At 37.7% G+C, this 130,436-nt stretch overlaps 1 protein-coding gene across 5 annotated transcripts; it reads left to right on the forward strand.

Annotated features, from left to right (window-relative positions):
• The first annotated feature begins 25,571 nt into the window (after window positions 1-25,571).
• On the forward strand, window positions 25,572-121,354 carry LOC139710208 (neuronal acetylcholine receptor subunit alpha-7-like). Of its 5 annotated transcripts, XM_071622138.1 has the most exons (13): window positions 25,572-25,634; window positions 25,920-26,046; window positions 84,836-84,862; window positions 91,316-91,461; window positions 103,133-103,177; window positions 103,811-103,920; window positions 106,677-106,939; window positions 107,778-107,972; window positions 108,435-108,521; window positions 109,785-109,894; window positions 115,630-115,815; window positions 118,033-118,149; window positions 121,175-121,354. In XM_071622138.1, exons 2-13 carry the CDS (start codon window positions 25,980-25,982, stop codon window positions 121,352-121,354), a joined length of 1,533 nt encoding a protein of 510 aa, XP_071478239.1. In that variant the 5' UTR covers window positions 25,572-25,634; window positions 25,920-25,979. The 5 variants fall into 5 exon arrangements, with proteins under 5 accessions (XP_071478239.1, XP_071478241.1, XP_071478238.1 ...); XM_071622140.1 differs by lacking the exon at window positions 84,836-84,862; XM_071622137.1 differs by lacking the exon at window positions 25,572-25,634 and having other exon boundaries at window positions 25,646-26,046.
• Window positions 121,355-130,436: the final 9,082 nt, after the last annotated feature.

A 130,436-nucleotide genomic window follows, 5' to 3' on the forward strand; every position in this document is an offset into this window, starting at 1 on the left:
AAGAGCAGACTGTAAGCTTTAAAATGATGTATCACACAATTCAAAGGGATTCCCCTAACCTATCTAAATAATAATACCGGTACTGGAAAGAAAGCACACACTCTGGATAAGTATGAACTGAGAAAAGAGGCTGCATTGTCTATTTTAGCGTTTAATCTTTACCAAGCTGTCTCATGTCATTATGTTCATCTTTTCTTCCCCCCTCCAATTTTCATTTGAGTTTGTCATTATTAATTTTTGATGATAAGAACGATGCCACAAGGCATTGTTTCTTAAAAATGCTTCAACTGCTCCTTCAGGTCCAAAATCTACATCAATATATATTATTTTCCTGATCTCCTCAACATTTTCCAAAAATAAAGCATACACCTTTTATGCATTGAGTCCTCCTTTTTGTGGATAATTAAAGGCAAAAACCCAAAATTAGTGCTTGAAAATTATTCTTAAGTGTGAGTTACGGATAGAAAGAACCTCTGTAAAAAAAAAATGAATCTGTATAATCAATGTTAAGTATTGGGCAAGTCCAAGATAACACGCGCGTTACGTATGGGACATTCAGAGACTTTTATGACCTGAAAAATAGTGTCAATGGCCTTTGATCATATTGAACTTTATCATGGTGATTGATATCTAGGAGAAGTATAATCATGTAAAAAATTTAGAAAAATGACCTTGACAATTACATTCTAGAAGAGAAAATATGTGCCGTTACGTATGGGACCAGAAAAATTTTGTTTTTTTGAACATTTTTTTCAACCTCAAAACTCTCTGAAAGTATTTCATTCTACAACTTGTAATTCACTGTGATGAAAGTCACAACACTCAAGATTATCACAGGTAAGTTTCATGTCATTAGGCAAAAAGCTCTAATTACAGGTTCTAATTAAAGACAGACATGACGTGTTACGTATGGGACAATTACGTATGGGACACTTTGTCCCCCATTCATTTAGTGTGTGAAGAACCATGTTTATGGGTATTTTGCATAATTATTGAAGTAAAATCAGTTGGAACTACACAAATACTGATCCAGATTGTCAAGGAAACAATATTCCTCAAATATTCACCATCATAGTCATATTCAATCATATTTTTATATTTTTATGACCAACCTGAGTATGCATGCTCTTTGTCCCCCATTCATTTAGTGTGTGAAGAACTATGTTTATGGGTATTTTGCAATTTAATAATTTTGCAAAATACCCATATAATCCAAACAAACTTTTGCATAATCATTGAGGTGGAATCAGTTGAAATTATCAAAATACTGATCCAGATTGTCAAGGGAACAATATCCCCCAAATATTTACCATCATAATCATATTCAATCATATTCTTTATTTTTTATGACCAACCTGAGTATGTATGCCCTATTTTTATCAGGATAGTTACTACTAAAAAATTGAATAGTTTAAAGTGTTTACTTCAATTGATGAAGGGCAGTTTGCCATTTAGTTCCAATAAAAAACAACTTGACACAAGAAATGTTAATATTAATAAATAAGCAATACCTGCTGCATGGAATTCCAGTAATCAAGTGGATGTATGATGTCTGTCAAGCAGTCAGGTCATTGATTTGAGTCACACCCTCAGTATGTATATAATACCCATGAATTTTGTTATGGCTACTATTGAAAACTGAATAAGGACAATTTGTGTATCACTTGCAATTAAAAAAAATAATTCTACTTTATATATATATATATATATATATATATATATATATATTTTTTTTTTTTTTTTTTATATCACAACCGTTTCAAATTGGATCTCCATCAAATTAACTTTAAACTTATTATTGGTTTCCAGTCATCTCATAAAATGTTGAAAACTGAATCCCCATTTCTACAAAAACTATACCATCCCTTTAATGCTGATTTTCATTGTGTATTTTGCCATCTTCCCCTCCCCCTTTCTGAAAATTGTTCAGTCAAGTACATGCATTGTTTCAAGTGTCTATAACTCAAAAAGTAGCTACAAAGTTGAGATGCTTTCTTCAGGATGATTGACCATTTGTGTACTGAGAAACCTTCCCAGCTAGCTACATGCATCCACATGTAATATATATGAGGATGTCCCATACGTAACGCATTTGTCCCATACGTAACATTATTTCAATGCCTAATAAAAGATATTTCTTTCACTTTTTTTTTCTTTTTCCTATGGTATTTAATTTCTCTAAACAATAAATTAGAACTTTCCAAAAGGGCATTTAAATGACCATAGCAATTTCAGAAAAAACCTAAAAAAATGACCTCAATTTGTTACGTATGGGACATCTCATGATAGGACACAAGCTAATTTGCATAATCATTTGCATAATCCCTAAATTTTCATACCAAGCTAAACTATTTGATGAACTTCTTATGTCCACACATTAATCAAATATCATTTGCTTTCCTTTGAATAAATATGAATTTTTATAAATGTCCCATACGTAACGCTGTGTTTTACATTTATGCAAATGAAGCCCTTGAAATTTGCATAAATTTACATAATATCATTTTTTCCTCCATGGAAATCAAAACTTCAACTCATAAGCTTCAAAATGATACCAAATATGTCAATATTGAGCAAAGATGAAATTTTGCCTTCTGAGGGGACCTTATCTTGGACTTGCCCTATTGTTAATAACACAAAATGTGAACAATATTTCTATGATAACATGTTTCCAGACTAAACCGTCCGCATTTATGCTTTAATGAGAAAAATACTGATATCTCTTTATATGTTTGCTTTGATTGCAAAAACTGTATATGGTAGGATGTCTTGTGATACAACAGGGGGGCATTTCATGAAGCAGTTTGGTCAGATATTTTTCTGACAAACTGTTACAAACTACAGAAATCCTTGCATCTGATTGGCAGAGAGCAAATTTGTCCGACAACTTGTCGGACAAAATGCTTCATGAAATGCCCCCAGACCTACACATATTATGCATAAAATGTGATATCCTGAACATTTTTTTCAAGTCACTCTCCCAAAAGTGTATATATAGGACCTTTAAGTTTTTCTTGTGTTTGTTCCTGGCAGATTACTAGTACACAAATGCTCCAATCCATGATGACCTAACGGAAATTAAGGAAATTAAAATGAATATACTGAAAACCAAAACTACAGATACTAATAACTTACTTCATTCTTCTCTCCCCACCCCACCCCTTCTTTTTGGTTTCTTGATATACTAGTAGATCTACCTGACTTTGATAATTGTCATTATGTAACATCATCTTCAATTGACAAGGCGATAAAACTTAACAATCATTTCATTATGCTGCTGGACTAATGGGGTTAGTTGAACTATATTGTTTTTAATGTGCTATACTTTTTCCTCCTATCAATCACATGTATTTTTGGGTGGAATGTATTTTGACATAAAGCATCATAGAATCAACCGCCTTTGGGGTCGGGAATTTTGTCATATCATATTGTGATTTAGATTCTGCTCTATGCCGATTTTGTTTTATTTCTATCAACTTTTTAAACTTCCCCATAGACTTTGTTCACCAGCCAACTACATCCCACCCTCTTTGGATAATGTGAACCAATCAAACATTGCTTTTACTTTTTAATAACATGTCTAAACATAGCTATCAGACCAAAAATATTCAAACCGCTTTAAGTCTTTATGAGTGAAATTACAAATATCAATATATCTTTAAAAATATTCAAATTGTCTAAATTCAACTTTATCTATGAAAGCAGACTTTTAACTTTTTTAAACATTTGAATAACCCCCATAAGAAATAAGAAACATATAAAGAGGGGAGGTGCGGACTATAAAAATTGCTTACGGGAACCAGGTAATCCCTGCGCTAAACCTATGGAATTCACACAATCTTGGAGGAAACGGGTTAAATTTGTTAGGAAATATGTAGGGCAATACCCAAAACCTTAAGTTCTCAATGGAATATGCAGCTCTTCTACTGGTAAACTAGTAGTTCTGGGAGAAAAAATGAACTGTGACATAGTCCTACACCTGGCTCAGTCATTGCCCAAGATTTAAAGTATCTGAGCCAGAGTCACATGTCACTCTTTGCCATTTCTCTACAGGAGGTAGACAGTACTAAAAAAATCCTTTACAAGAAATTATATGAAATTATTCAATGAAAAGGTGCTTAAGAAAACTGGACTATTCCAACACACCTCCCTCAGGTCTGCAACACAGACTAACCACCTGTTACCATAGGAAAACCAGTAAAAATGGTGTATTACTGTAAACATGCACATAATATGTCGTATTATGGGTCTGAATTTTAAGACTAGCAACCATGTACATTGCATTGCATTGTACAGAAACCTGGCGAATGCCCTGTGTATAGTCTTTGAATTCAGACATTATTGTTATGTACAAATTAAGGGCATTTTCTCATTTTTTCTGTTAGCGGATTTCTTGGAGCACCCCCTAATTTTGATCCTCATATATATACCAATGTCTGAGGAAAAAATGACACTTTTGTCCGGCGTGTCACGATTATCAGTATATTTGTCACTAAGCCACCCCACTATTATGTGCATTTAAACGAATGAACACTCCGATTCAGACGAGGAAAGAATAATGAGATTCGGATAAAGCAATAATAGGACGAAATAAACACACACACATACTACGCAATCACTACCAGCATAAGTCCGTACCAAGGAGGAGTGATCGGCGATAGCGATCACATATGATCACTGCAAGTCTGCCCCCATTTTGTTTTGTTTTGGGGTTTGTTTGTTGTTGTTTTTTGCGTTAGATATAGGATGGAAGGGAAGTGGTCGCTGAAATAATGATTTTTTTTTTTTTTTTTTTTTTTTTTTTGTCAGCCGTCTTTGGATGGAAAGTCGCAGATATGAAGTCCTTTTTGTTATTGTTTCTCTTTTCTTTTGTTTTTCTTTTTGCTTGAGAGGCGATTTTGACGACCCCGTGACGCACTAATCTGGGAGACAGCAAGCTTGCGGGTGCCGTATAACGGAGGACATACAACCCCAAATATACGCCTCTACTTTATTGATACCCGAGGCGGAGCCAAAAAAAAAAAATACATATATCCATCAGTGGTAACTGAATTTACTTCTCATGTAATCTTCCTTGATGAAGTGTTTGCTGCAAACGACATGATGGGGTTTGAAATCTGCTCTACCTATTACCTCGCTCCATTTGTTGAGTAGCTCAGGATTGTTCAGTGGTAGTTTGTAACAGAGTTTGAAGATTATTTTGGTCATGTCAATAATTCATATTCTATCACTGTCATAATCCTACTGATAATTTTCGAGTATTATCAAAAGTCTACTTAAAGTCATAACTTCATCTGACCTTATCTCTCTTAATAGTATGTAATTCTCTCTCTCTCTCTTTCTCTATTTCGCTGTCTCAGCATCGCGATAGCATTATTTCATTTTTGTTATATGTGATCGCGGTAATGTTCCATTGACTAGGAGGAGAAAAACGCATCTATTGTCGGCTTTCAGATATATTCAAACAATTTAAGGGACAAAAAAAGATAAGATCATAAAAACGCCTATTAACCATGTTGTTCGAACATTATACAGTGTTCAAAAGGATTTACCCGCACACAATAAACGTCTTGAACCAAGCATCTATGGTTTGATATAAACTATTACTAGGAGTTTACATTATATTCTTTCCATCTTTTCCTTCTCTCATTAATCAAAGGGATTGCCGCTATTCCGGTCCACACGCTGTGAGTTTATTTTCGCAAAATTCCCTGCCTGTCCAGCTCTAGACGGTATTTTCCGTTCCCTATTACAGCTGTCTCTCTACCGCTTGAAAACTTTTACTGCCCTCAATAAATGAATGTAGTCTTTAAGTTATTTCATCTCTTCGGCTTTATACTGTAACTTCGTCACTTATATGCAAAAAGGTTGAAAATTACCTTAAAATTAACACAATTTTTAGCGCCTTCAGTGCCCGATTCTCCAGTTTGCTAGGGACGAGTTGGGAGAACCTCTAGTCTGAAGCAAAAACTTAGTTCTCCTGGCATGTGGCTGTTATAACTGCCTATTATTGCTCAAAAATTGCATGCCTATCCGTAAGATATTTGTGAAATAACCTGTGATGTCAGATTTCAGTTGTGTAACAACGAAATATCAGAGGCATTGACATTCCCTTAAATCATTTATGATATCAGAGCATTTTTAGTAGACGATGGTGGGAGAAAATGTATATACACTCAAAGAACTGTGTTTCCACTTTAAGATATTCGGCGGTTATTGGATAGGCTACCAAATATCACATCTACCCAATCTATTCTCATAACTTAAATTACAAATGAAATAATGACAATGGGATTGCAAAAAGGTTTGTATGATTATAATTATAACACCTTCATCCAAGGTATGCTACTAAATGATGAATATCATTCTATGTAGTGGCAAAGTAACCAAAACGCTGCCCGCAAATTTTCTTCTTTCCATGATAAAAAAAAAAAAGATTTGTAATAAAGCCTAAACTATAAGAAGATACCACTATTTTTCTCACTAAAACATAACTGTAGACAGTTTAGTCTAGAGACAATTTTATTATAACCTTTGTCTGCATTTTGTATACTTAATAATACTTAACATCAATTATACTGATTCAAATTTTTACATTGGATATTACTATCCATAACTCACATTTTAGAACTATTTTGAAGCACTAAAGCTGGCTTTTTGTTTTGTATATGGTACATAAAGCCTTTAGAGTAATTATCATGGAAAATGGCTCGATATTCAAAGATGAAGTGAAATACACGAGTATACATTTTTGTGAGAGCATTAGCCTGTAGGAATATAAATAATTTAGTTTCTGAACATGAAAACTAGATGGTGTTTTGAGTTTTGACACCCATTTCTTAACACCAGAACCGAACTGACGGCGGCGGAGTTTAGGGGGACCTAACAGCTGTATGATAAACCAAACATGCACACACACGTTACAAACACAAGGTTATATTCGCTGAAAATATTCATCTGGTTATTCATCTGATTGGGTAAACGTTCATTTTGTCACAATTAGTTGCAAATTACCTGTTCTTGAAACTTACATGTGCTGGATCTGTGCACTGTAAAAACATCGGTGTTAGATTTAACACCATGGGTGTTAAATCTAACACCGATCAAACTTCAATAGAGGACCACACCCACAGAACAGGTGTAGAAAATGCACTGTGATGGTGTTGAAAAGTGTTCACCTGACACTTCTTGGTTTTAATTTGACACTGTACCTGGTGTTAATTCAAAAATGACACCACATGGTGTTGATTTGATATTTGCTGGTGTTACTGTGGTGTAAATTTATTTTCACATTTTTTCAAAAATCTAGTATTTTAATGTAAAATTCTTGATCGTCTTGTTTAAATCAAAAATCAACAAGAAGTGCAGTTACTAAGAAACTCTTCAAAAAACAGTTTTATATTTGGAAATGACACCCGGAGGTGTTAATTTAACACCATAAATGAGCACCGAAAATTTAACACCAGCTCGGTGTTTACTATTTAACACCGGACTTTTTACAGTGTGGGCTTCTTCAGATTGATACGATCGCTGTGAGAGAGTTGCCTTCCCTCTAGTCGACGTAGCTGGCGTACACCGATCTGAGAATGAGATCGCATATTGAGGAACGCGAGTATTGCCCCAAGTCTCGGTTGGTGGTTGTCCCTTGTTGTTTGCCAATGTTGATGGTTTCCCTTACCCAACATGAGGTTTTTACCGAGTCTCTGGCTACGATGGAACACTTTCTCCAGTTGTTGTGGTGATTTTCACCGGCCTCGCGGTCACTGATTGCCGACGAGTGCATGTGGGAGGTAGATTCCTTGTTTTTTCCTCTGCTACTTCAGTTTTGACGGCAACTATATACCGCCAGAAATTTGGAGCTGCTACGAGCAGCCCTGTGCCCCCCCCCCCCCCCCCCCCCCCCCCCCCCATTATTGGAAAACATCTACGTGGAACACTTGACCCAAGAAGCCATCGCCTCCGCTCACGATAACATCAAACCTAGAGCTTGGAAGCGTTATGCTGATGATATCCTTGCCATAGTCAAGGCGGGCACAGTTGACAGACTCAAGGCACACTTGGATCAGGTTGATGACACAGGTACCATCAAATCTACTCAAGAGCTGGAGTCGGATAACTCCATCCCTTTCCTGGACTCCAGGGGCCCGTTTCATAAAACTTGTCATCAGTGACAAGTTGTCATAGATGTGACAGGCTACTGAAATCCTGGCATCTGATTGACTGAGAGTAAATTTGTCATAGAAATGTGACAGTTGTCACTGATAACAAGTTTTATGAAACAGGCCCCAGGATCACCAAAAGACTCTATGACAAAACCAAGATGATCGTCTACAGAATAAAGACACAAATGGGACAGTACCTGAACTTCCAGTCACATCATCCACTCCACCAAAAATTAGGGGTTATCAGCACACTCGTGGGCAGAGCATACTCTATTGTCAGTGAAGATGAAGAATACATCCAGCCCTCTCTCAAGAAATGTGGATACCCTAGCTGGTCTTTCAAGAAAACCTAAGGAAAAAGGGGGAAATCTAACCAAGAAGAATCCACAGACCAAACAAACCAGTCAGAAGAGGAAATTGGTAACCACCATCCCATTATATGTAAAGGGCATTTCTGAAGCCTTGCAAAAATGATCTATCAGAAATACACATTTTAACAGCATTCAAACCACACAGAAAACTCTGGAACATCTTGGTACACCATAGAGACAAAAGATCCATCGATGACCAAGCGGGTGTAGTCTACCAGGTTCCATGTGGTAACTGCCAGAAAACATATATTGGAGAAACAGCCAGGAAATTTTGTACTATATAGAAAAAAAAATAAGCACAAATACGAGGTGCAAGCAGTTAGCGCATATCCTACTTCACAAGAGGAAAAAGGAAGGAATCCAGCTCCCATGTGCATAAGCCGGCAAATACTGACCTCGTGGCCAGTGAAAAATCTCCACATCAACCGGAGAAAGTGTTCTATCCTAGCCAGAGACTATGGACGATGGATAAGGAAAGCCATCCACATTCGAAAAAAAAAATTAAAAAAAATGGGAAAACCTTCAACCGAGACCTGCGGGCAATACTCGCTTTCCTCATTCTTTCAGATCGGTGTGCGCCAGCTACGTCGGCTAGTGGGAAGACAACTCTCTCACAGCGTTCGATCTGGAGAAGCCTCCAGATCCAGTAGGCGAAAGTCTCATCAAGAACAGATAATTTGCAACTGATTGCGACAAAGTGAACGTTTACCCACAAGGTTATATTACTAACTCAAGGGGTATTATTACTTCAAGGTCATTCATAGGCAGGATTCCATTACTTCAAATGAAAATAGAGCCAAAACAATATATGTTTGTTTTTTTAATACTTGTAATTTATGAATCAAGGTACCGGCATTCTTTTCACAAAATGTTCATTGTTGGTGTCAATCAATACCCACACACAACCTCATTTGTTACTTTTAGGACACACATTGTAACAACTGCGAGTAAATAAATATGCAGCATAATGTACACCGATTTGTGGATTAAGAAATATTTCATTTATTTTTCAGTAACACACAGTCACCAGTAATTCTCTTTCACAGATTTTATTTTTTCATTCAAAATTCCATACAAATTTTCCTTTTACTCTCTGTAAGACTGATGCCGAGCGTCTACAGTATAAGACGAGATGAACAGTACTAGTAATTGATAATTCTCTTTAAACAATATACTCATAATTTCCAAACTGCCAGTCAAAATCGACTGAAATTGACAACCCACAGAATGATAACGCAGAATGAACAGTTAATTGAACAGTTAAACGGTATATTTCAAATGATTTCATTCAACACTGAATGTTTACCATAGACTGGCTGCAAGATAAACTGGGCACCTATACGATATCATCATGTCTGTAAGCATTTGAAATGGAAATCTTTAAATGTATATTAATGTTACATACCATATTTTAAATACAATATAATTTTCATGTCCCGACAAATTGCAATTTTTAATGCTTTTTTGGAATTAAAAATGCGTATGTTGTGCTAGACAAACATTTAGTAATACTTACGTAAAAGACAATTTGCAACAATAATCTCATTAACGACCACAATGTTATATGAAAGAAATTCCATACAACAAAGTTAATGTTTAAAATGGACAAACGAAGAGAGTACAAAGGATCTCTTCCCTACTTGGATTTTATTCCTTTCTTTATCTGTAACTGAATTTACGATATACTCAAGTTGGAACTTCATGATGGTTGATGGAGATCTTTGTTTCTTTACAAAGTTACGGCAATCATAGTCGAACAGAAGAAAAATATATGTTTTACTAGCCATATGTAATGACAATTTCAAATATGAATATGTGTATAGGTGTTCATAGTCTATATTTCTAGAAATGGAATAACTGAGTAGAAAAATTTATTTCAGTTGTAAATTGAAATTCTTAGTCTCATGAACCGAAGTTACCTGATTTACTTGTTATGTCCAATGATCCCTCGCATCTTCTACAATGCTTCTGAATTTGAAGCATGATATAAAGTAACTGGTTAGTCCAGAAAAGCATGCTTTTATGAAAAATTGCACATAGCAGATACAGTCACTAACACATTTAGAAAAAAAGCAAAGATAAATTATATCTTATCTGATTTGAGTGGTTAAATGTTGCATGCTTCGTGATGTTTCATTGTATTTATCCTGTTCAAAGATTAGTAAGAGAAAATGTAAAACAGCAACTCAATTTCAATCATGTCTATCAATGTATTAGTCTAATAGAAAAGAATTAGGAATTCTGTGTATTGCATTTTATAGTTGGATACGTTCCATGCTGCTTTACACAAATTTATTGGTAAGATAACTTATGCGATGCATGTTCTTCAATCAGATATAGGACCTACTCATATTTCCAGTAACACACTTACACATTTATTACCCCGTGGACAAGGTAGTTGAAAATAATACAACTCATGGAAGTAAATATCACCGGAAACCACATCCAGATCACAGAATTCATCTTAATGATTTAACATCTTCCTACACTTTTTGCCACATCTTACGACTTCGCTCACATGAATATATCTGAAACATGAGAAACTATACAATTCTCATACATGTATTCTGAATTACTGTTTTTCATTTAAAACTTCAATTCTCTTTCATGTAAGTTGTAACATTTACACCAGCCAGCTCAAATCTGGTAGAACTTATAGTTTAGAGAATCAAAGAAAGCTCTAGCTATTCTGCCACATTCAATTTTGATTAGCACAATCACTATAGTGAGCAAATATTTCTCTTACAACGTAGGCAAAGTCACTAAATGACACAGTAAAAACTATTACTTTACTTGTTTTTGCAACTTCAGAATTTCATTGTTTTTTACTCTGCAAACATCCTATGAATATTTTTGTTCAATGCATTAACAAATACTATGAATGCATAGAACCATTTATTGACAGCAAGGTCAAGAAAGAAACGGAGCATTTTTTGCTGTGTTACCACAAAAGAAGAGCTGGGATTTCAAGTCACATCACTTGAGCTTCACGAATTGCAGGGTGAAAGATATGTAAGGGGGAAAGAACAAGGACAAGAAAAGGGGATGTGACGTACTGTTGTGCATATAAACTTATCTCCCTGTTAAGAATACACAGTGTACAGCGTGTCCCAGAAAAAACGAAACCGGGTTTCCATGCAACTTTTTACTATCGAAATCATACATTTTTTCTATGAGATATACATCAATGGAAAGATAAACTCTTCTTCTTTTATTTGATGTACAACTTAATGTTCATTGTTCATGCATGACTGAGTTAGAACAATGAAATGTGGTGCTAGCAAATTTTCATTTGCACGCGCAAATGGTGACTTCAAGTGAATTTTTCAGACTTATAACGTTACGTTTTCGAAAAACAAAGTTCATAACCCAAATATTCATATTTTCTTCTTTCATATGAGACCTTACGCGTCAAATATGAATAACGCATGCTTGAGAAAAATGTGTATGAAAGCATGCTTCATTTCTACCAATTCTACGAATAAGCGAAAAAACAAGCATTCAGCTCTCCCGTCTTAGCATTAGACAATGGGCTCATCTGCACTATTGAATTCGCACAAAACAACCGCAGTGCTACAGTGAATGTTCTGGGGGGGGGGGGGGGCCTACAGAAAATGCTGTATGAGACGGACAGCCCTTTGTTGTCATTTATTTAGAATAAGCTATAAGACATAATTATTTATAATAATTGAAGACTAATATCGCGAGTATTCTCAGGCTGCACGCATTCCAATGGCTACGGGTAATCAATATTACAACAATGATACACATTTGTTTTCATTCTTCCCTTCATTTCCCTCACGCGTGGTTAGTCCTTCATCACTGACAGGGTTTTGAAGTTTTTGAAGGGAGTGGCGAAGCTGAAAGAGAGGGTACATCACTTTATTTATCACTGAACTTGCACTTCTAACATTTCAAAGGTGCAACTGCAGTGCAAAAAGTTGTCTTTTTTTTGGGGGGGGGGGCTCGGAAGGTTTTTTTTTCTGTTTTTTTTTGGTCCGTTACTCCCACCCTACCTTCCCAAACATTCCGCTGATGAACACCCTTTGCTCTGTAGTTAGCTGCATGGTCAGGCAAGCTCATGATCACGTGTTTAATTTAGGACCCTATTCACAACCGAATCGTCTGTAACATTCCCTTTTACCCCCTCCCTTCATGTTTATTGAAATTCATTGAAGCATGAAGGCCATTGTTATCTGCCAAGTCGGGCAGGAGCCGGGAAAGCAAACTGCTCCTTTTTTACTATCTATCTATCTGGGTAAAATGTAAGGATGTTTTCAAATTAAGTTTTCTAAAGCAGGCGTTGATCATTTTTTTACGCATGGCATATCATATGAAAGGAAAAAGAATGGAAATCAAAGCTATGATTCTATCTTTTGCAAAAGATTGCTGGAAAAGTCAGAAAAATCATTCAAAGTTGCCATTTGCTCGTGCAAATGAAATTTTAGTAGCACCACTGTCTATTGTTCTAACTCAGTCATGCATGAATTATGAACAACGTGTTGTTCATCGAATGAAAAAGAGAGAAGTGTATCTTTCAATTCCTGTACAACTCATAAAGCAAATATGTGATTATGATCGCAAAGAATTACAATGAAACTCGGTTTCGTTTTTTCTGGGACACGCTGTATAAATACGTCAGCGCTTTTATTTTAGATTTCCACACAACGGCAAATGCAAATGCACACTTACACAGTATACATGGAGTAGCCCAGGCATTTCTTACGTTTAGTTTGAAAAGTTAACATGTCAGAAATTAATATACATCTGCACGTACTATTTTAGGTTTTAAAAAAAATGTAAGAAGAAGTAACTCACGGTACCTCATAATGCCTTGATCAGTGTATCTTAACAATGAGGCAGATTTTCATAGAAATTCGACCAATTCAGGCCGATTCACTACAGGTGTAGGTCCATGGCACAGACTCACCAAGTCTTGAAATTTTGCAGCAGAAAGTTTAGGTCTAGTTTCGTTGGCTTGTCCAGGAACTTTCCCTGAATCTTCAACAGGTCTTGATCTATACGACTTCGACCAAAGGAAAGTGTCAAGAATGCATCATCAAGATGTAAAATCTTGAGGAAAATTTTGTCGGGACACTTCACCTTTACCTGTACCTGCTTGAACATTGTCCAGTCCTCTGAGATTCCTTCGTCAGATTTTCTGGGTTCTCAATAAGCCCTGTCTTTGTGACCTACCTTTCCAGTCAAGTATGTCCTTGGTCTCTACACATTTAGCAAAATATTGCAACCCACGCTTAGAGATTTTCGGCCAAAACCAATACCCATGTCTAAGGATTTTGTCGAGGGAAAGTCGCCCATTGGAGCGGCCTCCCCGCCTACCTTATATTATTGTGAACTATATATCCAGTATGTAGATCCGATATATCCAATGATACTACTAAACTGAATAAAGGCAAAATAGGTCTTAAATTTCATGATCGTTACTTACATGCGCATGCGCCTGGAAAGTGATAGATTAGAAAAGGTCAGTGTCAGTACTGGTCTACAGGATCAACTGTCTTCTAATAATTCTTAGAATAACTGGCTGCGTTCTTCCCCTTTTATTGCAGGCTCACAAACATGGATGTGGCCATTACCGTCTTAAAAATACAAAGCAATATTGAAGTTGCTAATAAATGAAGAGCATTTATGTAGTTCGTATAATGACCTACCCTTTGCCAGGAACCTCAAGGTTATGGCGAGCCTCTCCTCCGCGCCTATGCTTCTTCGCAGTTTGTATCCTGCTTTGAGATTGTCGGCGCAACCATTTCCAGTAGTTCTTTGAATGCCTCCACATTTATCCTGACAAACTTCCAAAAGTCCTCGGAAGAGTCTTCTAGTTCTTTGAGCAAATTGGCATATGCTCCCTTTAGTTTTCGCTTTTCGATCCATGGTTTTACCCACATGTGACGTCGTCGACGCCTCCGACGTTGCAGGAGAAGCAGCAGTGCATGCAGGAGATGCAATAGGTTGCGTTTTGCCGCCATTTTCTGTTGCTATGAGAAAAGTCGGGTGCGGTGTCCGGTCGTACGACTGGTCTTAAGACCCAGCTTGGCTTAAGACTTTAAGACCAGTCTGATCGTGTAGTGTGCGGTGGCCTTAAGGCGCAGGGTTCAGTCGTGAATGAATGCTTCATTAGACTAGCGAGGTGCACCGGATGCATTACTTCTACTGACCTGTTCAGTCATTGTCCCACATGTGAGTGGATCGAGTCACACTCTGACTGGCTGTGACATGTGACAGAAGTGAAAGGTCACTGTGTCTACACACTTTGACTGGGCAAGGAAACCAAGAGCCATTGAAGGAAGAACTGAATTTTTGTTCTGGCCACCCACAACACCCATCACAAAACAGATCAACTGTCTGCTTACCATTTACATCCTGTTGTCTCAGATAGTCCAGAACATAGGAAGCAATTTCACTGGATCCTCGTTTAGTTAATGTTTCATTGGAAAGATAACATATGCCATCCCTTGTGCTCATGTCATAAACGGTAAGCCTGCGTTTGTACAATTCGGTACGATTGAACTTGGGCAGGTATAACACCTGCTGGAGATAAAGACGTCAAAACTTTGATTGTCAGTTCTTCGTGATCTTTCTTTACCTTTTGACTTGACACTTCTCACGTTCTCTATTTCAGCCATGTGCGCATCAATTTCCCCCCATTAGCAACTGCTTGTGCTCTTTGGCTTATGGATCTTGATTCGCATATCTCTCATGATGCTTTTGTAAAAGCTGAGAGACACAATCCTGCCATGCTCTTTTACGAATACGGTGTAATTTGTACATTTTCCTCCTGATAAGGTCAGGGGATACATAATCGTACATGAGATGTGCGCCCGTCAATAGTGGGACGGTACTCGTGGAAATCTCCCAAGACGAGCCTTTACCTTGTCAAACTTTTCTTTGTAAGCCCGTCTTTTGCCCCATCTCCTCTCATCTTCAAGCACCCCTGTCGTGTTTTGTGCTTTTTGAAGCACTGTCCTCATCTGCCTGTAATTTAGTGCAAGGGTAGTTAGAAACATCTTGTGACAAACCTTCACCTTTTGACCAGGCCTATTAGGACAAGGGAGGAAATACTCAAGAATGCATGTGACATGACTTGAAATCCACCGTTTCTGTTGATCCAAATTGCCAAGATTGTAGAAAGATTCCCTCAGTTCTTTCCGTCTGTCATCGTTTAATTGCCTATATACATGCATGTTTCCTTCGCTGACATACTTCTACAGTACACTTGTCAAACGGAAGATGCTTTCTTCCTGTGATCTGTCTCCAACATTTTCCTTTTACCTTTGATTCTCTTCAAAACTCTCTTCAAGGACCTCATAATACCCGTCTACATCATAGTTGACATCCGACTCCACCTCAGATGACAGCAGATCTTAGAAATCTGGAAAATCTATAACGGTTATAAAACGAAAAACAACATTAATGCATGTTGGTCGCACCGTCACAGAAAATCTCATTTTGAGTCATACATTTAACATTCATAGGTATACGACACAAAGTAAAGAAGCGAGAAACACAAAGCTTTTATGTTTCTTATCACAGTTGGGATGGAATGGATCAGCAGTCTTGAATTGTCCCGCAAACCTCTGTATGAAAACTTTTCATGTCTTTTTGACGTTATGAGAAATCACTTTAATGGGAAAAAAATATCAATTGATGCAGCGCATTATTCACATTAAGTCATGTATTGAAAGCAATAAATCTTCATAATGTCGTTGAAGACTGGTACAGTACAGCTATAATATGTTGCCCGGTTAGCACTTCACTTTCAGATATATCACTTTGCAAAGGATGACTAACAGTTTGAAAATTTAATCTAAATCAGTATTGAACACAGAGTAATTAATATATTACCATGAGCATCTGCTTGGAAGAGTTTGACTAGTTTTCCTGGCATAAAAAGGTTAGTGGTTCTGTAAAATCTAATCTTCTTTTCTTCTCAGAAAATAAACATAACTCATTTTTAAACCATGTAATTATAAAAACTGATAAAGCTAGCATTAATGATGGGAAACTGTTATTACCTGGCCATGTTGGAGGAGCATCACCAACTGGCTGTGCTTGAACATGTGCTGCACAAACTGATTGGAGCAGACAATTCATCGACTGGTTGTGGTGGACGTCATGTTGCATTTGCTAAATCGTCCCCATCGTCGATCAGGTCTGTCAAAAAAAAAGTTATCACCACAAGCATACAGTTCTTTATTAGAGAGTACATACAGATTTGACGTTACATTTTGTTGATTAATGAAGCACAGTAATGAAATAGAATAAATGACATCATAATCATGTCCTCACAAGTTCAGATAATTTGTTTATAATTTCAGATAACTGTAAACTGAAACGTGAAATGTCCATTTCCTCACACTTGGTTTCTAGAATAAAATTCTTCATGACTCCACATGTATCAAAGTACAGTTTGTGTAAAAATGAATGAAGGATATAGGAAACTGATGAAGTAAGAATGTAAGTGCATGCTTGTTTTATCTGTCCAGGAAAATGTTCTCTAACAATACACTTTTTTGCAAGCTCACATGACACAGTAAATTTTCCTTGATAAAGGTTTACATTAAAGATTTCAACGGTCAAAATTACAATTCAATTACCAAACGTTTTTGTTAATATATACGTACCTTTTATTGGAGGAATGAGACTGATTGGTTTCACTGCAAAGAGAAAAAAAAATGAAATAATATATACATGCTTCCACAATATCCTTGCAGCGAAAACATAGATTTTAAACTTGCGGGCAATCACTGAACTAATATCAGAAGACAAATATTGTTATCTTATCTACTGTTTGATTCCTTTACTTTGATTCCTTATTTACATATTATTTTAGATTACACAAACTATCTATGCCTGGCAATGAACAATGCTACATTTTGCATGCATTTGTTTTAATAAGGTTTGGAGTAAATGAAAAAAAGAAAGAAAAGTAGACCTGACTTTAGAGGATGATTACATTTATTTCAAGACTATATCTCATTTAACCAAGATGTGAAAGAAGTAGGCAGTCATCTGAGACTCGTCTTCTCTAGTATCTGACGACGACGACAAATCCATGCCTTCCTCCTTGTCTGTTGTTTCTGTTCTCGGCAGTTGCATTACTTTCCCCTTCCACCATCCTCGCAGCCACTTCATTTTCACTTTACTTCCTGTCCTCAAGACACAGCTTTTTTTTTTTTCAAACATTGAGATCACTGACTGCAACTATGTTAGTTGAGCCTTCCTCCCATTTTATTACCAGCGCATCCATAACTCCATCCAGAATATCATATTCTAGGCCACTAGGGAGAATGGGAGAGATGGATGAAAAAAAAATGATAATAATTTACAAAAAAGTTAAAAGAGAAAATCCAATCAAAGGAATTATGCAGATCGATGAATGTAAAATTAAGATGAAGTGTAGAGTGTAGAGTACCTTGGATGTGAACTTATCAAAATATCTCTTGGTAGTAAAAATAAAAACATTGGACAGAGAATTGAGAATCCTGTGGACATTTCATGCAGTGTTTTGGAAGGTGTTCTTTTTTTGTGTATGTGTCCTGTGACAACCTCTAATGAAAACAAAGGGCAGCACTAGGTATAGTCATGATAGTAGTAAACAACTGGCTAGATCATATTTAAAGCCTGGTTCTGAAAAAAAAAATATATATATATATATTACGTGTTGTAAGAGTCGAGTCTCTGGACTATAAAGCCTACATGTCATAACATAATCCATCTTTGGGTAAAAGTATTCAATCTACGGGAAAAATAGGTCTGTCTAAGATTGTCAGCCAGGGTTAAACAAAAATAATAATAATGATAACAAAAATGAAGCTTCCCGGGCCCATTTATACCCTCTGACCCCGAGTCCTAAAGTGTAGACAATACGACTCTGAGGGCTGATTGGCCAAAAGTTTTTACGTCACGGATAGCGGTAAATTTAATTGGGAAGTACATTATACTGCAGCGACCATTGCTCACCGGGGTATGAACCTGGATACAACAAAAAATTGTGGTCTCATCTTTGGATATTACACTAGCAAAGCAAATTCCGGCCATTTACCAACTTATTTCTCTTCAATATAAAGTATAAGAAGTGAACTTACACATTTTCCAATTATCATTTCTCGCACATGAATTCACTTGACGTTACCTCAGTCGCACATGTGTGATTCTATGTTCTGTGACTGTGCTACCGCACACAAGGTTCACCAGTGACGATTAATTCTTGACGTTCCAGTGAAACAAATAGACTCAATATACACGTTTATGTAATATGAAAACATTCAAATGACTAAAAAAAAATCACAATTCCAATCTTTTGTAGCATAGAGATCTACATGACCCAAAACCCATGTCATAAATTCTAAAATACGTCAGTAGACATTCAATGATACGGTCACTATGATAAATGTGCATTTGTCGATTGTAACCTGACTGACGTCTACACAGTGTCATCTATGTGTGCATCCTAGTAGTAATTTGTTATTTCATCACTTTTAATTGTTAATTGAACAAATTCTTGTATAAAATCTTCTCACTTCAAAATTCATTTCATGTTAAAAGAATCAAATGTGTTGTTTTGTTTTTCTCACTGCTTCAGTTGCATTCCAATGTTTCAAACATAATTCAGTTATTGCCTGTATCAAAGACAGTTCACACATAGAATGTACCTCCCTAATACAATTGTACTTAGAAAGGTGGCCTAGTAAATGTGTATGTAAGCAAAGAAATAAGACCTTAAAAGATAATATAAGAACTGGGGTACAGTGTACAAATAACTTAATGTGTAGATTTTATAGAATGGAAACAATTATGATATAAGGGTTTGAACTGTATACAGTTTTGTATGACAAATACAATTTACGGAATAACACGAATACGAGAATGTACATAGAAGAGTACTGGAATTAAATATTCAGTTTGTTGTGAATTCAGTTATTGCTTGTACAGACTAAGTTAAGAAGGAAGTCAAGCGTCGTGTGATGAATGACTGAAAGTCTGCTTAGTGATCTGTGGTTGCAGATGTGATGGTGAATTAGTCTAAAAGTAGCAGTAACCATAATCAGATTGATAGAACAATGCCATCATATCGCAACTTCGTCCATTATTTTACTGTGGACAAACAACCACTTATCAACGTTCAAGCCAATTCAGTTGATCAGTTTTGATAAGAAGTTTGTTATTGAGAGAGAAAGGATTAGTTTGGATACGTCGAAGAAATGCAAAAAAAAAAAAATAAAGATACAAAATAAGACGTGTGTGCTGCAATTCACAAGTGAAATCTACATGACACCCAGGCCTGCTGAACTTGAATATACTTTTTCCAGAAAAAGGAGGAACAATTAGAGGACTAGAATTCAAAGCTGAGCACCGTTTTCTCTTTCCATGTCATTTCTCTCTCTATCTATCTAGATATATATTATATATACATATATAATTTATATATATATAAATGTAATATATATATATATATATATATATATATATATATAATGTAAAGACGAAAAGTAGATTTTACACTGACGAAGGTCTGAGGCAGACCGAAAATTTTGTAATAAAAAAGTTCTCGTTGGATCCATGGCGTACTTGAGACTCTTTCTCCTTATAATTACAACATTCGAAGTCCAACAGGTGGAAAGTTCCAAGATGAACATTATATATATATATATATATATATATATATATATACATTTATATCGAAAGATGGTATATTTTTGTGTGTGTGTGTTTTTTTGTTTTTTTTTTTTTTTTTGCCAATATCCCGTCTATTTGGTCAATAGTCTGCATCCCCTCGCCTTCTTCAGGAACCCTGAAAAGGCGATGGCGGAAAAGGGACGCGGAAAATTTGAGTTAACAAAAAACATAGCATTTGTAACCAAAACAATGCATAATGAGGTATTTTTTATTCTTTTTTTGGAGCAAATACGGGAAACCTCAACGACAACAACTGCAACATACATGCACACACACACACACACACACACACACACGCTAGTATATATGTATATATATATATATATATATATATATATATATAATATACTAGGTGCTACAAAAGAAACATTTCCCACTTTTGAGCCTCAATACAGTAGTTCGAAAACTTTACATCAGATAACACCGTCATTGATACGAGTGATAGCTGAATAGTATTTAGTTGGAGGTGATTTGACTATGAGAACATGAACCAGTTTTTTTTAATCTATGATTAATTTAAAAGTTCCAGATATGGTCAAATTTGAACCCTGTGTACAAAATTGAACTTTACACAAGAACCAATGTGTATGTGAATGTGTGCTTACAATGACCCTGAACAATAGACATGGAACCAAGAATACCACCTTTTCAGAGCTCTATTGGCTAGGCTACTGGCCTCCTGCTCCAAGGAATATGAATACTTTATTATAATTCATGAGGGATTGCCGTAGGCACTGCTAGTCTGAATTCATGGTAAAGGGTAAAGTACATGCACATAACAAAGTAAAAACATGCTTTCATGTGCTTGCATACACTACATTTCAGTATGAAAAAAGACTAGCTGTGATAGTTGAATTTCTCATGAATACGTAATAAAGCATTCCAATCCTGGACATTGTTCATGACCATTGTCACGGTGTTACCCTCACACTCCCATACATACCAATTGACCCCTATGCCAAATTACACTTTTGTGCAGAGTGTTGAAAACAAAGCAAAATCTGATACCTAACTTAAAAATAAATCTTAAATCTAATGAAACTTATTTATGCTATCAGTTTTCAATTAGCTCCAACAAAATTGTACACTATTCAGCTGTTGCTCATATCAATGTCAGTGTTATCTGATATACAGTTTTTTAACTATTAAGGATCAAAAGTAGGAATTTTTTGTAGTATATTTTTTCTAGTATATATAAGTCTAATACGATTTTCTTGTAGAACGAGAAGAGCACACTCACGTGACGTAGGAGGCGCTATTAGTATTGGCCTGACACAACCGTTGAAGGTCTTCAAAGCATGCATGAGTTAAGACTATACAAATGTATAAATTATGATCAGGCACTTCCTTTTTTGCCATTTTCAGTCCAGACCAGCAAGCAAAGATGCACTCTCGTGTATAATCATAACTAAAGAATGATAATTTTGTCATAAAGCATATATGCTTGAGTCTTTGACAGGCAAAATCAAGAAAAAATGTTCGACTGCCGAGCGACATCAGAATATTGATAAAAAATTTTGCAATAAAATTAATGTCTTGTTTTTCATGATGGAGCATCTACCTGGCGGCACTTTTGTTTTTCAATTGCACATGGCATGGTTTGTATCAGAACAATTCAGATGTTGTGTAAGGCAGTAAGTAATTGGTATTTTTGTTGTTATTGATGATTGATTGACTTAAAGGGAATAATATCTTGTATTTATCACGTTGTCACCATCTAAATTAACTAACTAAATGTTGTGATCCATGAACTGAATTCGTTATCAAATAGAGTCACAATTTTGACCATATATGTGTATATCCAACAGTTGATTTGATTTCGTCATCTTATATACGCAATTCAGAATACACATTGTCGTGTGCTCACATGGAGTTCACTATACCAACAAAGTATGATAAAATGAAATAAAGGAAATGATATGAACCGTACAGGAGGGCTATAGAACACAAGCAAGTCTTGATATGCTTGCAGCCCACATGCAATTTGTATATGGGACTCTAAGTATTGACAACGTGCTTATTTGCGCGTGTGTGTGTGTGTGTGTGAGTGTGTTCGACTTTGTCTCTTGAGACCTACCCCTAGAAGCTTCTGCTTTGATATAGGTACTCCTGCACATTTCTTAATTTTCCAATTTGAATATGATATACAACGTACTCTAGAATAGTCAAATCCATTCTGTATCATAAAATGCTATTTAAAGTTCAGTCTATGTACAATGAATTTTGAATAATTTGTTACTCTTTATTAATCTGTAGATGTATGCTACAAATGTAATATGTGTGAAAATGGTCTCTGAGATTATTCAAATCCATTCTGCGTCACAAAACATTATTAAAAGTTCAGTCCGTGTACAATTAATTTTCTATAATTCGTTACTCTTCTTTGATTGTAGATGTATGTGACAAATATAATTTGCGCAAAAAAACCCTTAAGAAATGAAAGAATGAATGAATTTGCCAGTGTTCAGCAATATGAAATTTCCAGCCGAAAGCAGGAGCACGACTTTAGATGCCACCTCTTTGCTATGAGTGCACATCCAAACTCTCTCACAGAGTTTGATACCTTTTGTGATGGCCTGTACAGCACACGAGTTTGTCAGTACCATCCATTATCCTACCACGTGATGAATACGCCAGACTGCTCTTCACGTCTAGATTGGTATAAAGGGGGGAAAGAATGTCATCTGGAGGCGCATCATATCCCGGCAATAGAACCAATGTTAAAGGTGCATTCCGTCACAGTCTGCTTCGCCATGATAATGTTCTCGAATGCATATTCTATGTTGCTGTAATGCTATACAGATGTATACTGACGTGGTCTGATTTACGTGCTAAAACATCACAAACACAAATGATTGGCATATTGAAATGAAGCCATAGAGCATTTAAAGAATAAACAAAACAAGTAACCGGAAGAAAATGCTTTCTACATGCGTACACACACACACGCACGCACGCACGCACGCACGAACACACATACACACACACACACACACACACACATATATATATATATAGTAATCAAAATATGAAAGTTCTGCGTCGATGTGTAATAAATAGATATCAAGAGTAAAAGCAGTCGTATAAAAACCCCGCAGGAGGCAAAAAATTGGACATCAAAGATAAAGGTCTTTGACCGAAACGTCAGTCCAATTTTTTGGCTCCTGCGGTGTTTTTATACGACTGCTTGTACTCTTTATATATATATATATATATATATATATATATATATATATATATACATATATATAAAGAGAGAGATCTGTATCAGAAATGCAAATTGCGAAATGCAATGCAGAATTGTGATGGATACGAACACATTAATCATAAGCATATCAAATTGGAAATGTCTGAAAAAAAATGTTGATTGTTTTATGCGTTTGTTTGATGAAAAGAGTAACGCTGGTGGCAAGAACTTATTTTAACCCTCCTCTCTCTTTCTTTCTCTCTTTCTCTCTCTCTCTCTCTCTCTCTCTCTCTTTCTCTTTTGTGTAAATGCATGTATGTAACACAACAACTGATACAAGGACATGTGTATTGTACCAAAAAAAAAATGTAAGAAACCATAATCTATGCCCAAATCCTTGTAACTCGCTTACTGAATTGGGCATGAACCTAAACTAATTATACAATTGCATCATCATGTAAACACATTCCTTTCTTTTTTCTCTCTCAAACTGTCAACTGAGATTTTGATATCTATATGATAAACGTTTGAATATAGATTATATAGTTTGAAAAATGCATTAATGAAGTGCAATCTGAAACAAGTCATCAGAAAGTTATAAAATCTAGGACACTTTTACAAAGTTTTTTTTTTTTCTTACAACACAGTCATAGGAACCTTCTTCGGAAGCTCTACGTCTTTAAACTCCGGAAGAGACCATGTTGCAGGTGATTGATATGTAGACCTTGAACGTTCTGCTTGATAGACAAAGAGAGTTAAACTTAACTACGGAGAACATTGCTCCGCGCCATCCTGACGACAGAATTGAACTAAGCCAATGCCCCGTGAGAAACAAATACTTACAGTATACGTTAAAACGCAAAAGATTCTGCTACATATTTGTGGTAGCAAACGGAATACGAATCACTGGATCTTTCACACCAGATGAGTTCAACAAAATAACGCGTAAATCACAAAGTGACCGAGAAATTTCGAGCCGGTGGACCCCCTGTATGTCTTTATCCCACGTGTATGTTGTTTCTCACACCGGCGAGGAACAATAATGAAATTGTATTATGCCTCCTATCTGACAATGATGGTGTATCTTTCGATATTTGGTAATTAGCATAACCATTCTGCTTCTATTCTGTTTCAAACCTTCCTGGACACGTTCTTCTTATCATTAAAGGGAAATTGGGCTCTTGCGGAAAGTAGTGCTCGACCATTGACGAGAGAAATGAAAATGAAAGAAAAATGATAGGTGTAAAAGAAGCCAATAGCGAAATAACATAACGACTGGAGAAGCCAACAATTTCGAGTTTAATAAGGATCCATTCTTCTTCAAGTGCATGCTGTCTCTTCAAATATCTATCAAAAATTTTTCGGTCTGTTATAAAGCGACAATGAACATAATCATGAATCATGAAAAATGAAGTGTGTGCAAGTATTCGGGAATTTAAGAAAGCATGTCCTCATCTCTAACGAGGGATAGACCTAAACGTGACGGGGAGTGTTATCACTACTTCATTAAATCCCTAGATTTTCAGAAGCTTTCTTATCTCTCATTCGATCTAAATTGATCTTTCACTCATCAGCTTATTTGATTTTACCATTTTGATTTTCCGTGAAGCGAGTTTCACTTTAATGCCTAATATGGATTATTACGCCATTTCACATTGCATACCTGGGTATGCATGCCTTGTTGCTTTGTACGCATTTCTCGGAGATCAATCAGTTATGACTGAAGCAACGTTATGCATTTCTAATTTTTCTTCCTTTTCAAACGATTATACTCGCAGTTCCCATGGAAACTTATTACAGACCAGCTATATCGGTGGTATAATCAGCAAATCACGTGACAAATTGATATGATGTTTTGTACTTCATACACCCATAAAATGAGCTTACTAATACTGAAATCATTCGTCAAAAGTCCTCCATGGTTTTCTTCAAACAACTCGATTACCGAATCGACTCCCATTTTTGGATTAAGCACAGCAGGATTCATGGAATGCACGGCACGGCGCGAGAGTGTTGTGCGTGCCGCCGTCATAATACTCGTGCGCGGCGCCATCGATCGGACGAGGAAATATGAATTCAGTCCCACGACGCACACGCACGCACTCGTTTACCCGTCTCCTGCGAGCGATTTTGAGCTCACTTTCCCGTTTCCACCACGGAGTGCCGTATGTTGAGCTCGTCAAATGAACTTCGGCGATCGTGGCAGGTAAACGGTCGGTGAGTTGTCTCTGACACTTTCTTATAGACTGTCATCGGCATCTCTCTTTCTCTCTGTCAGCGTTAGATCTTGTCTGCTTCTTCTTGGACTGAGTCATATCCTATTTCGCCTTCCAACAATCAGCATTTAGATCTCAACAAGTGAATTCTGTAAAGAACACACAGATTAGAAGTCAAAACATGGCTGACAGTTACAAGTCTGGATAATTAATTCTGCTTGCACAGCTGTTGGAAGTGAGCACTTCCAACTCAACTTTTGTCACCACATTTGACATTTTCTTACAGATAACGCGGAGTCGAAGTCGGTTTTCCTCTTTTGTATCGGATACTCACAGATATTCAAACATGAAGACCATAATTTCGACGTGGTGGACCTTATCCATGGTTCTGACGATTATTCCCTTTTCTCGAGGTAAGTATATACTATGACATAATCAAAGCTTGTTGTGCACATCTTATATCAAAATTGTTTTGTCGAGTAATTCTGCTGGCCCTATCAAATTTGGAGAGAGAAAAAGAAAGCAGAAAAAAAAAATATACAGTGCACTGCGTCATTCAAGGCCAGTGGTGGTTTTCAAGTCTCGACTAGCATTTTTTTTCATCATATCCCATGTCCTTTGTCCTGTTCATATTTTGAGTTGTTGATGACGCTGTGGCGCCGAGCATGTCTTCTTCACGCCATCTGACGGTTACGAGCAGTTTTAGTGCTTGATGTGAAATGGACTTAATGAGCGGTCGAAATGCCAGACACCAAAAATTCCCGGAAAGAAAACTCTATCTTGGTGCCGTTGATTTTTGCCGATTTCCTTCTGTTTATATTTTGGTCCCGATGTCAGCATGATTCTTATTGTATACATTATATTTGAACTGTATAAATCAACATTATTACTCTCTCTTTCTCCTTCTTACACTTGTAAATACTATATACTATATATATGCACGTGGAGCCATTTTGCTCTATGGATTGTAATTACTTTTTTCATCTTTTTCAATTCTTGCGACCCTCTATTACTTGTTCTCTTGTTTTTTTAAGCTAATTCTTATTCTCTCACATCTTCATACTTTCTTTTTTTACCAACTATGTAAGTATAGTTCCGATCTTTCCTGATGGGTCAAAGATTCATTAGTTTTTATCCTAAGTTAAAGCAAACATATCTTTCGAGCCCCATAAGGATATCATGATCAAGAAAAAAAAAAGCCCTCTCCCCAAATAAAAAAGAGAGAAAATCTCCTGCACTTTTCAGTAATTTCTTGACCTTGTTTCATTTTAATCGTGTAAGTGACTCAGGGAGGGCTCATCTCACAAGACGCTCTGTGACGTAATTCTAATTATAAGGAGTTTTCCGCTGACTCGTTATTTATTGAATGAGTGGTAAGCCTTCGACTCAAGTAGCTTCGACCGAATTAATATCCATTTCATTAGAGCAGTTTGGCATACGAGCTTATTGGACTCGCAAGAGGGTTAACAGAAAACAAATTCATTTCGAATGTGCGTTTGTATCTAGAAGTAAACATTTGACATTCTTCATAAAAAGCCAATCAAATCTAATTTGATTGGAAGTATTACACCGCGCGCTACGCTGAGCAAAGGGCATCTTGGGAATTTGAATGCAATCACGTCACGAATATTATTGAAGTGTTGGAAACGTTTGTTACGAATGCAGAATGAGGAGCATAGCAAAACCCTAGCTCAAATATTGATATTGCGAAGCCTGATTTGGGGAAATTTGCGTGGCGATGTTGAGCCAGTTTTTGAATTCCTGTAACCCTTAGACGGAATGGGGAAAAACTCTACCCGAAAAGAGAAACTAGGAGCGGAAATATAGGCGCAGGCCAAGCGTTCTTGCTAAATGTGTTTACTAACTCTTGCATGGGTGCGTTATAGTGAAAAGACGTCACCAAAAGAGAGAGAGAGAGAAAGAAATATATATGTAATATGTTTTTATGTATGCATATATATATGTACATATATATGTATATATATGTGTGTATATATGTATATATATATATATATATATATATATATATATTATATATAAAGAGAGAAAAAGAAAGAAACTTAATAGGGAGAGAGAGGGAGAGATGAATACTAGTACTCTCAAGAGAGATTCTCGCAAGTGAGAGAAATATAAAACAGATTTTGAATTCTTCGTTATCGACCCGCAAAATTTAACAAATGACAGAGTGGTGAATAAATGGATCACTTTGGCTGCGCCAAAGTGATGTGATTTGAACCTCAAATTATTGTTATTCCGCAGTGTTTGTGCTGACAACTCGAGCGTAAAACGAATAATAAATGAACAAAAGAACCATCAAAACCTTGTCTCGATTTCCGTTCTAACAATATTTGCGAAGCCTCATTAACGATATGAATACTTCGACACATGTCTTTCAATTTTTTTTCGATGTGCGTAGCCTTCAACTTGTTACGAATCGTTAAGTGGACTCAGACATAATTTCACCGACATTACACGCGTTTGTTGTCACCGTCAGTCATGGGTGATTTCCCCCATATGACTCGGGCAAAAGTGCCATGCTTGTCAAAACAGGTAGCAATTTGAACCAAAACTGAAGTCGTTTCTGTTTTATCTTTGTATGATATAAGTTCCAAGCATTCACGCGTCATCTCGCCTTATGTACCTGTCTTCACTGTTTCCCATTCTTCACTACAAGTAGGGTGATCTGATCAGCATTCCATTACATATAGACTCGTACGGGGTTATCATCTATTAAACTGGACATTTATTTGATTAAGACTAAATTTCACTTCACATTTCCCATTTATCCTATGTTAAATCGGCAACACGATATTATTTGCCGTGTGCAAATGCTGAAGGCGGCGAGGTATTGGAAGATGGCCGCACCTCAAACACAAAACTCTGACCAGAAGTGTCTAGCATATAGGCAGCTGACTCTAGATCGGAAATGAAGTTTTAATGCAATTGCTGGATCTTGCTTTGTTAAAAAAGAAGATTTTTTCTGTCATATGTATTTTTTTCTTTTGTGGGAGTTCTCTTTTTTTTTTATTGAAGGGCGCAGCTTAAACACAGGGACAAAGAGTTCTATAGCCAATTTTTTGTCGTGTTAAAAGCACCACTCAGGCATTTTTTCATAAAATGGAGGATGACATAATATTTAAACTGGTCACTTTAAATTTCTTTCAACTTGTGATGGGAAATGGTGGAAAAGAGAGAGCCATGCAGGGATGGCTTGCCAGTACATTTCTTACACGATGGAGTAAAGTTTAACCTCATTTCTCTCTTTTTCCTTAACGTTTTATTTCGAATCAACCGACCATTCCATTTCCCCTGCCGTGAACAATAATCACTCAAAAAGTACCCCGATTGGAATGGTGCTATCCTTTTTATACACCCCTCCCCTTATTGAGTCACAAAAGGATAGACTGACATGATTCAAGCTCTCTTGACACAGTGGTAATTTGTTGTGTTGTTGTTGTTGTTGTTGTTTTAAAAAACGTTTTATTGGGATTCCATCATCCATGATCGGTTACAAATTGAACATTCCGTAACATTTCAAACATTGTATAAGTTAGCATAGTTCATCTAAATGAATTATTGGACTGTCATTGTGTTAATTTCTAATTATATATATATATATATATATATATATATATATATATATATGTTATGATACATATCAATAACATTCATATATTCATCACAGCAATAATCATTAAACAATTGAATCAATCATTGATAAGGGGTCAAACAAAAAGCATATTATGTATGAATATAATTATGTACATCCATATACTATCTATACATATTCCATTGTCTCTCCATAATCCATATCCTACAGAACGTTGTTACCCCTCCAGGTATACCTCACTTCTTTCTTTGTACCTCCATGGTCAAACACAGATACACAAGCACACAAACACACACCCACACACACACACACACACACACACACACACACGCACACACACACACACACACACACACACAAACAAACACACACACATACACAAACAAACACACAGTTTTTTTCATCAAACACATCCACACCACAGTAAAGAATAGACTTCCGAGACCTAAGAAAATTGATCTAATATCTATTTCCTGAAAATTATATAAACCAACTAAACTATTACATGCTAATGATATTTCACTTTCATTCCTCCTCAATGCTTTATAAGTACGTTTTGATGTTATATGCTTTTTGTGATGTATTTTATTCTGCTTTTTTTTTTTTTGAATTGCGCATCCTCCATATACAGTTCTCGTTTTAATGTACCCTTCCATGATGACGGTAAAGCTAAAAGTATTTTATATATTTTACCAATCATTTCTTCACTAATTTCCAATCTCAAAACTCCCTTCTCAACTTAAATATGCCATTTACATCTACCAACTTATAAACTTTATATACATTCCTAAGAAATCAAATTTTATCAAACACTGTCATGTAAATTTAGTAACGATCATAGGTATCATCGATCACAATCGAAATCGAAGATTTAAAGGATATAATTATTTTGTATTGTAAAATGTACATTTATTTATTGGTTTTGTTTACCCATTGTCAAGAATCGATTCTATTATTAAAATATTTTTGCGGGGACGGGTATATTTAAGAACGCAGTTACTGTGTATTATTTGTGTGTATTGTGTGTATAAAAGTGAGAAATTTGACACAACGACAGTCCTAAGAATAATTTTTTCAATATTTTGTAATACGTTTGAAATGTCACGCAGGTAGCAACAATAACTGAATGTTCAATTGTAATCAAAGATGGATGATGGAATCGAAATAAAATATTGTCTGAAAAAAAAAGTTTGACAAAAGATAAAAACAAGAAGTCGTCAATATCGCAAGAAAGTTATGATTGACTCGTCAAACGAATGGACATAATGCATTAAAAGTTTTACACCAACGTCGACAGCAGGAACGACACACGATGGCGGGGGGTGGGGGGGGGGGGAGTGCCTGTTTTCTTTTTTCGACCCTGTGCTCGTCATCTTTCGAGGGTCGTCCGTCAGCGAGATAGTGCGAAGTGCTGTAATTACCTCGCAAGACGAGTCTGGCATACCGACATGACTGCCATATTTTGATACCCCTCTCCATCCTCGTGTGTCAACCAACCTATTTTATTTTGGGGATTAATCCCGAGACGCTTCCCCTCTTCTGCTTTTCAGTTACGAAAAAACATACTTTATCTCCGTCGAGACTGACTATATGGAAAATAAGAAAGATAAAGGAAGAATATTCTAAAAGGCACTATGTTCACGAAATGGTGTACGGTATCTCAGATTGAGTGCTAGTATACGAGTGCGGAGTGACAGGATATTGATATTCTGTTTAGTACAGGGAATTCTTTTAACTTCCTTGATTTAATGAAATGAGTGTACGAACTGTCAGCTTAAAACACAATATAGGCGGGAAGTACATGTTGTAATTCATTTTAAAAAAATGTGTGACATCGCTTTTGTTAGTTTTTTTATAGCAGTCCTGAAGGGCTTGGTGCTTTGATTATCGTCGGTCAGTGGATTTCAGTTATAAACCGGATTTGATTTGGAGTACTTTGGGAAAGCATGTAATTTTCCATTCACGTTCATTCGGGGAGGGGGGAGGGGAATCGGAAAGGGAAATAGAATGAATAAAAGGGAAAGGGTTACGTCATATTCTAAAAACGCTAAAATATTTGGTTCAAGATAATTTGATGACCATTGGGTTGTTCATTAATTTCTTCTATTGTTAGTGTAAATCTTCAAGAACCAGAAAGCACAAAGTTTTTTTTTCTCTCTCAGGTGGTCACTGTGGGCCCCTAAAATGGTGAGTAAGTTGTTACCGTCGTTCTTCAAAGCATCATCATTATAGGCACAGGCATGCGCATTGGCTCAATCTCCCGAAAATAATGATTAATGCGTCATAATTACTTATGTCGTAATGCTTGAATCATGCCACACCTTAAAGGTGTAAAATAATGACATCAGGAATCTTTGTTGCAGTAAACTTTTTTAAAATGATTTTCGAGCATATCATATTCCTTGATAAATATACTCAATATTTATATGAACAGAATGATACTTTTTCAAGTCTAGTGTGTCTAACATCTGCTGGAACATCACACGCAGCCCAGTGAACGAATTTCTGCAGTTCCTTTAACTTGAGCAACCCTGATGTGAAACTGTGTATTGTACATGCCTGACATACGCGAAGAAAATGAACTGATACAAGCCACTAGCATTTCATTTCGCAGGGAGTAATTATTCCATGGCGGCTAATTCAAATTCGTATTGCCGTCCATTTATCTAAAATAAACCTCGGGGCATTTCCTTTTGACGTTTCTAACCGCACCATAATCCATGTAAGTTGGCAACTTCGCAAAATTCCTCTCGCAAATTTGAGCGATTACCGAGCATGCCGAGAGTGGTGCCACAATATTATTTGAATTTGAACGCGGATTTACTTATTAAGGGTCTGTCTCTTAGAAGTTTCCCTTTCTGCAAGAAATTTACAAATATGCGGCCTCTCCGACTGTGCTGAAGCATTTTTCCTACACACTCCAATAACTCCCGAACAAACACTCCCCGGCAAAACCCCGGTCTAAGCCCGCAGTGCATGATCTGCTGTGCGCCTCACCATGTCACATGCCATATAGACAAACGATCCATCCCGTCTTGGGAACGTCTTGTGAATAGGCGACAGGCACGTGTGACCTACCTCTTATCATCAAATTCCATTACAGCCAAGTTCATGCATGACAATTTTACATAGATAGAGGTTGAAGACTTCATCACACTCTGACATACACTCATGCATGTATGCCAATTATTCATTATGTATTTGAAAGATGATGAATAAAATCGCGAGAAGGGAAAACGCTTTAAAGATTACCTATTCATTTGAAGGCCTCATTCTATATCTAATGAGGACTACTAATATACTTGATGCTGTTAATCGGTTTCACTTTGGAACAATAACAAGCAGCAAATTTCAACGCTTTACATACCGTTATATAACCTTTTCATTTTTGTTGAAGGGAGGGGGTCATCGTAACAATTATTGTGATCTGTGTGTGATCGTGTGTTTGCCTGCATACTTAGGATTGATTCTCCTGGTAAAAAACAAACAAACAAACAAACAAATAAAACGACAATGACAAAAACCCAATGTCTTTATGTTCATATCTATGTATAATAGGATATTTTGTTTCTTGATTATATGATTAATATGATGCAAAACCAAAATGAGGTGATATTGAGCGTTGTAATCTCATGAAATATATTTCTGGGGGAAAAAAGAAGAAATCATTGAGCGGTATACAATGTGATCATGAAATAGCAGCAGTTACATATCTCACAGCGTAAGTTTATACAGTCAGGGATTTCTTTATCTTCCCTGCTGACACAAGATGAAACTTCGGTTTCATCTTTTATTTTCATTATTCATGTTACACTTCTCTTATGGCTACATCATCCATCTTCTATATATTATGGTGTATGTAAGAGAGTTTAGACACAATTAGTATGTCATACATTACTATGGATTTTACATATTGTTGTGTGTATGTTATAATGCAAATTACACATTACAGTTATGCAAGTATGTGGACGTATTGTGTACTTATTATGTAAAATTTATATAATGATTATTCAACATCAGCAATGTTAATGATGATTATAATTTGGTGTAAGTATGTGTCTGCTATGATTATGTTAGGGTGTGTGAGTGTATAAAATACCTACGTAAAATATAGTATATGTCTATCACTCTTGTATGATACTTCAATTCCCGTATAGATGAAGAGGCCCCGTTGGCGGCTCTCCTTCCTGTTTTACTTATGCCATGAGAAACGCGACGCTTAGGTTCACAGAGCTCAAATTTCACGCGTTCTAATGCAACCAGAGGCTTTCAAATTTAATCACTCTTCTCGGCTCTCTCTATGTGCGCACACTTGCGTACACGTGTAGACATGAAGGGAAAAAATGCACTCACTCACTGGGTTGATTACGGAAGAGGTTCTCGCCCTTATTCGATATGATAATTTCTCCCGTCTCATTTGGAACACGGTTCCGGTACCGTCTTGTGTCCTATAGGTCCTGTGGCAAGATTGCTTGAATATGAATTACTCACTTTTCCTCATCGCTCGGACTTGCGATTGTTGGGCATGAAAAGAAAAATAAACAATAAAACAAAATAAACTTCTATCGGTGGGGTGGGTATGTTACTATAATTTAGAATGAATTTTTTCCGAAGCGTTTTCAGCTACTTTTATATATTAGTTGGGTTGTATTTCAAAAAAAAAAGTTTTGCGCAGGTGTTCTATCCATTCTCTTAACACATTCAAAGTGACTGCGTAAATCTCATATGTGTTACATGGAATCAGAAATCAAGATGACTGGAGGAAGATCTGAGGACATAAAATATTTCACGTTGTGACGTAATCCACTCTATGATACGTTTTGATGGCCCTGCCTGCCATGGGTTATATTTGACTGATACCATGTTTCTTGTGGCCCCTTAGAGCTCTGTGTGGATGCCATTCTCTTTCTGGGTATGCAAATAGACCTTTTGACCCTCATTAGTGAAGGTCGTTTCAGGAAGGATAACAATCAGAGAAAGTCGCTTCCTTCCAGGCATAGTGATTTGATACTGTTTGCATTGTTGTAAATGTATTTGAAACTTGATACAACACTTGAATATTACCTGTATATATATATATATACTGTAACAGTTCTCGACATCAGCGGTAGTCTTGTGGCCCGATCGGAATCTAAACTTCAAAATGAATTTTCCTATTTCCTTTTATTTCGGACCAATATTTAATTATTATCATAATAAACAGTTAAGATTTAATATTTGAGGATTTTAGTGGCCCGAACTGGCAAAGAGAATAAAGAGTTATATCATATATATAAGTATCCTATGAAAACTTTGTAATGCACGTTTGCGCAAACGGCCATGGATTTGTTTAAGGTTCACCGTATTTTGCCGATGCTATCTTATTTTGATGCCAAATCATGTCTTCTTTCGATAAAGTAATAGGGACCCTTTACGGTCGTTGAAATGATGCGTTATTGCCATGAATTGTTATACGCCTTCCTATATTTGGTCTTCACACAACGCCCCTGAAATATTTCAGAATAGACGTGAGGGAACTGAGGAAGACGTTTATTGGTTTTGTTTTCACGTTTATTGATACGCGGGGAAATGAAATTTCCCACCAAACTCAGCTCACAATTTGCTTCCCACAGCTCGTGCATACTAGCAGTGAATTTATTGTACATTACGGCTCGAAGCTTGTAGGTTTCTCTTGAATCGTAGATGCATTCTCCATTTTAGGTACTTTTCTTATTACAGTCACACACGTAAGATGGTAGTTGGCTTTGAGCGCATAATGCCAACAGCTTTCACGGGGTATGGCGGAAGAAGAAAAGGCGCCCTCCTTTTCTTCTTGTTGTTATGTTGTTATGTTACAATATATATATATATATATATATATATATATATATATATATATATATATATATATAGATTGATAGATATATATATGCAATATTCTATAGTATGGCGATAGAGCCACGAATGTTATTCCACAGGCCTACTGTGTGTTTATTTGATTTTAAAATATCGAATATGAATGTCCTTTGGCAATGATATGCGGGTTGAATGTTGCTTGTCACATGAGAGAGCAAATATTCAGCTGAAGGGAAAATAAATGAAGGAAGATATTGTTGGCAGATGCTAATCCAACTGACAGATGTTAGTTACAAAGTCAGATCTGACTCTCTAAGCCTCTTATAGAGATAATGTGTCGCACGTCCAGTATCGGAGTATAATAGGCCCCGTCTCCGAAATGGAATATCGTGTCGAGTTTGGTTTTGATTCGCCAAGGAGTTGTCGACTTAAACAACCTACGACATAATAATGGAAGCGGAAAGAGCGTTAAAAATACTGTCTGAATAATTCGGAAGGTTTTTGTTGAATTTTCAACTGACATGAGCATCTTGTTTTTGCTTGTTTTTCACTCACTAGAGTTTTGTATCTGATGAAATTGTACAATACAGTAGAAACAACTGTAACGTATGGTGGCTGGAAGCAACTATAAGAACATTAAGAGAAAAAGAAACTGTATCTCATACACGTGTGTATTGTCTCCACGGAGCATTGGTTGTAATCATCAGACCTGTGAGAGGATAAGTGATAAGACTTTTGAATTGTTGATTTGAATTGTGACAGTTTCTTTTAAAGGGTTGTATAATATCAATTGCATTATATACGAGATATAAATGTAATACGTGCTCACTGAAAAAACAAAATACAGGGTAATTCCATTGTAATAAAGCACACTATTTTACTGTACAAGTTACAATCAGCACGTTGTTCTGTGCTTGATTCCTCACCTAAAGACGCGGCTAGTACCATGATTAGATACTGGTTGACATTCTGTTCTTTATTATTTTCACCTCATGAGAGAGGGTCGAACATGTTTTTGTTTTTGTTTTTGTTTTTTTGTTTTTTTGCTGAGTGTTTTTTGTAGGCCCTACTTCAACGACGTTTCTTCAGGAAAATAATCGAAAGTTTACTTATCATAACAGATAATGAAGTTTTTAGAGCTTTGATGCCCGCCAGGCTGGCCGAATAGAATATCATTTTTGTCGATAATCATCTGCATTTCAGATGTGTCTTGGCTAAGGAGAAATTAAAGAAATTTTGAAGGGGAACGATATTGCTCTCTCTTCTGTGCTGGTGATATAATTTGACAGTGTCAAGATATCACATTTTCTTTGCTGTTCCAATCCCTGTTTCTGACCATGATCCAAGCCGAAATTGGCTCTCAAACTAGTCTGCACTAAAAGGCATTCCACGTATGCTTTGTCCTTGTTTCCGGAGCTGGAAGTGTGTTCTTCTCAAGCGTATTGTGATAAGTTACAAATTATTGGCTTGCGTGTTGAACTGTCGACGGAGCGAGTGGTGGGTATCCTTATGCCTGGAGAAATGTCAGTGAGAAATTCCATCATGAAACACTGGATGAAACAGAGAGCGCGGTAACGAGTGACGTATTTGTTACTCCGTCTGGTCTGGCTTGCAGGGAAAACATCCAATGCATGTCGGTTGCACCCATCTCGTATAATTTGGCTCCATGGCACGCTCGTTGCGTACCCACCTTATCGAATCAGATCCGGGTTACGGTTGGTCTAACCACCGGAATCTGGCATAATACGAATATGCATTCTGCAGATAGCAAGAGTATTTTGTTAGCCTGTCGACGCAAATCAGGGCGACCCGCCAAATTACGCTATCTCTGACGAATGACAGGTTTAAAAATCATTCTATTGACCTCTACAAATTACCCACACCTCCTGACGTAATCCAGCGAGCCATTACTATCATTGAATAAGCAGGAAAATGGGATCAGCGTTGTGGTGACTATACAGTTCAGTATTTTTCGTTTTGGGTAATATGTAATCCGCCAATTTCATGCATGACTATCTAGACGCGTATGGTGGAAAGATTTCATCAATATTTAGATTAATCAATTGCGTTATTTCTGCCAATAAACATGCTGAGATAGAGACTACTATGAAAGAGTACTGCCCTTCGAAGGCCTTTCTTAACGAGATGGCAATCTGTCATTGGATTAACCCGAATTTCCATGTCTAGTTATCCTATCCCATCCTACTTTGGCATGTGTTGTTCTCATGCTTCGTCGAAATTCGACACTCCAAGCCACATGAACTCCAAGAGTGATAGAAGATATCAGTCAACAAAATACCTCACCAATCGAGATTGATTTGTGAGTACCTGGGATTGAATGGGACGGATGCCTTCTTGGGGTTTGGTGGAAGATTAATCGTAGACCATACGAACGCATGTCATAATCGCTTGACATGATGCGCGATTTCTGGTGTGAAGCCAACAGACAGATGTGGAGATTCAATATACGGTTCCATGATGTGTGTCACAGAGCTCCCATTCAGTTCACACCAATTAATGTTCAGGGTAGTCCTTCTGGCTGGCGCCTTTCATCTCGACATTCAAGAACCTTGGCACTCCGAGGTCCCGGAGCTGTAGGTACATGTATATAGTAGTGTAGTTGGTAAATTAGCGATCAATTTTTACGTCAGTTTTGATGAATATTTAACGGGAGAGTTATTGTGATGTAGAGAAATTATTGAGAAATCACCACATCATCGTATTTGCGTAGATGGTAACAGACAATACCAATGTTCGAAGGCTGTGAGATTTTGACATTTCGAAACTTTCTCATTTCACAACCGATTTGATGAAACCGCCACTGTACTTGGCTTTAATCCATGCGTTAAGGTCAAAATAAACATCAAGTACCATTCTACTGCATTATTGCGTGGAATTCAACAATTCACAATTTGGCATATTTTTAGATACTTCGTTGTCTCTGTGTTGCATTCAAGCCTTTCAAAAAATGGACAAGTACTATCACTTTGAAATAATTGGTTGATATCACAAATTGCCAGTTGCTGATGACAGTCTCGGCAGTTCAACGCATGGAGATTCTTTTTGGCACTGCCTACTTTGTTTGACTTCATTTAAAGACAGCGGCTAATCCTCCTCTCATTTTCATATAAAGCGCTGTTTGACGATTGGATGTAAATTGTGACATACATTATCTACAGATCTAAAACTAATGCCTGATAATTCATTCTTTCAGACAGTGCAATAGTTGCTTGTTTGATTTGAACTCTTTGAAATCTCTACTGCCAATAATGGTGTGTTTGAAGATCAACGTACTTTTTGAAGGAAGGCGGGAATCCACTACGTCTGCATCAACATGGCGTGAGAGAATGACCGTACAATGTAATCAAATGTTGTTGGGGACTACCTTGACCTTTCCAAGTATTGCCTTTATCAACAAAATCCTACAGGCCTGGAATGCTACTCAAAACATAATGCAAGCTAGTATCGCTTACACAGTAATCAGGAGGGAAGCTCTGCACAAGTCGAATAAATACGACCGCTGATAATTTCTTGCTAGTCAACCGCTTCTGTTACGATTAGTTCCTGGACTGCTCTAAACATGAGCTTCATTGACCGCTGAAAGCATCCCTTCCACTCCTAATAGACATAATTGTCCCTTAACCCTGGATTGAACGAAAAATCTCTGGCATTCATAGAGAGGAAAGATTTCATAAAGGGCGATATGCTTATAATATACGCTTTCAAGCCATCACTCTGCAGACGTTTTCATGTTCATGAATTATGGCGCCAGGATGATTCACGTCACATAGCATCTGTAATATTTGACGTCAAACTAGCACATCACAGGCCTATCAACCATAAGTCAACAGAAGAATACTGCAGCCAAGAGCGCTTATTCCAAGCGGTTCATTTGGGAGCAATATGATTGCAAAATAGCTGGAAAATTATTCTCATTGTAACTCCGCTGACATTCTGATGCTCCTATGCTTGATCATGAAATTAGCGGTGATGGAATTGGAGGAAGTAAAAAGTGAAACACTTACGACGAAAGGGTACCGTGATTTGGATAATTTGTAGCACACGATTATGTGAAGAAGTTAAGAAGAGGGCAATAAAAGATATAACCTGTGTTTCAGGAGGAAAGTATGTGTAGATTGGAAGAAATTTTTTGCATTCACGAAAATCCATGTCATTCTTGTCATTGAAGTCGTGTGCAAGCGAAATAAAAAGAAGAAAAAATGAATAAGGAGATAAGGAGATATATTCAAGCATACGTTCAGAAAAACTCGTATTTTGCTGACAGTGCATTTGTGATTCCTGTACAAGAGAGCACACGATAGTTCTTGCAGGTTGGAACATTCCAAGCACCAAACTCATTGGTGTATTTCTTCCATTGCGTGAGAGCACATGACAGCATCATCAAATGAGAAAAGGCAATGCGGAGTACCAATGTGTGCGTGCACGCGCTTACCTTTGTAAGGAGTCTTTTATGTTGGAAGGAGCAGGCATTTTGATCCGTCGAGACGCGCTTACGCAACGACGCAACATTTTTTTTTTTCAAAACTTTCTTGCAAGCCACGCCGGTGACTTTAAACCTCTCAGTCTTTAGCTGATCCCAACATTGACGCATTTCGCATCAACTTTCATCTTTTTTCGTTATGCTTCGTCTCAGTCTGAGTTGATATCGTCTCGTTACGTCTGTCCCTGAAGTATAGCCAAAGATATAAACACGTTATCATATTTCATTTCACCAACCTCAAGAAGGAAAGGGTTCACTAATGTCAAATCTTGTTATGCTGTGCGCGATTACGCACTGTATATCGTTGTCTCAGACCTCCACAGGATCTTTGAATTAACATGCACCCACTAGAGATAACTCACCGCCATGTTTTATGTAGGATTCACGTGTAATGAAGGAGAAGGAGGTTAAGTGCCTCTTCCAGAAAACTTGGCCAGATATTGATTGAAACATGGTGCACCAAAGACTAATGATATTCTGACAAGATGGGAAGCGGCATTGATTACGCAGGGACTCTATTGGACTCTATGCATATAACACAGGCCTTGTGTTCAAGGTGCAGTCAAAGCTGCATTAGGGATCATGCAGATGAGATTGTTCTCGCGCATGACAGGCAACAGACGTTCCGAGCCAAGACCTTTGAATCCAGGTAATACTGTATGGAATGATGTGGGAATGAAGTTCACGAGAGGGGGATAGGAGGGAGGAGCGGGGTTGAGAAAGAGGGAAAGGCATGGGGAGGAAAACTCTGCTCGTTTGATTGAAATTATTCTTGACGCAATAGAAGTAATTTTTCTACATATCTGATTACTTCCAGGACAATTATGATATCGCAGATTTATTCATAATGAAGTACTAGTACATGTAATACATTGTGTGTATGACATGATTGTGTGTATCTCACGCCAGCATTAAGTCTATAAGCTAACCTGATCTCATTTTATTTGTTGCGTAATTCATGACATCTATGCAGTCATGGTTATTCATGGCCCAATTCTTGGTAGCCTTGACGGCTTTCGGGTGTTTTAATCTCGTTACGACTTTCTGGACTCTCTGTAGGAAGTGGGTGCGGAGGAAATACTGCAGGAATGAGGCAAGGTAAATGAGAATGCCGAGGGAAGGAGAACTCGGGTGGGCTTGATTACGATTAATTTAGGGGCGAACCTGCGTCGATTTTTGTCTGCTATTACCACCAATTTCGTCGGAACACAGGGAGGTTGCTAGGTTTCCTTGTAACGAACGTTCCTTCGTGCCAGACAGTGTACCTCAATGGAGATGGGGATATCGAGAGAGGCGTTGACAGGAACAATTATCAATCAGCTAATGAGATTGGTCGAAGACGATGCCGCGCGTCTTCTTCCGACGAATCAAAACAAAGCTCTGAAGCGGAGTCCAGTTAAGAGCAACATCTGTGCCAGCGTACGCCTTCGCACCGTGGTGGCTCTATTCGAGCTCGTTGTCAATATAACCGTACCCAAGGGTATCCCCGCGATACCGAAGAAGCTAAACTCGAGCCCTCTGTCGGATGTCTCTTCTTACGAGATTCCCTTTCTCCTCGACGAACACAGTAAGGTCGTTAAAACCCACTGCTAAACAGAACGTCTTAGGTGTCAAAGGTCCACGTGTATCTGTAGCAATCCTTGTAGTCTATGGCCCCTTTCCCCCAATCACAATCCTTCAAATTAAATACGACTTGTCGAGAACACCCATTTCAGAGGATGAACTTACCCATCGACTGCACGTGCAGTCGGTTCCTCGAGCCGGTGGCTTAGAAACACCAGATCATAACAAATCTCGCTTTTCATAACAGTGGCATCTTAAACCTTTTAACACTTTCACTAATTGGGAGTGGATACAGATAAGACACCTATATATGATTATATGAAATATGCCTGTTATATACATATTATGATATGCATAGATAGACATAAAGATATGCCTATTTGTGTATGGAAAGGGGGAAGAGAGAAAGAGGGGGCTCTTTACTGCAAAACAGTGATGGTTTCCTTTATTCGTTCATTACGTTTATATGCGTAGGGCGTAAAAGTAAAACTTTGTCATCTTTGCAAGACAATCCTTTAGCCATCTGACACGATACGAAACGCGTTGGCCATCACACCCTCCCGTCACCCAACGCCGAGGACGCGTGGCTTTTAGCATGCAGTAATCAATATCTATAAGACTTATCTCACCAGAAATAGGGTCTCCTCAAAGGCCACTTCACACAGCTAAATGCCCGCCTGGTTCGAGTTGACACGCATGACACCGAGCAATTTGTCTCCGTTTCAGTCAGCTCTCCTCGTCTTTTCACTTACTTGCATAAACATTCCAAATTGTATATGGCCTTGAATGATTATGAGTTGCCAATGATTTTCAGCTATCACTCTGAAGCAATATCAGTGTATTCAAGTAAAACTACTCTAACTTGAAAAGATATCTGTTGATTGATTTTTACGTGATGTCGTTATCTATCGCTGTACAAATTTCTCCAGTGCTTTTACAGACAGAATGATCATGAGGCCAACACAGATACATTAGAACTTCCATCTATTGTACAATATGCGGTCACAAAGTTCCCCGTTAGACTCCCTTTTCTTCCTGCGCCGCTTTCCATGTGGATCAATCGCGTTGATACACTCGCGTAGATCCTACAAGAGAGTAAAGTATGGTGTGTTTCTCTAGTTTATCGAACCGTCATCAAATGAAGACAAGAGGCGGCCGCGAATCTTCTGCTCTATCTTCATAACCGGGAGCTGTCCCCTCGTCAGGTGCAATGAGGTAAACGCTCTAGTACAATTCCATCCAGTTTGATGAGTTCGAAGCTTCGCGTATGGCTTGAGCTTACGAATATATAAAGATCTAGAGGTTTTCAAAAGATACGGCATTTAAGACTTCGTATTTTGCTGAAAAAAAAGCAAAACAAAACTATAACACATTCCGTACCGTTGTGTGTGTTTATGTATGTGTGTGCGTTTATATTCCATATTCTAAATGTTATTTGTATCGCTATCTTCCAGCAAAAGCAGATAATGTCCAAACGAACCTCGTCGAGGAGTCAGGATTGTCATCGATGTGAGGCCAAGTATGTGGAAAATCTTAACGCTCTGGTGGGCCGGTTAATTCCATGTTCAAATTTATGTTTTTAAAACAGGTGCCAGTGTGAGTATGTGTGTTCAGAGTTTTAGTTTTTGTCATGTCGAGGTGTGTGTGTTTGTGTCGGGGGTGTGCAGTTTCTACTAAAGAACCTATATTTTCGTGAAAGGCATGTCGTTTAACCACAAGAAAACTTGTGGGTTTTTTTTTTTTTGGTAGCGCATGATATTATGTTGTAATATGTATTCAAGTAGATTAGCATTTGACCGGACCAAAAGATGTTTTAAACTTAACATTATTACTTGTAGACCCTTTTTCTCAGAATGGATGCTAAAAGTGCAAAAACAACAATAAAACTCATTATCAGGGTATATTTTCTTTTAGTTCGTTAGATAGAACGAACTGAAATCAACTTGGTTCAAACACCAGCAGAATTTTTTTCTTATTCACCTTATCCTGAATCTCCTAAGGAAGAATAAGGGGAAGAAGACAATGTGTGAGCAGAAATCATCTGTATCTATTGCAGTGTTTCTAGAGGGTATTAAACGATTTCATTCGTCATCAGAAAGGGAGTCCTTCGAAAGTTTGAACACGATCTATTCAGATATATAAAGAAAAAGAAATCTCTATCATCCCAACAATGGTGCACCTTTAAGACCGAAAATCTCGATGTGGTGTGCATCATTCAGCCATGCTGTTTGTAGTTGTGCGAGGATGACTTTGTCACTTGATAATTCATGCACCCATATCATGGTTTTCTGTAGTGAAAGCCTGACTGACGAGCTAAATTTGACATGTCTTCACTGTAATCAATATAAACTACGGTATACCCATCAAAGCAATAGACGCAAGTAAAGATCAAAATTGTGTACTCCGAATAAAAGCTCGCTTATATTACAATCCATGAGCATCCACGCACTTGAATTGTTTATCCAACATTTACGGACGCAATATTCATTCAATAATTTTAAATTTCCTGAGGAATACAAAGTCACAAAAAAAGCATGTCATATGACAGGATTTGTACAGAATAGATATTGTATACGTAAAAAAGCCCCTCGTAATCGATAACCGAAACTATGAAGAGAGTCATGGTGTCTTCGTCAACACAAGGACAAAGCCTTTGCTGAATTTTGTTTTAGCATGGTCATCGCAGGTGCGATAGGGAGCAGTGATGCCTAAAATAACGGAAACTCGATCAGGTTTGGTCTGAAAGACAAGGGAACTTGGCAGTCTTCTATATCTCTCATGTCACGTTGGGCGTGACTGCACTGCAGTTTTGCGTGATCGTGCGGTGTTGGTCCTACCTCCAGTCGCTGTCGTACATGACGATAAACGACACACAGAGTTGATGATGTCGTTTGGCGTTTTTCCACGCTCCCGAGAAATTCAGTAATTTGTTAAGTGATGTGGTGGTATTCGACAAAGCACCGGGCACTTCTCACGAGACGAGAGAAAAAGGGGAGATGGGTTAAAATGGAACTCGCCGACCGCCCTCCTTGCAAAAAAATGGACACGACTTCCTCCGAAGATACGAGGACCTAATGAGAAGAGAAGAGAAGCATGGCTTTGATGTAGTGTCGGTGGCTATTCCAATTAGGACGAGCCTTCCTCGTGTTTCTGCACTTTTCTCCCGGCCCAGTCCTTCGGACACGTCGCATACCCGCTTCACCTATATGTGGTGTGGATGATTTACAATCGGATGAAGATAAGCGTTGTGTTTAAATGGTTGCATGCTGATACCAATAAACACATCGTCATAATACAACTTCCCCTCCCCCCCCCCCCACCCCTCCCCACCCCTCTCTCTCTCCTCCTCCCTCTCTCTCTTTCTCTCTCCCTCTCTCTCAATATTTCCATGTCTTTCCATCGAGAGAGAGAATTTACCCCGACAGGAAAGACAACCGACTATTTTTCCCCTTTTGGTATGTGTTTGCGGGATGAGGGGGGGGGGGGTACGTCTATACATGAATCAGATGTCCAAAACTTTTGACAACATTCCATAACTTACAAAGTTCCTAGCGTCGATTTGTCGCCTCAGGGCAGTCATCTTAATTATCGTGACGGCAATATATCATTTTGCGTCATACTATTCGTGCAACACTTCGACGAGTGTAATGAGATTTTGTTATACTTGCTGTTGTTGTTTTCTTTTCGGGGAATGGTCTATGAACAAAATAATTTCATTTTATTACATAACATGTGCTGACTTGCAAGAATAAAGCGGAAATCCGGCGACCAAACAAAATGTGAGATCAATATTTTGAGTTTAAAAAAAAATGAAGATTGTGTCAAGGACACGAACTATATACGACCAATATTGTAACAGTAATATCTAGCAAAAACAAACCATTTTAATGAATAATTTCATGTTTTCCAAGATTTGAACACAAACGTCATCAATGGCCTGTCGCTTGTTTCCTACAACATGTACAAATAAACAACAATGGTTACTACAAATAACCAATAATACAAAACCGTGTCATTCTGCGTTACGTCGCGGTGCAGTGAAGAGAAAAAAAAACAGACTCGGTGGATCTTCATCAGTATACTCGGCTAATAAATTATATTTGAATAAACTTATATAAATGTTGGTTACAATTCCCAAATGAGACAATCTCCAGGATGGGAACTAGGTTCTTCGATTGCCTGTAATTAATTTGCACTCTGTCGAAAAGTTTCCTCGACTCCAGTTTCCAATAAATAAGTCGAAGTGCAAACACTCTGGCTTGAAAGGAGATAGATTCGTATGCCCGTAGCGAATTAGTGTTTCCTCTCTCTGTTCGTCTGATGAACAGTCTCGCATTAGACATTATTTGGAAACAGTAACATACAGGCGGACTGAAATAGGCGGTATGGTCTGCTAAACAAGCGATTATACCCACTTCTTGGTAATGCAATCTTTCTTTCTCCCTTCTGTCGTGCGGACGAGCTTGCTATAATCGTGTCAAAGATGATGGATATCAAACAAAGATATCGTATTTGAGTGCTTCTGCAATCTTGAAAGAGTTTACATCTAATTACAGCTGATCTGACAGGGAATAAGACATCGGACGCTCAAGCACACTATAGAATCAGATAAACACACACAAATATATATACATTATCATACTTATATACTAGTATAATGTATATAGGAATGATACGAATGTATTACGTGTGCCCATCGGTTTGGGTGTGTGTTTGTATATTCTAGAGGGTTCCATTGCGTCTTCGCACGTTAAATATGGCTGACTCTTTGACGTTCGATGTGTGTGCCCGGTAATATTCGTGGACGGAATTAAAGATCGTATGTGTGAAGGCATGAAGCTCTTTATCCGACTCCAGGTCATTTCAAATTGGATTTGGCAAAATCTCATCAGTCGAGCGTCGACTGCTTTGCCAGATTTAAACTTAAACAGAGGATGGCAAAATTAGATTTTTGGATAAAATTACTCACACAGGTTAGTTCCGGTCCTTCCAAGAAGGACAATACAAAGAAAGAAGAGGGGAAATGTGTTGGCTTCAGTTAAGACGAATATTCCCTATGTATTTGTGACGCAGACATGGGGCAAGTAAACGTTTTGTTGTTCTTTTTTGGCAAACAAAATGCTTCGTCCATGAAAGTATATGCAAAATTTCATTTTTGATGACCAGTAGTTCACTCGTAATGATTACTCTAGTTAGCGGTTACTAAAATTACTGTCACTGTCACGACATTCTTCCGGTAGAGGTATTTTTCATCGATCAGTTGTGCAGATTATATCCTTCAATTTAAAATCTACATCTTTGTTACAGTTTTTTAATGATGACATGTCAGCTACTTACTTATTTTCCTGTCAGTATTGCCTTTTCTATCATTATCTTTTAAATAGAATTAGCTCTCTCTCTCTCATATGATTTCAACGGTCCAATCTCTTTACACTTTAGTGGCGTAGTCCCTTGAGAAGTGAAATCTTGTTTTCAGCACACACACCATACCAGACAAACAATCGTTTCACGCCAAAAGTTGAGGGAAGAGGCTGCTGAACATCCCCTTCCCGTGTTGACATCTGATCTGTTTACAATGTGCCCTTCCTCTCTGAAAATTTTCCCGCCAACATTCATCAAACTCTTGCTTTTTCTGTGTTCTCGCCCCGCCGTACCTGCGACCACGTCCTGTAAAGAAATAATTGGCATGTTTGGGAAAAGGTTAAGCGTGCCAGCACATTCCGTTAACGCTGGTGAATGTTGCCCGTACTAAGATGGCTTACGCAGGGTCGTATATCTCATCCGTCAGTATCAAGATTGCTCATCGTTCGATCACGCATGCGCAGTCCGATGACTGTCTGCTCACCGGCGCCATTTCATGGGAGTCCCAGTTTGGCGTCAAGACCTCTTCCCCCCCCCCCTTTTTTTTTATGTCGAGAAGAGACCAAACAATGCAGACTTAACTATAACTCTCTTTGAAGGTCTCTCAGAAAGTGTGGAAGTAATTATTCGCTCAGGCCATAATTACTTTTATCCCGCAATTTATCAAACACAGTTACCATCTCCCTTCTTTTGAATTGCCATTCAATATGCTCTTGTGTTTTATAATTATATAAAAATGTCATGGACACACACACACACACACACAAAAAAAAATATATATATATATACATATATATACATATATATATATACATATATATATGTATATATATATATACATATATATATACATATATATATATATATATATATATATATATATATATATATATATATATATCTAACTCTGACAAGACTCGATTCGAATTTTCAAAATGAACATCATCATAGAGATAATGGGAATAAAACCGGAAATCTGCACATGATCAAAGAACTCGAAAAAGGATATTATAGTAAGCGCGCAGTGGGAAATCACTATCCAACATCAAACTGTACATTAATTCCCAAACATATTATCGTTTGTAAATATTGTTTTGCCATGCAAGTCGCAGAGCAGAGTGTGCCTACATATTCAAGAAATATACGATAACGGGAATCTCAATTTTTTAAGTATAATGGTAATACAAATTGACTGCCATTTATACCATAGTGATGCTTCCTTAGAATTCTTGGACTTACTTGAAAAAAAAATGACGTAGCACGTTGTATCGCGAATCATCCACAACGATTTACGCAAAAAAGTTCCGGTTTCAACCTCAAGTCCAGCGCATAATGGTGCTTTAAGAGGACGGTCGTGTCTTTTGAACACTTAGTTTCTTCATTAAAGCTTCTTTTCTCTGCGCATCATGTGGTAGACGTCTACTCTATATAAATCATGTGCTTTGTTATGTATTGGGTATGAAGGGAAAATATACCCTTGAACCCCTTTCTTCATAAGGCACGTGTCAAACACGCTCTGTTCCACGGCTTCATCAATAATGTTGTCATCCCTCGTGTTTTTGCCATCATCATGTTCATAGGCACTGGCTGGAAGGAAAAACACTACAGCGCGCTGCACTTTGAATTAAATACCTTCTGACAATGCTGAGAATATCATGCCTTCCATATTAAAGGCTTTATAAAATATTATGCGCCAATGATTTTCTTTTGGGTCATTTCACTAGTTCATCACGACACATCGAATCAGCATGATTTCTGTATGGCATCACTTTTCCCCTCCTTGTTTGTGTTTGTTTTGTTTTGATTTTTCTTTTTCGGGTCACCGTATATAAATAGCCGACTGGAGAGCGTTTATTTCGTGACGACGATTCCTCTTCGGGAGTGGGCGAAGAATGGAAAAAAAAATCTAGCAAATGGAATGATGAAAATCAATAGAAGCTGTTCAAGCGAACGGTGGCATGTGTTCCGCACACTCCTTTTCCCTTTTGGTGCCCACTGAGGGGCTTGCGCCGAATGAAAGCTGTATGCGTGGCTTGCCTCTCCTCTCTCGTATCGACTGTCTTAGTATTAGGGGAGCGATTTCCCTCCCCTTTTATTTGTCAGTGCATAGGTCATATATATATGTATATATATATGTATATATGTATATATATAGATATAGATATATAAATAGATATGTATAATATATGAATATATATATATATATATATAGATATATTAATATATATATATATAGCTATATTAATAGATATGTATAATATATGAATATATATATATATTTACATATATACATATACATATATACTTGATACATCTGTGCTAAGACATATTCTCATGCTCATGCTTTTGTATAAATTCTTTATACAATCACATATACTTTATGGAATTGAAATTTGGGGGAGTGGTAACAAAAGCCACCTAAGTTGTATATTTCTTGCGCAGAAAATGGCCATGAGAGGAATTACATTTTCTCTACTTCGAACAAGTTCTAGGCCACTATTCACTAGTCTAGTATTGGGCGTTTGTAATCTTGATGCTCTTGCAGTATCAACATGTATATCCAATTTACACAGAGGGCATTACCACGTTCTTTAATGCAATATATTACAACTCGATGAATCATACCTATAGAATCAGAGGCAATGAACACTCCATGCTAAGAATCTCTACATGTAAAACAACCCATGGTACGTTTTCTACTTTCTTTCAGGAGCAAAGCTTTGGAATCGTTTGCAGCAAAGTATTCGAGAGGCAAAAACAAGGTTTTCATTTCGTAAAAATCTAAGGGTTCATTTGTTATCAAACGTTCATGATAAAATATAAATTTATTATGAAACAAGTTTAACATGTTTGCACTTCATGTATATTTAGGCTTTGTTTTCCAATGTAGACAATCATTTAAAAACAATTCTCGACTAGTACTTGTGTGCTAACTTTTGGTTCTTCTTTTAACAAGGCTTTTTTCTTAAACAATCATCAAAGTAACTATGTATGTAATGTATGCAAGTATCTATACCTGTACCAAAATTTTTGTTTATTATATTCATATTGTCGAACTCGCATGCTCATTGAAAATATGCACGTTATGTCCCAAGTAAATATGTTTTCTCGTTAATAAACGCAAGCTCAAACATAACATATGATGAGGAATATATTGATACATAGAACATAATGTGTATGTGAGTGAGACCTAGTCTGACGGGGTTTTTTTTTTAGAAAGAAACGTGTCTTTGCTTGTTTTTTTGTTTGTTTGTTTCTTATTCGACAACATGTGAAAGTGGAAAAATATCAATTTTGCCAAATGTGCTGACGCAACAGACAACTAAACGCATCTTCCTAACATACATTTATAAGAATATTGTAGGCCTGCTTAATTCTACACTATGTAGTACATGATCTTTGGCGTCTGCAAAATGGCCTGCAAGAAACACCACATGCCCAGCTTCATAATTATGGCGTTTGATAAATTCATTGACCTCATGATACAGTGAATCATCGCTACAATTAATAAGTCTTGAAAACTGTCACTGGCAACACTCATTTCAAGTCTGTTGACAACAAAACTGATGACAAAGACATTTTCCCCACATTACTTTTTTAAAGATACTGCATTCACATAACGATGACAGCTCTAAACTTGGAAAAGGAACGTGTTGAAAATATAAACTGAAAGTGGTATAGAAAGAGAGTAAATATGGGAATGTTTGAAATGTCTTGGCCCCATTGCTTCCACTATGTCACTGTTAGTATAGAAGTCCTAGTTTTTTGTCTACAAAACTTTAGCAGGACGGGTTACGAGCATGGAATCTGTCAGTGCTTGATGGTAGTTCCCTTTTGGATCTTCTGAGGAACGAATGTTTGTTTGTTTTTTCTAATTGGGGGCTTCAAGTCTGCCTGGCGAAAGATAATTTATACACTGACATAGCAACGCACCTGACTCATTGCATAACCCATTGAAAGTGCTTTTGTTCTTCTTTGGAAGTCCCCCTCCCCCAGTTATGGCCGCCATAAGTTACAGTACTCTGAAGTCAGATTCATGTATAGATTTGGGTACGGCGTAGGCCTACATGTGATGGCGTGCTTGGCAACACACAATGGAAAACTGCGGAGTCACAACAAACTTCACAATCAAATAAATAAATCCCACTATTAATTGAAACCGGATGTACTCTTCTAATTGTGTTAAGACGTTCAAACACATGACGGATTGTAAAGGAGGGGGTTCCGAGTATCTGTACAATGAAAAGAAGGATCAAACAGGCTTATCATTTGGTTAGTGGTAAACCAAGATTGTTTTGAGATATTCGCATCACGTCTTCATGCCTTCACGTGTGAAATATTGCTCTCCGATTCGCCTCGACTGTACGACCATGAAAAGAGCAAACCATGCAGACACTCAATTTCTTTTTAAATCCTTTCCCTCCTTTTACGCAATCGTATGGAAAGTAAAGGGAGGTAAACAAAACACAACAAGTTTTTGCATTTGTAAATGACCGATCCAGCAATGAATATGCTGATATACTTACGAATTAAATGCGTTGGTTCCTTTTAAACCAGGCTAAGGGTTATATGGCTTGCAACGGGCTCATGCAGTTTGATTATGAATCATAATTCTTTTATTCAATGACGTTGTCATTCTACTCATAGTTAGAATAAAAAAGGTAGGAGAACAGCAATTTTCATATTGATCAGAAGGCCTCAAATCGAGGATAATATTTTCGATTTCTCAGACTCTGCTTCTTAAGGCTGATTTTCTTAGTTGTATCTAAACTGATAATAGAGTGCAGCACCCTTTGACCTTAAAAGCTTATTTCATTAATCAGACCTTATCTTGCTAGCTAATTCCTTTACAAGGAATACGAAACGAGATCATTTTGGTCCTTAGTCAGGATATGGCAACCAAGAATGACGCATCCTAATTTGGGGCTCGTGGTGTACTTGAAAAACGACTCCGTCTCATCAAGAGGAATTTATATGGGACAGGGGATCTCCGCTGCAAAAAAAAGAAGTAAAAAATAAAAGATGAATCGGTTGATGCCGTTCGTCGATCCCCAGATTATCAGAAAGACGTTGGATAGCCATCCTACCTTTTCTACAAAATAAATCAGAGAAACAAGCAACCAATGAGAACCGTACTTGAAAGGATAATGCATCCATTATTCTTAATGAGACAATGCATTGATATAAGACGGCCTTTGAAGCCATATCCAGAAGAATAGAGGCACCAGCCGGGGTTAGACATTCGCTACGTTCAGTGTACAAATGTTAATTTGCGACGTCAATCCCACTCAGTCACAAATTCCAACCCAGTCAGAATGCATTCGTATGAAAATCAATGATGGAGATTACGCCTACAACTGTAGGTATTTCTGCAATCCAAGGACTTTGCTTGTATATTGCCGCTTTACTTAGGATTTCTATTCAAACTCTAGCTGTGCCTTATTCCTTTCAGTTATTATGTTCAGTACGTATTTTTCTCTCTGTGAAATAATGTTGCATGATGATTTAGATTCAGTGAAATTACACCGAAAGTGGTGATTGATTTGTTCGTTGGCATTCTGTGATTTATACCGTAAAAACAAACTTTATCTTATTTGGCAATATATAGAAATAAATGTATCTCATGCAATTTCTGTTGGAAGACGTTGTTGTTTTTCATGAAACCATCAATCTAAAACCAAATTATTACAACGAGGACATAATCTCCCTCAAAGCGACAACAGTCTTGGTTTTTCCATTGATGTTTTCAAGATGAAAGTCGTGGCGTTTGTTTGTGATTCATTATTATTCCTCCAAGTATCTCTGAAGGCCTTCGAATTTAGATATTCGGCTAGGGCCTCGACTGATTGAAGGGTATGGTACGTATGTTAAACAGGACGCTAGGGCGTTGTAATTCAATTTACCGAGTCAAAAATCTGCAAACAGCGCCCAATATCCGACAGGCTCGGATCACTGCCGTAAAAGAAGTCGGTGGACTGTGAGCGCGATGATATTAAGTAGCGTTACAGAGAGGCAAGCTCATGAAAATAGACACTCATGATATCTAGCTTTATTTACATTCACTTCCTGACTTTTCCACCCAGACAGAAACTTTTTGGTACAAATTTGTCACGGTGTTCTGGATATAAATTGGGTTAGGTATTTCAAAAGATACTTCAAAATTGACCTGCCATTTTCAATGTTTGTTACACTTCATGCACCATTATAGCCATATTGTATAAGAACATAATATGGTATGTGACAATGTTGAAAACAAACACTACAACATCACGACTGTGCCTATATAACGTAGAGCCCACTCTGAATGACGTCATGAAAGGACCCAAAAACATGGAATGGATGCTAATGACCTCGTCAAGTGATGTCCATGAATCATAAAGTAATTCTTGTTTGGTTCCCAAAAGCCATCACATGAGATGATGACATATCATTGGTCGCCCGGGAGTATTCCTGCTCGAGAACTAAGCAGGACCTCCTCCCTGAGCATGTAAGTAACGAGACCTTACCATAATTACACCATAAAAACAAGTCAACGGAGCTATAACCACCCTCTTACCCGAACAAGGCGGACGGGAGGTAGTTTAGGCCGTTAAGCTCGATCATTAGCGCAGATTAATTACGCTCAGGACGCCAGCACGACGGCCATACCTACAGTGGTAACGATGTAACAGCGCAGTCGTGACCGAGTCAAATGGCAAAGAGTTAATTGTGTTGCGTCGAATATTCATATCTCTCGTTTCAAGGCTTGTGTAGTGTGGGAATGCCAGCGATAATGGCGTCTAACGAGCCCAGCACGTTGGACAGACGACGTGCTCCGGATCGAACTGAACCGACAATGGATGGGCTTGCCTCATGCCACAAAACTTTGTTTACTGCCCGAACGTGTGCTATTCGTTTTGATCTGTCGTTTCATATATAGTTATTGTCTTTCTTTGAGCATTAGGACAACTATATAGGACAAGTACCATGGAAAAGTATATATCCTGGTCGATATACATCGTTATGATATCCAAAGCGTGCAATATGAAGGAATTTTTTTATTAAGTGACTTTAAAGATGGAGTATCATATAGCTATCAGTAGGTATGTAAGTACAAGTGCACACACTCTTACGTAGCGTGTATGTAAAAAATATTATGATAATAAGCATTACAGTGAGGTTGCGCGGGTGTGCATAAGTATATTATATCGCTTTATCATTAGAGTGTATGTGGAAAGTGCCTCTAGGCCGCAGGTTTCTGCAAAACAGCCAAATCTCATCGGAGAGTAAAAGATCAGCGTCGACGACGTATATCTTGTAAGGACGGAACGCACGCTGTGCATCGAACTCTCTTTGGGATTAATACTTGGCCCCGTACATCCCCCGGGAAATTGATGCATTGCATGAACCGATACGACGGGATGGGAGAGGCGTAGGGGGGTCTTGTCTTCAAGAAAACCAAACAAACAAACAAACAAACGTCAGGAAAGCCATTCTGCGAAAACACTATTTCTTGCACTCTCTTCGCCCCCCCCCCCCCTTTTCATTTTTTTTTTCATAGCACCATCTCTTGATAAACATCTAGTTATTTCAAAGATACAATCCAACCTTTCTTAAACACTTAAACACGCTTCTTAGTACTGCACGTGAGGGACCTTACCATGATTGTACGATACGATATGAACAGAAGGAGGTTAATGAAAAGTCAGAGGTATGATTATTAGTGTTTCTAGCTTATCTGATCACATGTTCTGTCTTTCAACAAAGCAATCATGACATATCCTCGAAATTTTATACAAATGTGTCACGGATCATGTGAAAATGTTAATGGAGGGTAACAAATGTGTTGTAATTTGTCTGCACATTTCCTGTCATCTTTGCACGTCTTATCCATCGGCATCCATTTCGTTATTAGCATCCAAAATTGAGCGTAAAGCCACGCGTGCTTTTACCCCTTCATTCAGATCACACCGTATACGATGGCCATTAGACATCGAGTCACATTCAGTCGGGAGAGAAACGATGATGTCTTAATTCAATCAATTAGGAGTGTGATTAATGTCCATAACGGTTGTAGCTGGCCCATCACGGGGCCCAGTATGACCGAGAAATGTGCGCTCGCGATGGAACGTCTGACGAATGGAGAATCCAAAGAGTAACGAGTTACATCCCATCCCACCCCTTCCTCCTTGTAAGATCAGTCTTAAAGGAGACATTCAATGTAATTTCACTTGTGTTGATTCATGTACCCTCAACATCACTTATGTGGCCAAATGAATATCTGAATACGAGCCAATATTTCATAATAATTTTCAATTATTTTTTCTTCAGTTAACTTGGATACCCCACAGAAACCTTAAAAATCAAGATGCTGTCAATGACATCATCTGTCTGTCAATTATTGCTTAGCTACTAACATGATTGACAAAAGACAATGGAATGTACCTTTCCCTAGACTGCATGTTTCTATATAACAAATATGATCAACAAAAGGCATGGCAAGGAAACACGCAAGTTATGATTAGTCTAGGGAAAGCTGCATTCCAGTGTCTTTTGTTCATCATTGTACAGTCATTGACAGAATCTTTGTTCGGAACTTTTCTTTTTTTCTGTTGGCGTACCCTTGCAAGTTATCTGAAGAAATATATCAGAAAACATTGTAAAATATATGGCACATACGATTTTTTTTCGACTAAATAAGTGATGATCAGGGTATCATGAATCAATACAAGTAAATATGCACTTGCATTGCATAGTCCCTTTAACTCTTCTTAGGCCGAACTCGAACTTGGTGGGGTATGGGTACACTGTAACAGCCTGACTAGACATACCAGAAGACTCGTGTGCAGATTTTCTGGAGGCTGGAGTGACGTCACAAATGAAAAATGCATAAGAATTACAAGGAGCTTCCGGACAGGTCTCTTCTATAGGTTGTATGAATATATCATGAAGTAGGCTGAAACGAGGAAACGGAAGGGCTATAGCTACATTAACACAATATCGTACGGATGGCCAAGCATGTGAATAAAATATAGAATGGCTGCCGATGAGACTATGTTTATTCGTGATAACAACATACAGCTTATGACATTGGCTGAATGTCTTGTTTTGGGATGGATTATGAGAATTCTGATTATAATAAAAGAATAATACCTACAATACTTCCAATTTTCATTTCCATTGTCTGGTACGTGCCGATACGGAGAAAGAAAGTGAAAACAGATGGGTTTAAGGTCTTGATCTTAAAAACAAAACAAAACAAAATGCTTCCTGTAGTAAATAATGAGCCTGTGTAAAAACGGGTTTGTTTCAATACAGTGTCATGGCACATACGGTTTCGAATGTCTTGAAGAGTAAAGTTTGAATTCTTGACTATGTTATTCATGTAAACCACTTAGCTAATGAAAGCATGATTACATTCTGACTGTTTGAATCGGGCCATGTATAAGTCCATAATTTTGAACAGCGATGCGTTTGAATGGCTCGGGATGCCTCTGGCGGAGGGCTCATCAGGTGAATGAAAACAATAGCTTAAAGTCAAATACCTGGCGTAGCTTGGCGCACTGACCCAAGTTTCCATGAATAATTCCAAACTTGAGTTAAATGACCAATACGAAGTGCTGCTAAGATAAACGTTCAAAAAGATAAGATTACTAGTAGTGTCAATTGCCCGCATAGCTCAACGCCTGGAACCCATCAACTGACTTCCCTTTTACTCACATTACATGATATGTGTTCAGACTCTCCCGTTTAGTAGCAGCGAGCCAGCTACTCTTGATACTTTGGGGAGGAAAATGACACGAATCTTTATTACTGTGACGAAGGAAACTCGATCAATTTTTTCCTAATTTGACGTTATTATCATCCAACACGCAATAATTGTGGGTTGGTGTGAAAACCAGCTGGTGCATGTCGCCTGATGTGGATTCCACGCCCAGCAGAGAGTGGGGGCTTTGATGGCGTGGTGGCCTCGATGAAATGGCAGAACAGTGTCGTGTATTCACGGAGCCTATTGGCTGGTATGTGAACAGGTTATTCAAGTACATTTCGAGGAGAAAGAGCACCTTAAATTGTTATTGCATACCTTTTCTTTAAAACAGCAATATTATCGTCACACGTTAACACACACACACACAATGGACCCCCATAACATGTATAACTCTACTTTCCGAAACATAGTGGATTTATATAGAGATGCAAAAATGTATTTGCCGTATTTCTTTGTTTTATTTTATTCTTTGTGTGTGTTTGTGTGTGTGTGTGTGTGTGCGATGACCTGTATCAAAACTTTTCTTTCAATCCAAATGTGGTAGGGCCTAATTGCAGGGCAAGTTGCCCATGAAATGCAATCAACCACTGACGAAACTGGGAAAAAACATAATTGTGTAGTATACTTCATAGTTGTTTCTCACCACCCAACCTTATGCATTAACATGGTAAGGGTCATTGAAACCCGCAATAGGTATTCAGGTATATTTCACGCTTCATTGGAGTGAGATTCACGCAAACCAGGGAAACTCGTTCAGCCATTGATTGTTGCATATTACGTGTCTACTATCGATTAGTCCTTACAGGAACAAAGTAAATTCAATGTGGAATTTTCTCCCACGACTCCCACTGTTCGAGATTTTTTGTTTTTGTATTTTTGATTGTCCCGGTATTTTTGAAACAGAGCCCGATTTCGGCATGTAATTTAATTTTCATTAGAAAGTGTATTCTCTAGATTCTATAGGACTGAGATACTATGGATGAAAAACTTTGTATAGTTTTATGATTGATAGAATGTAAATACTTTCTGTATACTATGATTATGTTCACGTGTATTTACATAGTTATCTATTTAAGGGATGCACAAAAAATAAAAAAATAAAATAGTCATTGTATTTCATTCACCCATTATGCCTTCGCTGAAAACAGAAAAAAAAGTCCACTCTTCCTTCCTCTACTCGCTGAATAATCGGAAGATGAGCACTCGTTGTGGTCAGCGAGTATTAGTTGTCTGCGACGACTGCTGACGAGCAACAAAAAGTGCACCATTTTGGCGGAACGCCGGCCGGCGATCGTTATTGGGATGTGTGGCGTCGGTGGGTTTGTGATGACGAGGCAGGCACGAAGACATCATCCAACCTCCTCCCCACCCTCCCACCCCAATGTTATATCCCATCACAATTCCGTTCCGCGTTTGGTCGCGTAACGCTTGTGATTTCTCCCTCCATCTGCACTTGATTGATGAAAAAATTGTTAGTTTTACAACAAACTTCCCCTCCCCTCCTTCCTTGCCGTCCGCGCTTGCTAAGCTCACAATGAAATTGATTCTCCGAGAAGCTGGTGATTAATGGCCGGTGCCAAGGAAAAACCGAATCTTCCAACCAAGAAATGATGTAGAGAGAAAATGCGTCTGCTCGGCGTTCCGACACGGTGGCTACAATTTCCTGTAATGATAAGTTTTAAAGGACCTTGCTATTATTGAGAATTGCGAACTTCAAAAGTACTAGAGTTGTGTATTCATGCATGACGGCATTGCACGATGATTTAAAGTCAAAATGCCTTTTTATGCAATGAAACGGCCAATTACAAGGGAAGAACAGCAGAAAGAGTAACCACGTAAAATAAAGACAATCAACGAGCTAACTTGGATGATTATTTTTTTATACAGAGAGAAAAATATAAAGGTCCCTCAAGATTTCCCACGCGGGACTTAGCGATATAAAGTGTAATGCAATCAAAGGGCTCAACAAAAAAGAAAGAATTATGCATCTAACGATGGTAGTTACGCAGTTTCTGTTTGGTTTGAACAAAATATCAAGAATGACAGAAATTCCTTCGAAAATAGCAGGCCTCTGCCATCTCATACCGATTTTTTTAAAAATCGTAAGCACGGCATCATGTTGTCTGTTATTGCATTCATTTCTAAATATTGGTTTTTCTTTGTGTTTTTTTTTCTCTCATCTGCCTTACAGCCTAAACAGACTCTTGCATTTCCCACTATTATCCATTACCATACTAATTGTCGGTGCCTTTTAGCCAAGTTCAAAATGCTTCCTCCGAGATCTATATACATTTCTTCCCGTATGCATTGTTCCCATATGCTGTCTAAAAATAAACTCATGGCGAATATTGATCAGAGTATCAGCGGGATGAGAGAGAGACGGCATGCTATTTCTCTGCGCCATTTCAAGAAGAACAAGACAAAAAAAAATCTCCCCCTCTTTCAAGATTTTACTCTCAGTGGTTCCCGTTAGTACTTTTATCATGGTGACGTTTCTGCCCGGTTTTTTTTTCTTTCAGCATATTCCTGTGCATGTATCTCAAGCCGTGGTGAAACAAGCGGGTTGTAATGGCCCTCGTCTTAAGATGGGACCATCAATGGTGCAGCCCAGCTCTTGATATGGAGTTTTATATTCTCGCGCGGGGCACGGTAATTAAATAATGCTCGTCACGCAGCTTCATAGAGTCTAATTAATGGCGCACGGCTGAAAATATCATGTCACTGCCTTGAACCCCGTCGCTCTTCAAGATGTCTGTACCGTGGTTTACATTAAGGAGTATACAACAGAATGCATGAATACACACACACACACACACACACACACACACACACACACACACGCAAACACTTATAGGTATAATAAAACACACGCGCATAGAATATGAATACAATGCACATCTGCTGATGTCATTTGAAACATCTGAGAGCATTAACATCATCATCATTAAACATGAAAAGGAAATGCTGCAACATCAATTAGGCCAATAACGCGTATGTTTCACCTCAGGTCGGTTAATAAAGTATACAAATAGATGCGATAGACACGTTTGATCATGGTTGGGTAAAGCTTTTGGAATTCTACATCCTTCGTGTTTATAATTTTATCGCCACGTTTTAGTTGCGTATAGGTCGTCATCAAGTTCATCATTATATCGTGGGAAGTGGAAAAGAATATTGACTGTTGTCAGTGATATCAATAGCCTTTTCGGATTGTCATGAAACAAAGAACAAACTTCATACACTATAACAGTCAAGTGTCACAAAGAAATAAGAGCTTAATTCCATGTGCCGATGCTTCTGTTCAAAAGCATCGAAATGCCCGCTTGTGCCAACCAAAAGCCAATGTCATTTATGTGCAAATACAACTGTACATTATAGTACATCATAAGAGTAATGGTCTAATCTAATTCATTCAACTTTTGATACAGTCCTCAAAACACTGGGAGGTGTAAATCCCGGATTATTTACGTTCATTTCGAGGGTTCATCGGACAAGAACATTGACAATCGTATACTCCATAAAATTGTCCAGCTCCAAGCGCGTCTCCTTGTTTGTTTTGACCTCTGGCTTAATTTCCGTTTCGTCCGTTAGCACGCCAGTCACGATGAGTTACGATAACCCACCGTGGAAGAATGGCCAACACATTGGAACGCCATCCTCAACGTCGGCCCGAATCTTACACATTGTAAAGTGCATTGTAGCTAGCGAAGTATGAGCAGCAGGGAGTGAATACAGACATTTGAAACTTATGTGATATTGAACAGTCCAAACAGAGTTGCACTGTATTTATAGTGTAATAAACGCGTTGTTCTACGGCAATTGTTTGCTACCCTTTTTATTTGTATTTGAGTCACTTATTTTGTTTGCTCACTTACAAATTAGATTGCCAGCGATGATCAAAAATACAAGCACTAAATAACGAAATATGATTAGCAGACCGTGGGTGTTTATATAATATTATATTCACTTTTATATCAATGTTAATTATATATCTCAAACGTACCCATAGTTACCACATTCTTTAATCGCATCCTTTAAAGTGAAACACCACAGCACCCCATACTCATGGTGACCATACTTTATGAGCAGATTGGTTTTATTATAATTGGACATTAATTTAAAAAGTTTTGATATTTCAAATTTGGTAAATACTTTCTCAAATCAGTGAAACCAGTCACAACAGGAACATATGAATCAGATTGAGACTCCCGTTGGCCTATATTCACAAATCTCCGCTAAAATTCCGCTACTGAAATAAAGCGGGAACGAATTGATTTATTGCATTGTCTGTAGTACTAATGTACCTACAATTACTTTTGAGGGATGATAGTTTACTCCACTCATAGACCAAGAGCATAATTTTGGTAGTATATTGGTACAAATCGATTGGAGAGTTCTGAGATGGTGTCATCGACTCTTCAATTGACATAATGTCGTTTCAACCAGAGTCACGCTTTCGTTAGAACAATATGAAAATTCAAAACTCGATTATTTTCTTTAAGATATTTGACAAATTTAATATGCAGGACTGAAATGAAATATTAGCCTCTCTTTATTTTGGGTTTGATCTTTTATATTTTCTCGCGGACGTCTATGCAAATAAACATTTGTATATTCGAATATGTCACCATCTTATGAAGAAAGCACGACATTGTGTAAGATAGTATAAGGGAGTAAACTATGTGTGATCTTTTTATTTTTCTCTCAATTCAGTTCAGTTCAATTCAATTCAAATCACATACGTCTATGCAACTAAACACGTATATATTTGAATATGTCACCGTCTTAGCAAGAAAGCATGATATTGTTTAGGTTAGTGTAAGGAAGTGAATTGTGTTTGATCTTTTCATTTATTTTCTCACATACGTCTATGCAACTAAACACGTATATATTTAAATACGTCACCATCTTAGCAAGATAGCACGATATTGTATAAGATAGTGTAAGGGAGTTAAATGTGTTTGATCTTTTTATTTCTTTTCTCACATACGTCTATGCAACTAAACACGTATATATTTGAATATGTCACCATCTTAGGAATATAGCACGATATTGTGTAAGATAGTGTAAGGGAGTTAAATTTGTTTGATCTTTTCATTTATTTTCTCACATACGTCTATGCAACTAAACACGTATATATTTGAATATGTCACCATCTTAGCAAGATAGCACGATATTGTGTAAGATAGTGTAAGGGAGTTAAATGTGTTTGATCTTTTTATTTCTTTTCTCACATACGTCTATGCAACTAAACACGTATATATTTGAATATGTCACCATCTTAGGAATATAGCACGATATTGTGTAAGATAGTGTAAGGGAGTTAAATGTGTTTGATCTTTTCATTTATTTTCTCACATACGTCTATGCAACTAAACACGTATATATTTGAATATGTCACCATCTTAGGAATATAGCACGATATTGTGTAAGATAGTGTAAGGGAGTTAAATGTGTTTGATCTTTTCATTTATTTTCTCACATACTGTACGTCTATGCGACTAAACACGTATATATTTGAATATGTCACCATCTTAGGAATATAGCACGATATTGTGTAAGATAGTGTAAGGGAGTTAAATGTGTTTGATCTTTTTATTTCTTTTTCTCACAGACGTCTATGCAAATAAACACATATAATTATATTTGAATATGTCACCATCTTAGGAAGATAGCACTATATTATGTAAGATAATGTAAGGGAGTTGCATATACTACATACCATGCTACAGCGTCAAATTGAAATGTTAAGGTTTGAAGATACCCCCTACACACAGACCAGAGCAGCTATTCCCTGAGTTCCTATATGCAGTCAGTCGACCTTGCGATTGCTACAGGCTTCCATTTTACAAATTAATTACGTCAGTTCCATGATAATTGAAATATTCTCAATTTTGACGTGTAGACATAAAAAGCGAAGGAATTAGATGCGGCCAAAACAGATAAGCGTGTGCATGGTTTGTTTTATTCTTGGTATATACGTGTGTAGCAATCCTTGCTATGCGCGTGCGTTGATGGGTGCTCGTTTGTATCGTTAGCGTTTGCGTTAATGTCCGGCGTGCAAGTCAATCACTGACCAATAACGACTACCGCCTGAACTTGATGGATGCCATGTCACATAAATCACGCGGGAAAATTAACACGTCTTATTGCGCGGCAAAGAGTGCGTGTCATGCAGAGAGAACGATTCCTTTGAAGAAACACATTTTTGTTGGAAAGAGTTCTCTTCCCGCCTCTGTCCCTCTTGGAATAGGCAGAGAGAGAGAAAGAGCTTAGCCCACTATCTTCGTGGAAATCTTCAGTGCACTATACACATTCGTTTGTTAGACACCCTTGGGCCTCTGTCTAACGAAATGATAACAATCAAAACATTTGCCCTTCTATCTCACATACTTCATCCAATGTGTCATCACACTCATCCGTCTGATCGTTGGTTTTTGTTTTTAGAAGCAAGTTAGTCGGTCACCCCATAAACTCCTTACTATATGTGGCTCATCAATCATTTTGATTCATACCATAAATCGGCACTCCAGCAATAGCTTCTGGAAGCCGTGAGTGAGATCACGGTTTTCTGCCCGAGAATGCCGCGCGCGGTTTCGTGAAAGATGGCTGCGCCAACATTGCCCTCTCCCGAGGGATCGTTAGAGTACACTCTCAAAAACATTGCTTGCAAGCTGTTTCTCCCCCTGAACAACCCTTTCCATCCCCCTCTTCACTCTCCCTCACTCCCTCTCCTCTCCCACGAGTATCCTCATTTATCAATCCGACGGAGTTTTAAGTTCATGCCCTGAATTTATGATCGCGCGCTTTTATTGAATCTCGGCGATGGATGTGTATAATCATAATGTATACACGATACACTTGGACGGCGTGAATAGGATTGAATAGCTTGGGACGGTAGTGCGTGCGTTTGGTCGCTGGTGTCACAACGATGACACCATTACTAGATCACGTGTCCGTAGAGGCGTGCACCGCAGTAGTTTAATCCTGTCGGTCTATTTGATCAATAGCTTCAATGTCCATCTTTTATAACCGTCGTTTTCATTTCTATGTCCACTCTTTTTTTCTCCTACAATGCATCTATAACTTGTCAGACCCAATTCTGTGACAAGAATCTTGTCAGAGCGTATTTAGTTATACCGTGTCAAGTCGCAGGGCTGGCTATACATTTTTTTTTTTTATATCAGACTCTTTCGTTGTTTATTATCTGTGTCTGTCGGCTACCATTATCTGGATATTGACTGCCCGGTGCTCTTAAGTAGAGTAGAGTGAAACGTGACAGTGATGAGTTTACTTTATCGTGAATAATCCGTACCTATCACTACTTCAACCTTAGACTACACATAACGTTCACAATGATTGGGAGCAATTCCATGATTCACATCACACTGACTTATTCACCCATTCAACAAAACCCACAAAATACGCACCTATATTCCCCATCATACGTTTTCGGCCCCACCGGAAGGCAAGCATGAAATGTTAGGTACCTCTCCCTTCAGCAAAGAATTGTATTTTGTTAAGCTTTTTCGTCAATGTTTTTGCCTCGTTATGAGTCTCCTCACCCCAACACAAGCAGTGCTCGAGAGAGATCGGATCGTCCTGGGTATAGTCTGGGCCTCAGCAGAGAAGGTCGTGTGTACGAAACCGAATCCCTCTTACTCAAGGGGAAGAAACGTTATTGTATCTGAGAAATATTCCTTTCTTGTCTCACCGTGTTCCCTGCCGAGAAGTTATACTTAAACCGTTCCAGCAGGCAACATTAGCTTCTGATGCAGTTACAGGAAATACCTCCGAGGTATCCTTCGCGGGTGGGGAAGGATAGTTTAACCCGTTGAGTTCAAGATATGCCAACTTTTCATGCAGTCATATACAAGACTCTAAAGATTTCATGGGCTCGGAAACAACTGGAATTGATTTTTCCGCCTCGTTGCAACTGGGTGGTAGATCACTTTTGAATTCTTGGCACATTTTCACATAGATTCCAATTTTGATAGAATTGACCCCATGTTCTACGTAGTAATAATTTGTTGTACATACAAACTGGATCACATGTATCATTCTATTTTGTTGTATTATATGATGCATTTTTTTTTCAATGAGAAATGTGAAAATAAATTGTAATTGAAATTGACATCGAAGATACATCTGGTTCCCGTAATCAATGTGTTTAGCAAACATTGATGTGCGCAGTCTTGCAATCGTGCTGAGCATCGGAAGGATGACCGAGATTCCTTTATCAATCATGTTGCATTTGATATTGCATGAGCCAAATCTTTGCAATATGGTGGCATTGGTATAAGACTGGCGAGCTTTGGCCGCCCAATCAATCAATGATGAAGATGACCTCCCTGACTGACCTCCTCCCTCATAATTGTCTGTGTCTCCATTTTGTCAGACGAGACATATTCATTTGCCTCCCACTGCATGGCGAAGGCTAAGTTTCAGAACAACATGGCTCATTTTACTTAGACTATACAGTATAGAAACGAGGGATTCAACTTCAGACACTACATGAGAGGTGTCAAGAATCAAATTTGTTCTAGAGTTTCCCCATTGTAGTGCTGCAGTTCACAAGGAAAAGGTATCACAATTATTTTACCCTGGAAGGTCCTCCAATTGCAGTTAAGATTGGGAGCTGACATGGAAATTATGCGGGCATAATAAAACTCTTTCTTCTTGTCTGTACAAATTAGTGAATTTGGCTGTCACTGACTGTCAATAAGGAAAACATTTTTTACGTCATCACGATTCTATGTTATCTTCATAGACGTCGCACACATAGCCACATGCAACTGAAGCATATACATAGTTTGCTATACTTCAGATAAGAGGTATGAAATTTGCCCAGTAAAATCTCTAATATAACGTGCATGCATAAAGCAAAGGTTTTTTAGTAATTCCTCTCCGTAGAATTTCGTTTGCTATGCACGAAGCGGTCGTAATTGTTTGGTATAATGCGCAGCATTTTCCCCGAGAATATATCTCAAGGAAACAATATTCCCTCTTCGATAGAAGTAGTTTTATTGGTTATTAAAATAGTTCAATCTCGAGCAAACCAGAATCAAGCTGTTTCCAAGAATAGAAATGAAAGAAACGAAACAGATTTAGGAAGCCAATCATGGAAATACAGCACACAATGTGGGTGGCTGGAATGTCTAGTGAAAGCGAACTCGACTTCGTCTCTTGCTTTCATTAAACTCTTTGTCCATAGATTGAAAGTGTATAATATTCAGTGCGTTGAACTTTGAGCGAACAGACAACAGAGAGATGAGATATTAGCCAAGTGAGCATTAAGTACTTTGAGACTTTACGTCTCGTTATTCGATACAAAACATAAATCAGCCGAATCCATAAGATTCTTCTGTTTCGTCCTCGGCAAAGGTTACAATTTTCATAGGCCATGTTAGCGAGAAATGCTCCAAGCTAATAGCGACGCAATCACAAAACCATAACTCTTGTTGAGGAAGTAGTTTATTCTCTAGAAACACCGCAGCCTATACTCTACCGCTAAATTTCTTTATACATAGTATCGTTAATCCGACCCCCTTTTTTCTATTCATGATTTCATCAAATTGCAAAATCAAATTGAAATCAAACCTTTTCAGTGGATGATGAATCTCAGAACAACCAGTAAAGATCACATTTACATTTACGCAGTTCCTGTGTCAACACGAAATAGATTGAAAATCACTCCACAGAATATATCATACCGGCAATTGTTTAATGTCTGTCGTATTGTCCACCTCTATCACTTTATTCCTATGCTTGATAGTCTTTATCGGTTGCCGATAAAGGCTTCTATTAAATTTAAGGCTCTGACAGTAAGTCTTGTATGCAAATGTCATCATGGAAATACCCCTGCCTATTTCAGTAAATCCTTCAAGCCATATCTGCCCGGTCGTAATCTACGCTCAGATAGTCAAAGAATCTCCATTTTGAATTAAGTGTGAAATCCAAGACATTACTTGGTGACGAGGCTTTTTGGGAGGGGGGGGGGGGGAATGGCACCATCATCACGGAACAATCTGCCCCTAGACATTAGATGTCTTACAGATTTTGATCAATTCAAATCTGTGTTAAAGACTATCCTTATGATAATAATTGTTGATTATGTTACTGATATATGAGCATTGAATTTTTGTGTATAATTTTGTTTTCAAATACACGCATAAAAGACTCATAACCATAATATACTATGATAACCCTTTATGGTATACTATGCGTTTCTAAGAACTGCACATTATCATTATTGTTCTCTTTCCTACTCACCGCTCTGTTCTTCTCTTGCATATATGATGCTTCTCTATTTAGTTTGAATTCTGCCTTTTCTTCACCTTTTCTATATTGTCTATCTGCTTCTTCCTTTGTCAACTACTTTTTTTTCCATTACATGAACTTACATCTGCCCCAGAGATATAATCAAGCTGGCTTATCCTAAAAGAGTAGGCTCCTACTTTTGGAGATTCCAAATCTTACAATTATGCTTACTGGGAAGCAGCCTGTTTGCCCACTTGTATACTACGAAATGGTTCCAATATTTATTTTTGTTTCCCTCAGGTCATAATGGTAGTTAAGTCGTATTTGATGTCTAACAATTATTGTTTGCAGCTATGCTTCCAGTATTCAAAAGTTTTTATTTTTCCACACTGAAGCAATAAATCAAATCAAATCAAATCAAATGAAAAAAAAGGCACACTGCCTATTTCCTTACAACATTCATGCGAAAGAATTTTGTTTTCCTCTTTGTATCCATCCCTCTGTGATATCTTCATCATTCTTTGTTTTCTGGGTGGATTTGTTTTTGTTTTTGTTTTATTCTTTTTTTGGTTGTTGTTGTTTTGTTTTTTGTTTTTTTATCGCGGTGGTGGTGGTGGTTTTTTACTGAACGCGTGACATACTTCTTGCGGATGACACACACAAACTATCACTCGGCCAGGAGGGAAACATGTCTTTGGGGGTCAACCGACCGATTACACATCACGGCAGTGAAGCTATGTTGCCCCCACATCTGACAGGGCCATGCATTTTTAACCCTCCTCTCAATGTATCCTGGTTGAACGATGAATTTGAGGCCGGGCAGCAAACAACCGCTCATTTGGTATGATTCCATTCCCTGATTCCGGTCACAAATTACAATCTTCATTGACGAATGCACAGATAAACAGTGTAATTCCTGCATGCTCTAGTTTCTACCACCTTCGATATGCTGAAGGATTTATTTTTATCTTAGAAAATTTTTTGAGTGGAAACACACTACACAATGTGAAGTCCACGCTTTTACAGCTGTCTTTTTTCCTCCTTTTTTGAGATTTAAGTCTGATAATCTAGTATCATGTGATATATATATATATATATATATATATATATATATATATATAGAAACGTAATAAGAAAATTGGTCTGCTCGGCATTGATGATAATAAGTTAACGAATCAGTAGAAGAAGAACGCCGTAAAAAAAATAATAATAAATCCTAGATCTTGAAGATCTTAAAAACGGAGCATAGCTCTCAAATACTGAAAGGCAAGGTCACACTCTTCGTATTATATATATATATATATATATATATATATATATATATACATATATATATATATATATATATATATATATATAATACGCACAATATCAGGTTATTCCTCAATGTGAATAACTGAAGTTATCTGCATCCGCTATCGCATAAACCTTTACTGCTGTTAACAAAACGTAATATCTGTTCAAAACAATAAATGACTGTACGTAATCATTTGAGGGGTGATAGATACAGAAAACCAAAATAGAAATATGAATGGTATATCCCGGCAGCGCATAGCAAGTTCTGCACCTGTTTACTTAATGCCTATGACTGGCGGGTATTGTGGAGAACATAATTCTTATTGACCGCCTCTTTAGTATTGTAATACAGACATTCCTGTATTTGGCCCATTCGTCTTGTGGTTTACATGCAAGACTTGCGGTTATCGGCACGGAGTCCTCGATTTGGTTTAAGGACTGGATTTCCTGATGAATATAAATTACATACAAAGTAAACTTTTTTGGCTCGTTTATATACATATACGTCGCAGTTGCAGTCTCCCAAGTCAGTGGAACGCCAAGCAAGATGCAATCAATGTGATGAAGACTCAGGAAACGTTTCTTCTTCTTCTTCTTCTTCTTCTTCTTCTTCTTCTTCTTCTTCTTCTTCTTCTTCTTCTTCTCCTCCTCCTCCTCCTCCTCCTCCTCCTCCTCCTTCTTCTTCTTTTTCTTCTCTTTAATTGCACTTCTAGTTCTTATTTGACGATACATCGTGCAGATAGCGGCGATGTATGCAGGGAATGTTCACAAAGTCATGCCGGTGAAACGTTCCGTGCACGTCGTCTAACGTGAACTGGCACGTCGCGCTGTACCCATCTTGCGATAAACTTAAGACACTCTCGAACGACGAAGGTGCATTAAGGTGTTATACGCGCGGTTTTTCAATTCTCTCAGGTGACAGTATGATTTATTTCAGGTGCTCAGACACCGTGACACCAAAGTCATGCTGAGCTACCAACTCGATTAAGGAAAGCTACGATTTTTTTTTTTTTTTTTTTTTTTGCGTGCGCGCGTGTGTGACATTGATAATAATAATTACGGTACAGCAGATAAGGTATTTTTTTAAAGCAAACAATCATAACTGGTATGCCTTTTTCGAATAAGGATATTTGAGTTGCAAATGGGCACTCCATGAAAACGAAGTGTTTAATGTAATATCAAGCATCATCCCCATCCGAGGTATTTTGTAAGGAACAATGAATACAATACATACGGTGAGTGGTGTAATGGTAAATACGAAATAGCAAAAATGCCCCCGATATGCAGTTGTGCATTGAAAATTACAATCCTGATAATAATATCCTTGACTGAGATATCAAGATGCATCCTTTTCGTGTCGTATGTTTGTGAGATAGGTCTCCTGCCCTCCCTTTAAAGTCACCGTTGAGAGAGAATGTTTTGAAATTCAAAATGTATCTGAAGGCAAAGAAACCAATTAGCGGAGAAAACTTAGGGTGGAGATAGCTTCGTATACGAATGCTATAATATCTCTTGTGGTGAAGACAGCTGCTGGAACGTATATTAAAACCTCTCTCTCTCTCTCTCCCTCTCTCTCTCTCTCTCTCTTTCTCTCTCTTTCTCTTTCTCTCTGTCATCCCTTTCTCTCTCCTTCTGTCTCTCGTGTCCCCTTAAAGGCCGGCTATTGTAAGACTGTTGTGTAGTAGCGTGTCTCTGCTTTGTTGTGCACCTATAGAACAAGCTATTTTGTTTAATTGTTTTCTGTCGCTATTGTTACAAATCTTTGCTACCAAAACAAAAATGATGTAATAAAATGATACAACGAAGTCGCGTTTGACTGTCCTTCTATTAAATCAGAAAAGAGAAGTTTGTGATAAGTCAAATCAAATCTGGTATTGGTTTTATGCAAGAATATACCATGTTTCTTTAAGACCTTCCATGCGTCGCAGAAAACAAGGTCAATGTCAAAGAAATATATCATCATCTTCTACATTTGAAAAAAGTCACTTTTTTATGAGTTTATTATAAAGTCAAGGCAGCATTAGTTACCAAATCCCCTGATGTCAAACTAATTGATCACATTCGCTTTAGGTCCTTCTACCCTCTAAGTGTACGTAATTGCCCTAAACTTGTTTTTAATCTAATTCTTCCACCGGATGACGTCTGTATTTTTAATCACAATATTATCCATGCCATTGCATAAATTATCACAATGAAATAAATTGATGACAATGAATATTCCAAGGGAGATAGCGGAATCGCTTTCAGCTTATCCAACGTTCGTGCGATCATTTATCTATCCACTCCTTAAGCTCAAACGCAAAACCATCTCTTCCTTCCCGGCAATAGATCAAATGTTGCCTAATTGACAAAGGCAGCTCAGAAGGTTGAATAGGTCGACATTTAGCTCACCTCATCAGAGGCTTGGGTAGAATTCTCGCAAGGAGCAACAGCCCTTACTGCAAACAGTTGCATGGTTTTAGGGCATAAACATAGCTACTATCAGATATCCCCCTCACCCATTAGCGAAATTTTTGTATCTTGTCATCGCTGTCTGCGAGAGGCGAGTAAAATGGCGAACTTTAGCCAGAATGCCTCCAGAAAATGTGACTCCTCAGTCGCTGTTTAAAATGAAGACCTATACCAAGTGAAATGATAATGAATTTATGAAATCATTTTTATTGATGAATGGGTATGACTGAAAACTACACAGTGAGAGCACATCCTTGTAAGTGCAGCACTTATAAAACAGAAAAAACAAACAAACAAACAAGAAAATACGTTGCTAGAAGGTGGCATCCTTGCAAGCCACTTCGGCTTTTGAGTCTACTCTTGCCTAAAAACACCAAGACGCCATTGTTTCAGATTATGATGTATCATCATCACAATCATGAGCGAGTTTTCCATCAATCTGTCTGTCGTCTATCAATAAGTAACACATCAACAATATTTGGATGATTCAGAGTGATTGGAAAATCGCAAATTCTATCACGGGCTTCCTTTGTTCAAAATAGATATTATTTTTATGTTGCTATTCTTGCCGGTTTAGTTATCCGATAACTTGATAATGGTGATGGCAACGATTGAGTAATAATCTAACCTCGAGACTGGGTATTGAATCATCTTCAATTTCAATTCAATTCAATTCAATTCATTTATTTTCATTCTTCTTCTTTTTTTTCTTTTTCAATAAAAACATAACGCAAGATAAATCAGGTTTTACATCATAAACAAAGAACATTTGTCTTTGCAATTAATAAATGGTATCAATAAACATAGGAGCGCATACTGGCAAAAAAAAAATAATACAAAGTAATGCTTCAGTTGAAAAAAATAAAGGAAGAAAGAATAGAGAGGTCCACTAAAAAGCAAAGCTTGTAGATTGTGAACCACTCATAAAACCTATAAATTACTTATTTACAAACACTTGTGACGAATATGATATACGACAGGACGGGACAAAACAGAAGAAACACAACACCATGACACAACTTGCCAGAATAGATGAAAAGTATGGAAGGAAAGAAAGAAAAAAGGAGAGAATGAGAGAATACCTACACGCTGAACAAGGGAAATGGAACAGAGGATGGTAACGAATGTGCTTCATAGAGTTGGTGCTGCATGCAGCTGAGCAAGGATTGTAATGGCTACTTCTTTACCTAATAATGAATTCAGTGATTGAATAATTGGTGGGTGGATGATGAACCCTAAGGTTAACAAAAACTATAGCTATTAATGGAAAAAAAATATCAGGGAGGATTTAATAAAATTCTTGAATTTTAATTGAATAAATTTAATAAATTTGATAAAATTCTTAAATCCTCAGGGAGGATTTGATAAAAATCTTAAATTGTAAGAGGCCGTTTATGACATTTCTTCTAACAGTATTCGACATAATATAGTATTCACTCCAATAAGGCTATATCTAATGTCGCCATGTATGAATAAAGTCATGTTAGTTACTATAGTTGGGGAAAATGTTGAAAGAATAATATTTTTGATAAGTATGTGAATCATATCCAACAAGTCTTTAACAGGTAACATTCCTCTGTGTTTTTGATAAAAGATGAGGCGCGTCGCTTTTGTCACATTTTGAAAACGGGTGTGGCGGTTTTTTGGCGTCCTCCCATAAGATCCTGAAAATCAACGTGCCGAAAACCTTGAGCGCTGTCTTCACAAGCAGGCACTCTCAAAACAAAAAACAAAAAACGAGGAAAAATGTTAATGCATGTAGCGAACACAGCAGTTAAAGTTATACTTATTTTGCAAGTGGCGCACTTAATAGGAAAGCATGACTTTTTGAAGAAGATCCGTCTGTTAATATATTGAACAACAACAATCTGATCATCTTAGTTATGTTACAGTCAGACAACGTACTAGTATACTATTAAGAGGCGATCGATACTGTACTATCGATATACAGACCAAAAAGAGATTGCCAATCTAGAGTTGATTTCTGCAGCTAACCCAATTACACAGTCCGCCTCCTATAGAACGTTTTATGTGTTTGATGAAAACAACACAATGATTAATCAATTCATCAAATTAGTGGGTAAAACCCTTTTCAGGGCCCCTTGATACAAGGTAATTCCCCAGACAAAATATGATGTCTTGCGCGCAACGATCACGCGCTGTAAAGCATGATTTTACCCATATTCATAATTCAATGCCGCCTTTCTCTCATGTAGGGTTGTTCACTGGTCTCATGTACCAAAGGGCAAATAAATACTCGAGACTTCTATATGCACACTCAAGAATCTCATTTCCTTGCAGCGCGCGCATTGCCCTATGTCTCTTACCTGTTCGCCCTTCGGAACAAAGAGCAGTCAAGCGGCGAACCAACATCTAGAATATCAGGGTGCTTGCAAAAGATGTTGTATTCATTGTTCTAAATGTCTTGCTCGTTTGAGGTTGGGACGGGGCATGAAAATCGACTACGAGTGTATGAGAAGATAGGTTGACGTCTTGATAATGATTTGCCCTATTCTCTATTCCTATGTCATCTTTTCGTTCTCTCAAGTTTATGCCCAGCATATTTTACTTTTACCACGTATCAGGGTCTTATCTCAGTTACTAGTATTCGAGCTCCCCAATTCTTTGTACTCATCTTTTCGCATTATAAATAAAGTAGAAAGAACCTGTTGCACATTTGTATCTCTCTCTCTCTCATTTCATTTTGAACTATTCTAAGCATTGTGAAAATATGAAGACATTGAGAATTAATCTTGATCACTTTGAGAAGAAAGCTTCACAAAAAAAAATCAATAACTATTTGTGGACTGAAACGTAATATTAAAAAAAAAATAAAAAGAGATCCGTTAGATTTCGAGCTTGTGTAGTCAGACGATTACTCTTCGATTGTCTTCGGTATAAAAACATAATCATAATGTGTCAAACGCTGCTGACACTCGAGTCAAGTCTTTAAACTTGATGTGATACATTTTCGTCGCCCAGCCTTCATTCTGTTTGCCCTGAGAAAACAGTCTTGTGTGTTGCGATCTCTATCTGTAATATTTTTGATAACCAGGTGACCCCGTGGAATTTCCTCGGCGAACATCTATAATCGCCGGGAGCCACACAAGGAGAGCTTGTGCGTGGAGTTGTTAATCACTGCGTTGTGCAGCTACTTGACACTGCTCGAGTGGGCAACGACCGTGAAATTACAAATCGATGGCTGATTATCACAGCATGTACAATTTGATATTGAATTAACGCATCGTGTATGTATGTGTCTGTGTATGTGTGTGTGGGGGGGGGGGGGTGCAGCACAATCCTATGTCTAGGAAGTGGAACGATCGATATGAAGTGCAGCGTCAACTTTAACTCTAAGCAACGTCAACGTTCTTTAAAATACCTACCCCTACCTACCTACCTACCTACTATCTACCTATCTACCTATCTACCTATCTACCTACCTTTATCTTCCTACTTGAAGTTCTGCCCATAGCTTTGACTTTGGTAGATTTCTCCAAAATTCCACAATCAAGAGAAGCACAAAATGTGCAGCAACTGAAAACTGGCAGAACGTTGATGAACACCCAAAATATGAAATTTACATTATACATAGTATCCATGTCCCTCCGATCTTTCATGAGGTGCGCTCTGTCTAGACCATTGGCAAGTGTAGAGATGCATATTTAATCAGAGCAACAGTTTGATCTTGGCTTTTGTTCTCAGTATCACATCCCGCAACAAGAACCTGGGTAAAGCCCATGACTGTTCGAAATCCATATATTGTTGTTTTGAGGAAGTCGGGATCCCGATGAAAACCCATTTTCTTTGCTCAAAGTTTTCGCTATTTATTATTACAATTGTTTCTGGTTAGTTTTTCCTTCCTTGTTTCAATATATATATATATATATATATATATATATATATATATATATATATATATATATATATATATATATATATATATATATATATATATATATATATATATATATATGTATGTATATATATTAGAAAAACGCTCCAAGCTACCTAAAAGCATTTCCACATAAAATTTATTCTCTTAATGTTTGTATGAATCATGATTAGTTTTTCAAAGTATGCGTCCGGAATGTTCGCAGTAATGATATGATAAAAACGTTACAATGTATTAATTTGAGACATATTATAGAAGAGCCAACCGCTTCAAGACTATCACCTTCTTCTTTCATACGAATTACGCAGTCGCGTAATGGTACATACGTGTGCATGTGTGTAGTCCATGTTTATTTTGTATGTATGTAATACGTTTGCGTGTATAACACGTTCATTAAAAAAAAAAAAAAGATGTGATAAAAACCTTAAATGGATTTAAACGATTTATCCTGGCGAGGAAAGCGCATGTTTTAGAAACAAGACACCAAACAGGTTAGTCATCGCATTCTTCATCAGCGACCAGGCTGCGATGTGATGTTAGATTAAAATCTGTTTCTGAAGCAGACATACACACAAGGGTATACGTCTGCTCCTGGTCATTAAAAAAAAAAAAGATATATATATATATATATATATATATATATATATATATATATATATGTGTGTGTGTGTGTGTGTGTGTGTGTGTGTGTGTGTGTATGTGTATGTGTGTGTGTTTGTGTGTATGTGTGTATGACTTCTTTTCCCGCTGTCGTTTTCATGTTTATTCCATGAATCTGTAATGTGGATATCTTTAGGCGCGTTTCGTTTGATGAGGGTAATTTGGATGTCACAAGGTTAGGGTTAGGGTTTTCCACCCAGAAAACATTTCCGGGCGCCATGCATACAGGACGAGAAAGGGGCGCAGAGCGAATTGAGGCCACAAACTGTCAAGTGGCATGAATGTGTTGACCGTCTTCCTGTTGGGATCGGTTGGCCATGGGGTGCTAGAAAACAATCACCGATGGATTTTCCCTTCCTCCTTTTTCTTATCCGGAGAGCAACCGCCCCTGCTTACTCAAGGAGGAATCGCCGTATTTGCCGATGTTTGAGAAGCGGTGTGCACAGCCGCAGGTGCCCGCTTCTTCCAAACGCGTCCAACTTTGTGTTGTTTTGTGTTTTCTTCCACCTATAGACACTGGGCGGATTCTATTTCTACGAAGGAACAAAATCATTGAGGGTGAATTCTCCCGCGTCGGGCCGGTATCGAGTCAGAAGAACGCCATGCGATATATGGAAGGGATTACTTGAACATAACGGTGTGGGAATATGTTTTTAGGGAGAACTGCCCGTGTAGTCTCTAGTCAAACAGGAGTCTATGGTAGAAATTGAAGAACGGAGGTGGATGGGTGACGGGTTGTATGTCCCTCTCTCTTATCTGATTCTAAGTAATGGATTTGAGGATACTTTTGTGATGGTGGGCATGGGAAGTTATTCATAGATTTATTTATTTGTTATTTATTCATTCATTCATTCATTCATTTATTCATTTATTCATTTATTCATTCCTTTATTTATCAATTTATTCATTTATTTATTGATTTATTCATTCATTCATTCATTTGGAGGTGAGAGCTGGTATTGTGTCGACTGATGCTCAACAATAGATTTAATTTAAAAAGCATCTCTTCACTCCGTGCCAACGTTTTAACTCCAGGTTGAATATGTGGTACTGTTACTGTTTTGTTTTGGTTTGCTTTGTTTTGTTTTAAATCAGGTGACATTGAAAGCACATAGGAATGTTACTACTGCATTCGAGATAACAAACAAAGTAAAAACATTATGGGTCTTGTAATGCCTTAACATCCGTCAGTGACTAGTGTTGTTTTTGCCATGCACTGTGACACTCAGAATACCATAGTGTAGTTGTTAGTATGTGTGTAAATCACACAATTGGTACGTGTAATTGTTTACATTTCAATTCAGTATGCGATCATTATTGTAGCAGGCATGATTCCCTGATTATACTGTCTGATCGAGTTATCGCATTGCTTAGTACCGTAGACTGTGGTAGTATTCCTGATGGGTAATCGCACGATACCTTGTACACGAAGGGCGCCACTCGTGCCAGGCATGGCGGCTGTGAGATCTGAAACACACATCAACATTCCTCGACTCCAGAGAGCACCGTCACCACGCCATCATACGACAGCCAATCGAGGGTGGCGGGGATCCTGTCGATGAGATGACCGTCAACAGTGTCGGTGCCAAGTTGAAGCCGCTCAAAATGCCCCTCTCCAGGTCTTTACATAGTAAACAACCCGACACGTGACTTTAGCCCTCAACGTCTGACGGATTATTTTTTACCGCCATCGCTCGGTGAGACCGAGGTGTGATTCCGCATGATCCGGTTGACAGATTTTTAACAACTTCAAAACCCGAATATCAAATATCAAATAGGATGAGTAAACATATTCCATCAGCAATTATTTCTGGGTTTTCGGAACGTCGCATCGCCGCGAGTATGAAATGGAGGTTAAAGGCGTTCTCGTTTGTAACCATCAAAAATATTTCCTCCAACCTCGACGGTATAGGCTCTTGTACATGTCATTTAGATTCTTGGTGATTATGCGGCTATTATTTTGTTTTGACACTGCCCGTAAAGTGAAGATTTTCATCTTTTATTGCATTTTGCGTCAATGCATGGCGCTTTAAAAAAGGCAATCAAATTAAACAAGCACAACGAATTCTTTGGCATGGCGATAACACTATTTTTTTTTCTCGGCATTTGATAAAGTTTCTCTTCTATTTCAGTACCTGTAGCTTCCAGACATGATATAAATCTTTTAAAAAAAAATCTCCATTTAAAACTATTCCGTAATATCTCTTTCTCAGAAAAAAAAAAATGAAGAGAGGCACACTGCTTGAAAGCAGACGATCGATAGAAAGAAGAGTTGACCAGATCTTCGCTTCGAAAGCGCGCCCTTATCAGGACAGGTGTCAACTTTAGCGGGCTTGCAGACGAACCTTGGCTTCAAAGTGAATTAGACCGAGCCCACGTTGCATGTGATTTGATAGAGGTGAAGTACAGCAGGAGTCTACTGCAACATGATTAGAATCAAGGCTGTTCAGAAAGAAACAAATCGGTAGACTCCTGCAAGGTATACACGTCCCCGATGCCACGTATATACCGATATGAACATATCAATCCCTCCCTCCCCCCCCCAAAAAAAAAAACAAAAAAACTCCCGCTCCCCGCCAATACTCAAGCACACAATATTCTATATCTTGGCGGCATCGAGAATGCATAATTTCGTTACTCTGAAATAAGCAGAAACCACAGTATGGCATGTCATTAAATAAGTCCCCAATATTACTGTACGGAATTTCGTTCCGGTCTCATATCGCTTCTTTTAACCCCTGCCTACATTTTTGATCTTTATCGGTCTATTTCTGTCTTTTCGACCTCTTCGACTCACTCTGCCTCTACTCCATCAACTCTGCCTGGAAATGAACCCGATCAGCCGCGTACGAATCTTACATAGGACCCATCGCTTTCCAAATTTGCTGCAACGATTAAATGCGCGTATCTTTTTAGCTTAGTTCCCCTTTACCCTTTCAGTTCTATGCAAATTAGTGTTGTTGTTGCTTTTTTCTCTGTCTTGTCTTTTCAAACGTATTGACGATGGAAAACATAATCTTTGTCTTTAAACAACCCTGAGCAGAAACCCGTAGACATTGCTGCATTAAGATATTTTGTGAAACCGGGTTTATTACAATAAATGCAAAAAGCCAATGAATCAATGCAAGTTATGATTTGTGAAAAACCTCTTCTTTTGCTTTTGTCAACTTTGTCTTGGTCACGCTTCCTGATGTGTAATTGATATGATGGACATCGAGCAGACTTGTCCTATCAGAAGCTCGTTTCCGTAATGCTGCTGTCCTTGTCGACAAATTCAGTGCAATGGTTGTCGAATTTCAGGGTTGACATTTAGATTGAATAACGCGCGCTCTTCTTGTTGAACTCGAGTGGGGGTTACATGAGGAAGACCGAGAAGACGATTGTCCGCACGCGCCTTTCCGCCTTCCACTATATCTCGCACATTAGGAAAGACACTCGACGAACGTGACACGAACACTAATATGCATGGTTATATCGAATAAGATTGCACTTTCCCCACCTGAGGAAAGTTGAGATGATGTAGCCTAAGTGGTACGGCCCGAAACAGATACAAACGTTTCCTTTGTGAGGAGGCTCTGAAGAAAAATGAGATACACTGCGTAAGAAAAATCAAATCTGTTACAGACCATATCATTCTCAATTGTGGACCTGTCATTTATGTTTATATTAATTTGTTTTAGTCGTTTGGTATTCGGAAATTTATGCACAGATTACAAATATTAGATGGTAAAAGTTGATAACAAGATCGTCATGGCTGCCTCACCCGAATATCATGCATTGAGAGGTCAAGTGATAACAAAAAGTGACAACTATTCTGTTGATTTAAAAAAATGCATAGCGACATGCATGATAATAAAAGAAACATACACCACATGAAGTAAGCAACCCGCAAAAGGATAATGTGGATGTTGATTATAAAACAGATCTCACAGTTTCTTAGCTTCCAAAATACATCCCAAAATATGACAGGGACCACAAAATTGCGCGATTAACATTAATACGTTGACGTCTTTCATATTCCCGTGAATCTAAAGTACGATTCGATCAAGGTAGGCTTAACCTTATTCAAGTTTGGGATGGAAGAGAAATGTCATCCACGGAATATATAGGATACTCGTATTCTATTGTAAATCAAACGTTCATGCAATAAAAACGAGTAAATGTCAAATAGGAAAGTACAGAGCTGACGCTCGCACATAGGCTCGGGGTTGAATAGGGTGAAATAGAGAGTGCACATGTTGTGGGGAGAGAGTGTGGTGTTTTTTGGATAATATCTTGAAAGCCCAAGGCCCAAGGGCAGGGGTCACGGGACGCCACGTGGGTTCAACAGCCACTCGAAACTTGCCAATTCTTGTTAACTGCGGCTTACGTATACAATCAGCTTTAGACGCATTTTTGTGCAATTTTCAGATCACTTTGTTATAGGGCATTGTAAGAGCAATCAGCGTGTTGACGTGTTTTTCAATTCAACCAACGCCTGTTCCCGCTCCCTCGAAGCGTGGTTTTGTGATGAATCTTGTCACAGGTGTACATGCTCCTGGCTTAATGAATAGACCCTACATACTTTGGCAGATAGTGGTTACCTTGTCGACTGAATAACGACGTTCTCTCTCTGAAGAAATCAGGCGAAGTGCATTTGAGTGGCGATTCGCAAGGAGCTCACCATGTTAACAGTCTTGGCTCTACCTTCGTTAAAGTGCGAGAGTGTGATGGCTAATACGATTGGTGCCTTGAAGAAAAAGACGGTGTAGAGAACCCGAATCAATATAACACCAATTTGAAAGAGTGGGGCTGAACATTCGCGGAATGGCAAATGTGGCTTTCTTGCAAAGCCGCGGAAGTACATGCGTACTGTGAGGCTGGGTACGTAAATAAAGGTTGAAACGGGCGCTTAACAATTATACGTGCTCTTAGGTCACCTCAAATATGCTTCTGAATGCGGAGAGCAAATATCGGAATTAAATAATGGACTTCGTTTTATCCGAATAAAGGGATGATACGACAGGAACGGTTTCGTTCTGGAGCAGACGACAATGTCTTATGAATCAAACTAAATGGCGCGAGCAGTGGGAAATGTCAGCTCGATCTCCGATGACTTTCCACTGCCCAAAACAAAATGAAGAAAAAAAGACCAAAGGCAGCCAAGACTGTCTCAAACCGTCCGACTTTCAATACGGAAGGATTTCATCGTAAATGAGTTTCAACTAGAGAGGAGAAGCGGAGCAAAAGGCAAAATGTTATCCTGCTTTTCCTCCAAAAAGCCATCCGCTCTAGATGCGGGATAAGACTCGTGGTTTGTTTCTTGTTGTTGTTTTATTCTCATTGGCAAGTCTTTCGCACAAAGAACCACAAGGATTTCAAATCTTAAAGGGGCATTCCGGACGATTTTCATAACTTCACATCATGTCGTACATAAATCAACAGCTCCATGTATAGATTCCTGGAATTTATTGTGGTCCTTGAGCAGAGAAACCAATAAATTGAAAATCTTAAACAAATTACACTGAACAGTGTTGATGACATCAGAGCCTCATATATTTCATAAATGTAGCAGTGTAATTCCATTACAATACCACTTGCTCAACAAGTTCACCTGTGAAAAATCTATGCATGCCTTCTTCTTTTGTTCTACTTCCTTGAGCCCCAACTCATGCATTCTTATCATGCTTATGGTGAGGCTGTCATGTCATCATCCTTGTTCATTGCAATTTGTTATAAATTTTGAAAACATTCTCACTCCTTATCCCAATCACTATAAATTCTGAAACTATGTACTCAGTTTAACTGATTTATAGCTGTTCAAATGTAAAAGTCTGAAAATCATACGGAGGTCCCCTTTAAACAATTCAGTAGTTCTCTATGGAAAAGGCTATAGAACCACAAACAAAGTAGGCATAATATACAAATATGAATGGTTTCCATAGTGTTGAAGAAAATGTTACGTCATACAAAACCATCTCCTATATATAGACTCCTAATTAATGATAATAATAATAACAATAATAATAACAATAATAATAATAATAATAATAATGATAATAATAATAATAATAGTGGCTGCTTGTATAGCGCACAGGTCCACTTTTCAGTGTTCTTGGCGCTTCAAAAATGAAAAGATATCATATATTTACATGCATATACATATTCAAACATTTCAACAAAGAAGAAAATGGTACACAAAAACGAATATGTACCAAATAAAGAATACCACATATACCAATTAAGAATACAATATTGATCCAACATTAATGACATACAGCAATTACAGTCCTCAGTATGAAAGGAACAGATAAGTTTTAAGTTAGGATTTGAATGACTCTGTAGATGACAGTTCCCTTAACTGAAGAGGTAACTGATTCCACAGTTTTGGTCCCATAACGGAAAAAGCACGATCACCATAGACCCATGTTTTACTCTGGGTGTTTGGAGTAAGAATGTATCTAATGATGAACGTAGCCTTCGTGTCGGATTGTATTTTTTAACAGAATTACTTATGTATATGGGGGGAAAAAGAATGAACTGAATGATGTACTAATAACAGAATCTTGAAAATAATCCTTTTTTTTTCTACAGGTAACCAATGTAAGGAACGGAGAACTGGTGATATGGAATAAAACTTATTAGTAAAAGTTAACAATCGGGCAGCAGAATTTTGCAACCGTTGAAGTTTTGTGACATCTTTATTAGGAGACCCTGGTTTCGATCCCCGCCTCGCGCGCACATCTTTAGGGTTATAGTTTGTTATTCCGAAGGTTCGTTATACCGAAAGTTCATTCATCCGATGAAGGTTGATTATCCCGAAGGTTCATTCATCCGAAAATGCGATTAGGTTCGTTATTCCAAATATAGGAAGGTGCGTATACCAACAAACCGTCAGAATAACGAACTTTTTTTCCCCATCTTCGGATCAACGATCCTTCGGAATAACGAACTTTATTTCATTTTCGGATCAACGAACCTTATTTCATTTTGGGATTAACGAACGTTCGGATAAACGAACATCACCCCACCCTTAGATAATGTGTGCTGCACACTGTGGCCCTCTCGACTCATAATTATGTACCAGGTGTACAGGAGGGTAAACGGACAACACTGCTCACACTGACTTTGCATAAGGTATAGCATTAGGCTCAGACCTCAGGAAGAGCAGTGCTACTCCGGAAGCTACACGGAGCAACCTTAATTTACCCTTTCCCCCCGTCCAGCCTCCTTTTTTCCTCCTCTTTTTTTCTCAGTGTTTGAATTCCTCTTCTTCTTTTCCTTCTAATCTTCTTCTTTAGTCTCCGATGTTCATGTTCCTCTTTTTCTTATCCGTTCAAATTTTTCGTCGTACATATTTTTAATGACTTCTTCCTGATGGTTCAACGAACATTATACAGACACTTTATCTGTTTTTCTAATGTCACAGTTTATATTTTAGCAAATTCATGATGACTTTGGAATATGAATGCAGTGGCCGATTAACGTGTAATGATCAAACCTACGGTGCATTTGTCTGTATGTCGTTTATTCTCTGAACTCTAATTTCTTTTTTTTTTTCTGTGCAACATCAACACGCAGTATCGGCTCTGGCAGGTCACTAGGGGCATGACTTTGCCCTTTATTAAACGCTGTAAATCATTTGCTTTTCTCGAAATATTAGGAGCACATTAAAATGATTAAAGAACATGACTAATGGATTTAATTGTTATCGTAATTCAATCTTCCTTTCACTCTTCATACACGTATGATCATGTATATCTCTGCCTTGTGTGTGTTGATAGGCCTACCTCTTTGTCTCGTCGTTCCTAAGTGTATTTACATGCTCTAAATCTTGATTACTTGGTTTTCTTTGATGCCCCATCATTTCAGGCTTTTGGAACTTTCATTCAAACCAAACTTAAATTCTTCAGTAATTTGATACCTGAGATGAATAACATAACTGTAGTAATATCTTCTTTTCGTCGAGTTTCTGGAAGCAAATGAACACTATTTTTTGTTCATTACATACGCACAATCAGACGGAACGGGGGAACCCGGATAGTTACGTCCCCTCGTGCTTGTTTCGAAAAAAAAAGGGGAAAATTTTAGTGAGGAGCTTTAATATTGATCAACGGTGAATGTCAGACTGCAACTTTGAGAAACGCTGTATATGCGTCCCCCTAACGGGGGGCACGTTGTCATAACTGATGGGGAAAAAACTTGGAGTGAGCAAAGCGAAGAACACAAGACCACTTCGGTGGGCAACCCAAAACCTGCCTGCTCGCCTGGCCGACGCGAGCTGGAAAGCAATCCCCTCCTCCTCTCTCCGTCTTCTTGTTTTCACGTATTTCTGTGGTAGTCGTCGAGATCAGACTATTTCGTCGAGATTAGACTATTTATTTCTGACTAGCCAGAGATAGGAGGAGGAGGAGGAAGAGAGGCCGATTTTGTCAATCAACACTCTGTCACCAAAATTTTGATAAAATGGTTTCAGGTAATCAAGTAAATCCATGTTGGAGCTCTATTGCTGCTTTGCGATACAATTACACGAAGTAAGTGAAAAGCTTCTATCAGCGTACACGAAATTATGTGAAGAACAAGAAAAAAAAGGGGGGGCAATAGGTACAAAGTGCTGTAAAGTATTCAGATGTAATGCATGTGATCAACACGATACGTAATCTTAAAAATGTCATTGCATTCAGATGCCGAAGGCTTTGTAACAGATTGCTGAGTGACATTATGCAGGATTATAAGCATTAGGTTGAAAAAATGTCATAAGAAATTAATCTTTTCACATCGCAGCCCGGGGATGGGGGGGGGGGGGGTAGGGGTTAACCCCCCTAAACCCCCGCCACTGCTGCTACTATCAGTAGAATTGTTGCAATGACGTTGCAGAATAGCAGTCGATAGTAAATGTTAAAAATCGACATTCCATCTAACCTTGGAATGATACTGACTATGATTGCAGGTCTCCTACAATATTCTAGGTGACTTTATGTTGATTATGTCATTGATTAAGCCATGCTCCAATATAGCATGTCAGAGAATCAATGAAGTTCTTCCCGCTCAGAAAATCATTAGGATGTACGTCAACAAGATGTAGGTACAGTGTACCAGGGGGTTGTTGTCATCCGGGACACGAACAGCCGACGAGAGACACTCCGTAGTTACATTTTCCAAGGTTTTGACATACTGAAGAAAAGATGCGTTTGAAATATGTAGTATCATGAAGATTGTTAAAGTCTGAACCCGCAGACTAATGTCTCCCTTTCTTTTATTTTCATTCCAACGGGCCGATGCCGTCATTTCATCTAGACACGGCCCGAGGTGTGCCATTAGAACTGAGTTATCGCCCACTAATATATCACTAAGTTAATTTGATGATGATGTGGGCACACGAGCTTCGAGGATGTTTCCATGTGGCGTGAATTCGACGTGAGAACGTTCGGCCAAGCCTCCTTCTCGTCACCTGCAACACTACAACTGCCCCAAGCCACAAAAGCGAATTTGTATTCCCAAATTCATATCATACATTCCTAACAAGTCGAAGAGGGCTGCTCCTATACTTTTCATACTCCACGTAAATGCAGTCACAGACACGTCTTTTGAAGCATGACAGTTTTACGAAACAAAGATTATGTATATCTGAAATGATTTGCCACACCGAGTGACGTCCGTGGTGGTTGAAAAAAATGAGAGGAATGTGGTTTAATTTCATTCATGGGTTTGGTTTCGCTATGCATATATTTCGATCTCTCTTGATTCTCCGTGTCTGCGGGCTCCTGCTTTCGACACTCTCTCGATGACGATGAAGAGACTTGAGTTGTGCCAGAGTCAAGTGCACTCTAAGCTCAAGGCGTCATTTGGGTGGAGGAGCTTCTCCAGCCACAAACATACTAGGGTATACACGCCCTGCCTGCGCTGCAAGAGGCGAGAAGTGCGTCCATGTATACTTGAGTTATTTGATTACTAACAGTTTTAAAAATCACATAAAATGATAAACAAACTCAATTTTCTTGTTTCCTTTTTCGTTCCCTCTTTTTCCATATTCTTGTACGCAGTCATAGGTGGGTCTACGGTGACACATGGTAAGCAAGTAACTCACTCTTAGTTGTGCGTGGTCTGGGTGTACCAGTAATAACCAAATAACTTGTGTTGCGGTAATATGATTTGTACATTTTCATTAAATTGTTGCCACTTGCATATCATGTCCTATATAGATGTGATCTACTTATCTCCTTTCGAAATGAAAATCGGAGAACTGGATAGGGTGAGATGATGGAAGGTACAAGGCGTCCGTGTTACCCAAGAGAGGCAACAGAAGAAATATTTAGAAATATGAAAGAATGAAAGAAAAAATGAAGATTTGCATGACCGCCTCGCTCGCACACGCACGCAAATACACTCGCACATAAATGCTACACAACGCCCAAGGCACACAGAGTTTCAGAGCGTACACTCACACAGACGCACAAGCACATGCAGCACACGTAAACGAGCGGATTGCTTGATACGCTTCCACAACGAACAGAATAACAACAGTTTAAAGGAGAATGAAACAGATTATATTGTATGAATTGAGGGAATGCAGCGACAAATTGGTCAATCAGTTGAAGAGCTATCCATTTTTTTAAAGTTTTGGTGCGGCCATCGATGGATGACAAGACAACAACACTTTGTGACGTCACGTTTGGACAAGGATATAAAGAAAATATGCAGAAAATTCAACATATTTTCACTTTTCTAGCATAATAAAAGAGCACATGATTTACCTCTCTCAGAGAACAGGAGTATATTTCCCTTTACATAATGTCAGCAACAAGTAGAGGGAATGACTTGTGTACTTCATTAGAAATTCAAATTTTGTGGAATTATAGTTTCTAGTTTCTTTATATTGTTGTACATTTGTGACGTAACGAGCTGCAGAAGTCTCCTCATCCAGCAATAACTGCACCAAAATTTTTACAAATTCATAACTTTTCAAGGGATTGTTCAATTTTCCTCAAACTTTGCTGAGGTATTCTATACTAAAATTGCTGCATTCATTCAATCCACGTGCACATTTGGGTTTCATTCCCCTTTAACAGTGTTTAAGACAACTAAGTACCAACGTGTGCCTTGTACGAAACTCACACACACCACATACAGCACACACACACGCGCGCACACACACACACACACACATGTTGTACAGTGCAGCATATTTCCCGAATAAAATGAAATGGTCCCATGACTGGTTGACAGATATGAAAAGAAAAAGAAGGGTCATCCCACGAGACCGACACCCACGAGTGATACAGCCCACGAGTTCGGCATATAAAAAAGATCCAAAAAAGATCCTCGTGGACTGTAAAAACAGTCCACGAGTTCGACATTACAACACGAGACTTATAAGATGTCGGTCTCGTGGGCCGTGTTTGCTTGGTGTCGAACTCATGGGCTGTATGACTCTTTGGCTGTATATAACTCGTGGGCTGTATAACTCATGGGCTGTATGACTCGTGGGCAGTATGGTTCGTGGGTGTCGGTCTCGTGACGTGCACCCGAAAAAGAAAGACGTATTAGCTTAGATTTTCAGGTGTGCGTGTCTGGTAATTCAGTGCATAGATGTAGACTATGAATTGAATGAAAATTTTACCTCTTCATCATCGACGCAGCTGATATTTGTAAAGTGTTTATTCAGTGTTCTTGCTATACTTTCTTTGCATTTCATCATTTCATCACCATCATACTTATTTTCATCACCCCTACCATCAAGATCATTTTATTATCATCACTGTCTTTATCATCATCATCCTCTTCATCTGGTATTTACTCGCTTCGTATTTATCAAAAACATCATTATATCAATTATGCTTTAATTAGTCCTGTGTATTTCCGTTGCCTCTGACCTCGTTAAAGGCGATTCATTTTTTTACACTGTTCATTTGCTTTTATATCATATATTTTGGTCACTGTACAAAGATTAATATCAATTATAGTCGCCATTATATCGATGTCTGTGTACTATGAAGTTTGGTCTATAATTTAGTTCAAAGGTTTGGCAATGTAACGCAGTTTGTTGGAAAACTCAAAATTACTTTTAGCCTTCAACTCTATTTGTTGACCTTTCTCCCTACGTCCTAATTACACTTACTTATAATCACATTAGTTAATTAAGTATGACATATGTATCTTTAATCTGTCTGATGGGTATGTATGATAATTACAAATAAAATAATCACAGAAAAGTACGGAAAAAAAGTGTATTGTGAAAATGGTTATGTGCACTGGGAAAATTGTTTGTGATCTTGACCTTACAGGATCCATTTTTCAAATAGCGTGACAAGATTATTCTTGTCAGGACATGTGTGCCAAGGTATCAATTTTATTTCATGCAGACAAAATACCGATTTACTGATTTACAGTGGAAAAAGTTGACGTTTCCATTATAGCATACTTTTCGAGAGATTGAGAAGAATCCCAGAAATTTAGAAGTGAGTCTGAATTAAAAAAAAAAAAAGATTGACGGAACCTTTCGTCAGTCTAAAAAGAACACCAAAAGTACATTTTGATGAAAAGGAACACACTGGTGATCTTTATATTTCAGCATTTTAATTCATTTACAAAGTTTGTCTGGTCAATAACATCACTGATGAAAACTTCAGCTGAGACTCAGATTATCAATAGAACCTATAAGACACCAACAGAGTCCAGTCAAAAGGTTGAAATGTTATTCTTTGCATTGAAGGCAACGAGGTACATTTTTATTTGATTTCTAAGTTCTTTCTTAGTGTATAATCACATTTGTTATTAAAGAAAAAATGCTGAATATATAATATATATAGAAAAGGATTTCTATTAAGCGTGCTTCATGTTAGTCAACTGTCAAGTATTGTACATAAGCATGATACAACGTAGTTATAAGGATAGCTTTGTCTTTTTCTTTTTTCTCTCCATTTGCACATTATATGCATCTTGTACAGCTATATTTAAAATGTAAAGACTTTTGTATGATAAGAGGTTGTTAAGATAGACTAACAAATCGTCCATTTCACGAGAGAGTGATTTAGAGTTCATGACAAAGCATGAACTGACAACGAATCACTTCGATGCCTGGTCATTCCAAGAACAAAATTTCTAAAAGTCAGGTCGCTATAATGATTTAATGCAAGCTTGCAGAGCAAAAATCGCTCTTACACAATATTAGTCGTGACTCCGGATATCACGAACTTTATTTACGACTGCAGGAATACACACTTGTTACCTGTTAAAAAGTGTTGAACACAAAGCACTGGCTATGAAGAAGGGAGCAACATGCACACACGAGTGGTCCTGTATGTATAGACGATCACTGGAATTGTCTTTTAATTAGTTCTTTCAAACTTGAAAATTTTCGGAATAATTCTACAAAGAGAACGGCTGCGGATTTCAAGATATAAAACTGCTGTGTCTCATTCCCGTGTAGCACGTCACAGGTGATATGGTCTGATCAAATGTACATTCTCAGGAGCCATTTTTGCTTTATGTTAGTGTCTAACGTCCCGGAGCGGAGGCGAATGTTAATTTGTTTCTGACGCGGTAACATGTTCACATCTTCACCTGATTACGTAGCCATTAAGTATTGTATACGGAATACGAATTGACCATCTCTAGTAACTGATATTACCTAACCTTCCAACTAACATACAACTACACGTACTATTATTTTCCATTATTTATAATATGATAACCGGAAGACTGCATTTCTCTTGCGTTGATTTTGTTTGTTGTATACTAATATAATAAGTAGCTGTTTCTTGTTATATCTGATCTGCTATGCATTGGTTTAAAACTGTTGTCTGAAACCTCACATGCCGTTCAAAAGTGTTTAAGTAGTACCCTTCCAAATACTGCATACCATCTTCAAACTTTTATCTTTGTAATAATGTCAGTGAAACTTTGTAAGCATCTAACAATAGGATGTTTACATCAGGAGTAATAGGACCCCTCTCCCAAACTTTAATTTCCTTCCATGGCAAGTCTTCTATATATTAATGTAGATGTTTCCAGACAGACAGACAGATACAGATAGAAAGAAAAGGGATCATTTTTGCTACAAGAAGAACTGACCCTTTAAGAGTAGATGTTTGGCATTCCTCCTCGTGGTACGATCGTAAATTACCATACTCGAACGTGTCAAGTCGAATGTTATGTTAGTGTTTGCTGAAACCCTGTCGTCTGCTTTGAGATTCACAAATTTAATCAATCCTCACTACCTCGTTTTTGAGTTAACATAATCCTGGAATAAGCCTCAATTCTTCATTCTATCATCTATATATAAGAGCAAAACAATAACAAAAACATGCTCGTAAATTTTGATTATCAACTAGCTAATGACCTTAATCTGTTGCTAAAAAGGAAATGTTGCTCAAAAACGGCCTCAGCCTGTCAGATAGTATTTTCGGGTGATGTTCATTATTCCGAAGGTTCGTTAATCCCCAAAGATCTGAAGTTTGTTATTCCCAAAATGATTGCTATTCCGAAACACAAAAATTCCGTATACCAAGATGCTCGTTAATCTGAAATCAAATAGGGTTCCTTAATTCGAACATTATATTGTGGCGTTATTTCGAAGGTACGTAATTCCAAGCGATTATTATTCCGAAGGTCCGTTAACGATATGAACTATAAGGTTTGGTCAATCCGAAAATTAAAGAGAAGTGCGTACTCTTACGAACCTTTGGAATTGCAAAATTTATTTGGTTTTTCGGATCAGCGAACCTTCTCAATAACGAACCTTTTCTTGTTTTCATTTTCGGATTAGGAAACCTTTGGAATTATGAACATCATTTCGTTTTTTGGATAACGAACTTTCGGAATAGGGAACCTTATGTCACTATCGGAATTACGAACCTTCGAAATAACGAACTGTAATTGTATTTTAACCGTAGGATGTCATCAAAACATGATGCCACTCGCTGATTTCGCATCTATAACTCCGTTCAATAAGGAAATACTGCACGTCTCCTATATTTTGAAAGCTGGTGTATATTACACTGCATCTACCTGTATGCTTCATTAGTCTCAATTAAATGTCATTATAGAAATGTTATGCAAGTGACATTCACCTCTTTAATAGTACATTCAGCTTGCCTCATTTAACGTCATGGAAACACATGAACATAATCATGTGACTAGGCCATGGGATTCTTGTTATCTCCTTTCGTGCACCGCGGCTTATTCAAAGAACATTCTATCCCCTCTGCACCGAACTCTGTATATTACATTATCTTGCTTATCCACTGTTTCACACACGCTATGTTATTAACATGATTAGCTGCTAAAGCATCGCTTTAGTTTGTTTTTTTCTTTTTAAGCTTTACGAAAACATGTTACTTAGTGCACATGGAAGAATTAAGGGATAGGCCTATACAGTCAAACTTTGTCTTTATGACAACAATATTATGAGATATTGAAAAATATCTCATTCGAAGACCATATAGGAAAAGGAAAAGACACGACTAAGACCTTGTTTTTAATGACCATGAAATACTAATTTTTGATTATCTAACATAAGCGATTACTTACGTGGTTGGTAATCAAACATGTGTGTATATTTGGGATACTAGTTTTCAGTTTACATGGTCTGCTATTAGTTTTTGTTTCTTGTTTCCTGCTTGACGTTACAGGTTTTGTTTTCCTTTTCTCTTTTACATTGTCGAAATCTTTTGTGTCTACAAGATCAACCATTACTAAAGTATCCATGCGAAGTTTTTTTTTTTCAAATTTTCGTGAAGACCGAATATACCCAGTAAACTACTTCAATAATAAATCAATACTGGGGGCTATAACGTGTGATGTATTTTCAGTTTGCTAGACGGCTGTGATAGCTCTTAGTACTGTCAATACGCTCAAATGGTTCATTATGTTTATTTGATTTTTTACATGCCATGTTTCACTTGTGTCGTTGTAAATCAATAGTTTTACGTAATCATATATACTCCCCCATATTCATTGCTAAACTTGTCAGCTATTGAACCATCTTATTGTGGTCGATGTATATAGGCACATTATGTATATATCCACCTGACTTGAAACATATAATCTGTTTTGTAGTAGAGAATATAACCCAAATTATACTTTGCTTTCTTTATTTTGCTCCCATCTCCCATCAACGTTTCTCTCCTCTATTTGTCTTCCTCCTTATGTCTTTCCCTTCTTTTCTTTCCGATTTCTCGACTATTTACGTGTATGTTTCTCTTGTTGTGTTCCTCTCTTACGTACTTCTTTGCGCCATTAATATCACTTCACTCAATTATTCATCTGTTTCTCTTTCGCTTTCTGCTCCACATATCAATCTGTATCTATACACTCTATCTTTTCTCTCTATACCACTACTCTGTCTCTCTTGTTGCAATTGCTTATTGTTGTTGTTGTTGTTGTTCTCCTTCTTCTTGGTACACCTGCCTGTTCGACTTAACTTTCACCTTCGTGCGGTATATCCTCCTTGCCCTACGTCCTATATCTCTTTCTCTTTCGTTCTTTCCCCTCCCTTTATACCCTCCATTGTTCTACCACAGAGGACAGTCCCGGATACCACGAGAGGAGACTTTTGGCACATCTCCTCGATAATTTCCCCTACCGCGAGCTTGCTCGTCCCGCTAACAACGAATTGGAGCCGCTTAGAGTCGAACTAGGTCTAGCCATACAGCAGATAATTGACGTGGTGAGTATACTTGCGACCTATATACTGTACATCAGCGTGAATGATAATCGGGGAAAATCGCTCTTTTGACTACAGCCCTCGAACGCCATCGAAATTTCTGTCTTGCTTCCCTAAAGACTTCTTGTGCACGATACCGATAAAATATCTCTCATTAATTCGTTTAATACTTAGCATACCTCTTTGGTAATCATATAGATTGCATCGATGTAACTTTATCGACTATACTGAGCATACACACACACACACACACACACACACACACACACAATGCTGATCCTTTCGTAAATTTTTCATTTTTCCTTATCTTAATTTTTGTTTCATTCCAAACGCAAGCCCCACTCCCTTTCATCCGAGATGTATGTAGCAACACATACCTTTTTGTAAAGAAGAAAATACAGCTGCGAAATACATGAAATGGACAGTAAATATGAACGATTTCACTCTGTATACTGAGAGACATTTCTGGGTGTACTATTGAAGGTGAGCCTCAAGCAACAGAGTGAGCCACTAAACTCGTACTCCGCTTCTAAGCAGACATCATATTACCAACAAGAAGTTGATATCAAATCAAACTCCAATAATAAATAGATTCTCTGTTAACCACAGCTTTCAATCCCGACTAGAGCTCAGTATCGTTCATCCAGAACTTATAATTCATGAGATTTACCCTTTTTCCTGCTACTTACATCGCTGGAATGTGTGTACAATTACGTTTGATTGTGGTTGGGGAGCGAAACTGATTGGGCTTGTCTGAGATTCTGCACGAATCAGACAGATTATGTCACCCGCATGACCGGAAGTACTCACGATCGTTGATATCGATATGTGCACGTATGAATGTGAAGTAAATTACTTACACGTGAAGTCAAGGTGTGGCAATAACCCCCATTATGCTTTCAGAGTATATCTGAGAGATATCCATCTTATGATATCCAGTAGATAACAGCTTTTAACGATGTAGTGGCTCTGAAACATAAGGAATGCATTTAGTAGCCACTTTATGGAAAGAGTCTTTTCATCCATTTCCGGTGCTGCATAAAAAGTAATAACCAAAACGTTCTCGTGGGAGAGGTCAATTTCGGAATAAGCTACGGATTTAGGCTGATTTGATGGATAGTGTCCATACATATGCTATACGTCACATCACAACGCCCCCCCCCCCCTTACCTTTATCATACGAGATGTAATGTAACAGAAAAAGACCTTTTAGAAGATATTTAAAAGAAAGGCTCTTCGGAGGTCATTTTCTGAGTAATATTTTCTATGGCGTTGTTTAACGTTCCAATAATTATCATATATGTTGTAACGAACAAGCTGTTTCTAGTAAGTTGTGAGCTACAAACAGGCTTTTGTATATTTTAATAAGTTCCGGTTACATTCAATTGAAGAAATAGATTATTTTCCATAATAAATGTAGAAAAGTTTGTTTCATTTTTTTCAGGCGTGGTTCCTTCTTCCGAGATCGATATATTATTGTTTTTTTTTTTTCATTAACTAAAAAAAATGAGGGCATGAGGAATAATCAATACACCGTGCGAAGGCAGGCTCTTTTTCTCTATAATAGAAGGAGAAAGCAAAACTGAATTCAAGATAGTTTTAGAGAGTCGCCGAGTGGTGATGATGTTTAGCGAACACAATCAACTGAAGCCATAAACTAAAAGAGCATAAAAAAACAGACACAGGACGTTCACTACTGACGACTGTTTGTTAAAGAATAAATCTCAATATAAATACTTTAACTGCTAGACGCAAATAGTCATTTAAAATGGGACAGATCCCATTCGTCCAGCACTGTAAAGAGATATTTCCCCCTTACCTACGTATTTATCGAGGAACAGTGTTCAGGGTATATAGGCGGTTTCATGTATTTCTGGTCACGTCTTAATCATCCCCGAGCTAGTTTTACCGGTCCCGTCAGGGGAGGTGACGCCTTAACCCCGTCCATAAATCTAGTCCCCGTGTCGATTCAGATTGGTATAGTGCGTTGTACCTCTCGCGAAGAGAGTTTTTATTGTTAATTCATATCGTCTACGCAGTCATGTCACTTGCTGATCACGTAATTCGCGTATCGTGGCACTCTTATTTATTGATGGGTAGATTGATTGATGGATTTATTGACTGACTGATTTATTTGTTTATCTATTCATTTATTTATCTATTTAGCCATTTACTCATTTATCTAATCATTCATTATTCTCCATTCAATCATTTATTCACTCATTCATTTATTTATTCATTCATTCATTCATTCATTCACTCACTCATTTTTTATGCTTATAGTTACATCTATCGATTTATGGATCCATTCCTTTATGTTCTTAGTTGTGCATTTGTTTATTATTTTGTTTGTAGATTGATTGATCAAAATGCAAATGTGTAATCATCCAAGAAAGAAATAGGCAGATACATACTGGGATAGTAAAGCCTAAATAACAGACACGAATTCAACTCATCCCTCAAATGAATATCCCAGTTGAACATATATAAAAAATTGCTGCATTCATGTGCTGTCACCACGTAGAGAATACGAATTGAATTTCCTAGAATCTTCGCTCTGGGGAAAGTGAACTGAAAAAAAAGTTCTGGAAAAGTGGGGTTGTTTGCACTTTCAATAACTATATCGATTTTAGATAATTTATTTGAATGGATCAGCAGAGTTGTACTACATGCGAATTGTATTAGGCTATATTGCTAAGATAAACCTTATCACATTCCCTAGAATGAAGCCTTATCATCAATATATGTACAGATAAAGTTTTCTCCCGCCTCTTTTATCTACGAAATTGGGGGGAATACCCATGTGAAAGAGAATACGGACTTTTTGTCGCTTTCTTCCCGCAAATCACGACTCGCTCTTCCGTTGGGAATTGTAGCGTGTATAGAGGTACGATTTAACGTTCACTTTGGGTCCTGGTCCCACACGGAGAGATGAAAACGCGCGCTGCTCCGTGTATACAGTCTGTGCCTACCGCAGTATTGATTTTTCCCGACGAAGTGGAAGCAATAGGGACCGCAATAAATAGGCCGAGCGTGTGGGACTGGGCGGAAGTTAACGTGCGTTTGACAAAATGTCACGGAGTGTCCTTTTTATAAAAGTCCGTGTTCGTTCTCTGTATTCGCAATGTACCATAGTTTACATTTGCCCATATATCACGGATAGGATATCGAACCCACAATTCACCTATCTCTCAATTTGTTATTGTTCTCGTTCTCTTTACCATTGCTCTCTCGTTCCTAAGAGATACACGTATTATGGTTGTGAGCGTTCCTTTTTAGCACTACTTTTCACTTTTCAGCTATTCGCATTTTATCTCTGATCGTCATTAGATTACGTTCCGTATAAAGTAGCCCTTCTCCCCTTCATTCGTTCAAATATTTCAAACAAAGCCAAGGTTTTGAATGAACGTTTAGAGATAGAGACATTTATTTCTGATAGCATTTTAGCTCATCCTAGGGCAGAATTGACCGATGTCTGGGGTTTAGTTAACCAAAATATCATTCTTGCCTCATTTGTCATCATATTCTTTTCTTTTCCTCTAAATACACGCAATCAAAAGATGACGCAATGCGAGAGTCGATACAGGACCAAAATGTTAAACTGTGTCGGTATCCCAAAGGACGAGATCTAATTATCAAACGGAGATCATCATAAAAAGAGAGATTATCATAGAGACTCTTTCGTCAGCCAAACATTTCAATGGGCAACATCATTAATCCCACAGGACATTCAACATTCAGGGCTAAGTGGAAGTACAGGTGTACTTTTGTGTGTGTGTGTGTGTGTGTGTGTGTGTGTGTGTGTGTGTGTGCTACACAAAATTATTCTTTGTTGAGAATTCGTCCCAATTATAGCAAGGGGTGCTTGATCCAAATCGTTAATAATTTTTGGCCTTTAAAAAGTATTATCTGTCAGTTTTTAATGTGCTAGTCGCACACGGGGGGACCATAAAGTTCCAACACGGTCCATTACACAGTGTTAATTGCGACGTGTGTCCGACTCGCAAAATGCATCGGTATGACGAGATTGCAAATTATAAACTCACACACACAACACACACACACACACACACGAAGACATACTAACGAACATGAAACAAAGACAAAAACAAACAAACAATAAAACGACGTCACAGTTTATGCTCTTTTATGTTCAGTTGACGTCATGAGCATACAATAGGGTATGTACAAAAGTGAGGATGTCACATGCAGTCTTTTGTCATAGCTTGGGTTTGGAACGCAGGTGCGCGCATAAACACTCGGGACAGGTGAGGTTGTTTAGAAGCAGTCTACATAGCAATGAATGGCTGTGACATCATACTTTGGTACGTTTTTAACGATGTCACATTCAATATAGAGTGAGGGCGGTAAACTGATTGACAGAGCTGGGGGAGAGAGATATAGGAGTAAGAGGAATTGACTGAGAAATAAATGTTCACTGATAGAAGAAATTGAAACGCAATATCTGTATTGTCTAAACATAACAAAAAGAAAGAGGGGACAAGGAAGGTGACCAGGGGGGTGTTTCATCAACGTTTGTCAGCGCTAAAAGTTGTCATCGCTGACAATCACCATAGTAACAGTCAGTGACCAGAGCATCTCATCCAATCAAAACCAAGGATTTTGCTGAAATTGTCAGCGCTGACAAACGTTGATGAAACACCCCCCCCCCCGACAAAAAAAAAGAAGAGGAATGATCATGGATTTATAAAAAAAATAATTACAGTACCCAGATACTGGTTCGAGAATGATAATTGATCTTTCTCCATAGAAAACGCGATGATCCCTATATGACATTGTTCTATTTATTCCTATCAACACTTTTGCAGTTAATTTTTACGTTATTATGTAAATGAATAGAACAGAGAGGGAAATAAGAACGATATTATTATCTGTAGTGCAGAATATAAAGAGAGAATAGGTTGAGGTACGGATGTCGCAGAGAAATCTGTCTTCATGTTCATGTGGTATCCCTCTCTTTTCCATTGTATCCTTTCAAACACATAGTCGGTCTCATCTTGGATGGGCCAGATAATCATAAGACCATGCCAGTAACCATCCAAAATGAACGGTCATTAGCAAGTTACGGGACATCTCACTCCCATCAAGTCAATTGCGTTGCCTGCCAGTCGAGCCGATTCATTGCCCATAGTAATGTCACAATTTTCATAATCATGATGGTGGTTTCCGTGAGGACATTCTTTATTTGTTTTCTCTCGTTCGGTTTAAACTGCGTAATGAAGTAGTAGCAGTAACAAACATCTCCATCGTATTCGACTGGAGTTTACCAAAAAAAACAAAAAAAAAACAAAACAAAACAAAACAAAATAACGAAATGTTCGCGATCTTATGTAATGTTGGACACACACACACACACACACACACACACACACACAAAGAGAAAATGTAATGGCGCAACTGTGTTATGATGACGTCGATTAATCAGGCATTATACCGGATCGACCTCCAGCCAACTTGCTAGGAGGGATATCACGTTTTATAGTCAGTGTTGTAAAAATAAAACGAACTTCAATTGCGGTAAGTGCTAGTCCCTTGCAACTTGAACGCAAATGTTTGTAATAGGAGAGTGGATGCAAAATATACCAAAGACGACCTGACGGCAATTTTGCATCTAAATAACAGTACTTTCATTTTGTGACTAATACACTCAGTATTGGACCTTAGCTACAACTTAGCCAAGTACCTCAGCGTTGCAGGGTTAGGGGGATCGTTGTACAGATGTGTATCTTGATTGTGTGGGACGTGCGTTTGTTCGTTGTAGGTCCATGGTTTTATTTGCCCCTTAGATTTGTCCTTCCAAAGACCTGAGGTTCATCCAATTCGAAATTTGATTTGCCAGAGTTTATACTGGCAAGATTATGCTTTATCATTTTCATCAGGTGCATGAAGAAAAAAAAAACTGTACTGCAAAAGTATTGCATTCCATTGTGATTTTCTGTTTATGTGTGTATGTATGAGAAAACGAACACATTCTCTCATGTGTGCATGCAATGTGTGTATGCTCTGTGATCGTGGATTAATCGTAAAATGTGGGTATTCTATGACATTTCACTTTGTCCACGTTTTCCAGTACAGAAAAAAACCTACAAGTATTGCCCACCATCAAAATGATGTAGGAATGGAGCTGATGTTCGCAGTACGCCTTGATAGAAGGTTAAAATTCTGCTGTGATGGAAACCCCAGACGTGAATTTGTCGGAACGAGTTCACATTGACAACCGATGATGGCATAATTGTAAAATTAAGAAGTCAAATGTTATAAACGACTAACTATTGGTTCAAGAGCTCTAGCCATGAGGTAAAAAAAAATCAACTGTAACGCATAAGGACAAATTCCTTACACCAAGAAATGCAGTGGAATATAGCAGCTGAAATATGAAATTGTGTTGTGCGTAATTCCTGGCTATAGTCCCGCACACATCCACGCAGTGCGTGGTTAACATACCAACCCTGCATGCATCATCGCGAGTGTTTGTTCTTCCGCAATGGGTGCACGTTTGCGTCCTACTTCATTAATGGGGACTCTGTCTCAGTATATCGATATTGTCGTAAATCCCCTCTCCTTGCCCCGTTTATGAAATAAACCACCATGATGAGAATATATAAATCTCTTGATATGATACCATGATGGAAATGACGAATTATAATTTTAGCTCTTGACCCCACGTTAACCCGGCCCACAATAGGCTTCGCTCTTCTTCTTTTTTTTTTCGTTGTCACCGAATAATGAAATGATAGTTATCAAATAGATCAATTGTTAACAAGATTTTGAAGCATATAATACTACAATCAAATGAAATCATTTATTGTCATTACGTTTTAAGTTACGTGTCACGTGAAGCAATTAAAAACAGGAACAGAAACAAAAAGAGAGTAGTTTTGTGGGTATCAAGTTTATGTCATGACATGAAATGTCATGAATATCAAATTATGTACAATCTAAATGGTATAGACTCCCAGTAAGAAATCGTGATTATATCATTGCAATGATATCCCGCTCCTTCCCTAGCTGCGTCACAGGAAAGTCGTCGTTTTAACTTTCGTTTTTGCAGTGAGTCAGACTATGAATTTATTTTTCATCACGATCCAGTGGCTCCTGTCTGGGCATCGTTGTTGACATAACAGATATTCCATCCGTGCACTTTGCGATCATGATAATACTCTTTGAAATCGTAACGATCATCCCATACCTATTTGTCGAAATTTGTCTAAACATAACTCCACGATGTGTTCAAAGCAACCTCATTTGAAAATTGCCCATTAGACAGGGCATGATGGGCTACTTTGGAAATGCGTCCATTTTGAGATTGCTTCACGTTATTACTTAACCCATCAAATCACAGAAAACATATTCACGTGGATCAGTGCTGTGTCTACTTATCATCGTACTATTCGTTGTTGATGTTTCATGCATAAGTATACACAAAATTTCCAGTAAAAATAAACATATATATTATAAATAGAAGCATATGCCTATATTTTTGATTTTCTTGTCTTTAATTATATTTTATTGTCTGCGTTGGTTGCAGAATTTTCAAGAGTCTTTTTATTGTTAGATGTATAATAACATAATTGGTAAAACTTTTCTGGTATTTTAAGATATTAGAAAGATCAAACAATGTAAAGCATCAGTAATGTTAGTGTCATAAATGTATATCTATGGCTGGCTGATACCGAAGAATGTAGCACATATCAGAATATTCGACCTGATTATTTTATAAAAATGATAGATCTAGCTGGTAGTCAACTGAGGGGCTAAGAGAAAGTTATTTATTACTTGTTCTCCTAATCTGTATTTGAGAAGAATTTGCCAAATCCCCACATATTTTCATCTTTTCTTTTTGTTTCCATACTTTGGTCCTATGTTGTATCCGTGCTCCTTATCTTGATCTTTACTCTCGATGCAGTAATTGGACATACACTGAACTAGCTCGGTTTTAAGAAGGTTCCATCACATTTCTTTAGGATTCATACTTACATTCAAACTTTCATAGATTGACCACCATGTTCTATAATTATGTTGCAATATTCTACTGTACATCTTAGCTGAATATCAGTTTTTCATTTTACTTTATTTCATTTGATTTCTTTTTCACTGAGAACTATGAAACTAAATTGAAATTGAAATCGAGATTGAAATCGAAATTGAAACTGAATAGATAACTACATGTTCGACAAAAGACTGAATACATGTTAGTTATAACATTTGTTACAGAGCCATGGTAGTTCATGTGTTACTTGATATCTGCATTGGATTGTCGCCGGTTACCGAAGCCGCTGTGCTATAGTATGTATACAGGCCATCTGAAATTGTCATGAATCTTAATGATGCATTCTCGCAGCGGTGTTGGCGCAATGATGGTAATGACTTTTACTGGCTAATCTACTTTCAGTACCACGTCATGTCGACTTTGAAATGCCACACGAATGACAACAAGGCGCAACAGCGCTGGAGAGTTCGAAACTGTCCAGAGTAGAACATAATACAGAAACAAAAACAAAGCTACTCCGCGGCCCGGGCAAAGATTTTGTTTAAATGTCATAGATGCTCACCTTGAACTTTGGTTTGCTGTTTTTCTACGTTTCCTCTGGTTAACCCTATCATTTCTACGTGCGTAAATTTCATACGAGCAGAAATTACAACACAAATGACTTGGCCGAAGTGTTAGTTATGAGATATACTGTAGAGCTTATGAGCTTGTAATTTTGGTTGTTATAAAAGTGAACATTCAAAGAAAATCACCATTTGGCACAAATATATATATATGCTGTGTTTATGCTAGAATCTTGGAAAGGACAAAATGTAAGACTTTTGCTCATTCCACATGGGGAAATGCAACAGGAGCAGAGAGAAAATTCATACGATGTCTGCGGTAATGCAAGCACTTCAGATGAATACGGGAAAATTCGGCGAAGATTTTACAGACGTCATAACATGGATCAATCTAACAACAGCAGACGACATGTCACAGCTAAAACACAAATCATAAGTGCATTCATTGCTACTAAAGAAGAGGTTAAATTACTTCGAATTAGGCTGATTGTGGTATTCTTCGACAGGAAAGGTGACACAGAACGCTACTTTACCAGTGGCCAGCTTAGAAACCATCACTGGAAAGGCATATTTAAGATTGTAGAATCAAGGGTCATCGCATTTTCGAGTTTGAAAAGCCCATCTAACAATGGTGAATGTAAATGAACAGCAAACCACCCGGCGCGGCAGTGCGGCTGAATGCATAACTCAAACAGTAGCAAGGCCAAGCAAATGCTGGCAATGAATTTTGCCGAACAATTCGGGTCGGGTAAGTACATGAGAGACATGGAATTTTACATTCTATTTGAAATATTGTTACTTTTGATGCATTTAAAGCAGATCAATTCAAATGACACGGAAAAGCGTTAGATTCACTTTGCATTGGTATGGCATTTATCCCTGCCAAATATCAATAAAACGCTCGCCAAGAAAAACTGTTACACCTTTGAACCTGTGCATTATCTATTGGACGTAGTCTGCTCTTGCTTATTAATTCCATTCAATGACGTCACAAATATCAGGCCTGTTCGGCGAATTTCGGTAGGTTTTCGAAATAGACGAGAAAATGGTATTCTCGCTCTATGTTCACTTCAGTTCAGTTCATTTCAATGTATTTCATATTTCCACTTTCTCAATGAAATTACAAAATAATTGACAGTAATACAATAAGTAAGGATACAAATATATACAACCATGTCTTCTGATAAAAGAACAGAGCATTCTGAACATAAATGTATAATGGTCATATCATGATTTAAAAGTGTCACAAGGAAATAACAGAAATATGAATGGGCCTACATAAAAACTAACGCTTGTAAAACTGAAGGTCCCCAAATTTATAGGCGTGGAATTATGTTGCACAAATCTTTTCCGTGAGTTCGGGAATTATATTCTCTGGAGCTGGTTTAAACTCTTATTTGCAATTTCATTAAATATTTTTCATGTTTAATACACGTGCATCTTAATGGGGAGTTTTAACTTCAATACTTTACTTTCTTTTCAGCACTTTCCTCCTTCCTTTTTTTTTTCAGTAAACAAATCTGAATATCAGCTGGGTAGACCATTTCCCAACCTCTCATCGTTTCATGTTTGATTCTAAGGGTCTATGGGAAGTATACCAGAATGTCAAGTATATGATGATATCTCTATTATTTTATGTCGGCAGAAGGCACTGAAGACCAAATTACGCAATGCATTGTGAGGCATAGTTGTCAGAGCTATGTATAAGTCTTGCACACTTTGGGTCTCACAGGAATTGCCTAACCGTACACTCACATGTTATTTGAGGAAAACTATAAATATCGTTTATTTGACATTGAGTTTTATCCCTGTAAAATCGTCGCAAGGCCGGCTTTTTGATCAGGCTAAAAAAACAGCTTTGCCCCTCTGCTCAAGCGATCGTGCTACGACAACAATTGACTGATCCCACGATGTATAGTCAAACGTTGTTAATATATATATCACATTTGGACGATAAAAATGCAAAAGCGTCGACACTATCTAAAAACAATATTACCTCATATCACAACAAGACGTTAGCGTTGAGCCAAAGCTGCAGAAAGGGAACGATTGTGCTGTCCTTTCGAGGCAACGATAGAGCAATGATGAGAAACAAACATTTTTCCGAAAATGAAATACGGTTCATCAATCCGAAATTGAAAAGAAGATGTGTACTAACAAACCTGTGGAAACACGAACCTTATTTCATTTTTTCGGAATGACAAACCTTCGGAATAACGAATCTTTTTCATTTTCGGATCAATGAACCTTTGGAATAACGAGCCTTATTTCATTTTGGACGAACGAACCGTTGGACTAACGAACCCTATTTCATTTGCAGATGAACGAACCGTCGGAATAACGAACCCTATTTCATTTGCAGATTAACGAACCTCAAGAATAAAATAATGAAAGTAACCGTCTAAAGTAAATGCTGTTTGATGTTTCAAAATAAGTGTAATGATCTTATGTTGTACCCAACGGTCTAATCACTACTTTAACGAGTAAGAAGATAAGCAGTGATCATTAGTAGAAGTGACTGTTCGGCAAATTACATAAAGCTGTATGTACCTTTTTCTGGTTGATAATCGCATTGCCACCTCCTGACATTTCTTGTGACTGCAAGTGGGTCCCTCCACTCGCCTTTTTCCTTATACACATTTTAACATCTCTCTCTCTCTCTCTCTCTCTCTCTCTCTCTCTTTCTCTCGATATTGTTTGTCACAATATCTCCTGCTGTCTTCTTCAGACAACTTATGATTAACTTTGAATATCAATTAACCTACACCGAATATGGATATATTACTATGGTATCATTTCAAATGTCGAAACATCAGTCCTCGAGTTCGTGCGTAAGCTGAAGTCATGTTACAGGAGAATTGTTGAATAAATTTGATAGATTTTGTCATTCCTTGAGCACTATATTATAGTGATATTGATTGATGAGGCTAATCTGCTTGGGCACATCGTAAACAGATATGTTTACAAGAGTCTCATGATTTTTCTGATACGTGGTACCACCTATACGATCTCATGTCATGTCAGTTATTGTCTCGATAGATTGAAGTAACACACGCCAATGAAGAATTATCTCTTCTTCTTTTTTTGTCGAACACCACAGGACGAGAAGAACCAGCAGATTATCTCAAATCTGTGGATGACGGTGGTAAGTAGATCAAGCCTAGGTTGTTTGTTTTTCCAAATCTCAATTTTGTTTTCTTTGTTTATAATTTGAATCTAGTTACGTTCTACATTTCCGTTTTGCAACAAACTCAACTTGACACGGCAGGCGTATCATGTTTTTTCATATTGCTGTTTCATTTTGGCATTTCATAAAATGATGATGGAGCATATGAAAGTAGTTTTTGATTGATTAGTGGTAGGTAGTCACTTCATATTTGTTGAACGACAAAAAGAGGATACAAAGAAACGAACAAATTTTCTAGTGGAAACAAATATTGCGATTCAAGATCAACTTAAAGGGATACGTTCCGACTGACAATTCAGATTAGAAGATCACCAAATGAATTAGAATACGTAACAAAAGATGACCTTCTCTTTTCTCCAGTCTTCTTTGACGGCACCCGTGCCCGTATTAAATATAGCTACAGTGATAGATTAAAATTCAGTCGTTGCTTTATGAACAACCGTTTTTGTGAAAGTCCTATAATCAATGGCAACATTTCCTTTAACTGGTAGTGGAGTGCTATAGAAATACGAGTTCATGTGAATATTATTCTGTTTGTTAACTTGTTTGTTTGTTCGTTGGTTTGTTATTTTTCCCCTCATGCCGGAACAGAAGTGGACCGATCCGACTCTCCGGTGGAATTCGTCCGAGTACGGAAACCTGACAAAGATTAGGGTACCACCGAGCAAGATATGGGTACCAGACATTCTGGTCTACAACAGGTGAGGACCAGAAAGAGGTCCAGCATGGCATTATGCTTGCTGTTGGTTTAATGATGATGATGATGTTGATGATGATGATGATGATGATGACAATGATGTTGTTGTTGATGAATGTGATGACGATGATGATGATGATGATGATGTTGATGATGATGTTGATAATGATGATGATGTTGATGATGATGATGATGATGATGATGATGTTGATGATGATGATGATGATGATGAACAGTACTTATATAGCGCCATTTGTCTGTATGTAAAGAACATGTCGAAGGCGCCTGGCTCCCACAATATGTCACTCATTACTTAGTGTTATTCACAAAGTTGCTGGAAAGATAGGTTTGCAGTTCAGATTTCAAGTTGTTAAGGTTGTTTTGTTTGGTTGTTTCTTTCTTTCATTTTTGTTTTTTATAGGTTGTCGTTTTTGTTGGGGTTTTTCTTATTGCATTGTGGTTTTCTGTTGTGTTTCATTCTCTCTTCTGTCCTGATGAATGTATATTAAATACAAGCGTTTTACGTTTTAGTACAGGTTACTCACAACAAATTTGCATAGATACTTGAAATTATTGTAAGTTTCTCTTCCACCTATATTATACTAACATTCATGACATTATGTACCTTCAGACTTTATCCATTCGGTTGTATATTAGCTTACTTCACAAATAGCACCCCACTCTTTTTTTTTCACTTGTCTGCAGCTCTATATAGGCCATGTATATTTTGATCTCTACCTGTTATGGTCCAAGCTTGCATGTACTAGTATTCAGTTTGTGTCAAGTTATGAATGTGGGTAAAACGTGAATTGTGAAAAATGATATGTAAAAACTTGAATAATAAATATTTGTATACCGTTAACTGTACTCGTCAAAAAGCAACATTCAAAGAGCGTGTGTCTTGTTTCCAAATATTACAGTTAACTTCAACATCAAATAAGTGGATTAAGATCTAAAAATATTCAGAACGAAGTGGTTGGTTCTGTGAAACCTGTTGTGAGGTTTCTCTGTATTTTATGATCGCGTAGTGCATTGTCGAAACTGCTCCTTATTAACGATTCGTTCTATAAAAGAGAACTCCTTTCGGGGAAGAAAGAATCTTAATCCAGATAGTAACAACAACAACCAGATAGTAAATTCCAAAAACTGATCAGTTATTCCTTCCTTGCTTGTCGGCCTTCCCCGACGTCTTTGTTTATTTGTTTGTTTGTTTGTTTGTTTGTGTGGGTGTTTTTTTGGGGGGAGGGAGGAAGCATAAAGTTGTCAAAAGACGGACAGATAAACAAACAAGCTCCTTGGCAAGGACAACACTATGATGTAGCATTCCATAATGGCGCTTCAGGTGCGTTTGGTTGCTTCCTGTTCATGCGCCTCTCTGTTCACGCACAAATCGGAGACACAAAGTCGCCACAGGCGAATTACTAATGGATGCATATCCGTTTGAAATTTCCGTTATAAAGGTCATCTTAAACAGTCTCACAGTCCGTGCGAGGCTTGCTCACTCTACATATAATGCTGATGACGATAACAATAATGATAATAATATTGAAGATAATAATGATAATAACAACAACAACAACAATAATAATAATAATAATGATAATAATAATAATAATAATAATAAATGTAATATCAATGATACTATCACTACAACTGCTACTATTGCTGTTCCTAATACTGCTACAACTAATGATAATAATGAGGAGAAGAATAAGCATAATAACAAAATAGATAGATTGAAACGACATACCATGGAAAGAAGCAAGTGAAATGGAAACTCATTTGTCATTTCTATCCAGAGGCTCTTTGTAAGTTGACAAAGTGGTCTTCTGTGCTTTTTTGCCGAAGCAGATATTCAAGTCACTTTGTTCAGCCGTCTGGTTACCTGTCTGTGGGAAAATCTATTGCTGCATAAACGTAAAGCTGTGGATGCAATAGATGATATTTTGTGATGGAACCTGCGAGGACGTGTAATTCTAAAACAAAAAACAGCAAACCTTTCTCTAAACCCTACTAAACTGTACTCTAACTGTGTAAGAAACTGATTTAAACCTCAGCATCAGGGGCGGATCCAGGAATTCCGTAAGGGGGGGGGGGGAGGAGGGCACCTTTACAGAATTAAAGGAGGTTCTCTTTTGTTTTAACAAGAATTAAAGGGGGTGCGCCTGGTGCGCTCCACCCTGGATCACTGTGTATGATGGCCTTCAGACACAGAGACAGACAAACAGACAAACAGACAGACAGACAAACAGACAAACAAACAAACAAACAGACAGACAAACAGACAGACAGACAGACAGACAAACAAACAAACAGACAGACAGACAGACAGACAGACAGACAAATAGACAGGCAGATGGAGAGAAATACCGCTGGCCAAATGTCTGTTTTCCAGTTATCTCATGATATGACTGCCGCCAGAAACTTCATACCTAAAAAGAAAATCATACATGCCATCGAATATGCAACATTTCTTTTCTCGTTATCTACAACAGAAATTACCGCATGGCCAGGAATACAACTTTGGATATTTGTTATTATGTCTGTAATTCATGTCTCAGGACAAAGTGAGCCTTTTAATGCAACGGCAACTGTAATTAGGAGCATTTTATGCTCTCGCTCCTTTTCTATCAAAATTTGTTTCTTGTGACGCTTGTAAGCTTCTAAAGATTGATTCATCTAGACTTCATTATTCCTTTCCAAGATTGCTATCAATCATTACTTTTTCTACTGCTCTCATTTTTTTGTCGCCTTTTTCAGCGCTGATTCCCGCTTTGACCCAACGTTCCACACTAAAGTGACGTGTTCTGAACACGGGCTATGCGAATGGATTCCACCAGGTCTATTCAAAACTTCGTGTCCCATCGACGTCACCTACTTCCCATTCGATGTGCAACACTGCGAGATCAAGTTCGGCACATGGACCTACGACGGTTACACGGTCGACCTCCACCCTCTGAACGATTCATCGACCCTGAACGACACTTCCAACTTCGTGCTGAACGGAGAGTGGAACCTGATTGGTGCGTTGCTATAATTCTATCCACATTGGACATTGCCTCGAGCAGTATATCTCGTGGAAGCTGCAGTTGTTGCTGCTGTTGTTCTTATTTTGTGCTGTTGATGTGGTGGCGTGTTGATGATGACGATAGTCATGGTAATGAATCATTCGGGCCAGAATTTATGTGCTAAGAGAGCAGAGTAAGAATCATTATGATGTACACTGAAATCGTGTTTTTAGTGGTTAGTCAGTGGTTTGGTGAAGAGAAAGTAACATGTGTTCTCTCTTTCTTTCTTTCTATCTATCTATCTATCTATCTATCTACCTATCTATCTATCTATCTATCTATCTATCTATCGGTCTATCTATCTATCTATCTATCTTTCTTTCTTTCTATCTTTCTTTCTTTCTATCTTTCTTTCTTTCTTTCTATCTATCTATCTATCTATCTATCTACCTACCTACCTATCTATCTATCTATCTATCTATCTATCTCTCCCTCTTGTCATCTCCAAGTATCCTTGCTTCATTATCCTCACTGCAACACCCTGAGCAGTGACTGTAGTCGCCGCGCGACTTGGCCTGGGACATTATGTACTGCATTGTAAAAAATCGTCCATGGCAGCTTTTGCTCTCACTTACGTGAAGTCATGACTGTATTGCTGACTGTATTACTGTTTGAACAAACCAATGTACGGATTCACGTATCACGTGCTGAAACTTAGTGTCGTATCCTGTACCGGGTCCTGTACACCATTACTATCCACCAATATCGTTTGTGTGCGTATAAATCGCTGACAAAATTTATTACATCATTATGTAATTGCCGTACATTCCTAAATGGGGCTTTATTCTAACAGGTATGCCCGTCAAAAGGCGAGTCCAGTACTACACTTGCTGCCCAATGCCGTATGTCGACATTCGCTTCACGATTACCATCCGGAGGAGGGCGCTATACTACACGCTTAACATTCTCGTGCCGTGTATGGTGATCTCGTCTCTTGCTCTGCTTGGCTTCACTTTGCCGGTGGAGAGTGGCGAAAAGTTATCGTTTGGTGAGAAAAAAAGAGGGTCATGATCTTGGGTAGATCATCCACAACGTTGATCATAAATCGAATTTATTTTCATAATGATCACAGCATCACAACAGACATTACGTCGTTACAATGTCGGCAGAAACAATAGGTAAAGAAATAGATAAACATATATCATAATCAAGCCTAAGAAGAGTGGATGACGTCATAGACATAAGAATAAAGCATGAGAATAAAGATAGAGTGGAAGGATTTACGTATTTTCTGTTCAAAAACCAATACGGTACAGTAGGTTTCCATATCTGCATCCTGTGCAGATTGTGTTCTGAAACTCAAACGATTCCTTCAATTGTAAAAAACACCCCCCCCCCAAAAAAAAAAAAAGAAGAAAAGACAAAAAAGACAAAAAAAGGGGGATTGGTGAGATTCCGCCTGGAATGAAAATGTCAGTTGAAATGATTATTCATGTTTACTCCTCTCAAGGCATTACGATTCTGCTGTCACTGACTGTCTTCATGCTTCTTGTCGCCGAAGCCATGCCGGCCACTTCCATGTCCGTTCCCCTCATCGGTAAGCAATCGCTAGCGGGACCGCGTCTTTAATGTCAGGTTTTATTTCTTTCGATGAGAAGCAATAGCTACACGGTAATTTAGTTCATTAGAGCAAAATAATCTAGTAACGTTAAAGTTTGGTCTGGGTAGCAAAGGGCAAATTTGGTCGCATGTGATGTACTGCGTGCAGATTATCTACAATTTGCCAAATTACAGGAAGACAAGGCTTCATGCAGTTCTATGAAAGACATCGTTTTCTTTTATAGAGAACGTGACCGTCCCCTTATACAACCCTCAAATTTTAAGTAGACTTAACAAAGAGAATCAAAATCTCTTCCGAGTTTCAATTAACCAGCACACAGTCGGATGATTGGCTGGTACGTGTATCTTTATATATATTGTATATAGCGCTATCTCCCCAACGCTGCTAGCAATCGGAAGTCGTCTGAACCAGTCGCCGCAAAGACATTAATGAGCCAATCAAACTTCCCTCTCTATCCCGGATGCAAAAGAATTACACTTGGCCATACGATCGTGCCCTTTGCGTGCCCAGACATCGTTATGACACGTTGCAAACTCTAAAGTTGTCTAATTCTTCCAGTTTTTAAATCATGGAACACGAGATTCTTGATCAATTATGTTCTCTTGATTAATGGACTTCTGATTGGCCCAATCAGCGGCCATCCGAACAGCACATTCCATCAGTGATGAGCAAACCTAGAATAGACATGTCAATGATAAGTGGGATGAGACTGAACTATTTGTTTAATCGCCGCTTGTAATCGACCATTAACAGCATAGCAGAGACATGTATCACGAATACGTTTGTAAATGCAAGATCCACAAGAAAAGTTGAAGGTCAATGCATTATGTCATTCAAGTGCTCTGATGTGTCTTTGTTAATGTAATAATGTGGGAGGTTCTTTTATTCACAGCTCACTTTGTTCACTGTTAATGTCATTTATGTTATTCACCTCACGATGTGCCACTGTAGAACTCATGATCACTGGAAAGGAAAGTTCAGTGCTGAAGATATTATTACACTTCCTTTGCCAGCGACTGTATCACGTGACATAATATCTGGAAACAAGGCGATGACACGAACTTCCGACGCGGGAATATCGATCTCCATCCCTCTCCATTACGTTTTGTTCCGAAAATTCTTACCCCCTCAGCCAGATATTACACACATCAGTGGATTTCTTTGTTGGTCTCCTGTGTATGACGAATAATCATGTTTTTCTTCTGGCGTCTTTTGATTTGTTCTGTCGCACTTCTATAGCCAAATACTTCGATTGTGTGCTTCTGATGGTGGCGCTGTCGGTAGTGTTTACTGTGTGTGCCCTGAATATCCACTATCGGCATCCAAGCACACATATTATGTCCCCATGGGTAAGATGGTAGATGTATCCCAGTGTGTTAGGCAATCTGTCTTTGCTTGTCTCTGTTGTATGTGATGTCCATGTCTTAACATACGGACCCACACCAACGTTTTTGTTTCATCAAAGCTTGCGCCTGACAATGTCATAACCCCCACCCGTCTACCAGTGGTTTTGTAGATGGATAACTGTGCAGTTTGTTTTAACAGAGTGGTCCTTTGTCATTACCGTTCAATATACCCGTTCACTCGAAAAACACGTAGATGTGACGTGAGCAGCACGTGCTATCACTACACGTACGACACGTCAAACGTAACTGGTTCGTCAAACAGTGTTATGCCAGCACCAAATTGCATTTCACAGGAGGCATACATCAATTTAACGGGTGCAGGTTTGATGGGGGGTGGTCTGAGAGACAATGTTTGGCATGAGCAGGGATGAAAGGAAAAATGTTTGTGGTGATATGACTGACATTGGACTTTGCCCGTGAGAAACCCTACCTTACAGGCAAGTTCGTAGTTCGCTCGTGTCACAAATTGCCCGAATTTGCCGAAGATTTTCGAACACGGATTGGACCAACTCACCGTGTTTCACTAATACCTTAATCTCGGTTTTTATAATCAAGGTACCGTTTTCTGCCCATGAGCAAAAGTAACTACGAACTCGCCTGTACTTTGATCATCTTGACCTTTATTTTGCATCCATTACTGTGTTTTTTTTCTTATTTCATATCCTTTGCACACTTTGTACCACTTCGTTTCTTGTTCATGCATGTCATCATCATCATCATCATCATCTCCATCATCATCATCATCATCATCATCATCATCTGCTCGTCAATCCTGATTTTCTTTCGCTCGCTCATTACCTTTGTTTAATCGACCACGAATCTGGTGACTTTGCAGCCAAGTACTTCACCTCTACACTAGCTATGGTCGCTCTTTCCGTACTCTGTACTGTGCTAACGCTCAATCTGCACCATCGCCATCCCGAAACGCACGTGATGGCTAAATGGGTAAGAAACTCACACCAAAGCAACAACACTCATCTACTCACTTCATGATTTCATGCCATGCCCCGTACGTCTGCTCTGGATCGGACAGTGTTGATTGGCTTCATCCATCACTGCTCTAGCAAAGTGTTCGATAGTCTCGTGATGCGAAAATGTTCCAATATGTCAAACTTTGAAAGAAATAACTAATAATATTGTCATGTGTCCTCTGGTGTGTGTGGGATATGAAGTATGTCATGGGAACTTATTTACACACAGAAAAAAAAAGTTAGAATAGAAATAAATCATATTACTACCACAACCGCCACAACCTGAGCAATTTTGCTCCATCTCAATCATCTGTGTTGTGACTTGATAAAAGCGATATAAAAACAAGCATAAAAATCAATTATCTAATTGTGTTCTTGAGAGAACCATCGGGAATTTACTATGCCCTGGCGTATTTTCTAATAACTATGACTTGTGTCACATCTTCGATAACTGTTGTGAGAAATATTCCTGGTCCATTGTTGCAAACAAGTAGATACATGCTGATATACGTATTATGTATATATATTTATATAGATATAAACATATATATGTATATACATATTATGTGTGCGTTTCTTTTGTGTGAATACTGTTTCATAAACATACATAATTGACCCATATACAATTTCAATATGAAGCATATGCGACCATAAAATATATGTATTACCAATTAGCAACGCATCAATTACATTTATAAGGTATTCCTGTATTCATTCATTCATTCATTCATTCATTTATAGAGTAAATATTAATGTGCATCACTTCGACACATAAATTTGGCGATTTGTGTATACCTTATTTTATGCAAGTAGACCACGATTTGAGATATTCGTGTGCCTTAAAAGTCAGATAGTTGAACTTGTCGAGAAATACGAAACACGCGTGACTGTCATTTGCATTTTGTTTTGCATCAAAGTCACTAATTGGGGTCATCACACGAGGTAGACGTGCACCCTCAAGTTATACGGTCCAAGAGCTAGACATTGAAAAGAAAAAGAAGTTTCACGAGTCGTACATCTACGAGTCACACAGCCCACGAACCAGACACCGAGTGAAATAGGCCTACGAGCTCGACAGTATACAATAATGATGCACAGGTCAGAGTGGATCGATGAGAATTGGATGCGCGAGTTTACTAGTAACTTTGGAACTGTTTAAACCCACGAGCGCATGCAGCGAGTGGGTTTTAGACTGTTCCAAAGTTAAACGAGAGCATCCAATTCTGACTGATCCACGACATAGACCTGTGCATCATTTGTGTTATAAAATGGGCCCGTAAATTCATGAAATACTACCATTTTCCCCATCATGCGTCCGGTACACCTACAACACTAAACAAGACTTGAGCCATGCGTTCGGATTTTACCGGATGCATGGCTCAGTGTGGATCAGTAAAAATCAATGCATGACAATTGACCAATCAGATTGCAGAGATTCTAAAGCCCATTTTATAATAGGCAAATATAAGGCCTGGTGTTTAGCTCGTGGACACTCGTTCACCTATTGTCTGGCTCGTGGGTTGCATGACTCGTACGACTCGTGGGCTGTTTGATTCGTGGGAATCTAACTCGTGTCATGCGCCTATTGCATCACGTATGGTATGCACAATAATGTTCCTTTCCTTCTTTTGTATCCAACACCGATCATTCGACGCATCTCCGTCTCATAATTATGGTTGATCAAAACACACTTTTAACTTCAAGGGTTGTGAATCATGAGTTTCTTCAATGATGAACATTCAGATTTACTCTGTTTTGCATCAGTGAACTCGCTGACATTCTATTGAAACAGAAGGGTGGCAAAATAATGCAATCTTTGACATTATTTTTATTGGAAATCACCTATAGTACGCAATCACTGTTACACGCACACCAGTCATTTAGCTCATTTTCAATAACAAAATGTGATTTTTATGAAGACCTGTGCGCGTTTGCTTTGACAATTTTCATGATTGTACGGTGAAGTATTTCTCAACTATCCTGCATAATACATTGTGTGTCCTATCAGCTAATATAAGATTGCCTTGACATTCAAAGTGTGCTTTTGCCCTTCCAATGATCAAGATTTCGGTTTTTTCTTATGTCTCTTTTACTTTTTTTAAAAACTAACAGCTTTCAGGAATGTGATCCTTCCCTTTTCATTAATGTCGGATATCTTTCGTCACCCATCTGACTCAGTTGCATACCACATGCTTTGACACTTAATTCTTCCTTTCGTTTTGTGAGCTGCCGTCATTTCCAAGCTAAATTTCTTTCAAAAATCCCCATCCGCATAATTGACAATGCTTTGATATACAAAAAAAAAGTCTTGTGTTCACAATTGGCAACGCTTTAACATCAAAGGTTTGGTTTGTGTTAAACCTATACCAGCCATCATTCCATTCCCATTTTTCCCGCCACTTTCCCTATTCCTAAATATTCATTGTCTTCATTCTGTTGTCATGCATTGTGTTCATATCCACCAAATACTCACTTCGACCTAACCATGAACGAAAATATATGTGTTCTCTTCTAGTCTTACCCCAACTCATTACTTTTATTGCTGTTGGTGCTTACTGTTGTAATGGACACGGAGTGAATAACACGTTCTAAAATTACAGTCACATTTTTCATAAAAACAACTAATCTACAACGTGAGACACGATATTGATTTTGTAATATTGTTTGAAACTAACTAAATGGGCTTACATAGCTGGAAAATGTTGCACTAGTTAGCCTCAAGTCAAAAGAAAAAGCTAGCATTAGGTGTCGAGTAAAATGCAAATAATGGTTCGATGGAAGACAAAGGAAATCGATATGTCAAACATGATCTCTTCGATTACTGATATAAATACTCAAATAAAGTGATATGAATATCTTTTTCTCAGTTAGGAATTTATTCTTCGTTCACCTCTAAAGTTTGGATGTTACATGGCTATTTACTAAGAAATTAATATGTACTAAGACTTTTTACAGCACAACCATTCACATTATAGTATCAATCTCGAGGCAGTGTTAGGAAGGACCTGTATAAATAATGTCAGTAGTTGTTGTAGAAGTACAGTGGTGGTATTTGCGTTCACTTATATATTACTTCTACTAATGGTCAATGAATTCATGAATGTATTAACATGATATCACACTATCTAAATCACTTTCTAGATGAATTCTTTATCAGAGTGTGAAGTAGTAGTAAGAGTAGTAGTAGTAGTAGCAGTAGTAGTAAAACATAGTAAAAGTAGTAGTAGTTTTCACTATTGTAGCTAAAAGAGGAAATCCACCCGAAAAATAAATAAACTTCAAAAGAAAGAGAAAAAATCCCCTCAGAACGTTACAAATACTTAATGACAAAAATCGCATAACAAACAAGGAAGATATGACATTTTGAAATTTTACGTTTTTTCGGAAAACGTTTCTTGACCAGTCCTCATGAATATTCAAATTAGCGAATTGATGATGTCATGTCCTCACAATTTTTTTCATGTATGTTTGTATTATTATAATTGATTATCAAATTCGGAAAAACATTTTTTGTTTTTTTTGTTGTTTTTTTTTTTTTAGCTATTGCATAAATATATAAGAGCTAATATTTGTTTTTTTTATTTTGGGTGGTTTTAAGGCAAGTTTTATATCTATACAGCTAAAATATGAGATTTTTGTCATTTCTGTATATGAAATGAATAAGAAATCATGAGAGGATGACATCACGAACTTTGCTAATTTGAATATTCATATCGACTGGTCAAGAAATGTTTCCCGAAAAATTTTGAAATTTCAGAATGACATAACTTCTTTGTTTCTAATCAGATTTTAATCATTTTCGCACTATTCTACAGGGATTTTTTTCTCTTTCTCATGAAACTGATAAGATTTTCGAGTGGATTTCTTCTTTTAAGGCGATACTTCGACGGAAAGTGGTGCTGCTATCAACTATGATATATTATTATTATTCTTGTTGTACGACCATACGTTACTGAGATCATCATACTTACCACTGGACGAATTTTTACTTCTGCTGTTATACTATTTCTACAACTTTTAGTACTATCATCTCCGTTTCATGAGCTAAAAAGCATCATACTATTATGTTTTAATTTCTACCACTTTCAATATTACCCACACTTGTACTAATCATAGACCTATACTACAAAACGAGTGATAATGTAGTTACAACTGTCAGCCTGAATGTACATTTTGATACTACTTAACCTGCTTCTTTTACTTTTACTACTGCAGCGCTTCTTATACCGCCTTTACTAGTATTACATAAAATATGATATAACTATACTACGCCTATTATAGATTATCTATTGCTGCTGCTGCTACAACCAATTCTTCTGAATCTTCTTAAATACATGGCATACAATATAAGAAGTTGTTGCTTCTTATGATGCCGCTTCTACAACAGCTGTTTCTACTACTACTGCTACTACCACTATACTACTACTTCTACTACGACTACTATACAGCTACCACTGCTACGTCTAATATTGGTTAGCGATAAGTTTTATTTTTTTATTTTGGAAAGATCCGTTAAGAACGTCTTTAAGCACACGTTTCCTATTGAGATTATGATATCGATATGATTGTCTTCTTTTTATAATGTAAATGATTTTTTAGTAATGACGTTATACGTACAACAATAGTGACATTGTACAGCGTGTACTTTTCTCAACGTGATTATTGTCTTACACATTTTTTTTTTCTTCCGCATCATCGTCGTTTTAGCAACGTAGCCTTCTCCTTGAGTGGTTACCATGGCTACTGTACATGAAGCGACCCGGAAGAGAATGGTCGCCCTGCCAGAAGAAACCTCGAGCTGATTCCGCCACGCCCTCTTTCGCCACCACCGAAATACAACTGATGGACCGTTCGCCGAAGCGGAAGGTCGGCAGCAATGGAATGGTGCCACAGGTTAGTCTCTGAATCTGATTTAGTGCTTAACCCTCGAGTCCCTGGTCACCCCCGCTATGGAGTGGAATCACCCGATCGAAATTAATCCTTCGACACATTTTTTTTTCCAACTCACTACGCCATCTAATACATCTTGGTGCCATTGCTCACGTGTTAAACGACATTTTGTTGTAAAAACGCTCACAATTTAGGGGGAGGGGGTTATCATGACTATTCATTCGAAGGCTTTCCTGATAGATAAATCTTATTACCGTTTTCAGTATATTTCTAACAACTTCATGTTAGTTTACGGTGCTTCCTCCTTGTGGTCAATTTTCCTTATACACAAAGAGAAAGTTCACATCGTCATATTTGACAACAATTTCGATTGAAAATGATTTTTATTCGTATCTGATAGTGTACAAAATGCAAAGCATATTCTTCAAAACATTGAAACAGCACTTCACATTTCATAAGATGCATGAACGCCCAGTCCAATTCAATATTCATTTCATTATGTTTTATTTCCTCGTTCATTTCGGTAATACATTACCAGCTAATATTATGTTTCAACGCTTTCGCATAGTCAAATTTACCCTAATCCATTGCTCGTGTGAACTGTGTATGCCATGTATTAAACCAATGGATGGTGGCTCTCAAAGGCAAACTAAGTTTGTGTTGGATTTCCAAGTTGCTAAATTCCAAACCGCCATTTTTTTCTACCAAATGACCATTTAAAAAAAAATCTAAAACACATGAGGTACGCAATTCAAGCTCGATGCTTTCAGCGATAAGAAAAGAGGACTGGATTTAACTTAATTCGCTTTAAAGAAATCCAATCCTCTTAATCCTTTTTAAAAGCATCATATTATGTTGAGCATGTTGTCTCACTCCTATGAAATCGCAGTGATCTTGCAACTTATGTCCATACTTATTCATGGCAGGTCGGACTTTAAGTCCAAATTATAGTCGAAAGTTTTAAAGTGCAATTCCACGTCAGTTGACTTCAATGAATAGAGTAAAACCAGACGAACAGAACTTTCAAAGTTTTATCATTATTAGACTTGAAATACATATATACAATTTAGCATTTCATATGTTTTTACTAATCATAGTAGTCACAACCACACACATCATTGGGAGCAATGATGTTATCAAGTCTCCTATTGGTTTACACACAAAACTATTGCATAAACAAGATAGTGTTTCCTTTATTTGTAGGGGGTCAATAATTTCACGACAATCCTTTTCACAATAAACGTCATTGCTGCTGCATGGGTTTCACCTGACCACATCAATTTCATGCGAATGATTATTTATTCTTATTGATTTCATTAAAAAGAGAAACTTTAGTAAAGATTTCCTTACACGTCAATGATGGGCTACTTATGGGTTAATGACTTCACCGCCTCCTCCAATGTGCGAGTGTGGTTGTGACGACTATCACTTCCTTTTTTCATAGCAATTCCATGTCTTAATCTTAAACATCCAAAAGCTTTCTTATGTCTTGTGGGATTTCGATAAAACATCTATCATTGTTCTGTTCGTCCGATTTGACCTTATTCATGAAAGCCAACATAAACGCGTTTGGGATTTGCACCATAACTCCGACGCTAGCATAGCATGCCACACACCGTCCTTAATGATTAAACCACTTATTCTGCTTGTTGCATATTCCTGAATCACGAGTTCCCACTAAGAGGAAAATTATCAAATCATGTGTTCTTAAAAACAATTGCATCAATTCCTGTTTCCTCATAGAAATTGCAAATTTTTATTTATGTGCGTCCAAAATAATCTTCGACATCTGTTGGTAGGAATTAGGGTTTTGCGGTTTGTGATGGAACTCATTGTTGATTACCCGAAGAAACCTACCAATATGAAAATGACTAAAGAACTAAATTTTCTGTATTAACAGTTCAGCAGACCATGCCATTCTTTTGTGTACCGAAATCTTGGCAAATAGAATGTACGAAACATAATGATTTATAAGATGAAAATGTACACTAAGTGCTGATTATGTGCGATAAAAATAGCGACGTAATTCATGTCGACAAAGTCAGTTTTTACTATCGGTGATGTAATCGGGAAAATGATTTGAAAAGAGATATAACTCACTAATAAATTTATGACGAGAGAAAAAAATATCGTTACCATTTTCTCATTACATTTATCTCGTGTTTCTGCGTGATCTATTCCGCAATCAAACGCTATGGTTTTGGTTTGATAATTTTCCAGGGAACGTATTTAAATGACGCCAAGACGATAGGGATCAAGTATGCTAATTATGCGCACGAGGAAAGTGAGCCTATGATGTTGGATCACAAAGCATGCAAAGAGGAAAAAACGCCAGAGGTAAGATAGAACAGACAATCAGAATGACGTCATCAGCACCCCTTTGTTTTCACTCCAATCACCATCACCTCCACACCACGATCACCTTCATTATACCACCATAAAGATAGCTCATACGACTTAGAATCAGCAATAGGTACTGCACTATAATACCCACTCCCGATCTTAACTCTAACATCTCATAGATTTGTAAATTATTTAACTTTTTCTTCCCTATACTTTTCATCTTTGTTTCATTGATCTCAGGTCTGGATTTTTTTTCAATCCCACGATATTCACAAGTTGCAGATAAAATTAACTCAAAAATCCAGTCAGCATAGATGAATGAAGCAGTGAAATGGAACAGATCAGTTGGGTGACAGTGATACTACCAAGATGTAGCGGTGCAAAAAAAAAAAAAAAAAAAATCAATGAATCATCAGTCGAATACTAAATCATCTAACACGGGATGCTACACCACCAAGCGTCAAAAGCAGCCATTTTTGTTAAATCACTTTGACATCACATGGGGAGTTTTACTTTCTTTTTTGTGTACACAACGAATAAATTTTTATTTATTCTGAATTGCTACTCCGTAGGTATCTTGAGTAGACTCTTTCCCTAGCGGATCGTACGTACGGACGTATTATTATTATGCCCTTGATATTTATGGACTATAGAAAGTAGTGACCTTCATGACGTACAGCCCAAAGTGCATACACACTGTAAGGGACGTCATGATCTTATAACGAAATCGACTATTTTAAAGTAATCGTACTGGGTTGTGACTTTTAAACTGTGTAACTATATTTCGTCAATATCCCTCCTGCTTAGTGTGTTGATAATGTCAACATATAGCTTTCTCTGAGGTAGCTGCCCCATTATTGATACAGACGTGTGAAATGATTTTAGTGATTGGAATAAAAATAAGGCATGACGTGAACATAATTGTTAGTCCTGTCATGACGAACATTACATTGGCATGCATCACTGGCGTTTATGAAATACTTCGTGTGCACTCATGTTTGAATGAATTTTCCTAGTTTTTAATGATTGTTTTTTCTACTGATTGATCGGAGTTTGGACATGCATGTGGTTCTTACTGTACCTTGGTGCCTTGATCTTTTGATATCTTTTGGTCACGAGTATGCGTCTGTATACACTTGCACGAAGCAGACATTTTTGCCCGCGGACGTTTTTTTTTTCTTTCTTTGTTTCTTTGTCATTGCAACTCTAGAATGCTATATTCATCTCATTTCACTTTCTTTTAACCTCCAATACCGTCTTCATTCATCTCCTTTCTTTATTTCGTATTTTAATCTGATAAACCTTTCTAATGTTTGAACTTTCTGTGCTTCAACAATATATTATATTTGGTTTGATTTCATTTCTCATGTCATCACATCAGAGCTATTGCAATGATATATCATGCTATATGTTACTTTTGTGAACATTGGTACATACACAAAAATGAGTTGTGATTGATTAAAATCGCGAAATCACACTACTCAATTATCGCTATTAATTCACGAGTTAAAATCAGTAAGTTGTCTTTCCGAGTTAAGAAGGTGATCTCAAAATTACCTTCATCATTCAATTGTTAGACATTGATGTACATCACAGGGAAAAAAAATCCACAAAATATATCTTGTTCACCCTAAAATTGCGAGAGGATATTTTCTTCTTTATGAAGAGCATTTTGTCTTGATTCAACGATTTATGAATAAAATAACGCTGGTTCGAGCAAATACTAAAGCATCTCTTTTTTTTCCAGCTGTTCTCTATTTGTTTCTTCCTATGGTGCAGATGACAGTGTTTTCGTTTTCTTAGTGACTTAAAAGCCATTTATATACGTCAATCCCTGTGAAGTATGAATACTTTTTTCCCCGAAATGCTCTCGCCGCTGGGAAAGCTGTGAATCAATCGATATTGTTTAGCGACAAAACATGGACACGATATACAATATCTTGTTCTACTCAAATTTGTAAACAGCGAAAGAACAAAATAACTACTAATGATCCGTGAGAATAGACACTAATCTATTAAGGAATACAAAGGGTACGTGAACGCATATCAATGCATTTGAATGTGTATATTCCTCATTTTATTCTAGCATCACGTAAGTATTGATTGTTCATTGTTTACTTAAATCATGAAGTCATGGAAGGCAAAATTGTTGAAAGTGACGGCAAGGCATGAATAACTTATTAATGGATAGGTTGCCCATTTCAAAATTAGCATCACAATAACTTTCTCCTTCAGTTTGGTCTCTAACTAAAAAGTGTCAGGTGGTTAGTGTGTTGTTGTGGTTTTTTTTTCGGGGGGGGGTCTTATTTATCTATTTATTTATCTATATATCTATTTATTTATTTATGCATCTATCTATTTATTTATTCAGTCTTATCTTAACAAGGTAGATAATCAGTAGGCAGGTACTGTTCTTCCTGGGGGCCCTGAATACATACAGTCATAGCAGTTAAAAACGATGACATTTACACGAAGTATAGCATACGTGGACAGGTACAGTTCTTTCTGGGGACCTGAATGCATACAATCACATTATCAAATGGACGGGGTGCTATGAAGCAACCTATGTTATGACAAATCACATTTCGCTGTATTTTCCTCAGAGTTACAAGCAATGAATGAATCATTCAATAAATTGGTCATTTAACCAGTGTATATGGAAACAGATCAATAGGAAAGAGAAAAAAAAAGACTATCTTTACTTTAACAATGTATGTTACACCCCATGAGAACTTGAAAAGCGGTAAACATTGCAGTAATGGAAGACAACAGTAGTGGGGCCTATCCTTCACTGCATTTCTAATTATTGGAAATAATTACTCGTCAACAAAGAATGCATATCAAAGAAACAACACTTCGATAATTACTCTGAAGTAGGAGCTCACTGTATAAATGAAAGTCTTTTGTGAGTGGAGACCCCACCCCCCATGCAGCTTCCTGTCTGGTACCCTCAACGTTCAGCGTTACTCATAACTTTCAAGTGGATTTCTCTCGCATTTTTTTCTTCCTTGTTCTTCAGCTCGACACGATCATTCGCGAGCTCCGCTTCCTCACCGAGCGCTACAAGGTGAAGGACATCGAGGACGAGAAGATCACGACTGGATGTTCGCTGCCAATGGTCATTGACCGCTTCTCCATGGTCTTCCTCACCATCTTCTCTGTCGTCTCCACGCTCATCATCCTCCTCAACCATCCGTAGTGGAGAAAAAAATCGGATGCTCGGATTGAATTTGGTATTGATGAGACAATCGGAAACGTGGACGGCAGGTGTTTGCGCACGCGCTGATGGACATGGGACTTGAGAGCGAGGAGTAAGCAGTTATTTGTTTTCATACAATCAATAACGTCGCGATTTAAGCAAGTCGTCTTTTACGGTGTGGTTTTGGCGTTTTTCATTGACAAAGAGCGTCTCTGTAAAACGTCGCTGCATCGAGTATCCATATGCCGTTTGATCGTTGCGGGGCATTTTTTGCGTGCATATGGATATTTCGAGCTCGGCGCCGGAGATGTGTGGAAGTGTGAGCACGTGAGCACGACATCTCCGAGGGAAAAGGTTTTATCCTGGATTCAAGTCATTGATAGCGTGCGACAAAATGCAATATGAACACAGAGTGATTGTGGATGCTTTCAGTGGTGTTTGATAAGAATGAAAAAAAAAATAGAAGAAAGAGAAGAGGCAGAGTCATCCAGTCACTCGAGTGGATTTTTATTCGTCGATTGTCCATGATATTCTGGCCGCCATGCAGAGGGCCGTGTGTTTTTAGATTGGACATTTCGCCAACTTAGTCTTTAATGTGGCCCAGGAGTCCTGACCCTTGCTGGAGATTGCCACAGCTTGATGACAGTCTTCATTTTTGTGTCGTTGTACAGGCGAGCCGTGATTGACCTTCTTAAAAACGATATCCAGTGAGCTTCCTGCAACGCGATCACGTATTTTCATTAGGAGCTTAATCTGCAGGTGTATCTTTCTTGTGACGAATGTACCTCGGAAGTTGATGTAATAGTCGTTTAGATTGTTTAGAGTTAATTAAGAAAGAGAGGAGGATCATACAAGAAAGAAAGAAAGAAAAAAAAAGAAAGAAAGAAAGAAAGAAAGTAAAGAGACAGAGCTCAGATCTTGTTGTACGTTAACCTGAGTATGCAATAAATCATGTTCCCGAGTTCACCGTGAAATTTGGTAACTGCGTAACTGCGTGGTGCGGGGAGAATGCATTTCTGTTATTGTTGTACACGCATCTAGGCATGTTGAGGGAGAAATGCAGATAATTAAAGCTTCGTTCAGAACTTGACCAGCTTTGCCCTATCATACTGCACTGATATAAACCTACGTCACTCTCCTGACAGAGCCTTTCATACAACAGAGTCTGGCTTATTCTGGTCCAAGCAGTGGGTAGCACAATGGCGGCATGAAGCTATGTTAGGCAAGCATTAAAAAAGGGATGCACGCCAAGTTGCGGCCAGCTGAAACCGAGTTTGCCAAACTATTAAATCGCTGACAGAGAAATTTCCTGCCTCGTGAGAACAAAATATTGATTTCACTTCCTCTGTTGTCGGTCCAGTATACCTCGGGGCTTTACTTGTTTGAAATAAAAAAGGTTTCGGAAACTCAATTCAATTCATTTCATTTCAATTCAATTCAATCAAATCGTACTTTATTTCCATCAACCAAAAGGAAATACATAATGCAAAATATGCATTTGTCAATTGACAAAGTTAAACAATTCTGATGAAGAATGACAGATCATAAAGTATGATACAAATTTCAAACTCTCCTACCCTCTCTCAATGCTCCTAATAGAAACATGCAGCATAATCGAGATCAAAACTTGCATCAATGACCGTCACGGTTTATGCAATGCTGGTAGACGCTATATCAAGAGGTCGTTTGGGATGAATCTATAGTCATGGCGATATTCAGTCGGACTATTATGCCTGCAAATTAAACTCATTGAATGATATCAACAAATATCAGCATATAGGAACAGGAAGAATGGAAAAAATGGACTGTTTGCAGATTTTAATTGACATGTACATAGTCTTTGAACGTGTATTTAGACATCTTTTCATTAGCATCGTGTCTGTCGATCCCCATAAATACCCTTTATGTTGGGTTTGTAGCTTCGGCAGACAAGAATCGTTCGATCAGCGTAATATGTAGCTTTGTATGTCGGTAGTTCACGAATGTCTTTTAGTTAGCTGTGTATGCTGCCACTTCGTTAAAAAAAAACAACCCTCGAGAATTAAGAGAGATGGGAAGAGAGAGAGAGAGGGGGGGGAGGAGCAAGAGAGAAAGGGGGAGAGAGAGGGAGTTCTTTTCTAAATTGCTTGTTCTTTGTTTAGCAGGTGTAGAAATAAAACTTTACTGCAATTTTGATGTAGATTCCTGGAGAATGTGATGCTTACTGATTAAGCAATATATATACTCAGAATCCACGGTTTGTATAAATTCCTGTCAAAGCAGTATACGTTTCAGTGACCATTCAATGTAGCGTGTTTCCGTGACCATTGTCAAATTCTCGATTTCTATCACTTTTACATTGAATCATGGTGGAAAGCAACAGAAATGGTCTTAAATCATCAGCTACGTTCACAAGTCGGCCTCTATGCTCAGTTACTACTGGACAATGATGATAATGTCAGTTTTTACTTAGACATCGTCGATCACACAGTCTTTAAAAAAGAGTTCTTCAGAGGAAAGGCTTATTTTGGTCATTTACGTTTCTTTGACGTGGTTGAGTGATGCAATATGCGCCTGCTCTTCTACACAATATTTGCAGTATTGTTCTTGCAGGGATCAATATGCGATCAAATCTTTAGTAGCAAAACAAACGAAAAATAATTGCTCATCAAGTAAATTGCTTGAATGTCCGCTCAGTGGCATGTACGCATAACTTCTACACCATATTGTTAAAAAAAATTAAAAAAATAAAAAATGCTGAAAGAGAATATACGGTATATATTCCAAAAGGTAAGTGTGTGTGAGCATGTTGATATGCTTGCGGTATGTTCGTGTGTGATGTGTATGTGTGTGTGTGTGTGTTTACGAGTACATTGTGCTTGTATCTTCGCTGGTCGAATATTCCTTGCAGTCAATTTTCAAGGTACGGTTAACTTGAATAATGATTATTTGTGATTATTATACTTTCGCTACATTATTTTTCTGTCTGTGGATCAATGTTCTCCCTTGAATATGGCATTGTCCTTTTTAACAGCGTCTTAGTCGTTGTACGGTGTATACACCACGAATCACAGTTTATGAAACGGATGTGTCCAAATGACGTTGTTTAAGGTGAAATCTCTGCGAGATATATGACTTATTGGTGATTCTTATAAAGCGAAAATTGAAGTGTTATGCATATGTTGACACCCTGACTGTGACATGGACTGCTCATTATCTCTCAATTCTTTGCTGTATTGAAGGTGTGACTTTATTTCGTAGTTATACTAGTATCTTCCGAATAATGTGTTGTTATTATTATGCAACGACAAAGACGTGTAATAGTCATGCAATGCAGTAGATGAGTAGATATTTGGAAAGTTTTAACGATTGTTCACAGTGATGGACTTGAATCTTGTCTGCTTATTTTTCCTACCGAATTTGATGATGAGACCTGTAATTTGTAGGAGTTACTGACGACCTTTGATGTCTAGCACTTTTTGCTGTCATTTGCTATTCTTTCACTCAGTCAACTGAACGTAATTTTGCGTAACAATGTGAAAAAGTAGGCCTATCGTTCTGAGCGTGGTTCGAAATTCTCTCCTGGCACATGCTCTGTGAATCACCACGTCACTTCTATTAAATTTTGTGAGTGGATGTGAGTGTATTTCGCTGCAGCCAATCCCGTTCCATGAATGCGCGTAAGTCAAAACTTTGCGCCACTCAGAATTTAATGCTGACTGTATGCCAGTAGTCTTCACTTCAGTCGATTTCTCTTTTTTTCTACTTTAGGGGAGGGCAGTGTGACTCTGAATCCATGCAGGTGTAGTAAGTCATATTGCTTACCGGTTCTTCTTTGAACAGTGAAGCCTTCTGCTTGTTCCTTTCAATCTTGACTGATATGAATAGCAAAGATAGATGTTGCTGTCCATTAGAGGTTATGTTATCATTGTAGATCTCTATCAAGACACTGTTTTTTTTACGGGAGAAAAAATAATCCCAGTCCGATAGACCGAATATACAAATTACATTTGCAGCATGAAGAGTTTTTATGATCTGTGTAGTCATATGATACAAAGATTTAGCGATACCTAATGTGATATTATTTTTATAGTCGCATTGTTTGCAGACATTGTAGTTAGTTTGAATTAGTGTATTTTGCGCCTTTTACCTTTGTTTCATCCTCTTCAGAGGAGAAGACAAAGTAAAAATTGTTGGTTGTGGTTCAGGCCTCAAGAGCACGGTATGCCATGAGGAAAAAACGCTTGTTTGACTTTAACCTGCTCTCCAAACTGCGATGTGCTTGCTACTGCAGGTACCGCTGCATGGTGGGCTCGCTTAGGCGGGACTGGCGATCCATCAAATGGCGACAATGTATGTGCGTTCGGTCACTACTGCCTCGCTAAAAAATATTGGATAAGCCTCAAATTGTTGAGCCAGGAGATACCTTACAAAGTCTTGGGACTAAATGAATCGTAGTATATGAACGGGCGTGAAAATTGACTTTGACGAATATCATTATGTTGACTATTATGTACATAAGACACATTGCTGGAGAATTTATTGCATTATTGGGAATATCAATATTCAATTGTGTTTAATTTCATTGGTACAGCTATTCACTTGTTTACCAACATGTGTGTATCATACGTTTTAATTCCTTATTATGAGCGTTGCATTTGGTTTTAATAGCCAAGTATCCCCAAATATGCCATCATCTTCATTTACTTTCCATTTATGTAAAAAATACCGATGTACGCTGGTGTTATAACTTACAATTAATTTACACGCATTTACAAGGCTATTGAAACGATTGTGAAGAAATAATCCTTTGTATAGCTTTACTAATGTTATAGTTTCAAGTGATTTTGCAAAGCGAAAGAAGAAAACTGTGCATGATATCCAGTAGTTGTGGCAGTATTGGCGTTGCGATAGCCAATATTATTTTCTCAATTTTTTATTCCCTACGACTTTTCATGTTAATTTTGATATATTTCTTTCTAGATGTTCCTATACCACAAAGATTATAAAAATGTGACATCCTTACAGAGTAGAGTATTTCAAGACGCATGATAACTCACATACTTTCCACTGACGCATCAACCGATGTAAGCTTGACTTTATCAATCACACGGACATTCTACTCTAAGCCCAGATCTATATATCGTGTCGTTGACTTTAGAAATTAATGTAATATTCTACTTTGTCCTTTGGTTCGAACATAACATATCATTCGTCACTGTTCTACCATTGTCTAACCGATCCGATAAATCTGCTAATATATCGCCAAACATTGAATAGTACAAGATGGAAGAATGAAAACACTTTTAAAAAACGATATTTTGTAGATCAAAAAGGATTTTTTTATGTAAAGATATTATGAGCGAGTGCCCACGCAACGGAATAAAACGGACTATCGATTGTTATTCAAGAAAGATATGCTACGAAGACGCGGTAAAATCAACGCGTTATCTCCAGTTTAAGACAGGTGATCTCCATATCATTCAAGGCGTAATTCACACCGGCAGTCATAGTTTTCATCATGTTCAACTTTCACCAGATCTCTTTTCCAGGCAATTTCAAGCTTTCCCCAATCAATTTAGCGTTTTAGTAGATCACCTTCATCCGAAATATTTTTATGGTTTAAACAACAACAGCGACAAACAGCAACAACAACAACAACAAAAACAACAACAAAGTCGTCTTTTAACGCTCGAAATCAACAGCTCAGCGATCAAATTGACCCTATCTGTTTGTCACAATCCGCTGTGGTATTCCTCAATATAAATCGAAATCGCCCGTATCTGTCTTTGCGGTCACTCAGATTCGTTACTGAGCACGCATATTTGAAATCGATTTAACGATATTGAAAATGAGGTTCGTATCAAGTACATACAATCTAAATGGGGCGGGTGTTTGGGGTTTCCTAAAAGCGAATTTTGATGCTCGTAACACGACCAGTCGTGTACCAGCCGGAATTTCCTAAGTTGATTGCAGAAATTTGAAATTCCACAGCACCATAACGAAACTGTTTTCCTATGAAAAAAAAATGTGATTGTTTAACGACAACATTTCTTGCCCTTATCATAGATTGCTTGCTGTTTGTATCGATTTAAATGACGGGAAAATATTTTGCGGTATTGTTTGATTTGATTGGCGACAGTTTGAAATTGACCATGTAGTCCCAAAATGAGTCACTCCCTCGTATTGGAGGATGTTAGATTACACAACCACTTCTCATCACTATCACTACCTCTAACTCTCTCTTTATCTATCACTTTATATTCTTATACCTGATTATCTCTATTTCTTTCTCTCGTTCTCTCTCATATAACTGTATTATATACATACATATATATTTATAGAGGGAGAGAATATCTTCTGAATTTCACACTCTCAATAATGTATCTCTGTTTCCCATCCTGTATAGTATAAAACTATTTTTGATTAGGGGAAAGGCTCCGACGTATATTCTATTTTAAGCATATTTCTTGTACCTGACACATGCATTTCATCAATCTAATTGAAATGGAGTGTGTATAGGTTGTTGTTATTTTTTTTTCAAGTGAATCAAACTGTATTATTAATTCACACATTGTATTCGCTGGATTGTTGATGTTGTTTTTCTTGTCAAACAATAAGATGAACCACATGACTGCTGATAACGGATAACGGCATTGCGTAAAGTGATTGAAATTATAAATGAGCAATGATTGTCCATAGCTTCAGAACAGAAGTAGTGACTGTGTGGTAATAGCCAACAGATATTCCTTTATGCATTCATGCAATTTCATCCACACACCGTGTACTTCTTCTTTTTTTAGATTTATCAGATAGCTGCCCAATAAAAAAGAAAAAAAAAGTGTTTTCATGATGATTTCTCGCAGGCCATCTGGTACATTTTCGTCTTTTGAAATGAAAATCATAATTTCCCTGTTACCATACGACTGTTTTACCGGACTAAAACTCGACTATTCCGATGATTTTGCTGATGTTTATACCAAGTTATACCAAGTTTATGATTATGTCATGTGTCTTAATCTGGAATTGGAAGACAAAATAAATTTTGGAATGATCAAAGAGCACCAGATGTGCAGAGTTTTGTATGAAGTGGTGGGGTCGGGATCTCAGGGATTTGGTTCATTTTTTAAATATTTTTTTTTAGTCTTGGGCAGACTTTAACATACACACACACACACACACACACACACACACACACACACACACACACACACAACATTCTGCGGGGAGAAGAATTAATTTGACAAAGCCTAGAAACGCAGTTAAAAAAAACTTTAACAAAAACATCTCATCCAATGTCACTTGAAATGTAACTCCTGCGGTGAGCATGGTCAAAATTCACATCGACAACTCAATCTATTTTCCATAATGACAGCCATCGTATACATTCATACCTTAGTGAAATCAAGGAGGTTCAAGATGAAGTTACAACTGGCTATAATTTCATTCTTCTGCAATGCTGATTGTCCCAAACCTGGGGTCATCACAGAGAAACTCTGTGTGTGTGTGTGTGTGTGTGCGCGCGCGCTTGTATGTGTATGTGTGTGTGTGGGTGTGCGTGTGCGTGTGTGTGTGGGGGGGGGGGGGAGGGGTGTGTGAGCATGCGGGGGCGTGCAAAGGAACGTTGGTATTAAGTAGGGTTGAGGATCAGCGACCCCGACCAGCAAGGAAACCTTGTCCTGCATGTCGTTGAGGAACCCCTTGATCAGGCAATTATCTCTCCTCCCCCCCTCCCCCCCCCCCCCTTTCTCTCCATACTGTTATCTCTATCTCTCCATAGTTTAATGGAGGTTATGTTGTTCCCACAATTTGAAATTACCCACATTATATCAACAAACACTGATATAGGGTCAAACTTGCTCGTTGACTAAACGTTGCTTGTAGCTCACAAATTACATTAATATACAGTACATACACAATGACACAACATACACATACCAAAACCAAAACACACATAAAAACACAAATACTCATACAAACACAGACACCAACTTCCTCTTTCACTCTCCCAAGGAAGAACACTGTATAATGTAGAAAAAAAGAAACACAAGCACAGCTGTATTTTGATCCCGCATTATTTTATTTTATTTTAATCAAAAAGTCACAAATTAATGGTCTTGGGGGAATAAGTATGTTACACTTGCATTCTCTATCAATTCTCGCTCACAGAATTACAATAACCTTGATTTTTGTCATAAAAAAAAATAATAATGATAATAATAATAATAATAATAACAATAACCAACCAACCAAATACACAAACACTGTATCAACATTATTTTTGTGTAACTACAAATCATTGCTTTGAACAAAGCATTTTTTCAAACAATTCAACCAGCAATGATAGTGGATGCCATATTGTAAAGAAGGAATTTCATTATTTCAAGACATCCCCTACCCCCCCCCCCAAAAAAAAAAAATGAAATAGAAAAAAATAGAAAAACATGAATCATCTCAGCAGAGCAATGACATAGTTTAGTGTTTAGCTTTTTAAAAAAATAAATAAATTCAATGAGGCCAAAGCATTATAAAAAAAATGAAAATAAAGATGACAAAATGCATGGCCTAATTATGGTCGGTTGGGACAGCAAATAGAAATGGCTAACCATTTCATGTGTTGCCATTATGCAAAATCATGCAAATCCGGCATGCACAAAATTGACTCAGATATCAGCAAATGACTTCACAATATTTCTGATGGCTTCAATTGCTTATATCTCCACCCCAACAAAACATGTACAGTATATAAAGAGCATACAGAAAATTGGATCAAATGAACCGGAGCAAACACTGTTCTAGTTTGTGCTGAACTTCACAATCTTGCATGCAGTCTGACATTTTTTTTTTTTTTTTTTTAGCATACTAGTCCAAAAGCACCATGATGATTTAAATTGAAGTAAATGAATCTCAAGCTCCCATTACAGCATATCAAAGCCAAGGCGAAAGAGCACATTCCATATGCAGTTTCACCTTGAAGTAGTCAGCAAAAGTACATCCCCTTTTTTGTACATATCCAATCAAGATCATAGCATTTCTCAACAATATAATGTATGAATATTGTGCAAATTCCCCTGACTTCTTTCCCCTTTCACCCTCTTAGCAA

Source organism: Diadema antillarum, unplaced genomic scaffold, assembly GCF_040938485.1.
Source record: "Diadema antillarum isolate AM-2024a unplaced genomic scaffold, OU_Dant_1.0 seq00001508_RagTag, whole genome shotgun sequence".
Taxonomy (NCBI): Eukaryota; Metazoa; Echinodermata; class Echinoidea; order Diadematoida; family Diadematidae; genus Diadema; species Diadema antillarum.

Bases quoted from the DNA above. Each gene is read 5' to 3' on its own strand.
- LOC139710208 (XM_071622138.1), top strand. From the start codon at position 25,980: ATGAAGACCATAATTTCGACGTGGTGGACCTTATCCATGGTTCTGACG. The intron at 103,178-103,810 runs GTAAGTAGATCA...ATGCCGGAACAG, and splicing joins CAAATCTGTGGATGACGGTG to AAGTGGACCGATCCGACTCT. The intron at 118,150-121,174 runs GTAAGATAGAAC...CTTGTTCTTCAG, and splicing joins AAGAGGAAAAAACGCCAGAG to CTCGACACGATCATTCGCGA.